The 129,688-nt window shown below is 45.4% G+C and overlaps 11 protein-coding genes across 18 annotated transcripts in view; 6 read left to right on the forward strand and 5 right to left on the reverse strand.

The window, feature by feature from the left end:
- LOC133954311 (nidogen-1-like) overlaps nt 1-978 on the forward strand; it is a 19,789-nt gene extending 18,811 nt beyond the window's left edge. Inside the window, exon 20 of the mRNA XM_062388672.1 lies at nt 127-978. Within this exon, the coding sequence (XP_062244656.1) occupies nt 127-239 (113 nt within the window). The 3' untranslated portion in view covers nt 240-978. The remainder of the gene's footprint in view (nt 1-126) is intronic.
- Nucleotides 979-1,162: 184 nt separating this feature from the next.
- On the reverse strand, nt 1,163-12,995 carry tbce (tubulin folding cofactor E). Of its 2 annotated transcripts, none has more exons than XM_062388675.1 (17): nt 12,884-12,995; nt 8,233-8,394; nt 7,814-7,898; nt 7,372-7,527; nt 7,216-7,301; nt 6,942-7,041; nt 6,770-6,872; nt 5,850-5,926; nt 5,691-5,783; nt 3,661-3,725; nt 3,233-3,297; nt 2,948-3,100; nt 2,717-2,855; nt 2,526-2,594; nt 2,063-2,122; nt 1,697-1,788; nt 1,163-1,564 (listed from the first exon to the last, which is right to left on the reverse strand). In XM_062388675.1, the coding sequence occupies exons 2-17, from the start codon at nt 8,345-8,347 to the stop codon at nt 1,469-1,471; spliced, it is 1,554 nt and encodes a 517-aa protein (XP_062244659.1). In that variant the 5' UTR covers nt 8,348-8,394; nt 12,884-12,995; the 3' UTR covers nt 1,163-1,468. The 2 variants fall into 2 exon arrangements, with proteins under 2 accessions (XP_062244659.1, XP_062244658.1); XM_062388674.1 differs by lacking the exon at nt 12,884-12,995 and adding an exon at nt 9,288-9,629.
- On the forward strand, nt 8,697-16,020 carry rbm34 (RNA binding motif protein 34). Its single transcript, XM_062388677.1, has 11 exons — nt 8,697-8,890; nt 9,953-10,106; nt 12,350-12,465; nt 12,616-12,817; nt 12,909-12,968; nt 13,986-14,029; nt 14,379-14,462; nt 14,548-14,608; nt 15,130-15,172; nt 15,252-15,370; nt 15,546-16,020. The coding sequence occupies exons 1-11, from the start codon at nt 8,868-8,870 to the stop codon at nt 15,882-15,884; spliced, it is 1,245 nt and encodes a 414-aa protein (XP_062244661.1). The 5' UTR covers nt 8,697-8,867; the 3' UTR covers nt 15,885-16,020.
- Nucleotides 16,021-16,421: 401 nt separating this feature from the next.
- On the reverse strand, nt 16,422-19,146 carry tomm20b (translocase of outer mitochondrial membrane 20b). Its single transcript, XM_062388680.1, has 5 exons — nt 18,894-19,146; nt 17,958-18,004; nt 17,254-17,335; nt 17,009-17,151; nt 16,422-16,892 (listed from the first exon to the last, which is right to left on the reverse strand). The coding sequence occupies exons 1-5, from the start codon at nt 19,015-19,017 to the stop codon at nt 16,848-16,850; spliced, it is 441 nt and encodes a 146-aa protein (XP_062244664.1). The 5' UTR covers nt 19,018-19,146; the 3' UTR covers nt 16,422-16,847.
- Nucleotides 19,147-20,950: 1,804 nt separating this feature from the next.
- gtpbp2b (GTP binding protein 2b) lies at nt 20,951-29,113 on the forward strand. Its single transcript, XM_062388673.1, has 12 exons — nt 20,951-21,305; nt 23,318-23,344; nt 23,549-23,733; nt 23,853-23,964; nt 24,067-24,264; nt 24,506-24,680; nt 25,253-25,472; nt 26,003-26,138; nt 26,314-26,372; nt 26,586-26,757; nt 26,843-27,007; nt 28,050-29,113. Exons 1-12 carry the CDS (start codon nt 21,120-21,122, stop codon nt 28,236-28,238), a joined length of 1,824 nt encoding a protein of 607 aa, XP_062244657.1. The 5' UTR covers nt 20,951-21,119; the 3' UTR covers nt 28,239-29,113.
- Nucleotides 29,114-30,384: 1,271 nt separating this feature from the next.
- Nucleotides 30,385-49,487, reverse strand: LOC133954483 (apoptosis-stimulating of p53 protein 2-like). The gene is made up of 18 exons (XM_062388927.1): nt 49,271-49,487; nt 44,565-44,712; nt 44,338-44,451; nt 43,835-43,911; nt 43,261-43,341; nt 42,210-42,381; nt 40,929-41,128; nt 39,891-40,055; nt 39,571-39,760; nt 39,348-39,473; nt 38,888-38,994; nt 38,140-38,530; nt 37,304-38,058; nt 36,537-36,674; nt 36,175-36,308; nt 35,931-36,097; nt 32,810-33,009; nt 30,385-30,988 (listed from the first exon to the last, which is right to left on the reverse strand). The coding sequence occupies exons 1-18, from the start codon at nt 49,277-49,279 to the stop codon at nt 30,947-30,949; spliced, it is 3,216 nt and encodes a 1,071-aa protein (XP_062244911.1). The 5' UTR covers nt 49,280-49,487; the 3' UTR covers nt 30,385-30,946.
- A 2,233-nt stretch (nt 49,488-51,720) lies between these two features.
- rrp36 (ribosomal RNA processing 36) lies at nt 51,721-54,476 on the forward strand. 5 transcript variants are annotated; one of them, XM_062388532.1, is made up of 9 exons: nt 51,789-51,866; nt 51,999-52,079; nt 52,638-52,976; nt 53,053-53,185; nt 53,287-53,353; nt 53,433-53,537; nt 53,621-53,698; nt 53,782-53,899; nt 54,007-54,476. In XM_062388532.1, the coding sequence occupies exons 2-9, from the start codon at nt 52,064-52,066 to the stop codon at nt 54,150-54,152; spliced, it is 1,002 nt and encodes a 333-aa protein (XP_062244516.1). In that variant the 5' UTR covers nt 51,789-51,866; nt 51,999-52,063; the 3' UTR covers nt 54,153-54,476. The 5 variants fall into 5 exon arrangements, with proteins under 5 accessions (XP_062244517.1, XP_062244518.1, XP_062244516.1 ...); XM_062388533.1 differs by lacking the exon at nt 51,999-52,079 and having other exon boundaries at nt 51,721-51,866; XM_062388534.1 differs by lacking the exon at nt 51,999-52,079 and having other exon boundaries at nt 51,737-51,866; nt 52,569-52,976.
- Nucleotides 54,477-56,608: 2,132 nt separating this feature from the next.
- On the forward strand, nt 56,609-59,763 carry LOC133953202 (protein NLRC3-like). Its single transcript, XM_062387005.1, has 4 exons — nt 56,609-56,808; nt 56,909-57,028; nt 57,485-57,687; nt 57,919-59,763. The coding sequence occupies exons 1-4, from the start codon at nt 56,765-56,767 to the stop codon at nt 59,505-59,507; spliced, it is 1,956 nt and encodes a 651-aa protein (XP_062242989.1). The 5' UTR covers nt 56,609-56,764; the 3' UTR covers nt 59,508-59,763.
- Nucleotides 59,764-64,412: 4,649 nt separating this feature from the next.
- On the forward strand, nt 64,413-70,648 carry LOC133953617 (mucin-5AC-like). 3 transcript variants are annotated; one of them, XM_062387623.1, is made up of 6 exons: nt 64,413-65,020; nt 65,746-65,797; nt 65,918-65,975; nt 66,529-66,617; nt 66,763-67,140; nt 67,570-70,648. In XM_062387623.1, the coding sequence occupies exons 5-6, from the start codon at nt 67,054-67,056 to the stop codon at nt 70,009-70,011; spliced, it is 2,529 nt and encodes an 842-aa protein (XP_062243607.1). In that variant the 5' UTR covers nt 64,413-65,020; nt 65,746-65,797; nt 65,918-65,975; nt 66,529-66,617; nt 66,763-67,053; the 3' UTR covers nt 70,012-70,648. The 3 variants fall into 3 exon arrangements, with proteins under 3 accessions (XP_062243607.1, XP_062243608.1, XP_062243609.1); XM_062387624.1 differs by lacking the exon at nt 64,413-65,020 and having other exon boundaries at nt 65,059-65,797; nt 66,763-66,923; nt 67,013-67,140; XM_062387625.1 differs by lacking the exon at nt 64,413-65,020 and having other exon boundaries at nt 65,059-65,797; nt 66,529-67,140.
- Nucleotides 70,649-74,586: 3,938 nt separating this feature from the next.
- Nucleotides 74,587-89,102, reverse strand: LOC133953615 (NACHT, LRR and PYD domains-containing protein 3-like). The gene is given in 14 exon segments (XM_062387622.1): nt 74,587-75,770; nt 76,832-76,878; nt 76,995-77,162; nt 77,665-77,838; nt 77,968-78,141; nt 78,438-78,611; nt 80,130-80,303; nt 81,542-83,336; nt 83,417-83,621; nt 83,706-83,784; nt 84,426-84,539; nt 85,994-86,095; nt 86,689-86,773; nt 89,060-89,102. Coding segments are annotated over 13 exon segments (3,825 nt in total). The 5' UTR covers nt 86,760-86,773; nt 89,060-89,102; the 3' UTR covers nt 74,587-75,222.
- A 4,003-nt stretch (nt 89,103-93,105) lies between these two features.
- On the reverse strand, nt 93,106-101,672 carry slc22a7a (solute carrier family 22 member 7a). The gene is made up of 10 exons (XM_062388582.1): nt 101,343-101,672; nt 100,625-100,728; nt 98,580-98,734; nt 96,531-96,699; nt 96,330-96,447; nt 95,457-95,566; nt 95,162-95,376; nt 94,957-95,065; nt 94,162-94,368; nt 93,106-93,487 (listed from the first exon to the last, which is right to left on the reverse strand). Exons 1-10 carry the CDS (start codon nt 101,670-101,672, stop codon nt 93,400-93,402), a joined length of 1,605 nt encoding a protein of 534 aa, XP_062244566.1. The 3' UTR covers nt 93,106-93,399.
- Between the last annotated feature and the right edge of the window lie 28,016 nt (nt 101,673-129,688).

Consider the following 129,688-nt stretch of genomic DNA (forward strand, 5'->3'; position numbering starts at 1 on the left):
TCCTCTTCCTGTCTTTTCAATGTGGAACCTTGACGTCCACGTGAGGACGTCTGGAGTCCTCACGTGGACGTCCTCATGTCCTCGTCTCGAGTCCTCAGAGTTAACGTCTCTTCTCTTCTGTCCCAGTTTATAATTACTGCGTCAACAACGGCGGCTGCTCTCACCTGTGTCTGCCGCGGCTCGGAGGCTTCAGCTGCCGCTGCCCGGACGCCGGGGACTGTGAGGACAGGACGTCCTGAGTCCCCGAGGACGCTGTGAGGACAGGAAGCTGTGAGGACAGGAAGCTGTGACAGGACGTCCTGAGTCCAGAGAGTCGGGAAGGAGACACAACGCCTTCACTGAATTTGGGTGTTTTTGAATTTTCCAACTTGAAATGAACATTTTATTGTTTTGCTTTTTGGTCCCAAAAAACTGTTCAGACCTCACTGACACTGTGATGTCACACTCTTCAATGTGATGTCACACTCTTTTCTATGATGTCACACTCTTCAATGTGATGTCACACTTTTCACTGTGATGTCACACTCTTCAATTTGATGTCACACTCTTTTCTATGATGTCACACTCTTTTCTATGATGTCACACTCTTCAATGTGATGTCACACTCTTTTCTATGATCTCACACTCTTTTCTATGATGTCACACTCTTTTCTATGATGTCACACTGATGTCACACGTCAGGGAAGATCATTTCTCGTCCTGTTCAAGTTGAATTCAGATTTAGTTCCTGATCTTTTTGTCGTTTTTTTAATCTGACAAAACATTTTGACCAGACGACGATTTTATGAAAATGAAAAAACAATTTGAAATAATATCTTGTTGTAAAAATCGTGATTCTGACGACGTTTGTAAGAATCACAAACGTTTGTTTATTAAAAACACGTTAAAACAGAAGTCTCGTGTTTTCTTATCGAGAAACAAACTCTTGATTAAAGACAAACAAACAATGTGATGTCAGCAAATACAGAAATATACGATGAAAATGAATACCAATGTAATAAAAATGCGTCTGAACATTTGAATTCTTCTTTTAAACTTTAATTGAATTAATAACACAGTAAACAGGCGGCTCTCAGTCTGGTGTCCAGGTGATAGTCAGAGCCCAAGATCAACTCTAACAGAGATCTGTGGCTCAGTAGAAATGACCTGACACAACAACAGGACTTTTTGAAACACTTTATTCATCTGATGCTAACGTGTCTCTGTGGGTTGACGTCTGAACCGGAGTCCAGCGTCTCTAAGAGATGAGGGGACACATTCTCTCCTCATGGAGTCCCCCCCCCCCCCCGGTGTTAATGTGAGTTTCACTCAGTGACTGTGAGGGTTGGAAAAGCAAGTGAAGCGGAGCCGAGTGTCATTCTGGATCAGGTTCAGTCCTGGAAGCTTCTGCTTTGCTGTGGATCAATGCTCCAGGTCCTGGTCTTGGTCCTGGTCCAGGTCCAGGTCCTATTCCAGGTCCTGGTCTGTGTCAGGACCAGCGGACCAGGACCTGGTCTCCCTCCTCTATGGTGTAAAACTGTAGAGTCTTTGTGTCGCTGTCGAGCTCAAACTCCGTCCCGAGCTTCTACAGAGAAACAACAGTGTGTTCACTGTGTGTGTTCACTGTGTGTGTGTTCACTGTGTGTGTGTTCACTGTGTGTGTATGTGTTCACTGTGTGTGTTTTCACTGTGTGTGTGTTCACTGTGTGTGTGTTACCTTGGGAGTGCAGTAAGTGAGCTTCAGATCTGCAACAGGAACCTTCAACAGTCTCTGCAGGAGACCCTTCACCTTCTGAACCAGCATGGAGGCTGCAGACACACACAGTGAACACACACACAGTGAACACACACACAGTTAACACTGACAGTTAAGACACACAGTGAACACTGACAGTGAACACACACACACACTAAACACAGTAAACACTGACAGTGAACACACAGTGAACACACACACACACACACACACACACACACACACACACACACACACACACACACACACACACACACACACACACACACACACACACACACACACACACACACACACACACACACACACACACACACACACACACACCTGGGACAGTCTTGTGGATGGGCGCCCGCTCGGCGTCATCAGGAAACAGGAACGTGATCTCTGGAGAAACAACAGACCAGTAAATAAAGATGGACGACATGATGTCCACCAGAGTAACCACCTACATGAGGGGGAGGAGTTACCATCTACATGGAGGGGGAGGAGTTACCATCTACATGAGGGGGAGGAGTTACCATCTACATGGAGGGGGAGGAGTATCCATCTACATGAGGGGGAGGAGTTACCATCTACATGGAGGGGGAGGAGTTACCATCTACATGAGGGGGAGGAGTTACCATCTACATGGAGGGGGAGGAATAACCATCTACATGAGGGGGAGGAGTTACCATCTACATGTCGGCCATCTTTACTCAAACAGGGTTTTACTCAGATGTGAAAAGGAGCAGTTTATATATATTCATACTTGTGTGTGTACAGTCGGGGGGGGGGGGGGGGTACTCACTTAACAGCTGAATCTTCAGAGCAAACGACTTCGGCTTCGTCAGTTCTCCTTCGTCCGGAGCTCCGTACTCTGACAAACAGGAAACACATCATAGTTGTTGTGTGATGTCACCGCTCGTCTTGGTGTAGTTCCCTGTTACGGCCACTAGGTTTCATTACAGACACTGGTCATGTGACGTGGGCGTGGCTTACTGTCAATAAGGCTCTGATATCTCGGATGTTGAAGTGTGAACTGGTCGCTGGTCTGACTCCGCCCCCCCGTCTTCAGCCACTCCCCTCCAAACATCTTGATGTAGTCAAGCTCCGCCCCCCTCCTCTCCTCAGGGTGTATCTGATGGAAACAATGGCAACAACTCAGATTGAGCAGGCACCCCCCCCAGCACACCCCCCCCCCCCCCCCACACACACACACACATGTCTCACTTGGCAGTTGTTGAGCGTGACCAGTTGTCCCAGTTTGGCGATCAGAATCTGATCAGCTGTTTTCCGGTTCCCATCACAACTCGTCAGACGGTTTCCACGACACGACAACTTCTTCAAGCTGCCAAGTTTCGCCAGCTCGTCCACCACACACCACTGAGAGAGAGAGACAGAGACTTTATAGTGTGTGTGTGTGTTTGTGTGTGTGTGTGTGTGTGTGTGTGTGTGTGTGTGTGTGTGTGTATGTGTGTGTGTGTGTGTGTGTATGTGAGTGTGTGTGTCTGAGACCTCTGTGATGTTGTTGTCGTTCAGATTCACTTCCCTCAGTTCTGGAAACTTGTCGGTTTGTGAACCTGCTCAAACACAAAAACACTGAATAAAGTTTAACTTAACTTAAAGTAAATATAAAGTGAATGTTCTTTAAACTAACTTCATTTCATTAAGACCTGACTGAGAATCACAAGCAGCTGCAGATGAAGAGTGAAGCTGAACTGAGATCAGTTAAAACACTGAAGTTTATCTCCAATGAACTGATTCTGATCAGTTTGGTTTGTTCCAGCTGCAGCTCTTCAGGAAGCAGAGGATCATGGGTAATATCCAGAGGGACGACTCAACAGATTGATTCACTTTGTTCACTTTGAGACAGACTGATCACCACACGTGGCTGCAGGGGGCGCTGCTGCTCAGTGACTGTTACAGGATGTTTGTATATTTACCAGGAGCAGCGTCAGTGAACCTGATGAGGGACAGTCCACACTGACTCAAGGTCAGCTGCTGCAGCCTGAAACACAAACACATGAGATAAGAGACACCTCAAGCTGCTGATTCATGGAGTGACGGCTGTGAGGGTTGAAATCTGCAGCTGCTGCACAGGTCAAAGGTCAAAGTGCTTCAAGAGGTCCAGTGTGTAGGATTCAGCTGAAACGATCTATTACCAGATATTGAATATAAAATAATTCTTGTTCTTTACCCAAGATTGAGCCCTTTACATTTCAAGACTTCATATTTACATCAGGAGTGGCTCCTATCTCTATAGAGGTCACTACAGTCTACACACTCTAATCAATGATTTTCACATTTTTTTTTCTGTCAGAAGATGAGTCCAGGTCTTTGTTCCATCCAGACGTGATTATTGTAATTCATTATTATCCGGCTCCAGCAGGAAGTCGTTAGAGACTCTGCAGTTTGTCCTCAATGCTGCAGCACGTGTCCTGAAGACAACCAGGACCAGAGACCACATGTCTCCTGTGTTAGCTTCACTTCACTGACTTCCTGTTACATTGAGAATTTAAAATCCTCCTCCTCACCTGCATTAATAATATGTCAGCATCAAACCTTAAAGAGCTGATCGTACCTTTTCACCACGAGAGCCCTGAGCTCCCAGGTTTCAGGCTGTTGTCCCTAAAGTCTCTAGAGGAGGAGGAGGAAGAGGAGGAGGAGGAGGAGGAGGAGGAGGAGCCAGATCCTCTCCTGTGGAATCATCTCAGCTTCAGTTGTGGAGGCAGACTCCATCTGTACGTTGAGGATTCAAACCTTCCTTTATGATAAAGCTTCTAGTCAGAGCTGGTCCCGGTTCGTCTTAGACCTGATCTCAGTTCTGCTGCTGGAGGTCTAGAAGGTCGCGGTCACATGACACACGGAGCTTCTTCTTCCTCTTTTCAATCATTATCACATCAGAGATATTAATATCTCATCAACAAATGTTAGTGACTTCACTTCTTCCCCAGAGTCCCTTTGCCTCCTGGTCCACAGATCCTTATCGTGGATTATGATGGTGGATCGAGAATCAGAGATCCTGATCTTGATGGAATCTGCTAGATGGTTCAGTAGTTTGACTCTTGAGGGCTAAGAACCGAGGACGTCTCACCTTGTTAAAGACTCTGAGACAAACTGATTTGTGAATATGGGCTCTATTAATACATCTGATTGATTTACTGTTTAACTGGAACCAACTAAAAACTTTAATATTCAGAACGTTCATAGTTTCTGAAGCTAAACTTCAAGACCTCATCATGTTGTGACATCACAATGACATCATCATGTTGTGACGTCACAATGACATCATCATGTTTCATGCATGCAGTGAAAAACTAAATGTTCAAATTTAAAACACACACATGGGACACTGGGAACTCTGTGCTGGGACACTGGGAACTCTGTGCTGGGACACTGGGAACTCTGTGCTGGGACACTGGGAACTCTGTGCTGGGACACTGGGAACTCTGGGAACTCTGTGCTGGGACTGATTCTAAGACACTCGTCAAACGGTTTTACGCTAAAATAAAAATAAAACAGCCCAGAATAAATGAATGGGAGTCGAGGTCTCTCAGCCAGTTAGATGCAGGGAGGAGCAGGACCGATTTTCCCCCGAAGTCACAAATGGAGGTTTTCACATGATTTTTATATCAAAACATAGGAAATCATGTTGCTATGAAATCTACCCGAGCTGAACTCTGGCTGTATCCAGTTCTTCTACCTTCAGTTCTCCGGGGCCTCTCTCCATTCGGTCTAATTATTGAGAGGAGATCTCTGGAAGGAGCAGATCAGTCTAACTGTCCTAACTCGTCCCCCGGTTCAGTTTCTTACAGCTGCAGACAAGCCAGTGGGATTGAATAGGACAGACGATTGACTCTAACTCTAACCCGTTCAGCTGAGGTCGTAGGATCAGTTCTCTGCAGAGCTCAGAGGTTAGTCAGTTTCTCATGGAGCGTACTCCAGCTGTCAGAGCCACATGTGTGGAGCGTACCTGGGCAGAGCAGAGAGATTCACCACCGTCTCCTGCACTAAGGGGTTTCGGGACAGACTGAGGTTGGACACGTTCTGCAGGACGCCCTCCGGCCTTGAAGAGACACAGCAGTTAGCATCAGGACGACAGGAGACAAACTCTGAAGGAAACGAACGTCACCTCTGCAGCTCTGTGATGTTGTTGTCTTCCACACAGAGATCCTCCAGCTGTGGCCACATGGGGGCGCACTCCAGGATCTGAGCAGCGAGAGAAGGTGTTTGGAGATAAGTCAGCGGATCAGAATATCATCATTAAATTATGTTCTATAACATTCAAAGCATATACACAAAAGACTCACACATACCGGTGAAACTAATTCGGATGTTGTAGGAATTTTCCATCTTATTTTTTTTATGCCTATACCCTTTTCCATATAATATTGATGAATACAGAGTAATATAGTCATTGTATATAACTCTGTACCTAAATCAAACCTCTAGAAGTACACCAATAAAGATAATATGTATAAAATATTATGTCTGTAAATACATGTTTTTCACTTACTTCAGGCTACAGTTGATAATGAATATAAAGATACTATTAGTCCAACATTTACAACAAAGTAAACACATATGAAATATATAAAACCAGTCTCATCAGAACGCTCTTTTCTTCAGATAGTTCAGCTCATTGTTGGGTAAGTATTTTGAATCATAAATACACATCTGATGATTTCAACAAACCAAACGGATTGAAATCATTTTATAAATACTGTTAAATGTGCTCAAGCTGCAGTTACTGGAATGTTGGTATAAATCCTCAGATAGTTAGATATCAATTTCAAATGTATTATATAAATTCATTAAGGTACTGAAATATTGTTATTGTTAATATTAATTTCAGTATCAAGTCCAGTAGAACTAAAAAATCTGTAGTTATAGAATGTGTGAATATTTGGTGTACATTACATATTCATAAATATCATGTTTAATAAATATGTCCAATGTAATGTGACCACAGCATAAAAACGTAGAAATAGCACAGATATTTGAAACATGTTTGTCACTGTGTGTGTGTATGTTATCTAGCCGGTTGTGTACCTGTGGCCAGGTGAGGTCACATCTGATCAGACTGAGAACTTTGAGGCTGAAGAACGAGCGACTCAGAGACGAGGGGTCGGAGGTCAAACCCAGAGTGTTGTAGCTGCACAACAAAACAATGTTCAGTAACACACACACACACATATTCAGCCCACCCCACACACACACACACCTGAGCTGGAGAACCTGCAGTCCCTCCAGCTGCTCAGTGATGGTGGACACGTCCTCCCAGCTGGACAGCAGACTGCGGGACATGTCCAACCACTTGATGTCTGGTCACTGATGTTAAAGCTTCACTGAACACGATCACACGCACAGTGACAACATTATTAATTAATGATTATTAATATTGAAAGTGGCCCACACTTTGGATCTGGCTGCTGAGCTCTGGTATAATATCATTAATGGTTGAGTTGGGCCGAGGCCGGCTCCAGTCTGAAGGATACTGGGAGTTGTTTTCCTGATGTCTCCGTCTCTTCCGGGTCCGTTCACCTGACGCTCTCCCAGCAGCGCCGACGTCAGACTCTGAAAACTAGAGACACAAGCAGGAGGTGAAAGGAACTGATCTTCATCTCCTCCTCTTCCTCCTCACAGCATCCTACCTGCGCTCCTCGATGGGCTTCTCCTTGAACATGGCGGACACCGTGTCACTCAGCGGTGTGTCCGTGTCCGTGTCGTACGCCAGGCGCACGGCCGTCAGGTAGTCCACGCCGAAGCTCACCTTGGCTGGACGGACGAAGGAGCCGCCTGTAGCGTCTCTGAGGGACAACAGCTGATGAGTGGACGGATCTCACTGGTCCTCAGGTTGTTATTCTATCAACATAGATCTCTCATTGAAGAGAATTAAACTGTTTCCATCTTTACAATCACATCAAATCATTCTAATATCTCTGAGCGTTGTGAAGACTGTTCCCAGTGAGTCTGATGTGTTGATGTGCTGAAGAGTGAAGCTGAACTGAGATCAGCTAAAAAGACTCTGAAGTTATTAACAACCAGAGTTCATCTCCACATTGAGCATGAGCCTGTGAACCATGAAGAACTCACCTGCACGTGAAGTAGTGGACTCCGTCATGGCTGCCGTCATGTTTCCCTCTGCTGGGCTCGTCCCACTCCACACCGAGCCACAGCCCTGCACGCACCCCCCCCCCACACGGACACACACATTACAGGGGACATCTATCACACCAGGTTCTGTCCTGGAGACGGGTCCTCACATGTGTCTACCTTCTTCACCTGAACACGTCTCTCCTTGTTAGAGACAAACTGATGTGAGACTAATACACTGATTGATTGACAGCTCAGAGATGGTTTCATGATTCACACACATTGTGTGTGTCCTTGTGTTGTTATTATAAACACTCTGTAGTACCATCAACACACAATGTGTGTGTCCTTGTGTTGATGTTATAAACACTCTGTAGTATCATCCACAGGATGAGTGACAGGACGGGACCGGTTCTGACCTTCTGTCGGTGGTACCGGGCCCACGTACCGGACCGTGGCCCGCGCCGCGCCGCAGAACACCCGCCTGCCCACCGCATCGTCCGGCACCTCCGGCTCCGTGAGTTCGATTCCCATGGAGAAGGTGTAACCGCAGGGACAATGAACAGCGGTCTGTGGTCCAGCTACAGACACATGGACCGCCCTGCAGAGTTAGCTTCCTGGCTGACGACCACAACACAAACAAGATGCACCGGAAGGGACTCGTTTCGTCGTCGTACCTGTTTCCGCTCGAAGCTTTAAATGAAATTAACTTATAATTTAGAATTGAACCGATAATTAGTTTACGTGTATTTTAATATATTTGCTCTTTAAGTGTTAAGTCACAGTTTTCTGACCGGAAGTCTTTCGTTCACCGGTCACATCACAATTAAACTCTGGAAACATCAGCGGAAGCTTTGTGTTAATGTGAGCGTGTTTCCTGGGGGACAGAGTTGTCAGTAGCACAGCAGAGTGCGGCCGGAGAACATGTGAACGATCGGTTCCGCTCAAGTGTGTTTATTGTTCATTTATCATTAAATTCAACGAGAAGAAGAAGAAGAAGAAGAAGAAAGGAGCGGAAGTAACGGAAGTAGCGGAGGAACGATCTGAAGAAACAATGAAGAAGAAAGTGGACCACAGGTTTGTTTACTTTGTTTTACATGTACTCGGTTACTGTGACGGACTATGACGATCTATCTATCCGTCTATCTATCTATCTATCTATCCGTGTATCTATCTATCTATCTCTCTCTCTCTCTCTCTCTCTCTGTCTGTCTGTCTGTCTGTCTGTCTGTGTATCTATCTATCTATCCGTGTATCTATCTCTCTCTCTCTCTCTCTCTCTCTCTCTCTCTCTCTCTCTCTCTCTCTCTGTCTGTCTGTCTGTCTGTGTATCTATCTATACATCTATCTCCGTCCGTCCGTAACAACTCAAGTAATCGTGATGTGTAATCGAATGGAACGGCACAAGTATTGAACAACGAAGGGAGGGGGGGGGGGGGGGCAAGAGGCATGGAAAGACAAGAGCCCAGCTGACCTCTATCAGTGATTAGAAGCATCCTGCCCCTTGTCCGTGGAGATGAAGATCAGCTGGTCCAGTCCCTATTTCTTCGAGACAAGGATCCAAAGAAGCTCCTCATTGGTTTCAGAGAAGATGATGCTGCTAGAATGACCCAGCCCATCACCTGCCGTGAGTCCAATAGAAAATCTATGGAAAGAAACTAAAGACCAGAGTTCATAGAAGAGGCCCACGGAACCTTCAAGTGTGGGAGAATGGACCAAATTCACACCTGAGCAGTGCATGTGACTAGGTTCTCCAACAGGGGGCGTCTTGAAGCCGTCATCACCAACAAAGGGTTTTGTACCAAGTATTAAATCTGTTCCAGTCAGCCAGTCAATACTGGTTCCCTGTGTCATTCCATCTGATTACACAACTTCATTTCTTATTTGTTTGGTTTTCTTAGTATGTGTGGATTATTTGAGTTGTTACCGACATCTAGTGAAAATGTAAATATATTTACTGGGAAAAATGTTTCAATAATTATTTTACCTGCTGGACCTGTCTGTCTCTCCGTCTGTTTATCTCTCTCTCCGTCTTTGTCTCTCTCCGTCTGTCTGCTAGTCCGTCCTAACCGTGTCACTCTGTTTAAACACAAAGTAAAAGCAGTGATCTTTGTGTAAATGAGTTTCCTGCGTCCTCAGCGCGGAGGCGTCTTCGGAGCCGGCCCCGGACTACGTGGTGGGTCAGGTGTCAGGGAGCTTGTTCAAGAAGAGGTCCGCTGCGTCCGGCTCGCTGGCGGCTCTGTTCAGCTCCACGACCCCGGCTGCCTCCCGCCTGTTCCAGCCTGCGCCCGAGGTGAGTCCAGCACAGGGGGGACCGAGCCCAGCACAGACACAGGGGGGAACCGAGCCCAGAACAGACAGGGGGGGGACCGAACCCAGAACAGACAGGGGGGGGAACCGAGCCCAGCACAGACACAGGGGGGAACCGAGCCCAGCACAGACAGGGGGGGGAACCGAACCCAGAACAGACAGGGGGGGGAACCGAGCCCAGCACAGACAGGGGGGGGAACCAAGCCCAGGACAGACACAGGGGGGAACCGAGCCCAGCACAGACACAGGGGGGAACTGAACCCAGAACAGACAGGGGGGAACCGAACCCAGAACAGACAGGGGGGAACCGAACCCAGAACAGACAGGGGGGAACCGAACCCAGAACAGACAGGGGGGAACCGAACCCAGAACAGACAGGGGGGAACCGAGCCCAGCACAGACACAGGGGGGAACCGAACCCAGAACAGACAGGGGGGAACCGAGCCCAGCACAGACACAGGGGGGACCGAGCCCAGCACAGACACAGGGGGGAACCGAGCCCAGCACAGACAGGGGGGGGAACCGAACCCAGAACAGACAGGGGGGGGAACCGAGCCCAGCACAGACAGGGGGGGGAACCGAGCCCAGTACAGACAGGGGGGGGAACCAAGCCCAGGACAGACACAGGGGGGAACCGAGCCCAGAACAGACAGGGGGGAACCGAACCCAGAACAGACAGGGGGGAACCGAACCCAGCACAGACACAGGGGGGACCGAGCCCAGCACAGACACAGGGGGGACCGAGCCCAGCACAGACACAGGGGGGAACCGAGCCCAGCACAGACACAGGGGGGAACCAAACCCAGCACAGACACAGGGGGGAACCGAGCCCAGCACAGACACAGGGGGGAACCGAGCCCAGCACAGACACAGGGGGGAACCGAGCCCAGCACAGACACAGGGGGGAACCGAGCCCAGAACAGACAGGGGGGGGACCGAACCCAGAACAGACAGGGGGGGGAACCGAGCCCAGCACAGACACAGGGGGGAACCGAGCCCAGCACAGACGGGGGGGGAACCGAACCCAGAACAGACAGGGGGGGGAACCGAGCCCAGCACAGACAGGGGGGGGAACCGAGCCCAGGACAGACACAGGGGGGAACCGAGCCCAGCACAGACACAGGGGGGAACCGAACCCAGAACAGACAGGGGGGAACCGAACCCAGAACAGACAGGGGGGAACCGAACCCAGAACAGACAGGGGGGAACCGAACCCAGAACAGACAGGGGGGAACCGAACCCAGAACAGACAGGGGGGAACCGAGCCCAGCACAGACACAGGGGGGAACCGAACCCAGAACAGACAGGGGGGAACCGAGCCCAGCACAGACACAGGGGGGACCGAGCCCAGCACAGACACAGGGGGGAACCGAGCCCAGCACAGACAGGGGGGGGAACCGAACCCAGAACAGACAGGGGGGGGAACCGAGCCCAGCACAGACAGGGGGGGGAACCGAGCCCAGCACAGACAGGGGGGGGAACCAAGCCCAGGACAGACACAGGGGGGAACCGAGCCCAGAACAGACAGGGGGGAACCGAACCCAGAACAGACAGGGGGGAACCGAACCCAGCACAGACACAGGGGGGACCGAGCCCAGCACAGACACAGGGGGGACCGAGCCCAGCACAGACACAGGGGGGAACCGAGCCCAGCACAGACACAGGGGGGAACCGAACCCAGCACAGACACAGGGGGGAACCGAGCCCAGCACAGACACAGGGGGGAACCGAGCCCAGCACAGACACAGGGGGGAACCGAGCCCAGCACAGACACAGGGGGGAACCGAACCCAGCACAGACACAGGGGGGACCGAGCCCAGCACAGACACAGGGGGGAACCAAACCCAGCACAAACACAGGGGGGAACCGAGCCCAGCACAGACACAGGGGGGAACCGAACCCAGCACAGACACAGGGGGGACCGAGCCCAGCACAGACACAGGGGGGAACCGAACCCAGCACAGACACAGGGGGGACCGAGCCCAGCACAGACACAGGGGGGAACCGAGCCCAGCACAGACACAGGGGGGAACCGAACCCAGAACAGACACAGGGGGGAACCGAGCCCAGCACAGACACAGGGGGGAACCGAACCCAGCACAGACACAGGGGGGAACCGAACAGTCTGTGATGGAGACGTGTGGGGGTCTGGTGGATGTGTGTGACAGCAGCAGTGTGTAGCTGTGTATGGTCACTTGAGGCTCTAACGTGTCCTTGTGGTCGCAGCCCGTTCAGAGGGCCTCGGAGCAGCAGCAGCAGAAGAAGAAGGAGACTCCAGAGGTCAAAGATCAAAAGAAGAAGCTGCCAGAGAAGTCAGTGGCTGAACAGAAGCTGGAGAACAGGTGAGAGGTTCAAAAACAGAGCAATCAGATTCTAGAGCCAAAGAGCTGCTGCTCTGGTTCTTCCCTACGTCTTCTTGAAAAATGTAAATCACAGAATCTTTTTGAAAACTTTCATCTGTGACTCTGCGTCTCCTTCGTCCTCTTCCTCAGAGAGAGCAGCCTGCAGACGGCAGACGAAGACGAGCGAGGGCAGGCTGTGAAGAAGAGGAAGGCTTCAGGGTCGGGGAGAGAGAACGATACAGAGGTCTGGGTGATGAAGAGGCAGAGGACGAAGGCCTGCAGAGAGGAAGAGTCAGCGAAGAGGAAGAGGACGGTGTTTGTGGGGAACCTGCCCATCAGCTGCACCAAGAAGGTGGAGATCAAAGAACCATTATCATGATGTTCATGAGTGTTTCCTGCTGGTGACGGATCCTCTGACCTGATGTTCTCCTTCTGTGCTTCAGACCCTGAGGAGCCTCTTCAGGAGCAAAGGATCCATCGAGTCCATCCGCTTCCGCTCTGTGGTAAAAACACAAACACACAACAGGAACCAGTTTGTCCACTGACTCACACACAGCGTCACAGTTAGATGTGTGCGTGGAATCAGATCAGAGGAAAGTGAAACACAACAAATACACAAGTTCACCGAAACAAGTATACACTTATTCACTGCTGCTACGGTTACTCCTTTGAGTCTGAACAGAAACTGAGACGTTAGTCGCATGACCCGACTACCAGCTTCCTGTCAGTGGCACTTCCTGTCAGTAGCACTTCCTGTCAGTAGCACTTCCTGTCAGTGACTCGTCACCATCCCTGCTACTCCTTCAGAGGAGTTTCTGTTACTAAGCAACCAGCTGCAGAGACCCTCTACTTCCTGTTTACGTCACATGATCAAAGTCGGTGACGGTCACGGTAAATTCACTCCCACTACTCCTCTCCTCCGCTCCCTTCACTGGTTCCCAGTGGCTGCTCGCATCCGGTTCAAAACACTAGTACTTGGTACCGTGCTGTGAACGGATCCGGTCCAGTCTACATCCAGGACATGGTCAAACGTTACACCCCACCCCGTTCACTCCGCTCTGCTTCGGCCAATCAGCTCGTTGCTCCCTCACTGCTCAACACTCATCAAAAACACGACTGTTTTCAGTTCTGGCTCCTGATTGGTGGAATGAGCTCCCCATTGACATCCGGACATCAGAAAGTCTACACATCTTCCGCCGAAAACTAAAAACATACCTCTTCCGACTTTACCTTGAATAAAAAAAAAAACACTAACAACTTTTTGAAACTAACACTTTAGTAGCACTTAAATGGCTCTTACTTATAGCACTTTGTAGTTTTGCTTTATTTTGAAGAAATTGTACTTTCTTGATTCTTGTCGTCCTTGTTATGTACCCTCGGGTTTGAATGCACTTATTGTGAGTCGCTTTGGATAAAAGCGTCAGCTAAATGAAATGTAATGTAATGTGATGTAATGTCATGTGACGTCTGTTTTGGTCCGAATGTTCCCCGACCTCAGTCACATGATCTGTTCCCTGCAGGTCAGAGAGGATCCCTCCATGTCCCGGAAGGTCGCAGCCATCAAGTAGGTTTCCTGTTCGATTTAGATCTTAACACATTTTCATAATATGAATAAATCATTTCAACGTTTGTTTGTTTTTTAAGATGAAATATGAGAAAATTACGATTCATTTACATAAATCAAATTGAGTTGTTTTTATTTCCTACTTAGATTTTCTCAGTTTGTATCTTTGTTATCAAACCTGATGTTTCGTCCACTTCATGTTCAAGAGTTTTGAGAAAAAGTAATAATTCAAAAAGAGAGAAACTTCCTCTGACACCAGCTGCTTCTTGAATCCCTCACTGGAAACCAGTTAACTTCCACTTCCAGTGAAACCATCACTCACCAGCATCTCCTCTCATTTATACCTCAGACGTAAAATTCATCCCAAGAAGCAAAGCGTGAACGCCTACGTGGTGTTTACAGACGATGAAGGCGTGGCCAAGGCGTTAGAAAGGTCAGAAGGTCAAACCAGCACCAACACAACGTTATGACGACAAGCAGCTGTTAGGAACTCATCACGTGTTTCCTCTGCTCCACAGTAACGGCACGGAGATCGAGAAGGACTTCCACATCCGAGTGGACCGAGTGACTGACAGCTCAGTAGGTCTTCAACCCGTAGCTAGCATCTGTCCGAACTCTGAGCTCAGACTCACGTGATGATAAACCTTCAACCCGTAGCTAGCATCTGTCCGAACTCTGAGCTCAGACTCACGTGATGATAAACCTTCAACCCGTAGCTAGCATCTGTCCGATCTCTGTGCTCGAACTCACGTGATGATAACCTTCAACCCGTAGCTAGCATCTGTACGAACTCTGTGCTCAGACTCACGTGATGAACTCTGTGCTCGAACTCACGTGATGATAAACCTTCAACCCGTAGCTAGCATCCTTCCGATCTCTGTGCTCAGACTCACGTGATGATAACTTTCAACCCGTAGCTAGCATCTGTCCGATCTCTGTGCTCAGACTCACGTGATGATAACTTTCAACCCGTAGCTAGCATCTGTCCGATCTCTGTGCTCAGACTCACGTGATGATAAACTTCAACCCGTAGCTAGCATCCTTCCGATCTCTGTGCTCAGACTCACGTGATGATAAACCTTCGTGTTCTCCTCTTGCAGCACGATCACAAACGCTCGGTTTTCGTGGGGAATCTCTCGTTTGGTGAGTTCTTCCTCAGTCTTCGGGTTCAGCCAACGGCAGCAGATGAACTTCAACACTAACCTGTTAAATCTGATTCTAGAAATAAACGAAAGTGCATTTCGACAACATTTTGAGGAGTGTGGCTCGGTGGAGGCGGTGAGACTGGTCCGGGACCAGACCTCTGGGCTGGGGAAAGGATTTGGATACGTCCTGTTTGAGGTACTGGAAGCTTTCTGATGGAGCAGCTGGGACCATCGTCCTCCTCATCATCACAACTACACTTAATAAAATTAACTCATATTATAGAAGATTTTTTAAATTTAAACAAAACATAGTTTTTATAAAGACTCTGAACATCGACTGTTTAACACATTTGACCTCCGTGTGTCCTCAGAGTCCCGACTCGGTCCAGCTGGCGTTGAAGCTGGACGGCTCGAAGCTGGAAGGCCGAGCCCTCCGGGTGAAGAGGTCCGTGAAGAAAGAAAAACAAAAGAATAAAACAAACGCCAGAGGAGCCACAGGGAGGCCAGGAAGGGGCCCCCCCAAGGGCCCAGCCAAGGGCCCAGCCAAGGGCCCGGGCCGGGAGAGAGGAGGTTTTAAGTCTCCGAAATTCACAGGAAACCAGCAAAGGTCGACCAAAAGCTCCGGATCCTTCAAAGGACAAATGGTGGATCCAACTAAAAAGAAAAAACTGAAGAAGAAGGTGAAGCCGAACAAGACTGTTCACATCTGAGCCGAGGATCCAACTTCTCAAAGGAAACACGTTCTGACCTGGTTCTGTTGCATGACATCTTCTGTTGTTTATCAAAAGGATTTTCTTAAACCTTTAAATCTGTAAATTGTGAACACAAATAAATTCAAAAGTTTCATTTTGACTCCTCGATCTTAACGCAGGAATCGAATGAGCCAATCAGAATCTAGAGTTTAATAAAGATGGACGACACAGTGAAGCCTCTGGGCCGCCCCCGGGTGGCGAGCTGCATTAGAGATCATAAACCCCCGTGTTAGCAGATGGGACATGAACCAAGATTAAATAAATCACGGTAGACAGTTTGTCAGAGATGTGTTCTGTCGGTAGAGATTTTCAACACACTGATGTTTGTGTAACGACGGGCTGACACATCAGCTGAATCTTCCTGAAGGTGAAAATTTGCTAAATACAGTGGAACCAAAAAACTTTGAGAAGATTCTGGTGCATAAAATGTGCGAGTGATTGACCAGTAGAGAGCTGTCAATCATCTGCTTGGTTACATCACAGTCAAAACACAACTTCACTGTTCAGCTTTTTATTTATTTCTCTAAAGAGGTTCATCGTCCAACACAAACAAAACATTTCATCACTTTGTAAAAAGTGTTTGCATCAGACAGATGAGAACAGAACAATAAATACTGAGAAGCAGAGGAGACCATGTGATTGGGAGACATCATGAAGAGGTTTGACAGCGCCCCCTGGTGGACGAGGCCGTCAGCAGCTGATTGAAACAGACCCGGGCCAGTGAGTCAGAACCTGATCATTAATGTTGGAGCCTGTTAAAAGTTCTGACTTTACCCAAAACGGTAATTTCTGTTAAAAAAAAAAAACCTAAGCAAAACTGTGACAAGTTCCTTCAGGACGCCATGGGGGGGGGGGGTCATCTTGTAACGAGGAGGTCTGTGATGGTTGGGCGGGGGGGTCGTTTTCCTCTCAGCCTTCTCCTCATTCTATATCATCCTCACTCAGACTCTGTGCGCTCACGATACGCTGCAAGAAGACAAAGGTTCAGAGCAGGCTTTAGTTTCAAGACAACATGAGACTGACAGGAGGACGTCTGGCCCACTGGCACCCATTTGGACCAGTTAGGGCGATGGTGGGGCTACCTGGCTGATGCTGGGCAGTTTGGTGAGCAGCATCTGGAAGACGGGCGGCGGCAGAGTCTGCTGCAGGACCTGCAGCAGTTGCTGAGGCTGGCCACACACGGCGATGGCGTTGGTCAGGTGGTCCACACCTTTCTCATAGTCTCCTGAGGACGGAGACAGAAACACAAGAGGTCTTTATCCAGACGAGTCGTCCTGAGAGCCAGACTGAATCAAATGAATCTGCTGCAGGGGGGGGGGGGGGTTACCCTGAGCCAGCAGCTCCTCCCCCAGCTGGATCTCCTCCAGGAAGAACTTCTGCACCGCCTCAGCGTCCTTCAGGTCCGGGAGCTGCAGGACAATCAGCTTCAGTTTAAAACAGCTGTTAAGAGGCAGGAAGACGACCTCATGGTCCTGATCTGATTCTGATTCTGATCTGATCCTGATCTGATTCTGATCTGATTCTGATCTGGTTCTGAGCTGTAACCGGTCCAGCTCGCGATCAACCCAGTTCATTGATAAAAACACCTCTAATGTCTACCTGCTGCGATCTCGGTCAGTTTGTGTTATTGTGCGACTTCCAGTGGTTGAAGAAACCGTCCATGTACCAAGGTGACGTTCACACAACAACACAAACCTCGAGGCCGAGCGGCTGGAGAGACACACACTTAACACAACAATATGAACCTGTGGTTAAAACAACAACTTTCATGGATTCATGTCGACTATAAAAGTTTGAAACTGATCAAACTAAACGATCTGCTTCAGAACCTGTGTTAAAATAACATGATGTGATTTAAGAGAATAACAAACCTTCACTGATAAGAAGCTTCAAAATGAGTGTGTAGAAACAAACTGAATTTTACCTGACTCAGTTGTGTATCAAAGTTTGTCATACATTTGTTGTGACATCAGAGAATCTGAACGTAGCAACACAGAGGAAGACGCATTGAAGACAAGACACTGTCCTCACCTTGGCCTGACCGTCCCTCTCCTTCGCTGCCTGCTGCTTCCTCCTGCCTGCAACCACAACAACACACAGACCATCACACAACACACAGACCATCACACAACAACACACAGACCATCACACAACAACACACAGACCATCACACAACAACACACAACAACACAGACCATCACACAACACACAGACCATCACACACCAACACACAGACCATCACACACCAACACACAGACCATCACACACCAACACACAGACCATCACACACCAACACACAGACCATCACACAACACACAGACCGTCACACACCAAAACACAGACCATCACACAACAACACACAGACCATCACACACCAACACACAGACCATCACACACCAACACACAGACCATCACACCAACACACAGACCATCACACAACACACAGACCGTCACACACCAACACACAGACCATCACACAACAACACACAGACCATCACACAACACACAGACCATCACACACCAACACACAGACCATCACACACCCACATGTGGAGAACCGATGTTAAACCAGTTTGACACGTGAGCTCATAAACCTGGGGACGTGTGAACGTTGCTCTGAGAAGAGAAACCTGTTTCTACACAGTTCAGTTTGTCAGCATGGCGGACCGACCCGAACCGACCCGAACCGGGTCTGAGCCTGAGGGGAACCGGGAAACGACAAAGAAGAACCAAACCAAACCGAGACGGACGGTACCACAGGGACCGGACAACAGGGACCGGTCCAGACGGACCGGATCACAGGGACTACACGGACCGGATCTCAGGGACCACAGGGACCAGATCACAGGGACTACACGGACCGGATCACAGGGACTACACGGGCCGGACTACACGGACCGGACCACAGGGACCGGACGGATCCCCTCCCGGCCCGGTGAAGGTGAAGAGGAGGAGGTCAACACTCACGCTCCCGCAGCCGGCTCCTGAACTGCGGGTCGCTCCGTCTCTTCCGGTCGAAGTAGACGCAGTAGCCGACGAGCAGAGCCCCGCACAGCCCCGCAGCTAACGCACTCGACCTGCCGCCCATCATTCCTCCAGCTGCCTCGACCGGAGGTTCCGCTGAGAGGTTCTCCGGTGATTCTCCGGTGAAAGTCGAGATGTTCTCCGGTGATTTGGGATCAGGCGGAGGCTCAGGGCAGTGAGGACCCCTGAGGACCTGATGTAGCTGTCTGTGCAGAGCCTGACGGGAAATGTAAAATATAATGTTTCCGCAGCGCATGAAGGTTTTAAGATCTGTGAAGGATCTAAAGTAAGATATGTTTCCCCAGGACACAACATTACAAGTCATTTAGCTTCATCCAAAGCTACTTCCAGTCATCTATGAGGCACGGTTGGGATTCGAACCACCATCCCTCTGGTCGGAGGACAACCGCTCTACAGCCACAGCCACTCATTCTAGAAACAGGCCCCTTTCAGAAGCTGGCACACTAACAGATGCCAGTCAAACCATCAACCCAACCATGAAATGGTGAAATGACATGGGCCTGAACCAGCTAATGGCTCAACATTCAACCCAAACCAAGTCTTTGGAGTAATGAGCTCAAGTCCATGGAGCACTAGACTTCACGATGTGTCATGGACAGTCCTGTGTACCTGTGAGAGATGAACTCTGCAAAGGATAGACTCCAGATCTGACGTCCATCTCTCCAGGAGGGAGAACCTTCCCGGTGGACCATTTCCATGGATGCAAAATGACTGACCAGGCGACCTGGGTCACTACATCCAGGTGGAACCACCACTCTCCTGGGAGAGGCGCTGTCTTCAATCTGGACCTCCCTGTTTACCGTATGAATTGTCCTCAGACAGGTCAATCCAGACCATGTCCACAGCTGGATCCTCTCAGGTAATGGACACTAGCCAACTGCCTGCAGCCGGCACCAAAGCCTTGTTGTCGATGTATGGCACATACAGGCTCCTCTTCAGGGCTTGATCTGTGATGACGGTCATGTGACGGCTTGAGACCAGTCATCTGATCTTTCACCTCAGAGTGTATCAGGTTTGTACAAGTCAGATGTTGTGTCCAGGAGAAGGAACGAACAGCCAACATCCTGGAGAGGAGAGTTCCTGAAGGTGACTGTGAAGCAGACCAGAACCTTTTCTCCTGGGTGAGAACAGAAGGAGTTTTTTACTTTGTTCCATCAGTATTTACACAAATCCTCAACTTCACAAGAGAGAAAATGTGTGTACTCAAGTTTCACCTGAAGATTCTGGTTATTCACTGTTCTGAGAGTTGTTTTTCGACCTGTTGTCAGTGTCTGTCATTGTCCTGCTAATGTCTGTGATATTCAAAGGTCACCTATGAAGACTTCTTCAACCACATGAGGTTGCAGACAGAGAGAAGCTGTTCAGGTCTTCACTGCTCTGAAGGAGTCTGTTGACCGAGGCCTGAACGAACTCACAAAAGAAATCCAAGGCAAACAGATGACGACAGATAAGAGGAAGAAGATCTCTGAGCTGAGGAGGAGAAGCACTGAGGTGGAGCAGCTCTCCCTCTCCTCCACCTCCTCCGAGTCCGAGGTCCGAGTCTGTCCACCATCACCCGAATCAAATCCTGTGTGACAGCGAAAACTAGTTGACCCTGATGTTGAGGAGAACAAGGTCGATTTTACTTTGAGGTTCAGGTCAATGGAAAGACTAAATGGGACTAGGAGTCTCCAGAGAGTCGACCACCAGGAAGGGAGAAGTCCCACTGAGCCCTGGGAGTGGCTACTGGTCGATATGGGTGAGAAATGGAAGTGAAGTGCTCCTGCTGGTCCGGACGCCATCTGAGCTTTATTTACTGCTAATAAAGTTTCTCTGGTAGTTTTACTCTTGTTGAGTTAAGAACAGAGGATGTTGCAGCTTGTTAAGATCTAAATTAAATGCGATTATTGATTTTATGGTTGTCTTCCTGTTGTAAACTCACTGTGACGAGCTATGTCATCTGCTGTACTTTATTTTGAAGTCGAAAAGGACATTATTTTGACAATCCCAGGCGGAAGCAGGTGTTACACAGCGGTGAAGATGCTGATGAGAGAGCATCTTCATCTTCATCGGTGTTAATGTGGAGGTGATGGCACAGCGGAGATCTTCATCGGTGAATTATTCTCATTTCATCCCCGTGAGTTCGAGTCCCGGTGACTGAGCCAAGCCATGGTGGATTTATCCCAAAGTGGTGCAGTGTCTCCGGGACACAGCAGACACGGACCGGGCTCCGGCCCCGGGACCACCGGAAGGAAAGCGTCCAAAAAGTCCCGGACAAGAAGAAGCAAACGAGGCCGGAGGAGACGGAACAAAAAGAGCCAGCGGAACAACCCTCCGCCGTTCCTGCCCCCGGAGGTAGCTCCCTCCGTTAGCTGTCCGTTAGCCCGCAGTTAGCCCACAGTTAGCCCCCCCCTCCCCGTTAGCCGGCAGTTAGCTCACAGTTATCACACAGTTAGCCCACAGTTAGCCGTCCGTTAGCCTGCACTTAGCCCACAGTTAGCTCACAGTTATCCCCCCCCCCCCTCCCCGTTAGCCGGCAGTTAGCTGCTGCTGCTGGAGAGAGTGTAACGTCACAGTCATACAACACACTATGTAATAACGCACATGTAGAACGTGTGTTGATAACGTGTTGAATCTTTTAGCTTCTTACAGCTCGGCTGTTCACTGACGTCACACCGAGCTCCACTCACAAACGTGACTATTCCAAACATTCATGTGTCTACGGTGAAGAAACCGAGGTCACAGAGGTCAAATGAATGAAACCATTATAACCAGTTAATAAAATGGCGCACCAGTCAACTACACCAGCGGTTGTTTTGGTGGTTTTAGTATCAAACATCAGGAGTATTCACTCAACACCACTGGAAATAGACCAGAGGGTTAAATAGAGTCATATGACTGGTTGTGATATTTACTAGTACAACATATCAGTCATAAGCTCTACAACACCTAGTTCCTCAGGTCCTAGAGGGACATTTATAATTAGACACAGATTATTATAATGTGTAAAATGAAAGTTGGTCTGTCCCTGATGGACAAACTAAACTGGTTCTACTGTCCCTTCTCATGAGGTTCAGTGCTGTTACACATGTATTTATTATAATTATATGATTGAAGTATTGTGAAGTAAGCTGTTAAAATTAGTCAGAGTATCAACTGGAATAATTATCATTCAGAGAAATGTATTTGAGCTATAAACAGGGAATTAATGTCACCAGAGCAGGTAAAAGATCAAAAAGAAAGTAAAAATGAACAGTTTAGATCGTGTTATGACTAAATACTATACACTGTAAATATTAAAATAAAATGATTGAACGATGCCTCCTTCTCTCCCTGAGAGTCTGTTCTCTGGTGGTGAGTGGGTTCCATCTCCTGAGAGAACAACTGACAGAGTCACAGACTGTCAGTCACCTCTTCAGGTTCAGGAAGCAGACGATCACTATTACACAGCTTCATTGTCCTCGCACAAAATACAAACAAACCACACACACACATTCCTACACACACATCTGTCCACAATAATCATTAAATAATAGAAAGATAAAGACAGTAAAATAAAAGCATCATATCATAAGCATCATAATGGGCACCAAGTAATATTGCAGGAGTATAACCAGTGGTTGCTCTTCAAGTTAAAGGGTGGGGGGGCTGTTAATCATAGTTCAGTCTGTATTCAGCCTGGAGGTTCTAAAGGTTCTGTTGGTTCTGTGCTTTAAAGGTTCTGTTGTTCAGTCTTCTCAGGATGATGCTGGGGTGAAGGTGTTCACCAGTGTGGGCAGAGGGAGTCCCAGTATGTTCTGTGATGTGTTTGTGATACAACATGTCGACACTCTGGATGGAGACGACACAAAAGAAGTCTTAACACAAAGTAGAGCTGCTGCTGAGCCTCTTGACCACAGCAGTGGAGTTGGCTGATCATGTGAGGTCCTCAGTGATCGAGGTCCTTAAGAAGTTAAAACAGGAGATCCTGTCCAGAGGAGACCCTGTCCCTGGCCGTCTAGTAGACCCTGTCCAGAGGAGACCCTGTCTAGAGGGGACCCTGTCCAGAGGAGACCCTGTCCAGAGGAGACCCTGTCTAGAGGGGACTCTGTCTAGAGGGGACCCTGTCCAGAGGAGACCCTGTCCAGAGGAGACCCTGTCTAGAGGGGACCCTGTCCAGAGGGGACTCTGTCCAGAGGAGACTCTGTCCAGAGGAGACCCTGTCCAGAGGGGACCCTGTCCAGAGGGGACTCTGTCCAGAGGAGACTCTGTCCAGAGGTCCTCCTCATCAGTGTATTCACTGTTCAGTAGTGCTTCAGTTCAGTGAGACTCAGTCCATCTAAGGTGACCTTGTTAACGAAGCTCCTCTCTCCTGTGTGTGTCTGCAGGCTGAAGAAGGGAACATTGAATATAAGGTAATTCAGTGTATTAATTAAATAAACGTTAATGTTATTCATCTTCAGTCCATTAAACTCTGTGTCGTTGTATTTGTTTCATCAACCGAACCCAGATATTTGAAAATGAGAATCATTTCACTACTGTACCACAAACACACAGACTCTGGAGATCTGCTTCATCTTCATCATCTTCATCATCTTCATGTCTCTCTGCTGTCGCAGCTGAAGCTGGTGAACCCAACTCAGTATCGCTTCGAGCATCTGGCCACGCAGCTGAAGTGGCGCCTGCAGGAGGGCCGCGGCGAGGCCGTCTACCAGATCGGAGTGGAGGACAACGGGCTGCTGGTCGGGCTGACGGAGGCCGACATGAAGGCCTCGCTCAGAACCCTCCAGAGGATGGCGGAGAAGTAGGTGAACTCGTTCATGTCTGAAGGTCGGAGGCATTTTCACAGTGTGTGGCCGACGATCCTCTTCACGTCATTTTGAAAACACAGGTTGTGAGTATTAGTTTCCGGTGTGTCCTCAGAGTCGGGGCGGACATCACTCTGCTCAGAGAGAGAGAGGTGGACTACGACTTCGACAGAAACACTCGGAAGATCGCTGAAGTCCTCATTCGAAAGGTTCCTGATGACCAGCAGGTGAGGTTCTCCAGGCACGTTTCTGTCAGGTCTGATGAAAGTGGAGCCACATGCTGATCGGTCGATTCCCTCTCCTCATCATGTGTCCATGGACGAGGACAGTTCCTGGACCTGCGGGTGGCCGTGCTGGGGAACGTGGACTCAGGGAAGTCCACCCTGTTAGGCGTCCTGACGCAGGGCGAGCTGGACAACGGGCGCGGCCGAGCGCGGCTCAACCTCTTCAGACATCTGCACGAGATCCAGACCGGACGCACGTCCAGCATCAGCTTCGAGATCCTGGGCTTCAACAGCAAAGGAGAGGTGATGGAATCATGGACCTCTGACTTTAGATTCTGACAGCTGACGAGGAGGAGTCTTTAGTCCTGACTTTTGTACTGGTGTAAAATTTGCTGTGAATATTTCTGATGATGAGTCCAGTTTAAAACCTTTGAAAGCTACAGAAGAAATATCCAAATCTAATGTTGAGATGAGCTCAGAGCTTCCTGAGCTCAGATCAGCTCCTCGTGTGATCTGACCTCGTCCTCCTGTCGTGTGTCGGCAGGTTGTGAACTACAGCGAGTCTCGGACGGCTGAGGAGATCTGTGAGAGCTCGTCCAAGATGATCACCTTCATCGACCTCGCCGGACACCACAAGTACCTGAAGACCACCATCTTCGGTCTCACCAGCTACTGCCCCGACTTCGCCATGCTGGTGGTGAGCGCCAACACCGGCATAGGTGAGCTGCAGCCCCGCCCGCCACCCACAGGAAGCAGCCATGTTAGAATTCACACGTCCCAGTGGACGATCAATCCTGCGTCGGTTGTACATCGGTTTTATATTAATCTACAAACTTCACCACATTCATGCAACAATTCATTTAGAAATAAAAATTATTCTTTGCATCAATTAATTATAAGAATTTTACAATTATCTGTTTGTCCTTTTTCTTACGTTTAGTGTTTTCCCACTAAAACGCACCACTAGAGGGCAGAAGGGTTCCGTCTCACATTCTATTTTTAAACCTTCAGATCAGGATTTAAGGGTTACCTGTTTTTAAGTGTGTTTGTGGGTTCATTTTTCAGTTTGTCCAAATTAAACACTGAGGGACAGAACATGAAGATAAGATTCATCTCATCAGATACTGTGGAATAATGATTTGATAATGTATTGGTTGAATTCAGGAAAATGTATTCAAACGTATAATATATATATATATGTATAACATGCAGCAACTGTGAAAATAATCATTAATATAAAAAGCAGCAGCCTCAGTGGCCTGTGGGTGATGAAGTCTTCTCCTCCATGCAGCCGGGACCACGCGGGAGCACCTGGGTCTGGCCATGGCGCTGAAGGTTCCCATCTTCATCGTGGTCAGTAAAGTGGATCTGTGTTCCCGTGGCACCGTGGAGCGAACCGTCCGGCAGCTGGAGCGGGTCCTGAAGCAGCCGGGCTGCAACAAGGTCCCCATGGTGGTGTCCAGCCCGGACGACGCCGTGACCGCCGCCCAGCAGTTCACCCAGTCCACATGGTGGGGACACATACTAATACTACTAATACTACTAATACTACTAATACTAATACTACTGCTGCCTGTTCTGTGTGAGGAATGTTCTCTCAGAGAGTCTGAAGCTGGCGCTGAATAATGCTGCCATATTATTAATGTAGGTGAGGAGGAGGATTTTAAATTCTAGATGTAACAGGAAGTCAGTGAAGTGAAGCTAACACTGGAGACGTGTGGTCTCTGTCCTGGTTGTCTTCAGGACATGTCCTGAAGACAACCAGGACAAACTGCAGAGTCTCTAACGACTTCCTGCTGGAGCCTGATAATAAGGAATTAGAATCCTCACGTCTGGATGGAACAAAGACCTGGACTCGTCTTCTGCATCTTTTTGAGAAAGGACATGTTTGATGTTTGAGAAGTTAAACCAGTGGAAGAGGGCGGTCCTAGAAATGTGTAATAAGTGAGGATCAGAGGACAAATCAGGATCATAGATCACTCACAAGGTGTGTGTGTGTGTGTGTGTGTGTGTGTGTGTGTGTGTGTGTGTGTGTGTGCAGCATCACGCCCATCTTCACTCTGTCCGCTGTGTCTGGAGAGAGTCTGAACCTCCTGAAGGTTTTTCTGAACATCCTCCCTCCACTGAGCAACATCAAAGAGCAGGAGGAGCTGATGCAGCAGCTCACTGAGTTCCAGGTAACACATACACACACACACACAGACACACACACACTCACACACACAGTAGATAATGAGTAAACCTAAATCCTGAACAGCAATAAAAGAATAAAACAAGATACTTACCATAAGATTGATTCCTTGATTTACGTTTACATTGATTTGAAGTGAACATTTTCTTCTCGTGTTTCAGGTGGATGAGATTTACTCAGTTCCAGATGTTGGGACTGTGGTGGGAGGAACTCTGTACAGGTGAGGTAACAGCTGCTTCACATCTGGATCATTTCATATTAGTCTGACAAGAATTACCTGTGACAGGGAAATGGAGATTTATAGGAAGTTGAAATATTTTAGTAAAAAACATTTATTGAAATCTACAGTTATGTTAATATCAGGTGTGTGATGAGGCTTCTTTTAAAGGGTGTGTGTGTGGCTGGTGTGTGTGGTTTATGTGTGTGTGTCCAGTGGAGTGTGCAGGGAGGGCGAGCGGCTCGTGGTCGGTCCCACAGACGAAGGGCGTTTCCTGAGGCTGAAGGTCGGCAGCATCCAGAGGAACCGCTCGGCCTGCCGGGTGCTGCGAGCCGGACAGGCCGCCACGCTGGCTCTGGGAAACTTCGACCGCTCACTGCTGCGCAAGGTCGGAGGTCACGAAGCCAGAGAGCGTGCACGTGGAAGATGATTCCAGAATGATCCATCAACAAATGATCTGTGACACTTTGCAGGGCATGGTGATGGTCAGCCCCAAGATGAACCCGACCATCGGCTGCGAGTTCGAAGCCGCCATCGTCCTGCTCTTCCACGCCAAGACGTTCCGCAGGGGGTCACAGGTCACCGTGCACGTGGGCAACGTCCGGCAGACCGCCACCGTGGAGTGCCTGCACGGGAAGGTCAGTGTTCTCACATGACCCCTCACTAAGAAACTGAACAAGCTGATGAAGATGTTGATGAGGATGAAGGTTCATTTCAAAGACTTTTTAACTTGATAACGAGCCTGAGCCTGTTTCAGCTGCGTTGTGTTTCACCTTCATGTTTACACATCATGAACCATCACAGCCTGTTTACCTCCGGACAAGGTAACAATATTATTGTCTTAGTATTATTATTATTATTATTAATATTATATTACTATTTCAATTGATGAATGTTATTATTATTGGTATTAATGTAAATATCAATATGAATTTGGGTTAGGGTGAATTGATATATGTTTTACTATTAGTATTCGTATTATTTTTGTTATTGTTATTATTATTATTATAATCCCCATTTCTTTGTATATTGTTATGGGAACAGAAAGATAAATGACAGAAGGTGGATATATATACATTTAACATTTGTTTTTTTGTTGATGAAAAGTCCAAACGATAGTTATTAAGATTGAAAAATCTAATCTAATCAAATGCAGCCTCATAAACTGTGGAATCAAATCACCACTCAGTGACTTCCTGTGCTGATCAGGTCCTGAGAACCTGCAGCAGCTGATCCCTGAGCAGCTGAGACCAGAAGAACTCTGTGCTCCTCTGGTCTCAGCTGATCTTGAAGCAGCTGAGACCAGAGGAACTCTGTGTTTCACTCCTACAGAGTCACTGCTTCACGTGCACGAGCTCTGATGTCACTGCGTCGCGCTGATTAACGAGTTATTTCCTCAAATGAATCTTTCCACGTTAACGCGTTCATTTTGACAGACCTAATTATTATACATTTTCAATCAAATTTTATTTGTATAACACGAAATCATAACTCATAACTCATAAGGCTCTTTACATAGAAGGTCGAGACCTTAACTAGAGAAGTCCTGGACGAACTTTGTTTCCCAGATTGTGTTACTTCTATGTATAGGATGTGAGTTATTGGTTGTAGTGTGTTGCTGCTGGAGCACTGTAATATTCCTTCTGGGAGGAATAAAGTCTCTCTCTCTCCTTGCTGCAGGACGAGCTGCGGACTGGCGAGCGAGCTGTGGTTCGATTCCGCTTCATCAAACACCCTGAGTATCTGCGGCTGGGCGCCAAGCTGCTCTTCAGGGAGGGCGTCACTAAAGGCATCGGCCATGTCACCGGCCTGCTGCCGCCCTTCCAGAACCACGACCAGAACGTGGACCAGAACCTGCAGGAGCATTAACGCCTCCCACGTCATCAACAGATGTTGAGCTCCTTGAGAACTTGGACCGCCCACACGCAACCTATGCTCCTCTGATGGGGCTTACGTCCCACCACATGTCAGCAGATTAATCCGCCTGTCCTGGATCTATAGTCACCTCCTCCCCCGCTCCCGCTGCGGCGCCGTCAGACTCCATCATCTTCATCTTCATCGTCCTGGCAGCAGCTGCTCGTCTTCAGTTAAAGCTGCAGACTTGAACCCTGGATGGTTAATCTGACAGATTGATTTAAGAAGCTGTCATGAGAGGCAGGATAACGTTTGAGGAGGATTTGAAGAAACATTTTCAAACGGTGCGATGGCGTCATCAGACGCTGGACAGGAAGTTGACCTGGCTCCTCCCACTCCCTCAAACCATGCTGCGACTGGAGGGGAAATCTGAAGAGTGAAAAGATTTGTTTCTTTTCAACAGCTGAGGTGGATTTCCTTTCATAGTTTGTGGATTAGTTCATGAATCCATGATGAGTATGAGTTTCAATATTTACTTTGCATTGTGAATTTGCTTCGTTTATCAATCTGAGCTCAGTCCAAACTCAGAGTTCAGCTCCGTCCTCCTACGAGGAGGAACTGCTTGAACAGACTCAGATGAGCTGGACTCAAGCCAGCAGCATGTTAGGAAGTGGCTCATTGTGGCTAGCTAGCATTAGCATGGGACTTCAGCAGTTTCAGTTAAACACGTTCTTTCAGCTCTTGATCTGAGGTCACACTTCATGAATCAAAGAGCAGCAGTTAAAGGAGACACATTCTGTTCATGTTGATCCTTTCATTTGTGTTATGACTGTAAAATGTTTACATTCTCTAATGTAAGTAAATTAAAAGACATCACTCGTCAGACTGTCCATCGCTGCTCATCCTCTCTTCAGCCTCCGTCTCAAACACTTGGTTTTAGCTCCTGTCTCTTTAAGAGTCACCAATGCTCCTTCATTCAGCTGCTGTGTCTGACCTGGGAGAGAGGCGGGGCTAACAGTCCCACAGGACCCGCCCCTCACACTGACGGTGAAGCTGAGAACTCGAGTGATGGACATGATGGACCAACGCTGTGAAACAGATTCAGGATCAGAAGCTTCAGTTTGAGTCAGAGTGTCGTCACTGACCCTTTACACTGTGGACACTCATTAAGTTATTCTGACCTGAACAGAGCTGAGGTTTATTCACACACACACACACACACAAACACACACACAGACACACACTGTGTGAGGAAAAGCTGGTATACAAACCAAATAACTCATGTAAATCATAACCATATTGTTCACTGAGCTGGTTTCATTTATTTAATGTTAATTCAGAGACTTTAATATATTAAATTTAATTCAAAGTCAGAATGAATATTCTTGCGAATTAAGTTCATTAATATTTGAAAGGATGAACTTATAGGATTATGCTCTATTGTCATAACAGTGGTTCAAAATGACAATAATAATATTTATTGGAGTTATTGCAGTCTCTGATCGTCTTCATAAACACTCACTGATGGTCTGACAGATGTGAAGACAAACGTTTTTAAACCTTTTTCTTTGTCTCTGATCATCTCGTCAGATCTTCGTGTCCCGTCATCTTCATCACCTCCAGAGACGAGGTTCCATCTTTCCACCCGTCGCTTGATTGGCTGCTCAGCGTCACATTGGAACATTTGATTCCTATTAGACGACAGAGGTTGATGTTTTTGTCGTGAAGGAGGAAAAAAAGTTGAATCGTCTGAAAACAATCACATGTTCTTAAGGCCTATAGGCCGATATATGCTTCTCCGTTTTGACGGACCATCAATCAATGACTTCTTCTGCATATATAGAGCTCATGAGGTAGGCTTCTCTAAGTTCGTCTTTGCGCCACCTATTGGTCTGGTGGTGAATTGTTTTCAGCACACACAGCTTTCAGAGAAGCATTAATGAAAAAGAGTCCGTCTGTAACGGAGAAGCTGGAGCCTCAGGTGCAGTTTGTTGAGATTCTAGCTGAAGGACATGAAGGGCCCACTAGGGGCAGTGCAGCAAGTAGTTCAACACACGAAGAAGACATTTTAACAACGGTGGAACTTCATATAAAGAGGATCAGTGACTGTATATGAAGACCATAAGCGATGTTAAAGAATTAAGAGAAACTAAACAAAATCCAAACATTAGATTTTAATGTTAAACAAACTGAAGCAGAACAGAGACAAATAAAATAAATCAGTTTCATTCAGTGTTTGTAGAAATTAAATCTCACATCATCATATTTTACGGTTCTGGTGCATTAGAAACATGTTTTTGGTAAATCAGCCCTGTAAATTAATCTTTTAATCATTTAGCTATTTCATTACATTCTGGGTGAAACTAATTGATCCTGTGAAAGAAGGTTTACATTTAATAATAAATACAAAATGAAATATTAAAAGAGAGACTTTGTAGTTTCAGTCTTTTGGACGTTTGCACAAATTGATCCTTTGATTTCAATGTTCAATAAAAAAAAAATTCAATCTTGAAAAAAGACAGAATATTACAAAATGGACCAAAAATAATTTCTCATTTCCTTTGAGGCTCTCGGACGTCAGAGGAAAAACCATTGGAACAAATGAGTTGAGGAGAAGTTCTACTGTGCAGATTGAAAAACATCCGTCTCTTCTGGACACACACTCCTGAGTCCAGAGGACGTCCCTCGCTGCTCGTCTCATGGAGGACTTGTCCCTGGGAGGTTCAGGCCAGGCTCCTCTGCCGCGGTTTGATCCTCAGATACAGCTGGGAAATAAAAAGAGTTAAGATAAAGTTAAAAACAGGAACTTCTTACATCAGACTGTTGAGTCACAGGATCCTCAGAGCTGCTTTCAGGCCTGATTCAAAGAGATGAGATTTAGGGTTGACGGTTCAATTCCCTGTGGAGTTTAATGAAGAGAGCAGGACTTCAGACTCTTCCTGCGATTCGTGAAGGAGGAGAAGGTCTGAAGAGGATGATCCACATTCATCTCCTTTAAATTCTGCTGTGTAACCTTTGACTCAATTCTGTTAAAGAAAGTGAAGCCAACATGGAAGTGTCTGAAAGCTGCATTCTCTCAGATGACCAGTAGAGGGCATGACACGTAGGACATGTCGTCCCTCAAGTCTCCAGAGGAGGAGCCAGAGCCAGAGCTTCAGCATCAAGCTCCTCTCCTTTGGAATCATCTCAGCTCCAGTTGTGGAGGCAGACTCCCTCTGTACGTTGAGGAGTCCAACCTGCCTTTACAGTAAAGCTTCTAGTTAGACCCAGTCCAGGTAAGTCTTAGACCTGATCTTAGTTCTGCTGCTGTAGGTCTAGAAGGTCGGGGTCACATGACACAGAAAGCTTCTCCTTCCTCTTCTCCATCGGTATCACATTAATGTCTCATCAACACATGTTACTGACGTGACTCCTTCACCGGAGTTCTGCTGCTCCATCAGATCCAGGATCAGAGCTGCAGCACATCGTGGATCCTGATGTGGATCACAGACTGTGATCATGGACCATAGATTCTGGTGGTGGATCCTGATCATGGACCATAGGTCCTGATGGTGGATCTTGAACATGGACCATAGATCCTGATGTGGATCACAGACTGTGATCATGGACCATAGATCCTGATGGTGGATCCTGATCATGGACCATAGATCCTGATGGTGGATCCTGATCATGGACCATAGGTCCTGATGGTGGATCCTGATCATGGACCATAGGTCCTGGTGGTGGATCCTGATCATGGACCATAGATCCTGATGGTGGATCACAGACTGTGATCATGGACCATAGATCCTGATGGTGGATCCTGATCATGGACCATAGGTCCTGATGGTGGATCCTGATCATGGACCATAGGTCCTGGTGGTGGATCCTGATCATGGACCATAGATCCTGATGGTGGATCACAGACTGTGATCATGGACCATAGATCCTGATGGTGGAGCCTGATCATGGACCATAGATCCTGATGGTGAATCCTGATCATGGACCATAGATCCTGATGGTGGATCCTGATCATGGACTAGCTGTTGGCAGCTGATTGTGGATCCTGATCATGGACCATAGGTCCTGATGGTGGATCCTGATCATGGACCATAGGTCCTGATGGTGGATCCTGATCATGGACCATAGATCCTGATGGTGGATCACAGACTGTGATCATGGACCATAGATCCTGATGGTGGATCCTGATCATGGACCATAGATCCTGATGGTGGATCCTGATCATGGACCATAGATCCTGATGGTGGATCCTGATCATGGACCATAGATCCTGATGGTGGATCCTGATCATGGACCACAGATCCTGATGGTGGATCCTGATCATGGACACAGATCCTGATGGTGGATCCTGATCATGGACTAGCGGTTGGCAGCTGATTGTGGATCCTGATTATAACTAGACTGTGTAGATATACAACACACAGTTCAAACACTTGATGAATCTCTAGATTTATGTTGGACACTCTACTCTCTATATTTGTGATATTGTTGTTGTTGCTCTGTTACACACATTTGATTGACTGATTCATTTTAACCATCTTCAAGTTTCTCTATCAGCGGTCTGAAGACAAACTGAGTGGCCTCACCCCCAGGAGGTTGCGGGGGATGTAGCCCTCTCCATCTCCACATCGTGCCCACCACCAGTCCGTCTCCACCTCGTCCTCCCGTCTCAGCACCGTCATGCAGTCGCCCTCAGTGAAGCCCAGCTCATCGTCCCTCTGGGGCTCATAGTCCCACAGGGCGTACACCACGCCGCGGTTCATCACGCCCATCTTCTCCTGAACGCCTGCCAGGACAGAGAAGGTCAGTGGAGCTGTGACAAACAGTGAGACACAATCAAAAGCTCCTGAAGGCCCCTGAAGGAGCTCTGCATCTACCCCACTACCTGAAGGAGCTCTGCATCTACCCCACTACCTGAAGGAGCTCTGCATCTACCCCACTACCTGAAGGAGCTCTGCATCTACCCCATCACCTGAAGGAGCTCTTCATCTACCCCACTACCTGAAGGAGCTCTGCATCTACCCCACTACCTGAAGGAGCTCTGCATCTACCCCACTGCCTGAAGGAGCTCTGCATCTACCCCACTACCTGAAGGAGCTCTTCATCTAACCCACTACCTGAAGGAGCTCTGCATCTACCCCACTACCTGAAGGAGCTCTGTATCTACCCCACTACCTGAAGGAGCTCTGCATGTACCCCACTACCTGAAGGAGCTCTTCATCTACCCCACTACCTGAAGGAGCTCTGCATCTACCCCACTACCTGAAGGAGCTCTGTATCTACCCCACTACCTGAATGAGCTCGGCATCTACCCCACTACCTGAAGGACCTCTGTATCTACCCCACTACCTGAAGGAGCTCTGCATCTACCCCACTACCTGAAGGAGCTCTGCATCTACCCCACTACCTGAAGGAGCTCTGCATCTACCCCACTACCTGAAGGAGCTCTGTATCTACCCCACTACCTGAAGGAGCTCTTCATCTACCCCACTACCTGAAGGAGCTCTGCATCTACCCCACTACCTGAAGGAGCTCTGCATCTACCCCACTACCTGAAGGAGCTCTGTATCTACCCCACTACCTGAAGGAGCTCTGCATCTACCCCACTGCCTGAAGGAGCTCTGCATCTACCCCACTACCTGAAGGAGCTCTGTATCTACCCCACTACCTGAAGGAGCTCTGCATCTACTCCACTACCTGAAGGAGCTCTGCATCTACCCCATTACCTGAAGGAGCTCTGCATCTACCCCATTACCTGAAGGAGCTCTGCATCTACCCCATTACCTGAAGGAGCTCTGCATCTACCCCACTACCTGAAGGAGCTCTGCATCTTCCCCACTACCTGAAGGAGCTCTGTATCTACCCCACTACCTGAAGGAGCTCTGCATCTACCCCACTACCTGAAGGAGCTCTGCATCTTCCCCACTACCTGAAGGAGCTCTGCATGTACCCGACTACCTGAAGGAGCTCTGCATCTACCCCACTACCTGAAGGAGCTCTGCATCTACCCCATTACCTGAAGGAGCTCTGCATCTACCCCATTACCTGAAGGAGCTCTGCATCTACCCCACTACCTGAAGGAGCTCTGCATCTACCCCATTACCTGAAGGAGCTCTGCATCTACCCCACTACCTGAAGGAGCTCTGTATCTACCCCACTACCTGAAGGAGCTCTGCATGTACCCCACTACCTGAAGGAGCTCTGCATCTACCCCACTACCTGAAGGAGCTCTGCATGTACCCCACTACCTGAAGGAGCTCTGCATCTACCCCATTACCTGAAGGAGCTCTGTATCTACCCCACTACCTGAAGGAGCTCTGCATGTACCCGACTACCTGAAGGAGCTCTGCATGTACCCCACTACCTGAAGGAGCTCTGCATCTACCCCACTACCTGAAGGAGCTCTACATCTACCCCACTACCTGAAGGAGCTCTGCATGTACCCCACTACCTGAAGGAGCTCTGCATCTACCCCATTACCTGAAGGAGCTCTGCATCTACCCCACTACCTGAAGGAGCTCTGCATCTACCCCACCGCCTGAAGGAGCTCTGCATCTACCCCACTACCTGAAGGAGCTCTGCATCTACCCCATTACCTGAAGGAGCTCTGCATCTACCCCACTACCTGAAGGAGCTCTGCATCTACCCCACTGCCTGAAGGAGCTCTGTATCTACCCCACTACCTGAAGGAGCTCTGCATGTACCCCACTACCTGAAGGAGCTCTGCATCTACCCCACTACCTGAAGGAGCTCTGCATGTACCCCACTACCTGAAGGAGCTCTGCATCTACCCCATTACCTGAAGGAGCTCTGCATCTACCCCACTACCTGAAGGAGCTCTGCATGTACCCCACTACCTGAAGGAGCTCTGCATCTACCCCATTACCTGAAGGAGCTCTGTATCTACCCCACTACCTGAAGGAGCTCTGCATGTACCCCACTACCTGAAGGAGCTCTGCATCTACCCCACTACCTGAAGGAGCTCTGCATGTACCCCACTACCTGAAGGAGCTCTGCATCTACCCCATTACCTGAAGGAGCTCTGTATCTACCCCACTACCTGAAGGAGCTCTGCATGTACCCGACTACCTGAAGGAGCTCTGCATGTACCCCACTACCTGAAGGAGCTCTGCATGTACCCCACTACCTGAAGGAGCTCTGCATCTACCCCACTACCTGAAGGAGCTCTGCATGTACCCCACTACCTGAAGGAGCTCTGCATCTACCCCATTACCTGAAGGAGCTCTGTATCTACCCCACTACCTGAAGGAGCTCTGCATCTACCCCACTACCTGAAGGAGCTCTGCATCTTCCCCACTACCTGAAGGAGCTCTGCATGTACCCGACTACCTGAAGGAGCTCTGCATCTACCCCACTACCTGAAGGAGCTCTGCATCTACCCCACTACCTGAAGGAGCTCTGCATCTACCCCACTACCTGAAGGAGCTCTACATCTACCCCACTACCTGAAGGAGCTCTGCATCTACCCCACTACCTGAAGGAGCTCTGCATCTACCCCACTACCTCCATGGGACCCCTGTTAAGGAACTAATAAATCTTATTTTATAGATCCAGTTTTGGGAACATTAGATTATCAGGAAGCTCCTTGTGGTCTCAGTTGACCCGTGTGGGAATCAACACCCCCCCCCCCCCATCACAGACCTCAGCTTCTGTTTCCAGTGAACATGTCACATGACCGTTCCTCACCATAGAGGAACTGGGAGCACTGCTGGTAGCCGTCCTCCATCTCCTCACACTTGTCGGCAGCTGTTTGCATGTCGCTGTAGGTTGTGGCGAACACGGCCCCCCCCGACTCCACCAGGAACTTACAGACCTGAACGTTGTTACACGAGGCGGCGCAGTGGAGCGGAGTCCTGGAGGAACAAGAGGACTCAACTGGTTACCACAGCCTCTGGACGCAGAGCCCACTGGCAGACCAGTTCACACTCACCAGCCGTCGCTGTCGGCAGCGTTGACGTTGACTCCGAACTGAACCAGGAACTTGACGATGTCCGTGTGTCCGGCGCAGACGGCGTTGTGCAGCGCGGTGATGCCCTCGTCGTTGGCCGAGCTGGGGTCGTCCACCTGCAGACACCAGAGGTCACTCTCACTTCCACCCAGCAGCTCCACTGGTTCATTTAACAACATGAACATCGAACAGCTTTAAACACACAATGCTGCTTTACATATAGATGGTTTCCTCTGAATAAGAGGGATTATATGATGAGTGATTGTCACTGATTCATTAAATATGAATCAGATGTGATCATTTCCGTGGAGCGACTCCCTGATAGAGCGTCTGACGAAACTCACGTTGAAGATGACCCTCTGGACCAGGTCGTATTCGCCCTCCAGAGAACAGTCCAGCAGAAGAGCCAGAGCGTTGAACTTCACCCGCAGCGTGGGGTCCACCCGCTCAGATCCGACTCTCCTGAGGATAGACCTCTTACCCTGAGACAAACAACAGAGGGAACTGAGCCTTTAATACTAATTATACAATTGTATAAGAACTTTCTGACAAGAAAAGTAGCTTTACAAACAATATAGATACAAGATACAAATAAAGACACCTTAAAATGTCATTCAAAATATTAAGTGCAGGAGTGAAAGTGTAAGATCTACTTCAAGTCTGAAGTAAAGAGAAATGAATTAAAGTTGTTTTCTGAACCAGCTTCTCTGATACACAACGTGTAGTTGAAGCATCTCAGATATTCTCTGGTTTGTTGGAACCTCTGATGTTCTCAGTGTTCTAGAGGGAACATGGTTCTCTGGAGAGGCAGCTGTGTAACTGGGTCAGAACCTTCAAGTCAAACCTGTGTGGAAGAACCAGAGCAGCTGGATCTTATGTGTTCTCTGGTTCTGGTTCTGGTTCTGAATGAGTCTCTTTGTTTCTATTGGACGCTGTAAGAAGATGATTTATAACTGGTCCAATCTTTGCTATGTTTCTAAGTTTTTTACAGTTACTACTCGTCCATGTGTTTGTTGCTGGAAGACGTTTAGATGGAACCGAACCTTAACCCTTCATTCTCATAATAACACAACATGAGCCCTGCTGATTATTGTCCCACTGAAACGCTCACCGGCGGAACTGGTTCCTGCCCCATGACCTCCGGCGGCTGCAGGCTGCTGGTGTAGTCTCCTTGCTCTGTCTCCCCACAGCTGGGGTATGGTGGGGGGGGGTACGGGGGGAACTCCTCTGGAAAGTGGTCGTGGTGGACTGAGGAAGGACGCACCTCCTCCTCCTTGTCCTCCAGGGCGGGGCACTGGGAGCAGCAAGAGGCGGGGTCAGGGATGGGTGAGCGAGGGGGCAGAGGGGGCGGAGTCAGCGAGTCCTCAGGGCTCTCAGCGAGCAATTGGTTGAAGCTCAACCCAGTGTTGTCATGGACATCTAGCCCGCCCCCCCGGTGGTCGTGTCCCCCAGGCTGGACACATGTCTCCGCTGGACTGACTGTCTCGCAGGGAATGGTTTCCATGGCAGCCAGAGTGGTCTTCTGGTAGAGCAGCTTCTGGATGTTGGGTCCGGCCGGGCCCTCGGGCTCCGTGATGGAGCTGCGCTTCTTCAGGGGCCGGGGGGCGTGGTGCAGCCTGCGCCGCAGGGCCTCGAGGTCCGCATCGCTGGGGTTCCTGTGAGGGTTGGACAGGAAGGGGAGGAGCTTGGTGGGGCTGAGCGGTCGGGGCGTGGCTCGTTCGGCCGTCTCTCCACTGACCCCTTTGCCGTTACCCAGACAACCAGCCTCGCTCCCATCAGACACACAGGCATCAGAATTCAGGCCGGAGTCGTCTGAGGAGACCGACTGCTGCCCCCCGCTGGCCGGGAGGACCGGCTTCCCGTACACTGTAGTGAGGCAGAGACACTGAGGTCAGAACAACATGTTAAACACACAACATGTGATCTACATCAGAGTGCGTGCTGCACCTCGGGGCTGGCTGCGGGGCAGCGTGCCCTGGCCTCCTGCCTGGTGGCCCTTCCCCACAGACGCCTGCTTGGTGTACATGGAGTAAATGGAGGACGCCGCCAGCGTCTGAGGCTTCTGCAGCACAGGGCCGTCTGAGAGGTCGGGGGTGTACGGCCGGACGGCCGCGGCGGGGGGGCTCTCCTGCTTGCTGGGCAGAGGGAGTGTGTTGCAGTGGCTGGAGAGGACTCCTGGAGCCCTGAGGTGGCCGCCGACTGGCCGAGCCTTACCAGGGAAGGTCCCGGTGCTGTAGGGGGGCCTGGAGAAGGTTGGTGGGCCGGACGAAGAGAGCAGTGTGGGCTTACCGGGAACAGGAGGTGGCGCTGTCACCTGGGACAAGCATTTACCTGAAGCCTAGAGGGGAAGAGGAAAACATGGACATAAAGAGCAGCTCATCTTTTTACTAATGAAGGTTGCTGCGGACTTAAATTACTGAAAAGGCTTTTTCACATCTGTGTATTCAGACTTCTGAAAAAGCAGAACAATCCTAGAGAGCTGAGGTGGGGTGTGAGAAGACCCTTCAGAGAAGTGGAGGAGACAAAGTGTTTCCCAGGCTGAACTCCTCCAGCCTCCCAGCACCGAGGGCTCCTCCATCCGCTTAGTATAACTATTTCCCCCTTGCGCTGCTACTTTCTTGTGCTTCTGTGTCATTTGTAAATTTCCTCTATGGAGGATAAAAAAAGTGAAATCTTATCTTCTCAGCTGTCGTACCTGATTGTCCCTGAGCAGGGTGTCAGTGCTGTGATTGGTCCGTGACGGGACAGGAGGCGGGTTGTCAGATCCACAAAGTCCTCTCAGACCTGTGGGGGTCTCATCACCTAGCGGAAAGAAAACCTTCATCATAACACAGACGTCTTCCTCTCTGTCGAAGAGATTCATTAAAAACATTGATCAGACAGAAAGACGCTTGAAAACGTCTCTGCTAGTTTCTGAAGTGAGAATTTAAACATTTAAAATTTTGGAATTGATAACATCAATCTCGTTATCGTTTGCTTCCACCAACCAATCAGAAGCCGGACATACAGTCTCCTGTTATGACCTTGAACCTTCTGGAAGTAAAAGGACGAATATAAAACACAAAATATGTCGTTTTTCGGACATTTGTATAAATGAATATAAACTTTAAAGTGTGTAAATACTTGTTAATATTTTGGACGCTGCAGAAACTGACCTGAGTTGCAGTAGCTGAGGCTGGACACACGAGGCAGTGTGGAGGCGTGGCTGTGACCTCCACTAGATGTGGGAAGTGCTCTGGACTTCGAGTCTGAGCGGTCGCTCCATTGAGAGGAGCTGAAACCTGCAACAAGTAGAAGAAGATTAAATCCAGAAGACAGGAAGTGCAGCTGAGGAGCTGTGGGAGGAAACCAGCTTATCTGAAACTCATTCAACTGAACCTGCGGCCGGCTTGACGGGTCTGGGAGGCGGCTTCAGGGACGAGTCGGGAATGGGCTTCACTGGAGGCTCCTGGCGAGCCGGCACCGGAGGTCCCTGAGAGCCTGCTGTGGAGGACGGCTGAATGTATGGACCCACTGCCGCCACTCTGGAGCCCACGCCATGCTGGGGGGCGTGGCCCTCTGACGCCACCTGCAGGGAACCAGCAGATCTGAGTGCTGCAGGGTTTTGTGCTGGACTTGAGTATGATGTAAAACCAGGAGATCAATGAACTAGTGCTGGAACCAGAGCTACAGGAACAACATGGAGGATCTCTTCTTACTGGCAGGTTCTCCTTCTGCTGCAGGGCGGCCTTCTTCTTCCACAGCCGCTGCCGGAGCTCGGCCAGTCGGCGGTCCATGGCCGCCACCTCCAGGTTCCTCTTGTTCAGGCCGTCTCTCTGCTGCTGCAGACGTGAGCTCTGCTCCTGGTTCAGCTTGTTCCTCAGCTGAGGAGCACGAAGACGTGGGTTCAGCGGAGGGGACGGACACAGGGAGAGGACGAAGCAGCAAACACAGTTAGCCTAGCCCGCCTGCTAGGCTAAGGTTAGCCTCACTCACTCGTCGTCTAATATTTAGCATAATGATGATGTGTTGACATGTTCACCAGAAGAGTTCCTGTGAACTTCTTACAATGAAAGAAAAAATCACGGAGGAATAAAGTGGAATTCTTCATTGGATGGTAAATGAATATTTTGTCATTTTAGTAATATTGAATTTAAAATCGTATAATCGACCAATAACCTGCATGTGAAGTGTTTAGGGAACAAATGTAAATTACAGTGTCGACCATAGACTTAATAAAGACGATGGGTGAACACACTTCTAGAGTCTGTGCAGCAGTGATCTCAACCAATCAGGAGCCAGTGTCAGCTGTCAATCATCACGTGTCAGTTTGTAGATCATCAAACTGGTTCAAACCAAACGGATCAGAACAGACATCATAGACATGTCCTTGTCTCCTGTGGTGGAGACACTTTGGCTTCACTCTAGAGACGTCGTCCATCTTTCTTTACAGTCTGTGGGTTTATTTGGTCTCAGAGTTATTTCCACCTGGTGGACGAGAGTGGAACAGCAGGTCTTCTTTACAGTTCACGTTATATCGACTGAGGGTTAGCAGACCGGTGTGTGAGGCGTTTCAGGGCATCTGTCAATTGTAGCTACAGAAATAAATAATGATAATAATTAATAACTAATTTAATAACTGTGGTTACACAACCTCCCTGAGTCACTGCAAATCAGTGACCCAGCGTCACACAGGTAACCACAGACACAGACACTGACAGACACAGACCTCTCAACCAGCCGTGGTGAGTTCTGACCTGCAGCTCTTTACAGAGCAGCTCCAGCTCCACTGTGGAGGAGGCCGTGGTATGGTGCTGAGGAGGCGGGGGGGGGGGCTCCATCCGAGGGCTCCTCAGCACCTCCAGCTGGTCACTGAGCTCCTCCAGCCTGGCCACCGCAACCAGCAGCTCCCTCTGCTTCTGCTGGAACAGACCAGTCATCTGCTCCACCTCCTCCACTGAACCACAGACACACACATTCAGAACAACCAGTGCAGCTTTATAACTGTAGAAGCCACAGTTATAGAGACACAGACACAGACACAGACACTGACACAGACACTGACACTGACACAGACACAGACACAGACACAGACACAGACACTGACACAGACACTGACACAGACACTGACACACACATTCAGAACAACAAGTGCAGCTTTATAACTGTAGAAGCCACAGTTATAGAGACACAGACACAGACACTGACACTGACACAGACACTGACACTGACACTGACACTGACACTGACACAGACACGGACACAGACACAGACACTGACACAGACACAGACACAGACACTGACACAGACACTGACACACACATTCAGAACAACAAGTGCAGCTTTATAACTGTAGAAGCCACAGTTATAGAGACACAGACACAGACACTGACACTGACACAGACACTGACACTGACACTGACACTGACACTGACACAGACACAGACACAGACACTGACACAGACACTGACACAGACACTGACACACACATTCAGAACAACAAGTGCAGCTTTATAACTGTAGAAGCCACAGTTATAGAGACACAGACACAGACACTGACACTGACACAGACACTGACACTGACACTGACACTGACACTGACACTGACACAGACACGGACACAGACACAGACACAGACACTGACACAGACACAGACACAGACACTGACACAGACACTGACACACACATTCAGAACAACAAGTGCAGCTTTATAACTGTAGAAGCCACAGTTATAGAGACACAGACACAGACACTGACACTGACACAGACACTGACACTGACACAGACACAGACACAGACACTGACACACACATTCAGAACAACCAGTGCAGCTTTATAACTGTAGAAGCCACAGTTATAGAGACACAGACACAGACACTGACACTGACACTAACACTGACACTGACACTGACACAGACACTGACACAGACACAGACACTGACAATGACACTGAGACAGAGACAGACACAGACACAGACACAGACACAGACACAGACACAGACACAGACACAGACACACACACACACACAGACACTGACCGAGTTTACTGTTGCTGAGGCGTTTCTGCTCCACTTGGCCCCTGAGGGCCCGGACCCGCCGCAGCTTGGCCTCCTGGTTCTGTGCGTTCTCTCTGAGCTGCTGCAGTCGCTCCTGCTCAGACGCCTCCTGCTGCCGCTGCTCCTGCAGCTTCAGGGAGCGCAGCCGCTGCTCCTGCAACAGACAACAGGGGTCGTGAGGAGGAGAAGGAGGAGATGGAGGAGATGGAGGAGATGGAGGAGAAGGAGGAGAAGGAGGAGAAGGAGGAGAAGGAGGAGATGGAGGAGAAAGAAGGAGAAGGAGGAGAAGGAGGAGATGGAGGAGAAGGAGGAGAAGGAGGAGAAGGAGGAGATGGAGGAGAAGGAGGAGAAGGAGGAGAAGGAGGAGATGGAGGAGAAGGAGGAGAAGGAGGAGATGGAGGAGAAGGAGGAGAAGGAGGAGAAGGAGGAGAAGGAGGAGATGGAGGAGAAGGAGGAGAAGGAGGAGATGGAGGAGAAGGAGGAGAAGGAGGAGATGGAGGAGAAGGAGGAGAAGGAGGAGAAGGAGGAGAAGGAGGAGAAGGAGGAGATGGAGGAGAAGGAGGAGAAGGAGGAGAAGGAGGAGAAGGAGGAGAAGGAGGAGATGGAGGAGAAAGAAGGAGAAGGAGGAGATGGAGGAGAAGGAGGAGAAGGAGGAGAAGGAGGAGAAGGAGGAGATGGAGGAGAAGGAGGCGCTGAGGTAGAACACAGGCTCACACGTCCGTTGCTCAGGCCTGAAGGACTTTGATAAAACGATTCTAACACAAACAAGCAGGTAAATGTGTTTTTGATTTAATGACGGTAGAAGTAACGAGTTTGAGAACATGTGCTATGAAGTCGTCATGTGTTAATAAATCATAAGAACATAAAAACTTGTGGTTTTGAATGTTCACATCATAATGATAACAGCTGAGTGTTGATTGGTTGAGAAATTAAAACATTTGAAGATATCCTGTTAATTCCTGCAGTGACAGCTGCATTAGCAGCAGTGTGTGTTCTTGTGTGTGAGCAGTGTGTGTTCCTTTGTGTGTCGTACTTTGGAGGCCAGCATCTGCTGCTGTCGAGTCGCCAGATCCTGAAGGTCACTGAAGGTCACGTCCAGACGAGGAGCTGAGACCTGTTCAACACGAGAACAGAACGGTTCACATCTCTTCTTATTTGATCAATTCCATTTGTTTATCATTTGAAAGCACGTTTTTCCTCATGAGCATCGTTAACACACGGTTAAGATCCATAAAGGAAACGAGACTGCAGCTCACACAGAAACTCCAGAAACCTGAGAAGAACATTGAAGAGGGAGCGACGCAGCACGGGACTGAAACTAGTTATATATCTTAACTATAGAAAGATATGAATGTAATCAACCAAACATATAAAGTGTATAGACAGGACCCATTGTGTGCAGTGTGAGAATATGTACAGTATATAACTGATCAAATAAGCATGTCAGTGTGAGTTCTAACCCTAACCCGTGTAGATTCTGTTCTCACATAAGAACTAATCCCAGATAAGAAAACATCAGTGAAAGAATCTTCATAAAGAAGTGTGTCAGTGGGTTTTATGAAGAAACGGTTGTTGACTGAGTTCTGGTGAGTTCTGGTGAGTCTCACCTGGTTCTCCAGACGTCTCTCTGCAGCAGCGCTCCCCTGGTTCCTCTTCAGCTTCGGATCGGACGCTCTGGATCCATCTGGACACAAACACACAGTCAGGTTGTGTGTCTGCACATGGGTCTGACAGCCTGTTGTTAGTTCTCTGATCAACTCAACCTCCAGTCCAAGACAACGACTGAAGGAAACTTTCCTGACAAGTTCATGAGAATGAGACAGAAACAAATAAAGCTTCTAAAAACAGCTGGGAACATCCAGGTTCGAGGGGCGGAGCCTGTAGAGCAGAAGGAGGCGGAGCCTGTAGAGCAGCAGGAGGCGGGACTCTGCTGTGTAAAGATGTTGTTGTTTACATCTCGTCCACACCCTAACCCTCATCACCAGAAGATCTGGAATCTCCTCGTGTTTCTTTTGATATATTTTATGAATATATGTTTGGTTGGGGGGGTTGGTGTCGATGTTCCCTCACTCCCCCCCCCCCCCCCCCCCCAGCAGCTGGTGCTTCTCACCAGTCTCTGGTCCTGGAGCTCTTTGATGGTGGAGCAGGTACCGGACCTCCCCCCTCTGCTGCCCCCACGGCTGCAGCACCGCCATCATCTGCTCCGCCTCCCCGACGACGCGCTCTGATTGGTTACAAACAAGGAACTGATTAATGACTGATTGTGATGTAATGGACACGTGGGTCCACCAGACTTTAGTATTTTACTGTAAGAACAATAATCAGAGATCTGTGGACCTGCTCCTCTCCAGGTCTCGGCCAGGTAGCAGTCGGCCTCGCCCGGCTCCCGGCAGAGCGCCAGCACGTCCCGGCAGAGCGTCTCGGGCGTGATGGGCACCTCGGTGAAGTGCTGGTCATTGTTGCTCAGGAACACGGTGAGAAATATCTACACAAACACACAACATGGACTCACATCATGTGTCATAGGTTCACTATAATAATCAGATTCATTCAGAGACTGAATTTGAGAGAACGTTGATATTTGAGGAACGACTTAATAAACGATAGAATAAACAAAGTTACAGTCACGTGCATTTCAGGATTCATACAGGTCGCTGTGACTTTGACCTTTGACCCCTGAAATCAATCAGTTCATCTCTGAGTCATTTCCTGCAGGTTGTGTTCACAGCAGGGGGACAACAGGAGGGGGACATCAGCAGGGGGACAACAGGAGGGGGACAACAGGAGGGGGACAACCTGAAAACCTCATGTCTCTGGCGTCTACTTTTCAGAACCAAGGACAGCCTGTGTCTCAGGACTGGCCCTCTGGAGGACGACGGGTGGACCTCAGCATGTGAAGCACACAACCCACAGTCCAGCTCAACTTCCTGAGCTATTTGAGGCCAGGACAGATATTTGTGGACATAACTCCCATGATGCATTGTGCCATCTGTTTCTCCAGCAGGATGTCCCGCTCTCAGGCCCGGAGCCAGATGCCCCCCCCACAGCCCCCAAACCGAAGGGAGGCAGGTTTCAGCGTCTTCCAGCCTGAACGTTCATCCTGTGAAGGTGAGAGTCCGTGATGGTTTGCTCAAAGGCTACGGTCAGATGCAGCCAAGCGTCTTCTACAGGTCTCTGAGGAAACTCTGACTCTAAGGACACACACTGACTCTGAGGAAACTCTGACTCTGAGAACACACACACTGACTCTAAGGACACACACTGACTCTGAGAACACACACACACTGACTGAGGACACACACTGTCTCTGAGGACACACACTGACTCTGAGGACACACACTGTATTTTAGGACACACACTGACTCTGAGGACACACACTGACTCTGAGGACACACACTGACTCTGAGGACACACACTGTCTCTGAGGACACACACTGACTCTGAGGACACACACTGTCTCTGAGGACACACACTGTCTCTGAGGACACACACTGACTCTGAGGACACACACTGTCTCTGAGGACACACACTGACTCTGAGGACACACACTGACTCTGAGGACACACACTGTCTCTGAGGACACACACTGTATTTGAGGACACACACTGACTCTGAGGACACACACTGTCTCTGAGGACACACACTGTATTTGAGGACACACACTGTCTCTGAGGACACACACTGACTCTGAGGACACACACTGTCTCTGAGGACACACACTGACTCTGAGGACACACACTGACTCTGAGGACACACACTGTCTCTGAGGACACACACTGTATTTGAGGACACACACTGACTCTGAGGACACACTGTCTCTGAGGACACACACTGACTGAGTGATGTGGTGTTTTGGGGACAGGTTGTCCCGTGTGAGGCTGAGATCCACTTCATCAACCTCAGTGTGTTTCTGGTTTCAGAGACACTGTGTGTTGATGTTGTTGTCTGTGGTTGTATCCTGGACAGCAGGCAGGGCTTTAGTGTGTGTGTTAGTGTGTGTGTGTGTGTGTGTGTGTTAGTGTGTGTGTTAGTGTGTGTGTGTGTGTGTGCATGAATGAGTGAGTATCTCATTAATCCAATATGGGTGTGTCACGTGACGCGGTCGACCATATGTCTGCAGTCGGGCTGTGACCTGCCGTGCACCAACTGCCCCCCCCCCCCCCCCCCCGAGCACAGTGTTCATTACAGACACAACTTGTTCTCAGTTTTAACTTTTCTCTGCAGATTTTTATTCGTATGTAACTTCCCCTCCTGACCGAGCAGGTTCTGATCTCTCTGCTTTAACTTGGTCTCTGATCCTCAGAGCTCCACTGTCAGGTCAGTGCAGACCATCATATTTCATATTTCATATCTCAGACACACATGTCACAGTCGTCATGAAGAAAACAGTCTTTCAGGATTTTAATGAAATTAATCAGTGTAAAGTTGTGAAATAAAAGCTGTTTGTACGTGTGTGTGTGTGTGTGTGTGTGTGTGTGTGTGTGTATGTGTGTGTGTGTGTGTGTGTGTGTGTGTGTGTGTGTGTATGTGTGTGTGTGTGTGTGTGTGTGTGTACGTGTGTGTGTGTGTGTGTGTGTGTGCATTTGGAGGGGGGGTTACTAAACTGCTGTGCTAATTCTACAGACAGATTAAAATCTGAAGCTACAGGACGATAAAGAGGCCTGAGAGACAGATAGAGAGAGAGAGATAGAGACAGACAGAGAGAGACAGACAGAGAGAGACAGAGAGCGACAGAGACAGAGAGACAGACAGAGAGACCAAGAGAGATAGACAGATAAAGAGAGATAGAGACAGACAGACAGACAGAGAGAGACAGACAGAGAGAGAGAGAGACAGAGAGACAGAGAGAGACAGACAGATAAAGAGAGCTAGAGACAGACAGAGAGACAGACAGATAAAGAGAGATAGAGAGAGACAGACAGAGAGAGACAGAGAGACAGAGAGACAGACAGATAAAGAGAGACAGAGAGACAGACAGATAAAGAGAGATAGAGACAGACAGAGAGACAAAGAGAGTGAGAGAGACGTCACGTCTGTGATGTCACGGTGACGTCACAACTGGAGCCTGAGCAGTTTATCCCATAATAATCGGCTGATATGATATTTTCTGATATTCAAACTTTTATTTCACATGTTTATTTTTTACATAGAAATGAATAACTAATATATTTGTGTTTTCATTTATCTATATTTATACAAAATGTATAATTCAACTGTAAAATATCAAACTGTAGAGATGAACAAAAACATTGACATTAATCTTTTACATAAATCAGTGGATTTACGTAAAAGATTAATCTGTCACATGATTTAAGGTGAAGTTATGACTTCACTATGGCACCGGTTACACACACCACACACACAGACACACACACACACTCACACAGACACATACACACACACACACACACACACACACACACACACACACACACTCACACACACACAGACACACACAGACACACACGCACGCACACACACACACACACACACACAAACACACAGACACACACAGACCTGAACAAAGGTAAGTTCACTTCTTCCTCTTCCTCATCATTATGTTTTAGTCTCTTATTATAACACACATGTTCAAACTCACAACACACTTTCAGTATCAACTCTCATGAGTCACTAGTTATTAACCAAAGATTATTTTCTAATTGTTGTACTTCATGTCCTCTTCCTGAGGACGATTAATAACCAACAACCTTAATAGATCCATATTTTAATCTTAAGGATCGACACTATTAATTCATCTGTCAGTTATTAATAACTGTTTATAAAGTAAAAAACATCTTTTCTTTACTTCACAAGTGAAATAATTAAAGATGTTTAGTTAATTACCAGAGGAATGAAGTTATGCTTCATAGCAGAGAAGAAAGATCTTGAAAAGAAAACGTAAAACATTTTTCTTTTTCATTTCTTTTCTTTTAAATGTCATAGTGACATGTTCTTAAGTTCCTTAAAATCTGTTCTCTTCTTATTTTGACTGATTAACCTGGTTTTAGTTTGATCTATATACTATGTAAAGCACTTTGAACTGTCTTGAATTAAAGGTGCTCTACAATCAAAGTTTGTTTGTTATTATTATCCTTATTATTAAGAAAAAGGACAAAAACAACCACTGTGAATTTGAAAGTGGAACCGGAGAATTTCTAACATTTTTTATTTAAATAATTGTCAGCAAGTACTTTAAATAAAGGCTGAGTTTATTTAATACATATATATATATATATATCAAATATGTATATATTTTTTATTTTAATCTTTATTTGATGCATGGTTCCTCGTTTAAATTCCTCGTTTTTACTGAGACGTGATTGTGAGTTTATTGATATTTTCTTTCTTGAGTTGATCAGTTTTATCAGTTTTATCAGTTTTATCAGTTTTATCAGTTTTATCAGGTTTCCCAGATGAATAAACTCAATCATTATGATTTTCTTTGGATAATCTCATATTCAAAGTTTGTCTCTCAGATGTTCACAAGGATCAACTTCCTGTTCTTAACTCAACACGAGTCAAATAGAATCTTATTGATCAGTGATGAAGATCAGTCCATGTGAGGATCTTCTCCCAGGACACACACATGCTGATGAAACTGAACACAACAACACAACAACACAACAACACAACCACAGGATTCACTACATGAGAAGAACCAGTTTGTAACTTCATGTTTAAAGTGTTTCTACATCATGTGTGATGGAGATGAAGGAGCAGAGGAACTGAGGAGATGGTAGAAGATGTGAGGAGACATGTTGATGAACTTCATTGAACATTCAGAACGTTTCAGGAAACGTTTTAACTGATCTTAAAAAGTCTCTATATACAGTCACTGATCCTCTTTATATACAGTCACTGTGGAAACAGACTCTTCCCATTGGCTGGACTCCAGACCACGTGACCTCAGTTGGCTCATCATTGAGGTTATAGATGAAGAATCTCAGCTTAAGTTAATTTAACAGATGAAATCAGAGTTCAGGTTTATGTCCACTTGTATTTTTCTGTGTGATGAGAACAACACGATCAGTTCAGTCACTCACCGGCATCATGTTGTCAGCTGAGTCACATCCAACCTTCCTCTGCTCCTCCTCCTCCTCCTCAGATGTACCTGCTCCTCCTTTGCTCCTCCTCTGCTCCTCCTCTGCTTCTCCTCCTGGACCTGTTCTATCTCTCCATCTTCCTGAGGAGGAAGAAGCAGTAAACCGAAGGTCGGTTGGTTTGTTTGGTGTGTGGTGTGAGCCGGAGACAAGGAGCGGCGGGCGGAGCTCCGATCAGTCTGACGACCCGTCACCTCACGAGCTGTAAATCAGCCCGGTGACGTCACCCAAAGACTTCCGGTGTGATGTTTCACATTAAAAGCATCTTTCGTTTCCATGGGAACTGGTGATTACGTGTGTAAATGATGTTTAAGATCTTGGTTCACGATCAGAGACGTCTCACCTGCACCGGAGGATTGTGGGTAGTGTGGATCTTCTCCATTGTTAATCACACACGTTGATTTCAGACTTGTGGCTTCTACAGGAGAATAACACAATGTTTTAACGAGGGTTGTCAAACGATTACAATTTCTAAACCCTGAACACAGCTGCCCTGTGATTAGTCGGATTAATCATCATTTCTAGATATGAGGAGAAATCCCCACTTTCTATGTAAGAAGGTGGATTTATACCTTTAAGTCCAAATGACAGAGTTGAGAAAAATCTAATAAAATCAAACTAAACATACCACACCATAACGAAATGTGTCTGATTCTTTGATTTGCCTCTGAGCAAAATTAGAATGATGTGATTTGTAATTTTTTGGAAAGGATTCAGTGAAGGTGTTCTAGAGATATCATATTCACAAATTAATAAATCAATCCATTTTTATTTGTATAATGTCTCAGTGACCTTTGGCCCCCAGAAGTCAATCAGGGCCTTTATGAGTCCACCAAATCTGAAGAAACCCTCTCAAGGCAGTGAGATACTGCGTTGACAGGAATGGGGGGGGGGGGGGGGACACCTGAAGGACAGAAGTCCTCCAGCCTCGGCCGTCACCTCAGAAGAAGAACATTGAGACGTCATCACTGAAGCGTTTGAACCTGGAACCAACATCTAAACTGATATTTACACTTTGATCGGAACACGTTTCCATAACCTTCCGTTCTTCTGTCCACTGAGTGATCAGGTTTTACATGCTTTTACTTTGAAAGGGGGATTTAACCTTTTCCCTTTAAACAAAGCTGACTTGACAGAGCTGTTCACCCGGGTCTCCTAGCAACGAGAATAAACCCCTCCCCCTCCTCCGTTAGTGTGTGTACCTGTCTTTCCCTCTTCGTGGGGACCCACTTGTCTTATAAACCCTACAGAGAGGGGACACTGAGGCTGCGACCAACTGTTCCTTTCCAGTCCAACAGGTGGCGGTATTGCAGGCGCCTCTACGAGACACTATATAGACCACAGACTGTGAATAAAGATGGACGACTTGATGGCTCTCATAATAATGAATAATAATAATAAATAATTAAAATGAAGCCACAACTGAAAGAATCATGTTCAGGTTAAAGCTCGGTGCGTCTACTTATTTAATTTATTGAGCGATTATTATCATTTAAAAATGTATCTGTATGAATAATTAAAATATGAAGTATGAGGCTTAGTCTATTAATACAAGTTATTTTATGAATGGAATACCTAATGATGATGATCACTTCCATAAAACATAGACTCAGACACTTTTCTTTAGAATGAATGTCGGCTGTAATTCATCTGGACTCTTATGGATCTGAAGCAGAAACAGGAAATGATGCAGTTTGTTTTGTGGTTCAACAACTAAAAGATGCTCAATATGTGGATGAATGAATATTTGATGAACAAACTTAGGATCTAAAATAATTATTTCATATGGAAAGTTTCGTTCAGACATTTTAATATAATTAAAAAATAAAGTGTGAAGACATTAATCACTAATCCTCAAATAGTTTTTATTTATCAGTTGATTTCATACAAAGTAAATCAGCTACATTTTTACTGCGACCCCTACATTGACCTTTGACCCTGCCCAGTTCTCCTCGATCTGTGGGGACAACACAATCTGCTGCAAAATGTCCTCTTCGTCTCGCCTCTTCAAGAGGACGCTTCTTCAACAGGACGATTTTATAAGGTCACACATCTACAAGGGGACGATTCTTCAAGAGGACACTTCTTTAAGGGGACACCTCTATAAGGGGACACTTCTCCATCAGGACTGCTTGTGTTTGGACTCGTCTCATCATGTAGACATAGCGTGGGACCAAGTAATGAAACTTTGACATTGTTGGTTTATTTATTAGAGGAGATAAAAGCATATACTTGTATTACTGTGGACATGCCTGGGTCTGACCAGCAGGGGGCAGCACTGTCTGTTCCACAGAGGAAGTGAATCTTTTATTAAATAAAACAGTGTAGAAAAGTGTCCGTATGTATGAATATAACAGAAAGATAAGGAACCGGTGTCTCTACACAATGTAACGTCATATCCTGGTTTCAACTCAAAACCTCAAACAATCTATTGACACTTTTATTTTGAAACCGGAAGTGGTGATTGACGCCACTGCGGTGACACGTGTGTAATGGCTGCGCACAAACAGGACGTTTAACAGCTGCATCTTAAACTCAGGTAGAGCCAGATGTTTCTCTCTTTATATGAACAGTGGACGAGCGGGTGTGTTGCCGTGAGTTCGATTCCTCGGCTCGGAGCAGAGCCTCTGTCCATTAACGTGATTTGATTGACAAGTGATTTGATTTACAGGAGAAAGTTGAAGACACGTGATCATTTATCAGAGAATCTCTGAATCTGCGCTAACCGGCTCCGTGATGATCGCGATAGAACGTGAGTCTCGAGGGAACAAGCTGGGGAACAGCGGCCGATGCTAATGTTGTTAGCTGCAGCCGATGCTAATGCTGCTAATGTTGTTAGCTGCAGCCACGAGTATGAACATCGATAGTCACGTGACTGAGTGTCCGGCCGCTGCAGTGAAGAGGAGCAGCGTGATGAAGATCTACTCATGGTGAAACCGGAAGTGAGAAGACGAGAGAAGAACCAGCAGCTCCTCTTCCATGAACTTACTCAAACTGGTTCCATCAAACATTTTCTATCATGAGAATCCAACATGGCGGAGCGGTCTTCTTCTCTTACAGAGCTGCAGTCCTTCTCTGCTGATCTCAGTACTGTCGCGTGTGGCGGGAAGCTGTATTGCCACAGTTCGTCGCACAAACCCCTGATCCCGATCTGTTCTATAGAAAGTCAAGTTGTAACGATTTTATTTTGAAAGTCTCAGTCTCAAGCTCCATGTGTTTGGTGTTTCCTCTGATCCGTTAGAGACCGAAGAAGCTGACATCACCTGCGTGGGCGGAGTCTACCTGTTCTTGACCCTTTGTCTTCCCACAGCTGAGACACAGAACAAGATGGAGGGGAAGCAGCCGCGGTGGGAGGAGCCAGCGGACTCAAAGCAGACGAGGAAGATGAGGAGCGGTGATGATGATAGTTCTGATGAGGAGAAGAACTTCACTCTGCTCTCTGAGAAACGAGGAAGAGGAGAGACTGAGGAAGAACAGAGACACAACAGAGGAGAGGACGAGGAGGAATTCAGTGATGAGGGGAAAGAAGAAGAGTCTGGAGAAGAGGAGGAGTCTGACGGAGGTGATGAAGATGATGAGGATGATGATGATGAAGAAGCAGATGATGTTGATGGCAGTAAAATCCAGACAAGAGAGGATATTAAAAAAGGTTTGTTTTTCAATGACTATATAAAGAGGATCAGTGAGTGTATATACAGATGATGAACTTTACACTCGTCCCTCAGAATTGTCCCACATGTCCTTTGAAGACGTCATGAAGCTGCAGAACAAAGTCGGGACCAAAGTTTACAACGAGGTCACTTGTGGGAACAGAGAGAAACCGAAGAGCGGCGAGAAGAGACGACTGAACAAGAACAGGTGACCCGTCAGGTTCTGCTGTGATGGGTTAGGCTAACCCTGACCTCTCTGCTCTCCAACCCTCCACCAGATGTTCATGTGGTTTTCATGGTTGATTTCAGGCCGATGGAGATTTCAGCCAAGAGGCCGGCGCCGTTTCTCCGTCAGGTGGTGGCCGTCAGGAAACCGGTGAGTGGAGGAAGTGTGTGGAGTGAGTCTGTGTTTTCAAAGCTCGGTTTAAACGATGGTGTCTCTTCTTCTTCTTCAGACGCTGAGAGATCCTCGATTTGACGACTTGTCGGGAGAATACAAGCCGGAGATCTTTGAGAAGACGTACAAGTTCATCGACAACATCAAACAGAGAGAGAAAGAGGTGAGGAGCCAGCTCTTCAGTCTCAGATGAACGGTGTGGACGCCATTGGACTGAAGATGAAACCTCCGGGTTTTTTTCTGCAGGTCGTCCAGAAGCAGCTGAAGAGGAAGAAGATCAGTGAAGAGAAGAAGGAGAAACTTCAGTTCCTCCTGAAGCGGATGGTGAGTCTCACAGCATCCCACTGCATCTCACCTGCTGCCATCGAATCAGAACAATACAAGAGCCTGTGACCTTTGACCTGCAGGAGAACCAGGAGCGGGCGAGGAAGAGCCGAGAGCAGCAGAGAGAGAGAGAGCTGCAGTTCAAGAGGCAGCAGAGAGAGCGAGCCAATCAGGGAGCTCAACCCTTCTTCCTTAAGAACTGTAATTCATTTTTTATAAATCACTTTTATTTGAATATTTCTCGTGTCACATTTTGAGACTTGATGTTTTTACTCTGAAACTAAACTCACCTCCTCTGGTTTTCTCAGCGGAGAAGAAGAAGCTGCAGCTGGCGGAGAAGTACCAGGAGCTGAAGAAGACTGGGAAACTGCAGAACTTCCTGAGTAAGAAGAGGAAGAGGAACGCAGGGAAGGATCGCAGGAAGCTGCCGCCGCAGAACGCCAAGTCCTCGTGAAAGGGTTAGGGTTAAAGCCTGTGTCGGCTGCAGCCTGTAATGACTCGTCTCTGCCTGCAGGGGCAGCTGCAGTTTCAACGACTGTGGTTTCAACAAACTTTAGTTTGACAAAATAATTTCAGCTGTTTTCAGACATGAAGAGTTTTTCACAGATGAAGAAGAAGCAGTGTGGGAACTCTGCTCCCGCCGGGTTCGGACACAGATCTGAAAAAGTATTCAATGTATACAAAAGACGTTTTGTCCTTTTGTTACAAGAAGTGACTCGAATGAATTGTGTAGTTTCTGTATTTTATGTCAATAAAAGCACCTACAGTATATTTGAAAGCAGTGTGGTGCAGTGAACATTATTATGAACTGATTCATGTGAATGTCAAATCAATCAATCAAAGTTGATTTGCCCTCACAATATGTCTCATTGTAATCATAGACCACGGTCAGGATCCACCATTATTATCACGATCTCTGGTTCTCGTTCCTCCATCATGATCCAGGATGTGGACCAGGAGGCAAAGGGACTCCGGAGAAGAAGTCCAGTCAGTCACATGTATTGATAAGATACTAATATCTTTGATGTGATAAGATGGAGAAGAGGGAGGAGAAGCTGGAAAAATAAGCTCTGTGTGTCATGTGACCCCAACCTTCTAGACCTGCAGCAGCAGAACTGAGATCAGGTCTAAGACGAACCGGGACCAGCTCTAACTATAAGCTTTATCGTAAAGGAAGGTTTGAATCCTCAACGTACAGAGGGAGTCTGCCTCCACAACTGAAGCTGAGATGATTCCACAGGAGAGGAGCTGGATGCTGAAGCTCTGGCTCCTCCTCCTCCTCCTCTGGAGACATTAGGGACAACAGCCTGAGTTCTGGGAGCTCAGGGTTCTAGTGGTGATAAGGTGCGAGCAGCTCTTTGAGGTTTGATGCTGACATATTATTGATGTAGGTGAGGAGGAGGATTTTAAATTCTATTCTAGATGTAACAGGAAGTCAGTGTAGTGAAGCTAAAACAGGAGACATGTGGTCTCTGACCCTGGTTGTCTTCAGGACATGAGCTGCAGCATTGAGAACAAACTGCAGAGTCTTTAACATATAGTATATATCATATAACATATAACATAGCAAAATGAAGCAGCAGTTTACTGGGTGAAAGGGTGTGGGAATATTAAATTAAATATAATATGAAGCAGAATGTACATGGTGACTGTTCAGAGGTCAGTGTTGCTGATTCAAAAGCCTAATGGCCTGGGGGAGGAATCTGTTTGTGAGTCTGTGCTCGGATGCTCCGGTAACGTCTGCTTTGACATCAACTTGTTTTATACTGTGTGTGAATAAAACACTAAATCACAACTTACATGTCAAATGAATCCAATGAAAAGATGATCAAGGCTTTGGTCAAGTTTCTGTGAAATAGAATTTACACTCACGTCAGTTTTATTTCTTGTTTTCATAGAAAGTAGTTTCTATGGTGGAATTCCAGTTCATCCAGTTTAGACTTGATGGGAAAACCATGTTGTCTGCAGCCAGGTACTCTGGCTCTTTGTTGACACCTTGTGGTCAAACACTGTTACTGTTGGGATCTAAGTCTCAGCAGTTATTGAAATACACAACGGTCAAATGATGCATCACAATGCAGCTGTATTTCTGTAGATCTATAAACCACACTGTGACTGGACTGTATGAATGTGACCTGACGTGGCAGAGTTCTGCAGATGGAGTCACACATTCAGCTCCAACACCAAATATAACAACCTTCAACTCACAGGAGGAAACATGGGTTTGAGCTCAGGCTTCATTTGATGGAGTTGGGCCGTTTGGGAGTTTTCCACATTTTAACAAACTATTGACGAATCAGACCGATCTCAAGGAAACACGTCTTCATCGAGTTCACATGATGTTGTTACAGTTAATTACAATATATATGAATGAATATATTATATATATTATATATAATATATTATATATATTCATTCATTCCGCTGTGGCCCGGAGGCGGCGACCCAATTCCTGGTGGAGGGAGTTTTCTTCACAACCTGTTTTGTTTGGTGTGCTGTGTCACGGGTGGTTTGTTTTATTAGCCCCTTCCCCCTTTTGTTTGGTTCTCGTCGTCGTGGTAAGTCACAGCCCTGTCCAGTTAGTTACTCATTTTTAACTCAAGTGTTAGGTTTGTTTTGTGTTTCGATGATGTGTATTTGTGTTTATTAAAGTTGATTTATTATTGATTTAAACACGTCTCTTGCCCCGAGTGATTTAAACGAACCTGTGCTGTTGCACACATTATCAATAGTTATATATATATATATAAGTACTCCTGTGTACTCAAATAAATACCATTACTACAAACTATGAAGCCCTGCATCTATTTCACAATAAAACATGTAAAAAATAATGAATTGATGCAGTCTGAAGTGCTTTTATTTTGAAATGGGTAGGCTACAGGAAGCGTTGTACATATTTGTGTTTGTGACGTTTTCAACAGATAAACATTGAAACTGGTGTGAAAGATCATTTCACTGTGTTCTGCTGTAAACTGAGCACAGAACCAGAGGAAATAGACCAGACCTTGAATATCTAGAAGAGCAGTGTGGCCTGAACCACAACTGAGCCGCAGCCGGTGCAACATGGACGAGGACACTTCAGAGCAAGTTGGACCCTCACACACAAAGTAAGAGACCTGCTACAAACATGTGAAGCTCCAAACTGAATCCTCACAGAATGAACCAGTGAATGATGTGTTCTGAATAAAAACATGTTTGTGTTTGCAGAGGTCAGGACCACAGACTGAGAAGAGAGTCTCCAGGGTCCAGCTGTCTGTCTCTGAAGAGTGACTGGTCCATGGGACAACCTCCACTCTTCAGTAATGAACCTGGACCCTCACACACAGAGTAAGAGACTGTTTCTACTGGGACCTGCTCTGAAGAGGATCTAGTCTCCTCTAGTGTGGCCCCTGCATTAGGACACAGCTTCATTGAAGTTGGTGACTAATCTCTCAGAATCACTCAAAGAGCTCAGACCTCCACCAAGAACCAACACGCTCCTTATGAAACCACTTTGAAATCCACTAGAGACTCATTTGGATTTGGATCTGCACCAAATTCCACACACTGGTAAACATCAGTCCTCTGAACATGTCTGTGAAAAAGGACCCCCCCCCCCCCCCCCCCGATCTGGTTCACAGACCACAACCTTCAACCAAATTTACTGGTAATCTGTTGTTTTTGATAATCCCACTAACGAACCAACCAACACACAAACATACTGGGTGAACACAAAACCTCCTTGACAGAAGTGATGACAACCTGTGACTGTGACATGTGAGTTATCAGGACATGTCTTCACAGGGAGAGGAAGAGGAGTCATGTTTCTGAGGAGGAGCAGTCGTCCTGCTGTGCTTCGTGTCAGGACGTCCTGAAGGATCCAGTCTCCACCAGCTGTGGACACTGGTTCTGCAGACAGTGCATCACCTCATACTGGGACCAGTCTGGTTCTTCAGGAGACTCCTCCTGTCCCCAGTGTGGACAAAGATCCAGAACAGGAGCTGGAGGTCAGACAGCCGGTCAGAGCAGCACTGTACATGTGTCTGCTGATGTCTTCACTTCTGACAACAGCACATGTGGTTTTATTTTGTTCCTTCATACAGCATCAACATTTAACATCGTTAGAAAAGCACAAAGTTAAAAAGCTTTTATTTTCTCTAGTTTTTCTGGATCTGATGAAAACAATCAGCAGATTCTCAGATTCTCTGTCTCTCACATTGTTTCTTGTCTTTCAGCAGATCGTGGTCTGCAGGAGGTTTCAGATGAACATAAGCTCAGTGTGAGGAGGAGATGTGAACATGTGACTGAAGGAGGTGATGAAACAGGAAGTAGAACCCTCCTCAACAGGATCTACACTGAGCTCCACATCACAGAGGGACAGAGTGAAGAGGTTAATACTCAACATGAGGTGAGGCAGCTTGAGACGGCTTCCAAGAAGAAGATCCTCCACGACACTCCCATCAAGGTCCAGGACATCTTTAAAGCCTCCACTGACCAGCAGAGCAGCATCAGAGTCGTCCTGACCAACGGCGTCACTGGCGTTGGAAAAACCTTCTCGGTGCAGAAGTTCACTCTGGACTGGGCAGAGGGTTTAGAGAACCAGGATGTGGGTCTGCTGGCTGTGCTTTCGTTCAGGGAGCTGAACCTGGTGAAGGACCAGCAGCACAGTCTTCTCACGCTGCTCCATGTTTTCCATCCAGCGTTACAGAAGCTCACGGCAGAGACGCTCGCTGTCTGTAAACCTTTGTTCATCTTTGATGGCCTGGATGAAAGCAGACCTTCTCTGGACTTCAACCACAGGGAGCTTGTGTCTGAGGTCACACAGAGGTCATCAGTCAACGTGCTGCTGACAAACCTCATCCGGGGGAATCTGCTTCCCTCGGCTCTCGTCTGGATAACCTCCAGACCTGCGGCGGCCAATCAGATCCTTCCTGCATGTGTTGACAGGGTCACAGAAGTACGAGGCTTCACTGACGCCCAGAAGGAGGAGTACTTCAGGAGGAGATTGAGTGATGAAGAGCTGTGCAGCAGAATCATCTCACACATCAAGACGTCCAGGAGCCTCCACATCATGTGTCAAATCCCAGTCTTCTGCTGGATCAGTGCTACAGTTCTGGAGCACATGTTGACCACAGACCAGAGAGGAGAGCTGCCCAAGACCCTGACTGACCTGTACTCACACTTCCTGCTGGTTCAGACAAAGAGGAAGAACAACAAGTACGGTGAGGGACATGAGACGACTCCACAGCAGCTGACGGAGGCTGACAGGGACGTTCTCCTGAAGCTGGGGAGGCTGGAACTGAAACATCTGGAGGAAGGAAACATCATGTTCTACCAAGAAGACCTGGAGCGGTGTGGTCTTAATGTCACAGAGGCCTCGGTGTACTCAGGAGTTTGTACTGAGATCTTCAGAAGAGAGTGTGTGATCTTCCAGAAATCCGTCTACTGCTTTGTTCATCTGAGCGTTCAGGAGTTTCTGGCGGCAGTCTACATGTTCCACTGTTACACCAAGAGGAACACAGAAGAACTCAACAACTTCTTGGGAACAGATGAGGACACAGACAGTACCTTCTACCTGGATGACCTCCTGTGGAGAACCATGTATAAATCCCTCAGCAGTACAAATGGTCATCTGGACCTGTTTGTTCGCTTCCTTCACGGCCTCAGTCTGGAGTCCAACCAAGAGAGTCTTAGGAGGCCTGCTGGGTCGGACAGGGAACAATCCAAATATCATCCAGAGAGTCCTAGGAGGCCTGCTGGGTCGGACAGAGAACAATCCAGAGATCATCCAGAGAGTCATCAACAACCTGAAGGAGATGAAGAGTGATGACATTTCTCCTGACAGAAGCATCAACATCTTCCACTGTCTGACTGAGATGAACGACCACTCAGTTCATCAGCAGATGAAACAGTTCCTGACGTCAGAGAACAGATCGAAGGAGAAACTCTCTGAGATCCACTGCTCAGCTCTGGCCTACATGCTGCAGATGTCAGAGGAGGTTCTGGATGAGTTGGACCTGAAGAAGAAGTTCAGAACATCAAAACAGGGTCGACGGAGACTGATCCCAGCTGTGAGGAACTGCAGGAAGTTTATGTGAGTCCAGACATGATAAATAACATGTTCAATCAGTGTGTGTGTGTGTGTGTGTGTGTGTGTGTGTGTGTGTGTGTGTGTGAGTGTGTGTGTGGGGGGGGGGGCGTGTTTGTATGTGTTTGTGTGTATGTGTGTGTGTGTGTATGTAATAAAGTTATTATTATTATGTCCATATTCATTATCATTGTTCTCATGTACATATGAGAACAACTAGATCAGATGTGGAGAATGAAATGTGATCACTGTGCTGGAGTTTGAGGATTCAGACATTCGAACTTGTGGGGTCCAAGGGAGGTTACTGTATATCCTTTATATATATATATATATATGATCAAACAGCACAGTGTGAGGAGACGATCACTGAATCACTGACGGTTCCTTGAAACTGAAAAAGCAGGAAATATAGTTTCTTCTTCTTTGTGGTCAAACCAGAGTTCCCACTCTGCGTTTGTCCTCCACCACCAACCAGTGCAGTGTCCGTCCCTCCAGGTTCCTGACATGTTGACTTCACAACAACATGAGGTCACTGTGACCTTTGACCTTGAAGACATACTTGAGATATCATGTTCAAGAGGACATGAACATGTTCTGTGACCTTGACCTTTGACCTCTGACCCCCTGAATCTAATGAGTTCCTCTGTTAGTCTGAATGAACGCTTGAACCAAACCTGAAAGGATTCTCTTGAGGAGTTTTAACAAAGAGGGGATTTACCAGGGTGAGGGTCACATGATCACGTTTTGTATGAATATTGTGTTTTCTGATTTAATTCTCACAGATTTGATATTTTCTTTAATTACAGACTTGGTGGTTGTTTCCTCTTAGAGACTCACTGTGAAGTCGTGGCCTCAGCTCTGAAGTCAGACCCCTCACATCTGAGAGAACTGGATCTGACTAACAACAACCTGCATGATTCAGGAGTGAAGCTGCTGTGTTCTGGACTGGAGAGTCCAAACTGTCGACTGGAGACTCTGAGGTCCTTAAATCCTTCTTCACTTTTCAGACTTTCTTTCTTATTGGGTCATTATTTATTTAAATTGTCTCAGTTCTGCTCTGCTCGCTGTCCCTCAGTCATCTGTCACTCACCCAGCCTGTCAGTCACGTCCACCTCATCAACTCCATTCACCTGCACTCACCTGCTCCTGATCACTAAGAAAGTGTCAGTAAATAACATGTGGACTGAGGCCGAGCACTCGTCCTCCTCAGGTTTTCAAAATAAGACACATTCTTATTGAAACACGTTGGACAGTTGATAAGTATAGAAACAAACAGGAAGTGACATCAGGAGCCATCCCTACTTTAAACAGTGTTTAATTACACAAACCTGCTCAGTGACCAACACACAGAGAAGAAGCTGATGAATGAAACAATGGTCCAACATGTCTGATCTGATATTTATCTTCAGGTCACAGACTGGACTGAGGTCAGCAGCATGTTGAGAGTCTGTGTTGACATGATGATGATCCACAACAACAGGAGGACACATTCTAATATTCATATTTCTTTATCCAGGTTGCATCACTGCAGACTGACAGAGATCAGCTGTTCTTCTCTGGCTTCAGCTCTGAGGTCAAACCCCTCTCATCTGAGAGAACTGGATCTGAGAGACAACGACCTGAAGGTCTCAGACCTGAAGGAGCTTCTTGATCTACAGCAGAGTCCAACCTGTCGACTGGAGACTCTGAGGTCAGTAGATGGTTGGAGTCAGTCCACGCTGCTTTCATCAGTATTTTACTAAACACAGTCAGTATCACAGATCCAGGGTCTGTGCTACCAAGCAGGATTTGTGGTTATCAGGTTAACTTCAGGTTTAGTTTTTTCAGTTCTACGAAGCTCGTCCACTTCTTAACCAGGTAAATCACCATGGTAACTTCTGATGACAGCTAACCTGCTCCAGGTTCAGTTGGAGATCAACCCGTATAGAAGCTCCGCCCACTGACCACAGTGACTCTACACTGTTGTGTGGTGCACACTCTCCTTAAAGGGACGGATAAGAGAAGTTTAAATCAACGTCTGGTTGGTTCAGTTGATCTCTAACTCACCCAGAACATCTCAATGTCTCCAGACTCATCCTGTCCCCAAAACACCAGAGGACCTGGAGACAGGTCCATGTGTGTGTCCTCAGAGTCAGTGAGACATTGTGTGTCCTCAGTGTCAGTGTGTGTCCTCAGAGACAGTGAGACAGTGTGTGTCCCCAGAGTCAGTGAGACATTGTGTGTCCTCAGAGACAGTGAGACAGTGTGTGTCTTCTTGTCTTCCACTCGTCTTGTTAGTGAACAACAGATTCAGATCTCGTGACCTCGAGTTATTATGTCGTGGTCACGTAATATATTTTTACCAGATGCCACCAGAGGGCGCTGTAACTTGCTCCACCTCTGAACAGGACTGAAGTCCCTGCTGCTCTTTCTACTGGATGAGCTGCATCACTGACTCACAGCTGATGAAGTGAGTCTCTGTGACACTGATGTCTTCTTCTCTCAACAGGTGGAGGTGGACTGACTGTAGGTGAGTGTGAAGAGGACAGTGTGTGTGGACGGAGGCTGAGCTGTGTCCTGAGGATCCAGAGGCTGAAGCAGCAGCAGCTTGTGTGTAGTCTCCAATCTACACAACCCCTAATCTGCATGTGTTTGTGAGATGAAGCCGGAGCACCTGGAGAAAACACGGGGAGAACATGCAGACTCCACACAGGAAGACCCCATCTGAACCGGATTCAAACCAGCAACCTTCCTGCCCCGATTGTGTTTATTCACATGAAGAATGTGTTTATTGAAATGACACAACACAAGCAGAATATATAAACCCTCTATAAAGAGTCACATCCAGTGTGTTTAAGTTTGTCTTTATTATTGTCCACCTTTGTCCCTCAGTGTGTCTCCATGTGTGTAGAACCACATTCTGTATATGTTTGTTTATGATCTTAAAGTTCCTGGATTCACGTCACAAATTGATTTAGTTCAACACAAAGTTCAACACATTGAAATCACTTTGAGTTTAAAATCAGAGTTTTGTCTTTGACACAAAAGATCAAAACTCTGGACTTAAAAATGGGACGTTTTCATTTGTGCATCAGGTGCAGAGCGGTGGTGGCTTTTCTACTTTTGACCCACAGGTGGCGCTGCAGTATAACAGCAGCACATCCCAGTCAAAGCCTTTATATTCAGTCTATGAGTCAAACACATGGATCATTTCCTCTGTGACAAACCAGATGTAACGAGAAGAAAAACATCTCAGAGAGAAAAGTTCTGTTTCTACTTGTCTCTGCTTTAATGCTCAATAAACATCCTTCCACCGACTTCACTGGAATCATGACTCAGCTTTTCTTTCCTCTTCAAACAAACTGGTGGAAACATCTCCTCCTTGGTGCAGGTAAAAGAACAAAATCACCAGTTTGACATAATGGAAACCAGCAGAAGGGGGGGCACTCAAAACAGGTCAATCTGAGGAGGGCTGTTTCAGACAGGGTAAAAAGGTGCTGTGTTAAATGATCCTTGTGGTATTTTAACCAAAATATGTTCCAGACATTTCATTAAGACCCCAAGGAGCCATATCAACTGTGGTGAAATGGGTATAACATGTCCCCTAAACATATTTAATAGAAAACTGACCCGAGGACGTTTTATACAAACCCTAACCCACTTAGTGGAAAAGCTTGTGATCGTAATGAAATTCTACATCTGATCTCAATATAAACAGCCTGACAGCAGATCAATACATTTATTTATGATTCTTTATCAGTTGATTTCATTCATTCACCAACAAAACCATTTAGATGAAAACACAAAACCTGTAATCTCTCTCTCTCTCTCTCTGTGGCGGTGTTGTGGCTGTAAATGAGCGGTTTGTGCGATTTTGATATCTTTATTGATAATTCTGATTATAGTTATATAGTGTATTGTTGGTTATAGTGTTGGTGGTGTTGCGGTGTACACGGAGGAGGTGTTAGGTGGTGTGTGTGTGTGTGTGTGAGTGTTTGCAGTCGGCCGCGGGCCGGCGTGCTAAACGCCATGGACCTCGCCAGGTTAACCCGGAAGCACGGTATTAAAATTGCTCCGGCGTTCCCGTGCTCCGTGGAGGAGTGTAGTCTGGCCGTGGGGGGGCGGGTAGTCGGCAACAGCAGCGTGAAGTCCGCTGCGAGGATGAACAACGCGGTTGTCATTTTCCTGGACAGTGTAGAGAAGGTGAACACGGTGGTGGTGAACGGGATTGAAGTGAACGATGCGTTCGTGTCTGTTCTGCCCCTCGCCACACCGGCGGTAAAAGTGACTCTGTCCAACGTCCCTCCGTTCATAAGAGATGAGACGTTGTTGAGAGAACTAGTGAGAAAGTGTCCTCAGGATGCAAGTCCCCGCTGTTAAAACACGTGGTGTCCCACAGAAGACATCTCTTTATGATTCTTAATAACAGGACTGAGGATCTGAACCTGGTGTTCAAGATCAGAGTGGAGGAGTTTGATTATGTGTTTCAGCTGTGGGAAAGAGGGACACCAAGCAAAAGGGTGTCCTCAGAGAAATAAAACAGCTGACACTCAGGAGCAACAGGAGGTGCACATTCAAAGCAGGATATCCACTTTTAGATTACAGTTTTTACAGAAGTATCTCGTAGGTCCACAGGATGTTGTTTGGAGACAAGTGACCAGCAGCATCCTGAGGGAGACAACTGGGCTGGTTTCAGACATGCCACTGGTCTTAATGGATTTTAAGCTTTTTAAACTGTATGGATTATCTACTTTTTATCAGCCACTTTTAAGACATGGAACTTTTTTAACTGGAATAGCTGGAACCCACAAACTCTCTGCACTGGCTTTTAGAAGAGCCGCTGGTCAATGGAGCCAGGCTGGATGTCCAGAGCAGCTCCACACCAGGCCTCACCAGCATGCTGTGCACCGCCGGAGCTGTGACCCTGAGGAGTATCATCGACGCAGCAGGTCCTGGACTAACAGACATCCCGGCGGTGGCGACCCTCATCGGGCAGGGGTCCAGGCGACAGGCTGAACACATTTTAAATGAATGGATGAAAAGACTCACGGACGAGGAGGTGAAGATACTAAAGGATTACTCTGATGGAACCGGAGTTAGGAGTTAGGTTTTAATCCAGATCTGGACGGGCTCTCAGGACCTTTTTAAATAAAACAGACTGGAAACAGGTGGAGCTGTACACAGCCAAAGGAAGAGCCATCTGTGAATGTTGTGTTTTAACCCTGAATAAAAAGTTCTCTCACTTCTCACTTTGGAAGCCAGGAAGGGTAAAGGTAAGGAAGTTGTTCTTCTTCTCCCATCATTGAAAACATTTCCCAGGCTCATCCAGGTGTTAGCCTCAGGCCTGTTCACGCTGCTGCCAGCTTCAGTTGAGGAGGATGCAGGTTTGATGTGAACAGACACTAAAGGCGTTTGTCACGCTCAGTTAAATGAAGAACAAAACACAGGTCACTTGTTTGTTTTAGGTTCTAACACCTTCGGGCTCAGCATTAGATTAGATTTCTTTATTTATCCACACAATGGGGAAATTCACTTGTTACAGCAGTGATAGAAAAACAGAATTAAAGTAACAGTGTCGAAGCACTGTAAAAAAAAAATACACTTCTAAAACTACACATAATAGGAGTATGAAACAAACAACCTGCAAAAACAGACACTGTACAAAAAGCAGGTGCTGGGGATAAAGTGGAATGATGTTAAGTGTTATTGTAATGAAAATAGAAAAATATGAAACAGTAGTGACCATGATACAGAAAATAATTAAAAATAATTAGAAAGTAAGTGACCATAATATAAATAATACTACAAGATAGCATACTGGAAAATACGTGGAAAGAGGAAGGAAGTTGGTGTGTTTAACAGTTTACATTTATCTTTCTCTTAAATGAATCTGTCTTTATCTCAGACTCGTCTGTGTTGGAGGTAGACATGTCTGTGATGTGACTGAGTTTCATCTTGTGAACATTATTTATCTGTGGAGGTTTTTATTGTTGGTTAGGGTTAGTGGTGGTCGTGCTGGTTCCAGTGCTGGTCTGGACTCTGTGGACGAGGTAAAACAAATTCATCAGTTCACCCTCTGCTCTTTTACTGTCAAATGTCTTCAAACACTAGTTTCAGTGTTATGAAGTTCATTTGATAAAATGTTGTGTTTGTTGTTGTTTTCGATCCAGGATGAAGAAAACTCTGAGCTTGAAATCAGAAGTGAATGAAGCTGTGGAGATGATAGAGGTGAGAGACAGTGAGGCCAGAAGAATGACTCCATATCACTGTTTTCATCTCACTATGTTAGAGAAAGAGATGAAACATTAACTTGGATCAGCTACTTTGTCTGAATCTGCCCCAAAATGTAAAAGGTTCTTTCCATTGACCGTATATTAAAATGGACGTAGACTCTGGGTCTAGAAAGTGAAGTGAATGATCCATTTAGAGTGAAATAGACCAGAAAGCACTGCAGGCATTGGGGCATGGATACTGTGTGATTGACAGCTAGTACTGGGTGCAGGTCACTGGTTTAAGTGGGAGGGCAGTGTCCTTGGGCCCTGAGTCAGGCTCCACCCCCACTCCTTCAAAATGGCAGCTCACAAACCAATGGGTGACGTCACAGTGTGTTGACACAAATGGAAATCAGTTAGTTTTTGTGTAATCCTGCTGATGAACAAACAAACCAATGGACGGGGGGGCGCAACAACGTTCAAACTGTTTTGAATGAACTGTGATTATTTGCAGGTTTCATGAATAAAGTCCAGTGAGGTTTAATATTTTCTCATCTCTCCCCCATCAGTCACACAACTGTCCTGAGTATGACGACATCGCTGCTGCAGCACAGACAGAAGACACAGAGGAGCAGGAAGACCTGGTGTGAAGCCTCAGGTCAGAGCCACTGGGACAAACACAACCAAGATGGACGACTTCAGAGACATTCAGAAGTCACTCTTTATTGATTATTGAATAATTATAAAGATAGTTGGAGTTTCACAGCATCGTTCTAACCACTGCTGACTTTTGTCTCACGCAGCTTTGGTAGCTGTCAGGGTTCGACTCCCGGCTCAGAGCGGCCGGTCGGTCAGCCCTGCCGCAGCCAGGGGGAGTGCTGGAGCCCCGCCCACAACCAAGTGTCGCCCAGAGAGCAGCTGCACTGACGTCACCTTCTCCTTCAACAAGGACGTCATGGCAAAGGTCAGTCAGGTCACAAGGCCATCACGCTGCACTGGGCAGCAAACGTTTGATACCTTCATGTGATAGTTGCTCATGTGGCGCGTCCACAGGGTGTGACGGGGGAGCGGGTTTGCCGAGAGCTCAGGACCCCATGAGTTGTCCAGAACCTATCGTCGGACTCTTCCATCTGGACCTGCAGCCCTCGCTCAGCACCAGCAACCAGATCCATGTTGTCATCGTGAGTCAGGACCCCCGTCCGAAACGGATCCTAATGATCATAATCCCAGTTTGATTTCCACTTACACCTCAGACTTCGTTTTGAAAATAGATTCATAAATAGATTAAACGTTACAGCACGAAGCTTCCAGGCAATAAATGTGATTTTGCTGCTTGGTTCAAAGAGAGAGAAACTACATTAAGACCAAGAGAAGAAATCCCAACACTGGTTTCCTGTTAATTTTCGTATATTGATTCTAAAATCCTTTTATTGGTTTATAAAGCCCAAACGGCCTGACTGACTGGTTTATGAACCAAAACCAGTTCAATGAAATGTCTCTGATGAATCCCAGTGAAATTCATTCTTAACTTTGGAAATTCTAACAGAAATAGTCTTTAAGTCAACGTCCACTCACTGGAGTTGTCCCCTGACGTCCACTCTTCTCTCCAGACCTCCTGGGCCCTGGCTGGTCTCTGTGGTGATGGACGTCTGGGTGTGGTCGGTTGCCTCCATGTTGTGATGGAGCTCGAGAAGACGGAGGAAGCCGAGCGTCCACTCTGTGGTCAGCACCCAGGAAAACAACGCCCACCAAACCACCATCAGCTCCTCCTCCTACTCCATCATCAGCATCTCCTACTGCTCCATCATCAGCATCTCCTACTGCTCCATCATCAGCACCTCCTCCTGCTCCATCATCAGCACCTCCTCCTGCTCCATCATCAGCACCTCCACCTGCTCCATCATCAGCATCTCCTACTGCTCCATCATCAGCACCTCCTCCTGCTCCATCATCAGCACCTCCTCCTGCTCCATCATCCGCACCTCCTCCTGCTCCATCATCAGCACCTCCTCCTGCTCCATCCTCAGCACCTCCACAAGGACCAGAACTCTGTCCACTATGTGGTCAGCACCCAGGAAAACAACGCCCACCAAACCACCATCAGCTCCTCCTCCTGCTCCATCATCAGCACCTCCTCCTGCTCCATCATCAGCATCTACTACTGCTCCATCATCAGCACCTCCTCCTGCTCCATCATCAGCACCTCCTCCTGCTCCATCATCAGCACCTCCTCCTGCTCCATCATCAGCACCTCCTCCTGCTCCATTATCAGCACCTCCTCCTGCTCCATCATCAGCACCTCCTCCTGCTCCATCATCCGCACCTCCTCCTGCTCCATCATCCGCACCTCCTCCTGCTCCATCATCAGCACCTCCTCCTGCTCCATCATCAGCACCTCCTCCTGCTCCATCATCAGCACCTCCACCTGCTCCATCATCAGCATCTCCTACTGCTCCATCATCAGCACCTCCTCCTGCTCCATTATCAGCACCTCCTCCTGCTCCATCATCCGCACCTCCTCCTGCTCCATCATCAGCACCTCCTCCTGCTCCATCCTCAGCACCTCCACAAGGACCAGAACTCTGTCCACTATGTGGTCAGCACCCAGGAAAACAACGCCCACCAAACCACCATCAGCTCCTCCTCCTGCTCCATCATCAGCACCTCCTCCTGCTCCATCATCAGCATCTCCTCCTGCTCCATCATCAGCACCTCCTCCTGCTCCATCATCCGCATATCCTCCTGCTCCATCATCAGCACCTCCACAAGGACCAGAACTCTTTCCACTATGTGGTCAGCACCCAGGAAAACAACGCCCACCAAACCACCATCAGCTCCTCCTCCTACTCCATCATCAGCATCTCCTACTGCTCCATCATCAGCATCTCCTACTGCTCCATCATCAGCACCTCCTCCTGCTCCATCATCAGCACCTCCTCCTGCTCCATCATCAGCACCTCCTCCTGCTCCATCATCCGCACCTCCTCCTGCTCCATCATCAGCACCTCCTCCTGCTCCATCATCAGCACCTCCTCCTGCTCCATCATCAGCACCTCCACCTGCTCCATCATCAGCATCTCCTACTGCTCCATCATCAGCACCTCCTCCTGCTCCATTATCAGCACCTCCTCCTGCTCCATCATCCGCACCTCCTCCTGCTCCATCATCAGCACCTCCTCCTGCTCCATCCTCAGCACCTCCACAAGGACCAGAACTCTGTCCACTATGTGGTCAGCACCCAGGAAAACAACGCCCACCAAACCACCATCAGCTCCTCCTCCTGCTCCATCATCAGCACCTCCTCCTGCTCCATCATCAGCATCTCCTCCTGCTCCATCATCAGCACCTCCTCCTGCTCCATCATCAGCATCTCCTCCTGCTCCATCATCAGCACCTCCTCCTGCTCCATCATCAGCACCTCCTCCTGCTCCATCATCCACACCTCCTCCTTTTCCACCATCAGCACCTCCACAAGGACCAGAACTCCGTCCACTATGTGGTCAGCACCTAGTAAAACAACGCCCACCAAACCACCATCAGCTCCTCCTCCTGCTCCATCATCCGCACCTCGTACTGCTCCATCATCAGCACCTCCTCCTGCTCCATCATCAGCACCTCCTCCTGCTCCATTATCAGCACCTCCACCTGCTCCATCATCAGCATCTCCTACTGCTCCATCATCAGCACCTCCTCCTGCTCCATCATCAGCACCTCCTCCTGCTCCATTATCAGCACCTCCTCCTGCTCCATCATCCGCACCTCCTCCTGCTCCATCATCCGCACCTCCTCCTGCTCCATCCTCAGCACCTCCACAAGGACCAGAACTCCGTCAACGCCAAGTTCAGGAAGTCAGACACCGGGAGCCAATCAGGCATGGCGAGGTGGACAAGAGGCTGCAGAAAGGACGGTTCCCCGGGGCACCACCAGTGTACTTACTGGTAGATTGGGAGGAATGCCCCCCCCACTCTTCCAACAGGCTCAAAACTCGGGTCGTACAAACAGGCAGCTGCAGTCACAGAGCGTCAGCGGGGCGGAGCTTATCGTATAACTAACCAATCAGACACTTGAAGACAAATTATTCATGGTGAATGTTTTGTATTATTGTGTGTAAATAATTTTGTACTAATCATTATGTATATTTGATTAATTAACTTAATCGTCAAGAGCCTTCAGATATTTCCTTTATTATCAGTTCCGAGTTGGCAGCTTTGTAAACTGAAGACTTTGATATTTCTATTTTCATAAACACCCTAAGTGTTCTTTGAAGAATAGTTTATTTTCATCCGTTTGGGATTTATACATTTGTCTGTTTGATAGCGTGTACTTGGTATGTTTCCAGGGTCGTGTGTTGTATTGTACATGTGTCCCTGGAGGCGGGGCTACAAGTGCATGGTCTCTGTTTACTAAGACTTTGCTTTTGCTACTGAAAGAATCACGTTCTTTGTAATAATTTATATTGTTTGACGAGTGTAAAATATAAGAACAGGCTTTGAATCCTGTTTCCATGCGTCTGTAATAACAGAATCAAACCTGTGACTGAAGTGCTGCAGAGCCGTCATGTGACATGCTTCCTGCTGTTGATTGGAAGTTACACGGCTGGGAAACCATCTTGGATTTTAGTCGCCAGCTCCTTCATCTTTTAACTTCAGTTTCTTTTGGACCTTGGAAAATTAAAGTCTTTGTGATGTTTCTGGCATTACTGTGTTTTTTTTTTATGGTTGTGTATTGTTCCAAGCTTGCTGAATTAAAGGGATAGTGTAGAGTCCACAAAACAACTAGGAGTTCCAGTTGAAGTAAACAGTCTGATTCGTCATACATAACTTTAAGCCTTCATGTCTCTTCTAACCCTAACCCAACGCGGCTCCAGAGGACGACGCACTGAACGATCATCTCCGAGTTCCTCCTCCAGGTTCACAGGACCAGAACAAAGCTTCAGTTTCTCTGCTCACAGTTGTGGAACAAACGAGGACCTGTGGTCTGATGAAACTTTCATCAAATCAGGGTTGAAAACGATTCTCAGCGATTCTTAACCTGTTTTGCTTTGGTGTCATTTGTATTTGATTGGACTATTTTGTGTACTTGCCTTGTGTCTGAATGATGCTAAAGAAAAACATTTGCCTTGTCTTTCCATCCAATGGGTTCTCAATCAGGCTCCACCCCCCGCTCCTCCAATCAGCTCATAAACCAGCCGGGGACGTCACAGATATTAATAATCTGCTGAGTCTCATCAACTATTTAATCCAAAGTCTCATGAGACAAAAATTAAAACAATATTTATACATTATTTCCTTTCAACAGGTGAAAAACTAACATGGAACCATTACAATGATCATTTAGAAAACAGGGAGTTTTTGATTGTATATGGTTACTCAGATAATTTTATTGGTTGATTGATTGATGTATTTACTGTCATCACAACTCAATCATCAACCAATCACTGAGTCTCAGAGGAAACCAAAGAAAACAGTTTCTATATAAACAGCCGTTCGGAGTCTTTTCTTTTTCTGTGACCCATAATCGATCGATCAATCAATCAATCAATCTTCACCCTGGTTGGCCATCAGTCCAGCTTCTCCTCCACAGCTTTGTGTCGGAGCGCCGCCTCAGAGCGGACGGAGCTCCTTACGGCTCGCTGCATGAGCCAGGTGGCCAAGTGGACGGTGAGGAAGGCGCCACCGGCCGCCCACAGCCAGTTCCTCGAGATCCAGCTCCGAGGCTTCATCCTGACAACAACAACACTGGGTTAACACTGGGACAAGTTCTTATTGGGTAATGCCGACTAAATACACCCTACTACTACTACTACTACTAGAATAGTAGTACTACTAGTATTACTATATTGGAATCCATTTCTGTTTTGTTTTTAATGGAGAATCAATCAATCAAAAAAAAAAATTGCATAGCCCATATTCACAAATCACAATTTATCTCATAGGAGGTGTGAGATCTTCTGTTCTTAACAATCAACAAGAGTAAAACTACAAAAAAAACTATGAACAGGGAAAGAACGTAGAAACCTCAGTGTTTCCTCCTTCTCTCCCTGAGCGTCTGTGACTCTGGTGAGTGGGTTCCATCTCCTGTGAGAACAACTGACAGAGTCACAGACTGTCTCAACCAGCTGCAGCTGAAGAGTGAAGCTGAACTGAGATCAGTTAAAAACACGCTGATTCAGCAGGAAACTTTGAAATATGAAGGGTTCTGATCAGTTTGGTGGATTTGTTACAGCTGCAGTTCTTCAGGGTCAGGGAGCAGAGGATCATGGGTAATATCCAGCGGGACGACTCCGTCACCACATTGATTCACTTTGATTTAGATGAAAACACTTCATCAGACTGAGACCAACAGAGATAATCACCTGTGGCTGCAGGGGGCGCTGTTGATCTGTGACAGTTTCACAGTAAAGCTTTAAATTGGCAACAGGTGAGAATCATGTTGTACCTGAGGCTGCTTCACTTGCTCTTGGCAGCAGGGGGAGCTGGTGAGTTTAAAACGTAGGTGACGATGCCGGGCTCCGGAATGAACTCTTCTCTGGCTGAACGCAGCGCTGAACTGGACTTCAGGTTGAACCAGCCCCAGTGGATCAGACCCAGACTCGTGCCCATCACAATCAAAACCTTGTAGTTCTGCCAGAACTGTTTCAGGCCCATGACTGAGCGGCTCCGACCTGCAGACGACAAACGGATGAAGAAGTCTGATATAGTTCTACCTTCAGGTTCCATTCCACACTTCACTCACTATTTTATTCAACATTTAATTCAACTCTTTGTTTTAACATAACTGTTCATTTATAAAACCAATGATTTCACATCTTGTCTAGTCTGTTTCATTTGGCTGCCAATGTAAAGCACTTTGAAATGTGGATTAAAGCAGTTTATTATTATCTGCTTTAATGTTGTTTAAATGTTATTATCATTTATATTTCGATGTTGAAATGAAGCTAAGCAGTGATATTGTGTAATTTCGAACCATGACAATTCTGATAAACAACTTGAATTGTCAACAACTTTAACTAGTTGTAGTTATATATTAATAATTCTATTCATAACTGAGTTGACTTTGATCATGATTAACTGTGAGTTGTTTCCTAAGTTAGTCTCTGATCTGACAGTACCATGTTGTCAATGACTCTTAGATAACATGCTAACAGAGCTAGCATGCGAGCTAACTGTTTACCTGCAGCAGTAAGACTGTTCAACCAGCTCTGCTCCCAGTAAACACAACATTCCCCACCAGTGGACTGCATCTTAACATGTTTCACATTCTCAACTGTTCAATATTCATCTCTCTGTCTCGACGGATCATGAGCAATTCACTGTAAATGTCCTCACACTGCATGTCTCCCTGTCTTTACACTCTGTGTACTAGTTTAATACTAGTTTAATACCATTCATGTTTCTATACATATTATCTGTAAGTTTTGCACGTGACTGTTGCTGCTGTCACTCTAACACCCTGAGGGACTCGTAAAGGATGATCTCATCTTATCTGAACTACTGACAGAGCTAGCATGCTAACAGAGCTAGCTTACTGACAGAGCTAGCATGCTAACAGAGCTAACTTACTGACAGAGCTAGCATGCTAAGAGAGCTAGCTTACTGACAGAGGACTGACATGTTGCTTGCTGCCGCCTGTTTAAAACCAGGCTTCTGTCGCTGAACCACTCACCTTCACAGAGTCACCGACACCGACCGATGATGAACTGTTGGACCCACCCACCGGCACTGACCCGGAACACACTGACTTTGAGCAGCTGCACCACAGATATATATATCTATGAGCTGCTCTGCCTGAGGGGAAGCGACCGACGAGCTGCCCGAACAGTTTCTTTAGGTTCAAACTAGGAGCTGAGAAAATATAAAACCTGCGTCTTATTAAAAACATAATTTAATTCACTTAATATCTTTAAGAGCTTTCAAAGACAAATCTAAAAAGAGAAGCGATTTAAAAACACGTTTTTCAATCAGGCAGCAGTTTAGGACCCTACATTAGTCACGTGACGTCTTACCCCGTGAAAGTTTGCCCTAAACGTTGTCTTCCAGGCTGCAGGTGAAACTTTTTTCTTAGTTCAAAACTGGAATCGTACAGATATCAAGACTTTGAAATCATGATAACAACCAACTAACAAGGCACATTATTCACAAGTGAAATTACATCAAAATATAATAATTTTAAATCATTTATAAATTAACAAATTTAAAAAAACAAACAAAAGTGAATGAGTAAATAAATAAATAAATTACAAATGAAGTTATTTGTTACTACCACTAGAGGTCATCATTATTTTTAAGGTTCTTCATAAGCCCTGAGAAGAGACTTTTTGCAAGTGAAGTCTGTCCTATGGGGTTGGGTTCATAATTGTTGTCGTCAATAAAGTTTTTATTTGTTGGTGAAAATAGTAAAATGATAATTTGTGCAGATGATGCTAGCTCCGGGACTGTAAGATAAAAAGTGTATTGAATGTAAAAGGTAAAATGTGAGAAGGAGAATTAAAAGTGTGGTTGTTCGACTTGTTCTTCAGATGCTTGAGTTCTTGCTCTCGGCTGTGACGGTTGGTTGGTCCCGTACGAACCAGTGATGGTCAAGAATTGTTTTATTTCGAAAGGCAATACAGAAAACAGAGTGACCACAACCTTATATTCATATTTATTTCTATTTATGTTTTTTAACATTGTCATTTTACATTATATAAAGATGGCGACACGTCTCCACCTCCAGGAATGAAGCCAAAATATCTCAGATACAAACGCTGTCATTTTGTTATGATGATGTCATTTGCAGTCAGCGTATGTGCAGTAGTGATCTTCAGTGTCAGCTGTCAATCATGACGTGTCAGCTTGTTTTTATACCATCAAATAACTAATCAATCCAAACTGATTGGAAACTTGAACAAACATCAGAGAGATAAGAACGACCTGAAATGACAGAAACATCATTGACAAACATTATTTAACGTCTACTTAGAATTTTTTGTTTGGTCCATGTCCCATCCACTAACATGGAGGAAGAGGGGTTTATACTGCAGCCAGCCACTAGGGGGCGATCAAGACAATTTGGTTTCACTTTTGGGAGCTGTCCTGTCGTCCAGTTTTTATTAGAGTTTATAAAAAGCTAAAGTTTTTAAAAGGACTTCTGTAATAAGAATTTTTTTTACAATAATCGTATAATAAAGAACTTACTTGTTGTTAGTCAGATTTACAAAATGTGGTTAGTTGCTGTGAGAATCATTTTGTGTGTGTTTGTGTATAATGTTGATTATTAGCATCCTACAGTGAACACAGGGTCACTGATGAACCCGGCCACTCATACGCAAACCCAAACCCGGGGTAGACGGGTTCGGTGAAAGTGGTGTAGAAGGTGTGGAGGTGGAGCAACATCCCGGAGGAGACGCTGAAGAAGGAAAGCATTCCAGAGGGACAGTCCACATACACTGCGACTCTGTGAGAGACGGAGGACGAGGATGGCTGAGGACAGGCCTGTCGTCTCTGATGGTGCCACACTGAGTAACCGTCAACATCGGAGCATATCAGACTCCAGGACTGATTGTTTCGTCCAAACCAGGAGTCGATTCCTTCCCCTTTCCTTTTGATCCCTCTGTAGGTCACTGCAATGTTCACTCTCCCCTTCCACTCCACCTCCCAGTAACACCGACCAATCAGAGCACTGTTACACAGCAGCTGAGGCCACGAGTCAAATCTCTCCGGGTGATCAGGATACGGCAGCTTCTCCGTCACTGACGTCATCGTCCGGTTGTCGTCAGACACTTTGAGTTGTCTGTGAACTGTGTTTGTGTTGATAGTGAGATCAAAGGCGTCTGAAGGAGAGCACAAAATCACAAAGAGATGAAGACAAAGATCTGTTTACATAGAACATGTATACCATAGACCAGGGTGGGGAAGGATGAAGACGAGGGCTTGCTGTGATAGCAAGTTGCCGGGAAGTATTAGACGAAGCCAAAGAATAAAGCAGGGAATAATATGCAAAGTAATAGGACATGTCACGAGGCATTTGGAAGTCAGAAGTGAGACTATATACATACATAGTGTTTTGACATAGACAAATTATTAACAACAGTTAGGGTGATAAGGGATACAGTACTAGAGAGGACGGAGCAGGACCAGGACATTTCAGAGTGAGGAGTGTTTCACAAAAGTGAAAACATTATGGAGGGAAGTCAGGTTCCAGCTCAAGGAGAGTCAGAGTAGAACTGAGGAGTAGAACAGAGGAGAGAGCTGATGAAGAGTGGCAGATTAAGATGATATAGAGATTTGTGGAGAGGAGGACTTTCTTCAATGATTCCGGTGAAGCTGAATGCTGAAAAACCAAGATGGAGATAAACGCATATCAAAGGTTCTGAGAGATGAGAATTAGTTGATTGTTTGTAGGAATGAATAGCAGAGGGAGCGGGCTGGCAGCTTGAGAGGAATTGGACGATTTAAAATGTAAGGGTTAGGGTTAGGGTTAGGGCCACAATGGTTTGTGGGGACGTTACAAACCATTGTGTTTGGGGGGGGGGGGGGGGGGGGGGTAAGAACAGATGCTAATGGGAGAGTATTGAAGAGCTGCTGGAAGGAGAAGGTCTCATGATGGAAGTTAGATGTTAGATGTTCAGGAAACACATCAACCTGAGAAGTTATTATTATTATTATGAACCTCAGTGCCGAGGATCTGTGAGTGGGACGAATCAGAAGAAACAACCGGGATCATGTGACACTAGAGGAATAGGAACTGAGGTAAGCGGTTTTTTAGCATCCAAGGAGCGATCATTGATAATTATTTAATTTGTCATTCTACCTTTACTTTAACTCAGGAATACACACAATAACATATGACATCATCTTTTCAGATGTTCTGAAAGTGACGACACACACTCACATTTCCTCAGACCAGGTTTCAGCCTCTGCTCTCCACCATGATCCAGCCTGTAACAGAAAACATAGAATGAACCATCAGGACATCAGCCGCTGAATTCACTGTCATCTCAGTTTGTGATTGTGACACAGACACAGTGTGTGAGCCGTTTGTTGTGTGTTGGTACCTGACAGCGTTCAGTCTCCACAGAGGATCTAGTCCAGCAGGCAGCAGCTCCACCGAGGCTCCTGGATGATTGTAGCTCAGGTCCAGATCCCTCAGGTGAGACGGGTTAGAGGAGAGAGCTGAGATCAGAGAGACACAACCTGCCACTGTGACCATACATCCTGAGAGCCTGGACACACACACACACACACACACACACACACACACACACACACACACACACACACACACACACACACACACACACACACACACACACACACACACACACACACACACACACACACACACACACACACACACACACACACACACACACACACACACACACAGATAACGTTGGATCTTCTTGTCATTCCTGCTTCAGATGTTAAAACAAAGTCAATCCGTTAAATAAAAAATCGATTACAGCCACTGCAGAATCAAAGACACTCAAAGGAGAGATATTCTGTTCATCCAGTTTGTCTGCCTGAGTGAGCGACTGCAGAGCCGTCCTGATCCAGTGAAGTTGGATGTGCAGTAATGTGGGGAATGAATTTATATATTAACAATGATATGCATTTTCTGATTGATGGTTGGTATAATATCAACTGTATATATAATATTGTATTTGAGTGGAATGATTTAAAGATGATCATTTCACTGAAGTTTTACAGCAGCAGAATCCTGACCTGAGAGTCTCCAGTTTACAGTCTGAACTCCTGAGTCCAGCTGACAGCAGCTTCACTCCTGAGTCCTGCAGGTCATTCTTACTCAGGTCCAGATCCGTCAGACTGGAGGACTGAGAGCTGAGGACTGAGGACAGAGCTTCACAGCAGTCCTCCGTCAGCCTGGTTTGACTCAACCTGTGCAAGTACATGCAAATAGATTTGATCTGTTTCAGTGAAGGTTTGCATATTTGTGAGTCAGGTGTTGAGAAACCAAGATCATACTGATTTCAGTATCGCACAAGCATTGCATTGCATGAGGTTGACCTGAGAGTCTCCAGTTTACTGTCGGAACTCCTGAGTCCAGCAGACAGCAGCTTCACTCCTGAGTCCTACAGGTGGTTGCTACTCAGGTCCAGATCCATCAGACTGGAGGACTGAGAGCTGAGGACTGAGGACAGAACTTCACAGCTTCTCTCTGAGAGTTCACATCCACTCAGCCTGAAGGAAGACAGATACACTGTATATGAAGACCATCAGTGACTGTATATGAAGACCATCAGTGACTGTATATCAAGAGGATAAGTGACTGTATATAAGGACCAAATCATAATATACATTATCTCAAGGCACTAAGAGAAACCCACAGTTCCCACAATGAGCAGCACTTTTTGACTGTGGAGGAAAAACTCCCTCATAACTGGAAGGAACCTCTAGAACCAGACTCAATGTGTTTATTTGTGTAGTACATTTTGTTTGTACGATTTCTGTTGTATAGAGAACAGCAGTGATCTGACCTGAGAGTCTCCAGTTTACAGTCTGAACTCCTGAGTCCAGCAGACAGCAGCTTCACTCCTGAGTCCTGCAGGTGGTTGTTACTCAGGTCCAGATCCGTCAGACTGGAGGACTGAGAGCTGAGGACTGAGGAAAGGTCCTTGCAACATCTCTGTGTGAGCCCAGTTTGATTCAACCTGATAAATAAAAGACATAAGAACAAAAGTGTTTTCTGTGCAGGAAAGGAACTCTCTTTACCATCTGCTTCTTCTTCCTTTGCTTTATTGGCAGTTGGCAACCAACATCAAGTGCAATACTGCCATCTACTGCGTGTTTCAATATCCTACTTCTTCTTTTCTGACTTAATGACTTCTCTGGCTACTCTTACACTTTCATACTTTTGTTACTCTAATACTTTTATACTGCTCCATGTAACATGGAAGAAGAACCTTTGTTGTTGGACGTTTATCTTCAGATTTGCTTGGTAATTCTTCAAGTGTTTCCTCCTAAGATGCTTTTCACCACCTTGACCTGAAGAGCATTCAAGGGATCGATGTGAAAGTGCCAACGCTTTGACAATGTTTGAGCTGCTGAATCACAAGTGATGAAACTGTATCAACACCTGAACATTAACACTTCAGTGTTTTCACTGACACCTTGGAGCCCCATGAATATGATCATTATTCAACCACATTAATATCCTATCTATTTCCAATAATATGATTAATGTCCTTTTCCACAAGACTCCATCATCAGCAAAAGGTGAACACATCATTAAACATAATGGAAACAATACTGGACTAATGACACTGGGGGCACCATTTCCCACTATGTACCTTCCTGATTCTATCCCAACTCTTACTTGAATAAACCTGGGAAATAAAAAGTCTATGATCCAATTATATATCCTCCCTGCTGTCATCTTCAATGGAATCATTAATCCCTCATCAACCTTTTCTACATCAGGAAACATCACAACCTCCTTATTAACCTCTGTTTAACCTTAGGTCCAGGAGAGAAACTCCCCTTATCACAGACCTTGGGCTTTTTAACTTTATAGAACATTCTCAATATAGAATAATGACTTTGTTTGTTACAGTGACCTTGACCCTTGACCTTTGACCACCAGAATCAAATATGTTTTCAATCAGGGCGATCTTGAAATAAAAAATTGGACGTACCAATTTGCACATATAAGTAAGATCCGAAAAACAATGCCTCTGGCCACTAGGTGTCACCACCATAGAGGAATAAAAATAATTTAACACACTCATCATAAATCTCCTTTGAAGACAGATTATTTTCTGATGTAACCCAAACCCAAACATTAAGATAAATATATATATGACAGTTTTTCTGAAATTCCAAGACACTCAAATTGATTCTCTAAACTCACACCACTCTGTTCCCTTCACTGGTTACCAGTGGCTGGCCCTTTCATTTTCTTAAATCAGTGCATTGTTCTGCATTTGTTGTGTTTCTTAATTAGCAGCTTTGTGTGTTATTTGATGGCAGTGTTAGATATTTGCTAAAGATAAAGTAGTTTTGATTATTTTTTTTATTTTGCAAGACAAGTCAAAGTTTTTGTGAGTGTAGCTGGAATGTATGTGTTTCCTGGTTTGAGAAAAGGAGGAAGAGACTTGACTCAAGAGCATAAAGCTGAAGCCAAACACAGCGTGACATGAAACATGCTGTTCTGAGAGCAGTGATCTGACCTGAGAGTCTCCAGTTTACAGTCTGAACTCCTGAGTCCAGCTGACAGCAGCTTCACTCCTGAGTCCTGCAGGTGGTTGCTACTCAGGTCCAGATCCATCAGACTGGAGGACTGAGAGCTGAGGACTGAGGACAGAGCTTCACAGCTTCTCTCTGAGAGTTCACATCCACTCAGCCTGAAGGAGAGAAAATACAAAAAACCCACAAGGTTAGAATTTCCTCTTTTAATCAATAGATAACTGTGAATGTTGCTTCAGTTGAGTAATATACTGTACAAACTAGTGTAGGGTTGGATCTACATTTGTAACAATGAGAACAGATTCATGTTAAATTGAACAACCACATATCAGAATCTCAGAGAACATGTGGGTGAGAGAGAACAGGATAAAGAGTAAGAATAACATCTAAAGTCCAAATCGGTAGGTGGCGGTTTTGCACCTATAAGCTGAAGAAGAAGAGACTAACAAGACTCCACACTAAGTACGAATAATGACGAGCCCAAAGGGATCACAATCGTGGTTTAAAAGTTGCTGCAATGTTTGTGATGTGAAATGTGAAACTGTACAGAGATCAAACCTGGTGTTGCAAGGTAGAACAATATTTAGGTTATTTTCCAATATCTTTGTTAAATTTTTGTTTTGTTTTATGTTCTGTATTAAATGGTCTGTATTTATATTGTGCTGTTGTCTTGGTGACCACAGCACAGTTTAAGCCATTCACCCATGCACTCAAAACAGATCAATCTGAGGAGAGCTGTTTCAGACAGGGTAAAAAGGTGCTGTTTCAAATGATCCTTGCGGTATTTTGATCCAAATATGTTACAGACATTTGATTGAGACCCCAAGGAACCATATCAACTGTGGGCATACGATGAGTCCTTTAAAACACTGATAATTAGCAACTGACTTCTCCTCTGATTCCGTTGGAAAGCTACAGCCAAACAAAAGGTTCCGCTTATTGGATTAAGTTGTTGGAGATAACTGGGCTGGTTGATGTTAGCTTAGCACCTTTACTAGCATCAGCCAACACACAACCACTTACAGCATCAAAATATCAAAGAACAGGCTATTTAGTGCACTGAAGGGGGGTGCGGGTAGTGAAACCGTAGTATGAAACCAATAAAATGTGAATTTTCTACTATTTACAGGAAAGTATTACAAGATTCACTGTGCAACCAGTGCAGTGGTGACGACAACAACAACACAAACAAAATCTAGCTTTACTTACTGACAGTGAACCAGTGGAAAAAAAGTTACTCACACTGAAGTCCAGGTACCAGTACCACTGGCTCAGATGTGAATGCTACCCAGTCCAGGTACCAGTACCACTGGCTCAGATGTGAATGGTACCCAGTCCAGGTACCAGTACCACTGGCTCAGATGTGAATGGTACCCAGCCCTAACAATACACTTACTGAGCTTTTATGGAGACCTTGACCACCGGCAGCAGCCTCAGTAGAGCCTCCTCTGAACCAGAGTATTTCTTCAGGTCAAACACATCCAGATCTTTTCCTGATGACAGTAAAACGAAGACCAGAGCCGACCACTGAGCAGGAGACAGTTTCTCTGTGGAGAGACATCCTGATCTCAGGGACTGTTGGATCTCCTCCACCAGAGAATTATCCTTCAGTTCATTCAGACAGTGGAACAGGTTGATGCTTCTCTCTGGAGACAGATTCTCACTGATCTTCTTCTTGATGTACTCGACTGATTCCTGATTGGTCTCTGAGCTTCTTCTTGTCTGGGTCAGCAGGCCTCGAAGAAGACTTTGATTGGTCTCCAGGGAAAGACCCAGGAGGAAACGGAGGAACAAGTCCAGGTGTCCATTAGGACTCTTTAGAGCCTTGTCCACTGCACTCAAGTAGAGATGTTTTAGTGTCCCTTTGTTTTTTGTTTTTTTTGGCAACAGTTCCTGTGACAGGAGATTGACACCAGAGTTGGTGAAGGTCTGATAGAAGTGAAGAGCAGCCAGAAACTCCTGAACACTCAGATGGACAAAGCAGAACACCTTGTTCTGGTACAGGCCTCTCTCCTCCTTAAAGATCTGTGTGAACACTCCTGAGTAAACGGAGGAGGCTCTGATATTGATGCCACTCTCTCTCAGGTCGGATTCATAGAAGATCAGGTTTCCTTTCTGCAGCTGCTCAAACGCCAGCTTCCCCAGAGATGTAACAATCTTTTTACTACGTGAATTCCAAAGTGGATCTTGTTGAGTTTTTCCATCATACTTGAGCGTGTTCAGTTTGGACTGAACCACCTGGAAGTGGATGTACATCTCAGTCAGGGTCTTGGGCAGCTCCCCCCCCTCTCTGGTGTTCAACATGTCCTTCAAAACTGTAGCAGTGATCCAGCAGAAGACCGGGATGTGGCACATGATGTGTAGGCTCCGTGACGTCTGGATGTGAGAGATGATAGTGTTGGCCTGTTCTTCATCGCCGAACCTCTTCCTGAAGTACTCCTCCTTCTGAGGGTCAGTGAACCCTCTGACCTCTGTCACCCTGTCCACACACTCAGGAGGGATCTGATTGGCTGCCGCAGGTCTTGTGGTTATCCAGAGGCGAGCAGATGGCAGCAGCTTCCCCCTGATGAGGTTCGTCAGCAGCACGTCCACTGAGGTGGAGGCTGTGATGTCGGTCAGGATCTCTGTGTTGTGGAAGTCCAGAGAAAGTCGACACTCGTCAAGACCGTCCAGGATGAAGAGGACCTGGAACTCTTCAAACCTGCAGACTCCTGCTTCTTTGGTGTCAGTGAAGAAGTGATGGATGAGTTCCACCAGGCTGTACTTCTTCTCCTTCAGCACATTCAGCTCTCTGAAGGTGAATGGAAATGTGAACTGTGTGTCGGGGTTGGCTCTGTCTTCAGCCCAGTCCAGAGTGAACTTCTTTGTGAGGAAGGTTTTCCCGATGCCGGCCACTCCCTTTGTAAGAACTGTCCTGATTGGTTTGTGTCCTTGAGGTGAAGTTTGAAAGATGTCTTCTGGTCTGATCATTGTATCTGGTCTGTCTGGTTTCCATGATGCGGTTTCAATCTGTCGAACCTCATGTTCCTCCTGGATCTCTCCACTCCCCTCCTCTGTGATGTAGAGATCTGTGTAAATCTCCTTTAGAGAGACTGAGCTTCCTGCTTGAGGAAGTCCTTCAAACACACAGTTGAATTGTTTCTTCAGATTAGACTTGAGCTGATGTTGACAAGCTGCAGCAGCATGGGTTCCTGTATTAAGACACAATGAATAGAAACAGTGAGTGTGAAGTTAATGAAATTGGGAGAAAAGTAAGTGTAGAACATCTTACTGCTCTGCAAACAGTCAGCCAGCCTCTCCTGCTTCAGTTTCCTCAGAAAGTGCAGCGTGATCTTCATGAATGCTAAATGGAGCTTTCTCTCCTCATCGTCTACCAGCTCCTCATACTCTGAACGTTCTGTGTCACCTAGACTCAGAAACGTCTGGAACTTCTTCAGCTCATTCTTCTCAAACGTGAAAATGTTCTCCTCAAGATGCTGAAAAATTAAAAATAATTTGTTTTGGAATGTTGGGTTAGGGTTATCTGCAGCTAAGGTCAGACTTGTTTGGAAATCACGCACCTTAAATACGGAATCCAGTTCTGTTGGATGCTGCTGTGCAGAGTCATCACCAGGAACCTCTGACCACTGCTGCAGATCTCTGTTGAGACAACAGAAAGGGTTAGGGTTAGGGTTAGGGTCAGGCCCTGCTTTTGCTTAGATTTATGCTTTGCTTGTGTTCAATCTGTTTATTTGCTCCAAGATATTTTGTTGCATGGACATATTGTCTGCGCCTCAGCTTCAGCTCTTCTCGTCACACTGTTTCTCTGGGTTGTTTTGTTCTCAAACTGAAAGACCATTCTCTGGACTAGAGGACAATACATGTATAATATAGAATAATAATAATACATTTAAATCAATCTAAGAAGCTGCCCAATAAAAAATGTATCTCAAACGTCCAGTCTGAAAGAAACCATGTTGATGAATCTGCTCAGAAATACTGAAAGGAGGAGGTTGAGGTTCAGGATCTGAACTGGACTGTGAAAAGACATTTTGGTTAATGGGCTTTGGCAAAAAAAATTGTGATCACACTAACACGTTCCATTTGAAAACAGCTTTTCCTAAAACTAAAATGATCTCTGTCCACACAAGCATTTTGGCTCTATTTCTACACAAACACACCAGGAAACTTGACGTGACCATTCACCTGCAATGGTCCTGTGAAGAATGCTGTTTCAAATGAAAAACATCAGTAAAACCTGCAGAGAATATTACTTTGTCTCTTTTACTGTGTTAACTTACTGAGTCTCTGAGGGAAGTTGTCCTGGGAAATTTAATGGTGGATCCAAAGATCGGGTAATGGAGACACAACTGGATTCATGTTCTGCAGAGAACCAACTCTGCTGCTGCTCCACACTTCAACACAACGAACATGCAAATCATGTGACATTACACGCACCCTTGTCATGTGATGTAAACAAGAAGTAAATAGTTTCCTCTGCAGTTGGTTGCTCAGTTACAGGAGGAGGAGCAGTGATGGTTAAAGGTCAGAGCAGGGATATATTTCATTGAGCTGAAGCTTGTATCTAAAGCGACTCACAATAAGTTTATCAGCCATGAGGGAGCAACCCAGAACAACACGAATCAAGTCAGTACAGTTTTCTTCAAGAAAGCCAAACTACAAAGTGCTGCATTAAAGTGCTTCTTAATATATAGAGACTTTCTGTCCTGATGACGTTGGGCGACACGGTAAGCAAGTACCAATGTTTTGAACCGGACGCTGGCAGCTACTGGGAACCAGTGAAGGGAGCGGAGGAGTGTGAGTGAATTTAGGTTAACGACCAGTCGGGCTGCCAGGAGGGAGTTACTATAGTTAGGCCTGAGTTAACCAGAGCCTGGACCAGAACCTGGACAAGAGCCTGGACCAGAACCTGGACAAGAGCCTGGACCAGAACCTATGCCACCTTCTGACTGAGAAGGGGACGTATTCACCTGATGTTGTTAAGCATGTATCTATAGGACCCCAGTAGAGAGAAGACAAGGTTCAGGGAGAGAGGAGGGAGAGAGGGAGGGAGAGAGGAGGGAGGGAGGAGGGAGAGACGAGGGAGAGAGAGGAGGGAGAGAGGGAGGGAGAGAGGAGGGAGAGAGAAGGAAGAGAGGAGGGAGAGAGAAGGAAGAGAGGAGTGAGAGAGGAGTGAGAGAGGAGTTAGAGAGGAGTGAGAGAGGAGTTAGAGAGGAGTGAGAGAGGAGGGAGGGAGGGGGGAGAGAGGAGGGAGAGAGAGGAGGGAGAGAGGAGGGAGAGAGGAGGGAGGGAGGGGGGAGAGAGGAGGGAGAGAGGAGGAAGAGAGGAGTGAGAGAGGAGTGAGAGAGGAGTTAGAGAGGAGTGAGAGAGGAGGGAGAGGGGGAGTGAGAGAGGAGGGAGAGAGAGGAGTGAGAGAGTCACAGATGTCTCCTGTCTCCACAACGCTCCAGCGTTCGAGTCCCTGACACAAACACTGTGGGATCACCGCTCGTCCTCGTTGTTGTCAGAAACACCGAAGCAGCAGTTTTGTAATGACGGACAGAAACTGAACTGATTGAAACAATGATGATGAAATATTATCATCCTCCCTGAGTCATAATGCTTGTGTCATGTGATCATAGTTAACTGTATCTGCAGAGTACACAATCTGCAGTAATCTGATTGGTGCAAAAGGGGAATACTGCAGTACACGTTACCACGCTGACACCAGAAGGAGAGAAGAGCCACGTTGTCTGTTTGATCACTGATGAAACAACTTGAAGAATTTTATTTTAAATGATAAACATTAGTAACACAAGGTACAACTTTCAGAGAATATTAACTTGTCACTATAACTGTGTTAACTTACTGAGTCTCTGAGAGAAGCTGTCCTGGGAAATTTAATGGTGGATCCAAAGATCGGGTAATGGAGACACAACTGGAATCATGACAACTCTGCTGCTGCTCCACTCTTCAACAAAACATAAAACAACACAGATACAACATAACACAACATTCTAATTGTGCACTATACACTGTAAGTAAAGATGGACGATGCATCTCCACTTCCTCCAAATGTTAAAAAATTAATCTAAACTATCTCCGATACGAACGCTGCCATCTTGTGGTGATGACGTTATTTGCAATCAGAGTCTGAGCAGTAGTAGTTTTCAGTCTCAGCTGTCAATCTTTAGGCCTCAGCCCATTAAATCCTCCTCAATGAAAATCAACAGATATGTACTTTTATTTTTTAGTTTGGTCTATCTCCCATCTGCTAACATGGAGGTGGTGAGGTTTATGATCTTTACTACAGTCAACCACTAGGGGGCATTGAGATGCTTTGGCTTCCCTTTAGGGAGCTGTCATGTTCTTCATCTTTGTTTCCAGCCAGGCCCTGTTCCCCGCTAACGTCCACGCTCCATATGCAAACACCTATCGCCATTTCTGTTGGACCATGTTGTCTTCAGCGGTCAGAGTGATCATGTGTGGGATTACTCAGGATGAATGTGAATAGCAGGTGTGTGTAACCCTAACCCTAACCCAGGGCCTTGAGCCTCCTCTCACCTGTGAGCTTCGGTCTCCCTACAGGCTTTAGAGGGAGGAGGTCCCTCCTCCACCTGCTCACAGTGACTCATGGCAGAATCTCCACCTTCACACAGACACAACAACAAAGTGTTAAGTCGTTCATTCATCACATGACAAACACACAGAGCTCAGACTGTTGAATACTGAAACCAAATCATTTCATCTTGAGTCCAAGTGACAACTGGTCAAAATCATAACATAACCCTAAATAAAACATAACATACTTACCCGACTCAAACAACACCTGTATAACATTGGGGAAGGCAAAGTAACCACCCCCATCGTTCACCCCCATTTTCAGCTCCACTCAGCAAGTAACCTCATTATATCAGGTCTGCAATAAGAACCCTAACCATTGGACCATTGGGTAGAGAAAGAGGTTAAAATAAATTATGGATTTTTAAATTAGATACCACTACACCCACAGGACTCACTAGCAACAGATCTTATTCATAGGACCCCCCCCCCCCCCCTGGACCACCACAAACTAGCTGTTGGGATGAAGGGGGAGGGGCCGAGTGTTTGAGCCGTACAGAGATTGTTCAGACCCAGTGAGTCCATGTGAGGAACCAGCAGGACAATGTGTGGAAGCTTCCCAGTGAGTGAGTGGACATGTGGACGAGGTTTCTAACACGTGACGGACTTGAAGCTGGAAGAACACAATTATCTCAGGATGAAGAAGAGGAGCCGGACAGAGCTTGGAGATAAGGGCCGAAACACAATGCTTCCAATAAAGAACAATACAAACTGAAGTAATTAACACTATTTTACTGTGTTCGGTCTAATGTACGTTTACACCTAAGATTACAGAGAAACAGCATTTCAATCTTGTATTTGTATTTTCCATAAGGCAGATTTTAAAATAAAATTGACTTTGACTCATGTTCTATCTCCTTCATGCTCCAATTTGCCATCACTCACAGCAGAGCAGTCTGAGGATAGCTACTGCAGTTCAGCTGGGAGACCACTAGTGGGAGCTAATCGCCCACACCGCCTTCAGATGAGTGGAGACGGACTCATCGCTTATTCTCTCAGACACTTTTACTTCTCTGATTTCATCGTAAACTAAATAACAATCAACTAAATTATCACTAACCCAATATAACCCTTACCCTATTGCCTTTCATAACATTCTAATTTAAACAGACGTTCTCATCGAGATCTGTGTTATAAGAGCAACTTGTGTACAATTAATCAAATTTGAGCACAAAGAAGGTAATTCACAGACAAGTCAGAAAATAAATGCTAATGGTTCAAATTAAAAGGTTGAGAGTTTGTTTCTCTTTTTTAATATAGATTTGTTTAAATTTTTTATGACTTTCAGAGATTAACTGTGAAAATAAATTCAATATGAAACACGTTAAATTGTGAATGTCGCCCACTTGTCCCTCTTTTCTTAAAACACATTTTTACTAACTTGTCTTTATGAGATGTCCATTTTTATGTTTTATTACTTGTGTTCTTTCTATTTGTATGAACTTTCTTTTATTTAAAATCATCATCTTCTATTTATTCCTCCTGTTCTTTTTATTTGTTTACTAGTTGTAAGTGATGATGTTCTTTTATTTATTAATTGTTTTTATTTGGGTGAAGGAGTTTCGTTGTTCTGTTTCGTCTTTCAAAGCATTTTGTAAAACCTGTTTTAAAGGTGTTGTACAAATAAAGTTAATATTATTAGTATCAAAATTGTCCAAAAATTACCATTAATAAATCAATCAATCTTCCTTCATGAAAATATTTTAAGTTGGACATTTTTGGGGAAAAGATGTTTGTGAAGGTTCGGCCGTAGAGAATTTTTTTTATAAATAATCAAATATAATCAAATGTAATATGCATTTTTAGTTTCATCAGACACAATTATCTGTGTCAAGGTGGACTTTTCTTACTTCATGAGGTTTGATGAATTTGAATAATTGCGTTGGACCTAAAAAGGTAAATTGCTTCAGGCTGAAGGTCACAACTTCACATGTTGAATGTTCAGAGCATGAGGAGGAATCTCGTGAAACTTTCAAAGAAAATGACTTCTCAGCTTCACAGCATTAAAAGGAAAATAACGAGTTTAAAAAGACATAACAAATATAAATCAGAATCAGATCAACAGACAGCACGAATGAAGGAATCACATGTCTTCAGGTTGATTTGACAGCAAATCACTTTTTGATGGATCGTCTCACACAGATAATTGTATCAAATACAAAACAGGTTTTCACAAATTCAAACATCTGCTAAAAACCTGAAGATCTGAGGAGCTGAACACATTCTCATTGTTTACATGGATGTTTGTTAAAACCAACAAAGAACTGAAAATGTGTGAAAAGAAGCAAGAGACTGGAATCAAAAAGAAATTTACCTGAAACTTGGAGGAAGAAAATAATCTGCGACACGACGAGAAACAGAAACTGAGGACAGACGTTAATATTTAACCAAGACAGGACGATGTAAAAAACAAACCTTTGACCTGACGTCCGTCTTCGCGACAGTAAAAAAAAAATTTAACTGAAGTAGAAGTAAAAATATATAGACTGAATTAATCAACTGAAAGAAAAAGCACCACATTCATTTTTTACTTGAGTTAAAGTAAGTATTTGATCAGATATATATAAAAGTATTTGCAGCGTGAAACCTAACGCAAATATCTACTACATCAATAACTGTGTCTTAAGTATTTGACAGTATACACTTTATATATATTTGTAATACACTATATATATGTTGATATATATACAAATATATATACAGACTGGTTCATGTAAACAAAAATGATGCAGATGCTGCCATAGATTTTGTTTTATTCATGTCTTGGCCTCAAGTGCCTGAAAATAAATCCACTTAAGTAAAGTACAGACACATAAAAATGTAATTAAGAAGAGTAACTGAGTAAAAGTACTTTGTTACTCTGGTCATTAAACAGGAGTCACTTTTCAACTATTTAAAAATCCACCTTTTTTATATATACCTTACATTTTTTTCTTATCGTATCATTAGCAGAAATCTTCAGAATCAGTCTTGATGGTTACGTGTGTGTGTGTGTGTGTGTCAGTGGTGCTACAGTACTCTCACAGCTCCTGAGCTCCACAGCCTGTGTGTGTGTGGTGCTTATCAAGATAAACTCTTATTGTGAAGATCTTGTTGTTGATACAGATGTGTGCAGATGTGAGTGTTAGTGAGTGTGAGTGACAGCTGGTTGTGTTCACTGAGTGTGTGTCTGAGCGCTGCACCACGAGTCACATCTGTGGACGACCTTCTATTCTCATGACATACGAGAAGCTAACACAAGGAATCAACATGTTTGTATCTGGACTAAATTGAATCATGTTGTCAGATGCAGAACATTATTATTTTCAATCCTAGATCAATTGTTTGGTTATAATCTCTGAACTTTGCACATCGTCAAATCAATTATTACAGATCAGTGTTGATAAGACGATTTTACGACATGTGACTAAAGTTGTCTCCTTGAGCAGTAACATGTGACGTACAGTAAAACAGTAAAACACGTCTATTGATTTATTGATTGACCTAACCATCAAATAACATGTTCACAAACTTTAAACATCTACTCACAAATGTAAAATTATTCAGAATATGTTTCACAAAGTTCAGATTGACCAGAAAACTTGAATCACATTACTCAAATCAAACCATGATTAATTACACTAACTACAATGTTCCTGCCCATAATCAACATGTCATCTCTGGTGTTTATGTGCTGAGCCACACCCACTCTCATTCAGCACCAATCACAAGTGTTCTAACAGGTCCTGCTCATGTTGTGGTTCTTTATCAAGCTGGAGGTTGAAGCTCCGCCCCCAAACAGCTTCTTCACCAGTTGGGTTAGTTCTCACTGCACAAATATACAGAACTACTTTCTGAAGCCCAACATTGTCTCAATATTGCTTCAGAGGCTGTAACTATATTTAGCAAAATTTGATCAAGAAATGTGAATTTATATTTATTTCTATGGACTGGTGCTGGTCCAGTCAGGTGCTAAAACCAGTGCAGAAGAAGAGGACCCAACAAGAAAACAAAATGAAATCAACATCAATCAAAGCAAGAGCATGAATGGATGAAGCTGATGAAAACCTCTCATTGATTGTTTCTTATATTAATATAATGAACATTGAATACTGTCTCCTCATTGGTCAACATACAATGACTCAACACACCTGACTGACCTAGCCCTCAGAACGTTCAAGTAGAAAATTACATAAAATACAAAAACAGGTCAAGTCAGCATATTAAAGGTTTTGTCAGCTGCTCGATCCCGCCTCCTCCAGATGAACATGATTTTGTTGTGTGAGTCAAACTCCGGAGCTTGTCCTCGTTTGTCTCCGTGTTCGGTCTCGTCCATGTCCTGAAGGACACAACCGGCTCTCACATGTTTCCTCACAATTTCCTGCAGTCGCTCTGCTGATCTCTGGATCATTTACTATTTGTCATCAATATCAGAGTCGGGAAACAGCTGTGCCACAGTTTAATCTCAGCTGGCAACTGTCTGTTGAAGGTCTCACAGCACTGCCTGAGGTTTACCGAAACACAGCACCATCATTTTCCACAAGGGGACAATGAGGACAGGGGGGTGCCATGCAATCCCCAAAATATGAAAAGTATAATGTTCATTTTGTTTACTCCATGATCAGGACCAAGATGTTACAACATGTTAGAACATTAGCAACACATATCTGTACAAGCTAATTTAGTTAAGGTAGCTTAGTCAGATCAAGTGATCCGGACAAAGGTTTTTCTAATGTAACCCTAACCCACTATTACGTTTAGAAGTCAGCTTAGCTAAGGTAGCTAAAGTGAGAGCTAGTTATTAGGACCAATATTAGCGCTAATGAAAACACACATACTCCAACTCTCGCCGTATGTACATAGTCATAAATGTTATGTTGATGGTCTGTCTTTTTCGAGGTCTTTCTATATATATGTTTCACTTGTCACTGTACTTCAACAATAAATAAATAAATAAATATATATGTACACACACTGATTAGAAAAACATAAGACACTTCAGTCACTACAGATCTTGATGAATTGTTGTTTCTCACATGTGACTGAAATCCCAAGTTGATTTCACAGAGCGGGGGGGGGGGGGGGGGGCACGTGTCAATCAGAAGCTCCCATTGGAATTACATGACAAGATCAATAACATAACATTCTGACCAGAATTGTGTTGAGGATATAAATAAGACAATGTTCATGATTGTTATCAAATTATGCTTGTGATGTATTCAAGCAACAATGCGTGCTTAAAATTTTTTTTGTTACCAAGCATCTTTTCTTTGTCCTACATTAAATACAGATACATTTTTATTGATCCCAAACACATGCAATACATCATTTGTCTTCTGCTTTTGTCCCATCTGGTGAACATCACAGGACACACAGAGCAGTAAGGTGCCTTGCTCAGGGGCACTTAGACAGTGGGGGTAGGGAGAGTGCTCTTTGGACTTTGGAACAGATCCGGGTGTTGTCCTGGCAGGTATGTTGTGTTCTCATCGCGAGGAATCGAACCAGCGACCTTCCAGTCCGATGTCCGTAACTTTCTGCCCATAGTCCAACTATTCTGCCTCTAGTCCACCGCCTCTCCATCAAACATCACTTGATGATCTAGAACAGCTCATTTCTCTAAATGTGGAAATATGCATTGAGAGTAAAACCAAGATAAACTAAAGAGATGAGAACCCTAACACTAACCCTAACCCAGACAGTTCCTCTACACACAGTTTGTCTCTGAGAGTTTAAACTGACCCATCATCAGTTTGCTCTGAGGAGATGATCTGTGATCTGCAGCCACTGGTTTCACCAACAAGAAGAAGACAATGGTCCATGATGAAGAGTCTCTGACCTGAGAGGACATTTGTTCCTTGAGTCGTCACAATAGAAAATTACTCTTATTGTTATTGTTGCTGTTGATTGAGTTTTAATACATTTTTCTAAATGTGATACACCTTTAATTGTTTTAAATCAATATTATGTGTTAATATTTAAGAAGGTTCTTTATGAAAGAAATTATACTTTGAAATGTTAATAGGAATTAATGACATTTCTATAAATAATATAGATTTTCTCATTCAGCATGTCAATTTGTTAACATTATTTAATTAACCTTAACCCCTGACCCCTTCAATTGGTAACATTGAGCTTGATATGGATAAAACAAGGTGATTTCGGTTTTTTAAAGCCTCATACAAGTGATCAGAGAATCAAATTCTTTTTTGGCCCACGAACACTAAAAGCTTTGCCAAGCCTCCTCTGAATGCTATGTGTGGTTAAATGATTACAGAAAGGTCAAATATGTTGACCTAATGTGTAAAGCAGATATCCGATCTGAGTCAAATCATTAAGGCACTACACAATAACTGCGCAAAAACATTTTATTAGCATGTACAGTATAACCGCAGATGCCTTTTTCAAACACTAAAGATTTGCTGCAACACAGTTTATATGTGACCTGAGATCCAGTCCTAACAGTCAGGTGATTGACAGGTGAATATCAGCAGCAGGTAGGTGATGACTTTAAAGCCAGTCTTCAATTAAAAACACTAGAGAACAAACTCTTTGTCTAAGTGTGTCAGGTCTGTTGTTCTGAACACGTGCTACAAACTGTTTTAGTCTAACATTCGTTTGAGGTCCTCACAGCTGCGACTGAGCTGCTGCAGAACCAGCATCAGGATGAGAAGCTCCTCAGGTTCCTTGTAACATGTTTGTGTCTCTGGGGTCCAAGTCCTTCAGCTCCATCTTTGCATCTTCTCCTGCGTCTCTCTGCCGGTGTCTGAAAAACACAGATGATCATTTTAATGTCAAATCTAAAACTCAAAAGCACCTGTCTCTTTTAAATTGCAGCCGTTGAACCAACTTATTTGAAATCTGTTTACTTGTTTAAAGGGAAATATACTAACTCAAAATCCATAGTCAAAATATATATGTGCTAACTTAAACGCAAACCCTGACCCTTTACCCCCATGTATGTATTTTGTATTAATGTCGGGTGAAATTAATTAAACTAAATGTTCATTTACAGACTGTTGAGAAATCTTGACTGTGACTGGTTGGATTCATTTTAAGTTACTAAACCGTGTGAGAGAGGAAACAGTTCTAAATAAAAGCACCCGGCCTGGCTGACACATACAAAGCATAGACTGTAAATGAAGTTGGATGAACTTGAACAAACATCAGTGAGATAAGAACGACCTCAAATGACAGAAACAATCTTTAACATCTAGTTTTTTAGTTTGGTGCATGTCCCATCGGCTAATATGGAGGAGGAGGGGCTAATGACCTATGCTGCAGCCAGACACCAGGGGGAAACTGAGCTGCCACGTCTCTGGCCAATGAGAGTTCAGGCAAATGATGGAGTGTAGCCCTCGTTTAACCATTATAGATCTGATGACTTCAGATCAGCTCTGGGGGTTAGGACGAGTCCTGGCTGGCTCTTCCGATGCGTACCTTCCCTCTTCCACATCCATGATGTTTTCGGGTAAACGGATATTAAGCGTCTCCGGGAGCAGGAAGACCAAGCTGCCACTGACAATTCCAGTCCCGGCGAAGATCAGTGGCGGCAAAAGAAGCCAGACGTCCTCCAGCAGCATGATCATGGGAGCCAGGGCGCTTCCGATCCGACAGAGACAGGAAGTGTAGCCCAAACCACACTGCCTGTCCAACAAACACAACCAGCATCAGGTTTAGTGTCTCAGAGTCTCCTGAACATTTCTAACACTCGACACCCTCCTATGTGTGTGTAGTGAAGTGTGCTGCTCCTCAGAGATGCTACACTGGTTAAGACAAATGTTTGAATCGACATCAAGGCTACGTCCACATGTGTTTATGTTTTAAAGGTATCGCTCTTACACCCGGTGAAGTTTTCCAGCCTCTAATTCTTTTGTAGCCCTTCAATGATGGTGTCGTTATAGTTCGAAAACTACAGGTTGTGTTTGATTGAGACGGCCATATTCTCTTCCTGATTGGTTTTTATCAGTCACATGACTCGACTAACAGCGGTGAGTACAAAGCGTCTCTGACACTTCCTGTAACTGTTCCACCTTTTCGTCGCTCAGAGAAAAGAAATTCCTGCTCTGACTTTTCACCATCAGAGTTAAAACACTTATCGATTTAAAACACGTCAGTGAGGACAGAGCCTGAGTGTGTAAAAGCTTTAAATATATATGACATTTAAAATAAAAAGAATTATTACTCTATATGATTTATTATTGTCTTTGTCTAATTTCCAGGTGCAGGTTCTACCTGAGGGTTGTCGGGTAGAGCTCTGCTGTGTAGAGGAAGGCAGTGGTGAAAGCCGCCTCAGAGAATCCCTTCGCCACCACAGCGATGCAGGTGCGAAGCACAGAGAACTCTGAGAGAGAAGCAGGTCAAGCAGATGGATGTAAGTTTATTTCATGAAGCCTTAAACCTGAAAATGTCTCATTCACTGTACTTGAAGTGATGTAACCTAAAGGTATGGCTGTGTTTATTCCTATTAGGGTTCCAGTTATGATCAGAAACCACGCCTGGCCATTCCTGCGGCCGATCCAGTCCAGGACGAAGAAGCTGAGGATTTTGGCGGGAACCTCAATGGCGCCATAAATAAACTGTGTGAGGTAGATACTGACGCCGAAACCTGAGATCCTGAAGCTTATACCATAGTACAGGAAGGCAACAGCAAACCTGGGGGGAGAGCAGCACAGTCAGTGTGAGCGCAGCCTAGTGGTCTACAGGCGACATTTTCTTAACCCAGATTTTTGTACCAGAATAATCCGGAACAGAGGGTGATCTTCCTCAGCTGCGGAGTTTTGACCAAATCCAGGTACGAGGGTTTCTTCTCAGCTCCTTCAGACACGGTCACTTTCCCCAAAGCCTAAAACACAACAGTCAAACATTGAGACTTTATATTGAGTTCAAATCATCACTTATCTGTTTTAACAAGCTGCCTTCATATCCAGAGTCCAGAGTAATGCCTCCTGCAGTTCCTAACCCTTTTGTTAGGAGTGTGTGAGAGGTAATGTGTATATAAACCCTGCCTTATTAATTAGACAGTGGCGTGATGGGTTGTTAAGTTGTCAAATTCACACAACATCAACTGAAGATGTTAGAAGACGTGAATGTATTTAAGAAGTAAGTTATTTTATAAGATAATTATTTAATCAAAGCATTTTTTCATTTAATACATATTTAAACTAATTTCATCTGCCTTCCAGTTCTGACCTTCAGACTTGATGTGCGTTATGGAAAGTCCTCAGGTCGACAGAAAGTGTATTCTGTCAAATTAATGCTAAATAACTGTGCAGCCAAACAACATAGAAGAAATTTGTATTTTTTTTAACTTGGACGTTTAAGTAAGATTAATGAATCAAATGTTTGTGTCGCCCTTATTTACAAATCCCAGTTTGTCTCAGTGATCTTAACAAGTTGTGACATCATCTGTTCTATAGAAACCTCAGAGGGAGCAGCATGTGGGAAAAACAGGTCTAAGAACAACAAGTCCGTTTCTTCATCTTCATCTTTTGGTCCTCACACCTAATAATTGGTTGATGGTTTATGCAAATGTCAACAAGACAGATTGATTAACTTCAACACTGAGTGAATATTGACTGTGAAGCCCAGTCGCTCATCAGCTGTACCTCAGTGTTCAGTTTGGAGGTTTTCTTGCCGTTCATCGCCGCACACTGAACCAGATGCTTCTGAGCTTCCTCCACTCGGCCGTTGGCCAGAAGCCAGCGAGCCGACTCCGGCAGCCACCTGGATACAGGCAGATGCTTTTAAAAACACAGATATTTGGTGTCAATGTGGAGCCTCAAAACTCCTCCTCATATCCGCCTTACCACCAGGAGACGATGGCAATGATGCAGGGCGCCGTCACCGCCAGCGTCAGGTGTCTCCAGTCTCGAATGAAGTAGGCCAGCAGCGCCAGGAACATGTTGCCCACGCTCCAAGACAAACTCATGACAGTGCCAGTGAACGTACGGTGCTTCACGTCCGTCCACTCAATACCTGAGCACGTGGACAGGGACAGACATGAGGTCAGTACAGACGTGGTTCAGGTTAGATCCCTTTGATCATGAAGAACAGACCCATGATAAGAATGAACTGGGAACATGTGTGCTCTCCACGTGAAGACCAGTATTATGAGCGCTCTGTGTGGTGGTGATAAAATAAAACCTTTTTGTGGTTAAGACCCTGAAAACGAACAGTTAGCTTCAGTTTAACAAGATGAAATAACAACAATATGCATGTGCAGCTTTTATTCATGATGCTGTTATGTTAAATATGAATGAATTCAAGCTGTTAAGGACCACACCTTATGAGAGCAGGACGTACTGATTTTACCTTCAGGTTTTCTAATGCTTTCACTTCAAACAGCTCATACTCAAATAGCTCCTGCTTGTGCGCTTGCACTCACATGTGCTCCAGCTCCAGCTCTTCTCCTGGTGCTCACACTGCTTCTTTGCATGTGAAAAAAATCGGCCAGCAGATGTTTCATGTGCACAGAAGTAGTGTGAGGAGCCTGGAGCACACAGTTTGGACACAAGCACGGACCATCTGAGGGTAAGTGCAGTGCTTCGAGTGACAGAATACAACTTTAGGTGCTCCTAAAGTTGTGGCGGATCTAATATTTTGACTTTAGATCTGCTGTTTTTTCAGATATTTGACAGGGACGGGAAAACAACAAGCGATGCTTCCGGGACAAACACAGTGTGCAGAATTCAAGTGGAAAAGAAAGTTTGACGAAGCCTGTCTTGCTCTTGGGTTCACTGTGAATGCAGTCGGAGATGAGCAGAGACCCGTGTGTATTTTATATCTGAAAACTCTGGCAGCTGACAGTATGAGACCTAAGAAATTAAGAAGACATTTCGAAACATTACACCTCAGTCGCCTTGATAAGCCACTCCAGTTTTTGATGAATATCGTCAGCAGGAACAAAGTTTTATAAAAAGCTGTGCATTGCAAAACAGTCACCTGGCTGACCAGATCAGTGCATTCAGCCGAAAGCTTGAGATGTGGGGCAGGCGACTTGATCAGGGAAATACTGATTTCTTTGAGGATGCTGAGTTTGCTGAAAAAAGCCACCACAGTGATTTCATGTCTTAAGGAGCACATCTCTTCCCTGAGAGGATTCTTTCAAATGAACTTCCCAAACAACAGCGCTTAGTATGACTGGGTGAGAGATCCATTCAATGCATCCCCACCTGCTGATTTCAGACCAGCTCAATGAGATGTCTGACTCCAGTCTGAGGCTGAGATTTACAGCACAGACACTGAGTGACATCTGGCTCGGTGTGGAGAGGGAGCATCCACTCATAGGGCAGAGGGGATTCTGCTTCCCTTTACCACATCCTATCTCTGTGAGATTCGGCTGTTTCTGCTGTTGCCTCACTGAAAACAAAGTACAGATCAAGGCTCAACATTGAACATGACTTAAGAGTGGCATCATCGAGGCTGTAACCCTGTTTGGAAAAGATGTGCAGCACTAATACAGTTGATTGACTTGAGTTCTCACATAGTGACTTGCTCATCTTTCTTGCCTTGTATCTGCATATGTTCTTTTTGGTTACAGATTGAACTTTTTAAACTTTGTAACAAAGTGATTATAATGTTACATATGTTTTATCTGTTTTTGAAAAAGAACAGACTGATGTAGCAAAGTAGTTTGAAAAAAAGTTTATTATTTTCAAAGTTCTAAAGTGTGTATGTTATCTCAATACACAAGTTAAACTCCAAAGTGGGGCGTGATAAAAGTTTGAGAACCACTGGGTTAAGCTACAATTCCAGGAGGCCTTTATATGTGGGAACGATTCATGTGTTTATCAATTTGTGTGCATCTAGGGGAAACATTTGTGCTGTTGTTGTGCAGTGAGTTATTGATCTCTTACCGAGGACAACTCCGATGATTGACAGCCCGCTGAGGGCCACACCACACAGCGCTCTGGACAGGGCGAACATGATGTAGGAGGTGGAGAAGGCCGAGGTGAATCCCAGCATGGTGGCGGCAATTAAAGCCACCAGAAGCATCGACTTCCGACCAAACCTGCAAGATAAACAGTTTAAAGAGCTTTGAACACATCACATGGACGTCATGTGCACAGAAAGTTTTGCTTAGAAGTATTTCCACCCCAGGTTTTTAGCCTCAGCTCTGAATTAAAGGTCAATCTGGAACTTTAAGGTGCCATCTGTAAGTTCTGCTGTTGATACATGGCTGCTAGTCCCATCAGGTGTCTATTGTCTGGTTCCAAGAGAAGAGGTTATAATGCGTCCACTGAGCAGCGTCCACTCAAGACACCATTTCAAATGGTGTCTTGAAATTAAATCAATAAATCATTGATTCAATAAATCATCATCATCGGTTTTACTCTGTATGTTTAAAACACATTTATGTATTTCCTGTTATATGTTAACTACATAAAATTAAACTTAGCTGTTAGCCTGTGTGGCTGCTAATTGTGCATTCATGTGTTGGTGTAATATTTCAGAACATACTTTCTGTGTTGCAGAGTTCCTGACCTCATTACTCATAAACTAACTAACATAATTTTACAATCCGCTCTAAATGGATGCATTTAATATAAAGTGGCACTTACTTATAGCACTCTGTAGTTTAGCTTTTTTTTTTGAAGAAGAAGAAGAAGAAGAAGAAGAAAAAGAAAAAGAAGAAGAAGAAATTGTATTTTCATGATTCTTGTTGTTGTGGGTTTGTTCCCTCTGGGTTGATGCACTTATTGTGAGTCGCTTTGGATAAAAGTGTCAGCTAAATGAAAATGTAATGTTAAATTTACTAACACTACATGGCTGCCTATGTCGTACCGCAGTATTCCATTTGAAGTGAGCTATAGTGATAGTAACTTACAAACAGCTAATTTGTATTTGCTTTGTTTGATCAAGAGCTCCAGAATCCGCCACTCAATGAACCTTTAAAAAGTTTAATTTACTCTAGATTCAGAATTATGACGTTGAAATTCATAAGAAATGGGGAAAGTCCATCTGCTGATGGTGATCATGTGATTGGCCAGTACAGAGGACTTTGAAGAGGCCTTTCTTGCTTGTCAGCCAAAGATGAGTGTTTGCAATAAGATTCTGTGACAACAAAAATCTTCATTATATGAAATGGACATTAACAAAGAATGTGGATGTCTAGAAAGCTTCTGAGATTCTGCCTTTACCAGATCGAGGAGCAGCTCCTGTGAAAACTTGATGAACTTTATCAAGAATCATCATGATCTTGTTATTTTGTCCCAGACTCCCTCGGACCAAACTGAGCATTTAATTTGAGCAATGAGGAATATTGTGGGTAATCAGTGTGTGTATGTGTGTGTGGTTTTGTGTGTTTGTTTGTTTGTTATCTGCAATCAATGGGCTTATTAGATAACTGACATTTTGGGCTTATTCAATTAAGAGTCACATGCAGAATCTTGAGTTGTTACAACACACACTCGTTTGAAGAATACAATTTGAGTATTCGAATGAATCCGTAGAGTTTTGCTGCCTTGCTCAGAAGAAAGATTGTGAGAAGAAATTTCCATTTTGATGCAACTGCTAAAAAGTTTTATGAAATCTGTCAGTTTTAATAATCAGGATCTAGAGAAAATCGAACACATCCACTGTGCTAAGGTTGTGTGATTCATCAACGCAATCACACAAGGAAGGAACAGCAAAGGTTCTAGTGTTGCTGTTGCTTATGTCACAGACGTCCACCACTCGTATTCTGTACATCGTCACATTAATAAGATCACATGTGTCACATGCTGTAATCGTCAAGCAACACTTTCTTCAAATTGCAGCTCTTCTTTTCAGAGAGGGAGTGAAGTCTTGATACCCTTTTCACAGTCATGCTACATTGGTTGTGTCCTTAACTAAACTTCCCTCCATCTTCATTGGTCACATGACCAGAGGAGTGGGAGGGTTCAAGACTTTGAGAACTCACCTGTCAGAGAGCTGTCCAAAGAGAATGGCTCCGAGCGTGACCCCGAGGAAGAAGTATGTGGCGAGAGCTTGATTCAGCCGTTTGTTGTCACACACCAGATCCCACTGTGGAGAGACGGGTTAGTGTCAGGGTTAGGTTAGGGTCAGCTGATGGACCGTTACTGACTGTCCATCAGCTGACCCTGATGGCGCCCTTGCTTTTATGACGACAACGCTCTCTGAGAATTGAAGTTTGTAATAAAGTGAAGGGTTAGGGTTAGGGTTAACCTAACCCTAACCCTAACCCTTTATTTGCTTGTCTGTAACTCAGCTGTCAGTTTTGTTTAAAAACTGTATCAACGATGTGTTTAAAGAGAGAAGTTTTCTTGGAGCACCATCTAGTGGATATTAGTTGAACTGCAGGTTAAGAGGCTTTTCATTCCAAAATCAAGTCTTTATTTTGTGATGTTCACTACATTGTTATCAAATCTGTTTAATGTCAGGGAAACTTCCTGGACTCGTTTCATGCTGGGTTTCACTCACATCAACTGACATGTTGTTTAAGCTACAATAAATGAGTTACATTTTACGTCAGTGATTAATAAACATTTTCTAGAATGATATAAAACCCTAATCCTATAATTCAAATTCAAGAGGAGACAAGAACACAATTCTTGAATAGGATTAAAAATTTAAAATAGTCGTTAGTTCAACAGAGAGTTCATGTAGCATCTCCTCACCTCGGTAGCGGTTGTGGAGCTAAACTGCGACCTGTCGTAGATCCATCCATGTTGACAAGGTGCTGTCCTGTTTCCCTGGCTGAGGTCGAAGGTCAGCGGGGGGTCATAGACTCTACAGGAGCTGACAGAGTTTTCATCCTGTACTTCGGGGGCCTGGTTTGTGTCCTCCAGGGTCCCAAGGGCACAGCGGTGTGGAGGAGTGGCAGAGATGAAGTTGTGCAGGAGGAAGTGGAGGGGGAGGATGGCTCGGGGGAGGCAGAGGAGAAACAGCACCAGGAACTGGAACTTTGAGAAGCCGCCAACTTCCTCCAGGATCTCGTCAAACCTCATGGTGACAAGATGGAAGAAGAGAGATGTGCGTCTGAAGAGTCACTGTGTGTTAGAGGAACATTCATCGACTCTCTGAACTCTGACTCTCCGACCGGCGCTTTCTGCTCTGCTGTGTCTCTCTCTCACTATCTGTCTCCGACTGCACAGAATCAGCTTCTTATAGAGAGAGAGAGGGAGGTACTTGGCTGTGTGTGTGTCTGTGTGATTCTGTGTGTGAACAGATCATTTCTCTTCAGCTCATTCACGCTTGTGTCACAACACACCGCAGATGGAGTATTAAGATGTGGGATTCAAACTTTAACAAAAGGCTCGCAGTCTTTCTGTTTGTTTTGTTTTTGTTTTTAATTAACTGCAGAGACTGTTAAAAATAGCTCCTCCTGTTGGTGATATCATAACAACACGTTCCTGTAGAATCATGCTGTAAAACATCAGGAGAATACGCACACTTCTCACTCATGAGGCGGTGCAGGTTCTGGTCCAGGCTCTGGTCATCTCACACCTAGACTACTGCCAGGTGAATGAAGGATGAGGAGGAAACAAGGCTTCAGCGATGTCTGATCAGCCTATATAGATTCTGTTGATCTGTGATCTCTGAGCTGAACTGAAACCAGTATCACACAGATCACCCAAACACAAGCTTATAATAATAATTCTGTTGAATTCTACAGATTGAGGTCACTACAGCCGTCTCTGAATTTAGTAATCCTGCAGTTTTGGGTGATTAAAATATGAACAGACATGAAGTTGCCTCAAATGCATAGAGGGTGTTTTTTTTATGCCTCCACCGTTGAATTGGATGTTTTATTATTTCAGGCTCCGTTATTTGTCTCGTCTTCGCCCTCACACATTGTGTTATCCACAGCAGCAGCAGCAGAGGATCAGTGTGTTTAGTTTATTAACCACATCACTGCTGTTCCATAAAATGTCTCTTCACCTCCACCTCACTAACAAACACCTCATGTCAGTTTCACAAAGTTTTGCTTCCTCTTGTCATCGTTTGATGCCGTGACTCTGTCAGGACTCACGTTGGAAACCCATTGGTCAGCAGCATCATTTTATATTCATGAGGTGCTTTGCATTGACCATTAATGGCTGAGAGTGGGTTTGTGGAGGGCGGACTTGAAGTTTGAATGTTTCCAGGTGGACTGTGATTTAAATGGGAACATTGCGTTCAGGTGTACGTACGAACAGGGTTAGAGTTAGAGTTCGACCCAGAGCAGTGGAATCAGAGTATCTACAGCAAAAGTGTTGCATGATAAAACAGTGTTAATGTCTCAGTTAAGTCAGTTAATGAACATCACACATGAACTTTTGGTAATCTTGGATTTGGAGGATTTAAAAGAGATGATAAAAATCATATGTGGAATTGAATTTACACCATGTACAAGTTATTTCTATCAGAGCTCTGTCATGTGCAGACACAGTGAATGTGGTGAAGGTTGCAACAAATTTCTGCTTCGACAACCTCAGTCATGTGAATGATCTCACAATCCCCACAGAGTAATTAATTTTAATCCAATAATCCTTTATCACATTAATACAACTTCAAACTCACACAGATTCCTCGATTCTGCTGATGTTGTTGCATCTTTTAATGATCCTGAGATCTCAGAGTTATGCTTAATACTTTCCGTGGTGGATCAGGATCTTTGCACTCATTGATAATCATCTGTTCCTGAGGCTGAACCTCAGGTCATCTCCATGGACCATGTTTCACTGTATCAGGTCAGGCTTGTCAGAGTGAAATGCATCTTCCTCTCTAAATCGCTAATCGACCGTGACGTCAGGCTGAAATATGTCCATTGTGTTTCCTGTTAGCTATGGAATTTATTCTGCTAGTATTTTTTACTGGTTTCATTTCAAAGCTGCTGGGGATCTGATATCAACTCTGATGTGTGGATCGGAGCTTCAGCTGCTTTTAAACATTAGATGATCCTCAGAGATAAAGTTAGGAGAATATTTTAGTTGCTTCCACCAAGGAGGCTTCACCACTGGTTTGTTTGTTAGCAGCATTCCACAAATCTACTGAACAGATTCCCAGTAAGCTTGGTGGAAGGATATGAAACGGGTCAAGTGACATAAGTTTGGTTTGGATCTGGATCGGGGGGCAGATCGACATTTTTAAACATTTGACAGATTTTTCAGATAAGATTATATTGATGCAGATGAAATGTATAGGAAACATTTTGAGACTGAGTTTGTGTCTTTGTTTGCTGCCGTTTGAATCAGAATCAGAATCAGAAGTATTTTATTGCCAAGTAGGTTTACACCTACAAGGAATTTGCTCTGGTTATTGGTGCTTACAATGAACATAGAAACATAAAACGCAATATATACAACACACATAGGAAAAGCAATAAAAAATAGAAAACCAGTATATATTTACTCACTGTTTACTTCTTATTTACTCACTTTCTTTATACAAAGTAGCATTTATTTTGACATAAACATTTCTGAATAAAAATATATGAAAGATAAAAGATATAAAAAGTGAAGTAAAAAGTTAAATGCAAAATGCAACACAGTAAACAGTGTCCGATTGCAATATGCAATGTAATACAGTATAATATAATATGAGATAATGTGTTAATTGATTATAGCAGACCACCATTGTAGTTCAATGAAGAAAAGTTTAAATTACCAACAGGTTAGGGTTAGGGTTAGTAAACCGCCCGACCAACCTTAACATGTCTAGAAAGCACTTTGACATATTAAAAAAATAAACAATGAACATGTACTAGAGTTTTTGAAGAAGAATGGCTGAGACCTGATGTTAAAACATGAGCAACGCAGAAGAAAAGTGAATTGTAATTTTCTGCTGCAGCGGATGTGAATAAACCACTTGATTGAAGACAGAAGGACACATTGTTTGCTGTTTGTGTTTTCTTTATGCGGTTGTGAAAAAATGTCCATTTGTTCCGGTTTGGGGAAGCTGTGTCTCCTCTGACTCCTGTAACTAATGCAGTTGGACATGGTTTTTGTTTACTGCTGCTGAACGATGGTGTCTAAAGTTCGAGAGTTTATCTGAAAGGCACTTTCTGGTAAAGTAGGTCTTAGGGTTAGGGTTAATAGGTTTTCACTTGTGCAAACCAGTGTGGTCTCACACACTAAAGTAACTTTTTAATTTGAAAGCTCCAGGGTTGTTTTTTAGTCTGAATGGGCATAAACAGAGATGACAGCCTAACCACTACTGGTTTCCTACATGAACCAACTCCTAATATTCTCACAACAGTAGTGGCTGCTAATCAATATAAATGTATTTATTTTTCTTTCATAGATATTCTGAAAATTGTGTGTTGAACTTTGTTTGTCCAGGCAGTAATGCGCTGATTCCTTTTTTAAATCAGAACTTTATACCAGATAGTTTTAGGGTCTCTGACTGAGATTTAGTCTGAAACATAATTCTGAAGAAAAAGCGATGGTGAATTTACACATGAAGATAAACTGTTGCTTTGACACATTGAGGGAACTCCAGGAATAATCAACTCTAATAAATAAATGAATACATAAATAAATAAATAAGAAACATGAGCAAAGAAGAAATTAACTGATGCTTTGGAGAAGTGTTCTTTCTTGTTTTAATGAATGAGTGCAGCAAAGTTAATGGCCCGGAAAACATAAATGACTCCACATTGATATATATCAGTAGATGTAAAAGTGCCACAGCTGCATTGATGTCAGAGCTCTCACTCATCTGTAAGAAATTATTTATTTTCAGTCTATGATGATGAATTGAAATATGGGAATTGATTGATGTCTGAGCCGCGGTAGTAAAAAAAGGTAAAATGGTTTTGTATTTAGAAAGTGCTTTCCTGGTCTTGATGACTCAAAACTCTTTACAGTTTTACATTCACACACCATTCATACAGAGCATCTATTAGCAGCACTGTGTTGTCCTTTGAGCGGCAAGTCTGGGTTCAGCATCTTGCCCAAGCACACTCCGGCATGCAGATGGGGAAGACTGGGGATCAAACTCCCGACCTTTAGGTTGGAGGACGTCTGCTCTAGCCTTCAGCCACAGCCGCCTGTCGCCACTGTGAAATAACCAACATTCACATTAAATACTTCTTTCAACGATTGTTGATTGGATTTTAATTGATGATATCGGAAACCAATAAAGGTCCAGTCCTATCGATTTGCTCTTCTGACTTTAAGTTAAATCTTTTGACAAATTTTTCTGACACCACAAGCTTGGACAAATATTATAGGGAGTTGAAAGGGCTGCAGTGCCCCCTAGTGACAATGTGCTATACTTCAATCCCAGTTTTTTTTATATAAATCAATGTTTTTACTAGTAAATTATGATCCATTTATAGTAAATGAGACCATAAAACACAGCATGTACAACAGCCTGATTAACAGCTCGGACCATCCAATGAGTGCAGGTGTGGGTGGGATGCAGTGTCCTTGAGCTGGACCAAATGTCAAACTGAGGCAGTTCACAAACTAACATCAACAACAGATGTCTGACCTATTGTAGCTATTGGAGGTCAAAGATGTTGAACAGGGAAATTAGCACAGCGAGCCTTGACAAAAAAATCTGCCGTCACAAGTCTCGACATGACTGCTGATCCGCTGACAACAGTCTCATGCTCTGAAACGTGAAATTAGTGAAATTTCACGTTTCAACTTGATAACTTGAAAAACCCTGGTTCGATTCCCCCCGAGGCATGTGTGTTAAAGTGGTGCCTTGGGGGGCCTGAGTGGACCCAGGCAGCATGGCTGGTTGTAGAGGGAAAAAACAAAGGGGGGAGGGGAAAAACGGGGGAGCTGAGAAAGAAGACTTCATGAGAGGGAAATTTAAACTGATTGTCGGGTGGGTGTCCTATGAGTATACTTAATTGTCGTTGAGGCCTGTTGGCGTGATTGTACCTAATTTAAAAATCCATAATTTTTCTGTCCAATGGTCCAATGGTCTTCTGATTCTAGACCAGAGATTATAAGATTATTGACGGAGTGGAGCTGAAAATGGTTAATGAGGGGGGTGGTTAACTTGCCTTCCCCAATGTTATATATGTGTTGTTTTAGTCGGGTGAGTATGGAATGTTTAGTTTCGCCAATGTAGTGTTTATTGCATGTGGTGCATGTGATAATGTAAATGACGTTGGATGTATTGAGCGAGAATGTGCCGAGTGTGGGAAATGCTGTTTTGCTGTGGGGGTTGGAAATGAATTTTCTATTTTTGTAGTGTGTACTGTATTGTGTTTGAATGGGGGGTCTATTGTCTGTGTATTTGGATTTTATAAGGAGGCTATGAAGATTTTGATTTTTCCTATAGGCGGAAATTGTATTATGATTGTAGAAGGCTGGATGTACTGTTTGGGTGTGAGAGAAGTTTTGTTTGATAAGGCTATGGAGTCTGGTTGTTTGGTGCGAGAATGTAGAAATAAATGGTATTAATATGGGTTTGATTTCAGGGTTGTTGGTGAGGTGATTGGTTCTGGTCTCGGTGTGGGGGTTAGATTTTTGGAGTTATCTCGATGACTCCCCCCGCTTCATCCAACGACTGGGCGGTTTGGAATAGGGAGCCAAAGGCAATGCACTGGCCCACGCACGTCATCAATACTCCCCCTTCTTCACATATCCCCTTTACCGAATTGGTTTTAAACCGTAGTTTTAGTGTAATAGCTTTTTTATTCGTTTTTTTTAGGGTTAGGGTTAGGGTTAGGGTTAGGTGAAAACGGTAATATCCGTTGACCCGACAAGTCAGGTCAAACGTTATGCACGGGCCTCTCCTGGGACTGGGGTGCCCCTCACTTGGTAAAATAACCATAAGTATCCACTAATCATGTTGCAGCAACACACTGATTTTTTACAGGTATGTGAAGCATGCTGGGGTAAAAAAACCGTAAGTATTGTCTAATAATGTCGTAATAACACACTGATTTTTACAGTTGTGTTAGACATGTTGTCATTACAGCTAAATAAACATCCAATGAACTATATACAAATTTACAAATATGTCTTGAGTCTCTCCGCTCAGCCGAGGGAGGGTAAATGGCTTAGTCAGGTAAGTACAATTTGTCATTTTTGCTTAAAGTCCGGAGGCCCTGTCGCGACGTTTCGAAATTTGTTTATCTTCATCAGGCTAGGGCAGGTAAGTAGGTCAGGTCGAATTAAGAGGTAAGTCATCCCAATGGTGTGTCTCTGGGAGAGCTTGTCCCTGATCTTGCTCCATGAGGCATTTTGTCTTGTCTGAGACTGGCCAAGGAGTTGCAATCATTTATATAGCCCATCTAGCTCCTCCCCCTGGTGAAGTTTCCTTGTCCCTCCGAATCACAGCACTCCAACAAGCACTCATTCCCATACTCCTTTTCCATCAATTCCATTAAAATAGGCTCCAATCACACACCTATAGGGATCTCTTGTCCTCTAAATATTAAACACAGTTGGGTGGGGTATACCAGGGAATAAATTGCCTTCTCTCTGAGGTCTTACTGCCTTTTTAGGTCTTTCTTCCTGTACTATACTTGCCCAAAATTAAAGAATTGCAAACCAACTGGTTGTGGAAACTATGTTTTTGGTCAATAATCTCAAAGGACTTAGGTGAGATGTCTCAGGTCACTTGTTCTGTCCAGGGGTCAAAGGTTAGGTTTAGGTAGGGGGTCCCTATGGTTAGGGTTAGGGTAGTGGGACCCTGATTAGGGTTAGGGTTAGGGTTAGGTAAGAACGGTAATATCCGTGGGTTAGGGTTAGGGTTGGGTTAGGTTTAGGGTTTAGGATTCAGGGGTTTGATTTTTGTGGCACTGGCCTACTGACCTATTTCGTTCAAACCGGTTAGGGTTAGGGTTAGGTTAGGGTTAGGTGAGGGTTAGGTGAGGGTTAGGGTTAGGGTTAGGGTTAGGTTTGGGTTAGGTTTAGGGTTTAGGGTTCAGGGTTTTGATTTTTGTGGCACTGGCCTACTGACCTATTTCGTTCAAACCGGTTGGGAATTTGACAGTGTGGTGATAGTCAGGTTGGTAGAGTACAGCTCCACCATCCCGGGGACCAGGGTTCAATCCCCAGGCAGAGCACAGCAGTCAGGACCGTGGGGCAGAGAAAGGGGCAAGTCAGGACACTCCCCGGGCCTGTCGCAACTGGATGGTGTCATCATTCAGGCCCGTAGGCACAATGGTGTTCATTTTATGGATCCATAATTTTTCTGCCCTCTTTCTCTGCCCAACAGTCCATTGGTCGCTGCTCTCCAAACCTGAGATTATTAGTTTATTGGTGGGGTGTTGCTGGAAATGTTTGACCAGGTGGGTGGTTAATTTGCCTTCCCCAATGTTATACATATGTTGCTTGAGGCGTGTAAGTATTGTATGTTTAGTCTCTCCTATATAGTGTTTATGGCAGGTGGTGCATGTGATGATGTATATTACGTTACTAGTATTAAGGGAGAATGTGCCGAGTGTTGGAAATGCTGTTGTGCTGTGGGGGTTGAATATGAATTTTCTATTTTTGTAATGTGTATTATATTGTATTTGAATGGGGGGTCTATTGTCAGTATATTTAGATTTTATAAGAAGGCTATGGAGATTTTTATTTTTTCTATAGGCGGAAATTGTGTTATGGTTATGGAAAGCCGGATGTATTGTTTGGGTGTGGGAGAAGTTTTGTTTAATAAGGTTATGGAGTCTGGTTGTTTGATGAGAGAATGTAGATATGAATGGAATTAATACGGGTTTGATTTCAGGGTTATTGGGAGGATGATTGGTTGTGGTCTCGGAGAGAGGGTTAGGGTTATGGTTAGAGTTAGGGCCTAGGTTAGGGTTAGGGTTAGGATTAGGGTTTAGGTTCTGGGTTGAGTTAGGGTTAGGAGGGTTAATAGGGTTAGGGTTAGGATTGGGGCCTAGGTTAGGGTTAGGGTTTAGGTTCTGGGTTGGGTTAGGATTAGGATTGGGGTTAGGGTTAGGGTTAGGGTTAGGTGTGGGGAAAATAATCCCACCTCCTTTAAAAAGGTGGCGGGAAGTGCACGGTCCTTCACTCCAGGGGGCTCCCTGGTCCCCATTTGTCACAGGTCCTGTGCTCTCAAACTAATATAGAAGTTGTTACACAGTGTTATTTCACATATGTGGACTCTTAACTCTACGAACTATTTGAGAATATACATTTTTATGCTTCTTAAACCAACGAACTATTTACAAATATACATTTTTTGATGCTTAGGTCTCTCCGCTCGTCCGAGGGAGGGTTCGTTGCTTAGTCAGGTAAGTATAAGGTAAGTCAAATTTAGCTTTAGTCTGGCCCTGTCGCGACGTTTCGAAATCTTTTGTTTCTTCTTCAGGCAAGGGCAGGTAAGTATGTCAGTTTGAATTAAGTCATGTCATCCCAGTGGTGGTGTCAGTCTGAGACTGCTGGGACATCGCACCCACTTTTATACCCCATCTAGCTCCTCCTCTTTGCAGAATTTCCCATTTCTGAATTTGCCAGTTCCTTTGGCATCACAGTTTTACCTTTTTCACGAAACAATCCAATATGATTTCTTGTGTGGCTTCAATTAATAGCTCCAGTCAAATCTATTATAGGCCCATACTACACCTAGTTGGGTGGGGTCTTTCAGGGAATATTTGCCTTTTTCTGGTCATTCATCCTGTTTTTACTCTCCAATTAAAGCTAAATCAAACCAACTGGTGTGGAGTCTTCGTATAATCCTCACAATAAAGTTCTTGGGTGAAGTTAATACAGATAAAATGCCCTGCTTAGGGTTTAAGGGTTAGGTTCAGGCAAGGGGTCACCTGGTTAGGGTTAGGGTAGAGGGTCCCTGATTAGGGATATCATGACTCTATTCTCAAATTAGAGTTGAACGTCTGACTAAGAGTCATGAAAGCACAAGACTACTGGACTGAGGACCAGGAAGCGAGAACCTGGTGGAGGCACTGGCCGGTTAGGTTAGGGGAAATTAATCCCACTCCGTAGAGGAGGAAAGTGCACGGTCCTTCACACCAGGGGGCTCCCTGGTCCCCATATGTCACAGGTCCTGTGCTCACACACTAATACACTAGTTACTACACGCTATGATTATAGATACGTGGACTATTCAAACGAACTATTTACAAATGTACATAATTGAGGCTTAGGTCTCTCCGCTCGTCCGAGGGAGGGTTCGTTGCTTAGTCAGGTAAGTATAAGGTAAGTCAAATTTAGCTTTAGTCTGGCCCTGTCGCGACGTTTCGAAATCTTTTGTTTCTTCTTCAGGCAAGGGCAGGTAAGTATGTCAGTTTGAATTAAGTCATGTCATCCCAGTGGTGGTGTCAGTCTGAGACTGCTGGGACATCGCACCCACTTTTATACCCCATCTAGCTCCTCCTCTTTGCAGAATTTCCCATTTCTGAATTTGCCAGTTCCTTTGGCATCACAGTTTTACCTTTTTCACGAAACAATCCAATATGATTTCTTGTGTGGCTTCAATTAATAGCTCCAGTCAAATCTATTATAGGCCCATACTACACCTAGTTGGGTGGGGTCTTTCAGGGAATATTTGCCTTTTTCTGGTCATTCATCCTGTTTTTACTCTCCAATTAAAGCTAAATCAAACCAACTGGTGTGGAGTCTTCGTATAATCCTCACAATAAAGTTCTTGGGTGAAGTTAATACAGATAAAATGCCCTGCTTAGGGTTTAAAGGTTAGGTTCAGGCAAGGGGTCACCTGGTTAGGGTTAGGGTAGAGGGTCCCTGATTAGGGATATCATGGGTTAGGGTTAGGGTTAGGGTTAGGTTTAGAAGATCTATCTCGATGACCCCCCCCGCTTCGTCCGACGACTGGGCAGTTTGGTCTGGGGAGCCAAAGGCAATGCACTGGCCGACGCACGTTGTCAATACTCTCCAGTCTCACATATCCCCTTTGTCGAATTTGGTTTTAAACTGTAGTTTTAATTTAATCCCTATTTTATTCGTTTTTTGTAAGTTAGGTTAATTTGTTTTTTTTAACAAAAGTAATTTTTTATTTGGTAGGCTTTGGTTTTCTTTTTTGTTCTTGTCCTGCATTGAAGTTTTAAGGATTTGTTTTGATTTAATGTTTTTCTTTTTTTTGTATTGTTTTGTAAAAATCAATTTGGACTATTTTTGGTTATTTTCTGTTTTTCTAAATCTATATAAAAGGTGACACATCATCAGTAGTGCACCTCAGGGTCATTGGGTGTTTCGGCCATTACCACCAGACACCCTCTCCCAAGGATGGCCCCGCTGAGGTTGATCAAACCCCAGGGTGTGTCCCACTAAGTTTATAGTAAGTCTAAGGTAATTTTAGAAAGGATTATTAGTTTCGTTTTTAGGGATCAACCGATTTCGGGTTAGGGCTTCTAACTGATGTTTTTTTAGGGTTAGTTTCTTTAGGTCCAGAGGTTGATGGTTTAGGGTTTAAATGGTTAGTTTAAGGGTTAGGTTTAGGGTTAAGGGGTTAGGTTTTTTAGGCGTAGGATTGAACGGTTAGGGTTAGGATTAAGGTCATGTATAGGCCTAAGGTTGAACGGTTCGTTTTTAGGGTTAGGTTTAGGGCTAGGGTTAAGTGGTTAGGTTTAGGCGTAGGGTTGAGTGGTTAGGGTTAGGATTTTAGGGTCATGTCTAGGCATAGGGTTAGGTTTAGGTTTAGGTTTAGGTTTAGGTTTAGGGTTAGGGTTAGGGTTTAGGGTTAGGGTTAGGGTTAGGGTTAGGGTTAGGGTTAGGGTTAGGGTTAGGGTTAGGGTTAGGGTTAGGGTTAGGGTTGGGTTTGGGTTTGGATTCAGGGTTCATGATTATGATTTGTTTGCACTGGCCTATTGATCTGTTGAGTAGTGGTGACAAGGTTGGAAGAGCTCCGCTCCCTCTAACGGGGGACCAGGGTATGATCCCCAGGCAGAGCACGTCTGCAAGGACCACGGGACAGAGAAAGGGTAAATAAAGTTGCTGCCTGGGTTGGAGTAATAATGGGCGTCATTCTGTCTGAATAATTTATGGAAGGACAAATAAATAAAAGTAAAATAAAAGACTAGGTGGACGCGGTTAGGGATTAATTTTAACTATGAAAGTGATTTTATTTAATACTGTAATATCATATATTAGTGAATAGAATAGAAAATGGGGATTTATGAAACCAAAAATGTAAAATGAATAGTAGCGTAGTGGCAGAGATGACGCCCCTGGTCCAAAGAACCCTTGATCGATTCCCCCCGAGGCATGTGTGTTAAAGTGGTGCCTTGGGGGGCCTGAGTGGACCCAGGCAGCATGGGTAGCCATAGAGGGGAGAAAAACCAAAAAGGGGGGGGGAAAACGAACGGGGGAGCTGAGAAGGAAGACTACATGAGCGAGAACTTTGAACGGATTGTCGGGTGGGTGTCCTATGAGTATGATTAGTTATCGTTGAGGCCTGCTGGCGTGATTGTGCCTAACTTAAAAATCCATAATTTTTCGGCCCTCTTTCTCTGCCCAATGGTCCAATGGTCTTCAGATTCCAGACCGGAAATTATGAGGTTATTGACGGAGTGGAGCTGAAAGTGGTTAATGAGGGGGGTGGTCAACTTGCCTTCCCCAATGTTATATATGTGTTGTTTTAGTCGGGTGAGTATGGAATGTTTTGTTTCGCCGATATAATGTTTATTGCAGGTGGTGCATGTAATGATGTAAATGACGTTGGTGGTGTGGAGTGTAAATGTGCCTAATGTGGGAAATGCTGTATTGCTGTGAAGGTTTGAGATAAATTTTCTGTTCTTATAGTGTGTGTGGTATTGGGTTTGTGTTGGTGGTTTGTTATCTGAATATTTAGACCGTATTAGTAAACTGTGGAGGTTTTTGTTTTTCCTGTACGCTGATATGGTGATGTGATTTTTGAAAGCCGGCTGTAGGGTTTGAGTATGGATGAAGTTCTGTTTGATGATGTTATGTAGTCCTTTGATTTTGTGTGAGAAGGTAGATATGAATGGTACCGGGACCTGGGGTGGAGCAATACGGGGAATGGAACGAGTAGGAGCGAGAGACGCCAAAGTGCTGGTCTTGATTTGGCGGAGGAAGCGTTTAGAATAGCCCCTAGATCTGAGACTAAAAAACAGGATGGAAATGGAAGAATGCAGGTCTATTACACGGGATGATATTCTATAAAAACGGATGATTTGTGATTTAATAATGCCTTTAAATGTATGTTTCGGATGGTAGCTAGTTTTATGAAGAAGGGCGTGTGTGTCTGTTGTTTTAAAGTAAACCTTGGTAAGTAGTTTTGAGTATGACAAATTATTTGACCGGTCAAAAAAAACAGTTGTATCTAAAAAATTAACTTGTAATGGATCTATGATGTACTTAACCTTAATGGACGGGTGGTGGCTATTCAATGTGTCAATGAAATCAGAAAATAAAGAAATGTCGTGTTGCCATATTCCAAAAATGTCATCTAAGAATCTGAGGTAGGTGAGGGGTTTATGGGTGCACTTGGCTAATGCCTCTCGCTCCCACTCGCTCAGGTAAATATTAGCGTATGACGGGGCGTATCGTTGGCCCATGGCTGTTCCGTGGATTTGCAGGAATTGTTTGTTATTGAATGAAAAGTCGTTATTGTTGAGGCAGATGGTAAGAAGTTGAATAATTGCATTGTCCGGTCTATTGTTGTCGGGGTTGTTATTGAAAGTGGATATGATAGCCTTGATACCGATTTGTGTATTGATATTTGTGTACAAACTGTCTATGTCTATTGTAAATAAATGAGACTGATTTGGAACAACCATGGGCCGGATAGTATCTATAAAATGATAAGTGTCCTTGATGTAGCTTGGATGTTTATTGGAAAGGGGTCCTAGGAAGTGTTCGATGTATTCTGAAATATGGTATGATGTACTATTACAATCTGAGACTATTGGTCTGCCGGGAGGGACCTCATAGGGAATGGTCCATGATGGGGGTTCCTTGTGGATTTTGGGTAAAAGATAGAACTGTCGGGGGCGGGGTTGGTCGGGGCCAAACAGGTAGATTTTTTGCTTGTGGTTAATGGTTTTATTGTCATATAAAGATTGTATAATGCTACGAAGAAGTGGTTGAGTTTGACCTTGTAGGTCTGACAGAATGGGTTTATAATGTGTGGTGTTTGAGAGTTGTCTGTTTGCCTCCAGTAAATATTGCTGTCTATCCATGATGACTATTTTTGAACCTTTGTCCGCCGGTTTAATGATGATATTAGGATTTTGGATAAGTTCTTCTAAGGCCCTGCGTTCCGGCCCCGAGAGGTTGTCTACAACGTCCCCTGGGGGCCGGTAGTAACGCAGGGCCTGTTTGTTCTTTTGCAACAGGTTTATTGTGGCTATGTGTGATTGAGCCGTGGTGGGTTCCCAATTAGACTTGTGAATGAAGGGTGTCTGGATGTGGTCCGGTTTATCATAGAAATGACTGATGATTTTTAACCTTCTGTTATATTGGTGTAAGTCCCTATGAAATTCCTCCCAGTCAAACTGCAACGGGCGTGGGATGAATGAAAGACCCCTTTCCAATAACCGGATCTGATCTAAGGTTGGAGTAAATAATGTGGATAAGTTGAGAATATTTGCCGTAGAGCTCCACCCCAAGTCGACTACAGAGTCAGTATGGGGCACAGGGTTTGAAGTGGCGTTTGTGCCCGGTTTGGGTTTGGGTGGTACTATAAATTTAACTGTTTACACCAATAATCGAAAATGAGTTGGGCAGTAGCCGGCTTCCAATGGATGTTGTCCTTTTCTGTTAAAAAGGTGTCATGAGGGATCTCTGCTAAAAACGGGAAGTAGGTGGCTATTGTGTTGTTAATATATTTCAAATTGTATTGTTGTTTATTGCTGAGATTGTCTGAGAAGTTTATGATAGGAAAGTAGATGTCGGCATTAGGGAAGGCAAGTTGAGCTTGTTTGTAAAGGGATTTTAGCTGTTTGCAGGAAGTCTGCCTGGGGTCCTGGTCTTTATTATTGATCCCAATGGAGAGGACCACTATTTTTGTGTTGGGGTTGGGGACAGTTTTCTCACAGATCTTTAAAAAGTGGTACATGTTGGCCCCCGGGTAGCTGTCAAGTTGTAAGTCTGGGTTTTTGTGGGGGGGGATTCTGTTGATGTTTGAATCCCCCAACACCAGGACTGGTCTGCGGCCTTTGAAAGACCAGTCCTGGAGTTTCCGGGTGTGTCGTGCAATGTGTGATGTAGGGTGATAATTACCTGGTGTGGCAATGTATAGTGGTAAGCTGAATGGGGAGGAGGTGGAGGAGGGTCCTGCGGGACTATCGTCGGGGAGTGAAGGTGTGCTGGGTCCCCGAATGGCACCGGTGGGAGGTGGACTTCCGAGGAGGAGTGGTGGTAGGGAGGTCTCAGATACGGTTTCAATGGCATTGTTAGCCTTTAATTGCCCGCTCATCATGTTTGATGACCCTCCCGTTGTGGTTACCGGGGCTCCTCGCTGTTCCTTTGCGCCATTCCGGGGACCAGCAACACCTGTGTGTGTAGAAGGGGAAGAGGAAATAGTGTCATGGTTAATTGTGGAGACATTTGAGTTATTCTGGGTGTTTAATGATATGGATTGGAGTTCTAGGGTATTGTTGTGTGTGTCCGGTAATTGATGGATTTGGGCTTCTATTTGTTGTGTCCGTTTTGTAATGGTAGTCGGTGTGTCGGAGGTACTGGAGCTTAGAGGTAGTCGTGTGGTAAGGGAGTTCCGTCTAGTCACTGCCGGTACGATAGGGGAGAGTTTGGGGTATAGTTTTAAGATAGCTCCTGTCTCCTGGGAGACCGGTTCGGGTCCCCAGGAGACTACTTTCTTGCCCCTCACTGTGGGAGGGGTGGAGGTGTTTGGGTCTGGAGGGGTTAGTCTGGAAGTCGGTGGTACAGGTACAGGTGCCCTCGGGGTTTGTCGAGGGCCCTTGTAGTGGTTAGGGTTAGGGTTAGGGTTAGGGTTAGGGTTAGGGTTAGGGTTAGGGTTAGGGTTAGGGTTAGGGTTAGGGTTAGGGTTAGGTTAGGGGAAATTAATCCCACTCCGTAGAGGAGGAAAGTGCACGGTCCTTCACACCAGGGGGCTCCCTGGTCCCCATATGTCACAGGTCCTGTGCTCACACACTAATACACTAGTTACTACACGCTATGATTATAGATACGTGGACTATTCAAACGAACTATTTACAAATGTACATAATTGAGGCTTAGGTCTCTCCGCTCGTCCGAGGGAGGGTTCGTTGCTTAGTCAGGTAAGTATAAGGTAAGTCAAATTTAGCTTTAGTCTGGCCCTGTCGCGACGTTTCGAAATCTTTTGTTTCTTCTTCAGGCAAGGGCAGGTAAGTATGTCAGTTTGAATTAAGTCATGTCATCCCAGTGGTGGTGTCAGTCTGAGACTGCTGGGACATCGCACCCACTTTTATACCCCATCTAGCTCCTCCTCTTTGCAGAATTTCCCATTTCTGAATTTGCCAGTTCCTTTGGCATCACAGTTTTACCTTTTTCACGAAACAATCCAATATGATTTCTTGTGTGGCTTCAATTAATAGCTCCAGTCAAATCTATTATAGGCCCATACTACACCTAGTTGGGTGGGGTCTTTCAGGGAATATTTGCCTTTTTCTGGTCATTCATCCTGTTTTTACTCTCCAATTAAAGCTAAATCAAACCAACTGGTGTGGAGTCTTCGTATAATCCTCACAATAAAGTTCTTGGGTGAAGTTAATACAGATAAAATGCCCTGCTTAGGGTTTAAAGGTTAGGTTCAGGCAAGGGGTCACCTGGTTAGGGTTAGGGTAGAGGGTCCCTGATTAGGGATATCATGACTCTATTCTCAAATTAGAGTTGAACGTCTGACTAAGAGTCATGAAAGCACAAGACTACTGGACTGAGGACCAGGAAGCGAGAACCTGGTGGAGGCACTGGCCGGTTAGGTTAGGGGAAATTAATCCCACTCCGTAGAGGAGGAAAGTGCACGGTCCTTCACACCAGGGGGCTCCCTGGTCCCCATATGTCACAGGTCCTGTGCTCACACACTAATACACTAGTTACTACACGCTATGATTATAGATACGTGGACTATTCAAACGAACTATTTACAAATGTACATAATTGAGGCTTAGGTCTCTCCGCTCGTCCGAGGGAGGGTTCGTTGCTTAGTCAGGTAAGTATAAGGTAAGTCAAATTTAGCTTTAGTCTGGCCCTGTCGCGACGTTTCGAAATCTTTTGTTTCTTCTTCAGGCAAGGGCAGGTAAGTATGTCAGTTTGAATTAAGTCATGTCATCCCAGTGGTGGTGTCAGTCTGAGACTGCTGGGACATCGCACCCACTTTTATACCCCATCTAGCTCCTCCTCTTTGCAGAATTTCCCATTTCTGAATTTGCCAGTTCCTTTGGCATCACAGTTTTACCTTTTTCACGAAACAATCCAATATGATTTCTTGTGTGGCTTCAATTAATAGCTCCAGTCAAATCTATTATAGGCCCATACTACACCTAGTTGGGTGGGGTCTTTCAGGGAATATTTGCCTTTTTCTGGTCATTCATCCTGTTTTTACTCTCCAATTAAAGCTAAATCAAACCAACTGGTGTGGAGTCTTCGTATAATCCTCACAATAAAGTTCTTGGGTGAAGTTAATACAGATAAAATGCCCTGCTTAGGGTTTAAAGGTTAGGTTCAGGCAAGGGGTCACCTGGTTAGGGTTAGGGTAGAGGGTCCCTGATTAGGGATATCATGACTCTATTCTCAAATTAGAGTTGAACGTCTGACTAAGAGTCATGAAAGCACAAGACTACTGGACTGAGGACCAGGAAGCGAGAACCTGGTGGAGGCACTGGCCGGTTAGGTTAGGGGAAATTAATCCCACTCCGTAGAGGAGGAAAGTGCACGGTCCTTCACACCAGGGGGCTCCCTGGTCCCCATATGTCACAGGTCCTGTGCTCACACACTAATACACTAGTTACTACACGCTATGATTATAGATACGTGGACTATTCAAACGAACTATTTACAAATGTACATAATTGAGGCTTAGGTCTCTCCGCTCGTCCGAGGGAGGGTTCGTTGCTTAGTCAGGTAAGTATAAGGTAAGTCAAATTTAGCTTTAGTCTGGCCCTGTCGCGACGTTTCGAAATCTTTTGTTTCTTCTTCAGGCAAGGGCAGGTAAGTATGTCAGTTTGAATTAAGTCATGTCATCCCAGTGGTGGTGTCAGTCTGAGACTGCTGGGACATCGCACCCACTTTTATACCCCATCTAGCTCCTCCTCTTTGCAGAATTTCCCATTTCTGAATTTGCCAGTTCCTTTGGCATCACAGTTTTACCTTTTTCACGAAACAATCCAATATGATTTCTTGTGTGGCTTCAATTAATAGCTCCAGTCAAATCTATTATAGGCCCATACTACACCTAGTTGGGTGGGGTCTTTCAGGGAATATTTGCCTTTTTCTGGTCATTCATCCTGTTTTTACTCTCCAATTAAAGCTAAATCAAACCAACTGGTGTGGAGTCTTCGTATAATCCTCACAATAAAGTTCTTGGGTGAAGTTAATACAGATAAAATGCCCTGCTTAGGGTTTAAAGGTTAGGTTCAGGCAAGGGGTCACCTGGTTAGGGTTAGGGTAGAGGGTCCCTGATTAGGGATATCATGACTCTATTCTCAAATTAGAGTTGAACGTCTGACTAAGAGTCATGAAAGCACAAGACTACTGGACTGAGGACCAGGAAGCGAGAACCTGGTGGAGGCACTGGCCGGTTAGGTTAGGGGAAATTAATCCCACTCCGTAGAGGAGGAAAGTGCACGGTCCTTCACACCAGGGGGCTCCCTGGTCCCCATATGTCACAGGTCCTGTGCTCACACACTAATACACTAGTTACTACACGCTATGATTATAGATACGTGGACTATTCAAACGAACTATTTACAAATGTACATAATTGAGGCTTAGGTCTCTCCGCTCGTCCGAGGGAGGGTTCGTTGCTTAGTCAGGTAAGTATAAGGTAAGTCAAATTTAGCTTTAGTCTGGCCCTGTCGCGACGTTTCGAAATCTTTTGTTTCTTCTTCAGGCAAGGGCAGGTAAGTATGTCAGTTTGAATTAAGTCATGTCATCCCAGTGGTGGTGTCAGTCTGAGACTGCTGGGACATCGCACCCACTTTTATACCCCATCTAGCTCCTCCTCTTTGCAGAATTTCCCATTTCTGAATTTGCCAGTTCCTTTGGCATCACAGTTTTACCTTTTTCACGAAACAATCCAATATGATTTCTTGTGTGGCTTCAATTAATAGCTCCAGTCAAATCTATTATAGGCCCATACTACACCTAGTTGGGTGGGGTCTTTCAGGGAATATTTGCCTTTTTCTGGTCATTCATCCTGTTTTTACTCTCCAATTAAAGCTAAATCAAACCAACTGGTGTGGAGTCTTCGTATAATCCTCACAATAAAGTTCTTGGGTGAAGTTAATACAGATAAAATGCCCTGCTTAGGGTTTAAAGGTTAGGTTCAGGCAAGGGGTCACCTGGTTAGGGTTAGGGTAGAGGGTCCCTGATTAGGGATATCATGACTCTATTCTCAAATTAGAGTTGAACGTCTGACTAAGAGTCATGAAAGCACAAGACTACTGGACTGAGGACCAGGAAGCGAGAACCTGGTGGAGGCACTGGCCGGTTAGGTTAGGGGAAATTAATCCCACTCCGTAGAGGAGGAAAGTGCACGGTCCTTCACACCAGGGGGCTCCCTGGTCCCCATATGTCACAGGTCCTGTGCTCACACACTAATACACTAGTTACTACACGCTATGATTATAGATACGTGGACTATTCAAACGAACTATTTACAAATGTACATAATTGAGGCTTAGGTCTCTCCGCTCGTCCGAGGGAGGGTTCGTTGCTTAGTCAGGTAAGTATAAGGTAAGTCAAATTTAGCTTTAGTCTGGCCCTGTCGCGACGTTTCGAAATCTTTTGTTTCTTCTTCAGGCAAGGGCAGGTAAGTATGTCAGTTTGAATTAAGTCATGTCATCCCAGTGGTGGTGTCAGTCTGAGACTGCTGGGACATCGCACCCACTTTTATACCCCATCTAGCTCCTCCTCTTTGCAGAATTTCCCATTTCTGAATTTGCCAGTTCCTTTGGCATCACAGTTTTACCTTTTTCACGAAACAATCCAATATGATTTCTTGTGTGGCTTCAATTAATAGCTCCAGTCAAATCTATTATAGGCCCATACTACACCTAGTTGGGTGGGGTCTTTCAGGGAATATTTGCCTTTTTCTGGTCATTCATCCTGTTTTTACTCTCCAATTAAAGCTAAATCAAACCAACTGGTGTGGAGTCTTCGTATAATCCTCACAATAAAGTTCTTGGGTGAAGTTAATACAGATAAAATGCCCTGCTTAGGGTTTAAAGGTTAGGTTCAGGCAAGGGGTCACCTGGTTAGGGTTAGGGTAGAGGGTCCCTGATTAGGGATATCATGACTCTATTCTCAAATTAGAGTTGAACGTCTGACTAAGAGTCATGAAAGCACAAGACTACTGGACTGAGGACCAGGAAGCGAGAACCTGGTGGAGGCACTGGCCGGTTAGGTTAGGGGAAATTAATCCCACTCCGTAGAGGAGGAAAGTGCACGGTCCTTCACACCAGGGGGCTCCCTGGTCCCCATATGTCACAGGTCCTGTGCTCACACACTAATACACTAGTTACTACACGCTATGATTATAGATACGTGGACTATTCAAACGAACTATTTACAAATGTACATAATTGAGGCTTAGGTCTCTCCGCTCGTCCGAGGGAGGGTTCGTTGCTTAGTCAGGTAAGTATAAGGTAAGTCAAATTTAGCTTTAGTCTGGCCCTGTCGCGACGTTTCGAAATCTTTTGTTTCTTCTTCAGGCAAGGGCAGGTAAGTATGTCAGTTTGAATTAAGTCATGTCATCCCAGTGGTGGTGTCAGTCTGAGACTGCTGGGACATCGCACCCACTTTTATACCCCATCTAGCTCCTCCTCTTTGCAGAATTTCCCATTTCTGAATTTGCCAGTTCCTTTGGCATCACAGTTTTACCTTTTTCACGAAACAATCCAATATGATTTCTTGTGTGGCTTCAATTAATAGCTCCAGTCAAATCTATTATAGGCCCATACTACACCTAGTTGGGTGGGGTCTTTCAGGGAATATTTGCCTTTTTCTGGTCATTCATCCTGTTTTTACTCTCCAATTAAAGCTAAATCAAACCAACTGGTGTGGAGTCTTCGTATAATCCTCACAATAAAGTTCTTGGGTGAAGTTAATACAGATAAAATGCCCTGCTTAGGGTTTAAAGGTTAGGTTCAGGCAAGGGGTCACCTGGTTAGGGTTAGGGTAGAGGGTCCCTGATTAGGGATATCATGACTCTATTCTCAAATTAGAGTTGAACGTCTGACTAAGAGTCATGAAAGCACAAGACTACTGGACTGAGGACCAGGAAGCGAGAACCTGGTGGAGGCACTGGCCGGTTAGGTTAGGGGAAATTAATCCCACTCCGTAGAGGAGGAAAGTGCACGGTCCTTCACACCAGGGGGCTCCCTGGTCCCCATATGTCACAGGTCCTGTGCTCACACACTAATACACTAGTTACTACACGCTATGATTATAGATACGTGGACTATTCAAACGAACTATTTACAAATGTACATAATTGAGGCTTAGGTCTCTCCGCTCGTCCGAGGGAGGGTTCGTTGCTTAGTCAGGTAAGTATAAGGTAAGTCAAATTTAGCTTTAGTCTGGCCCTGTCGCGACGTTTCGAAATCTTTTGTTTCTTCTTCAGGCAAGGGCAGGTAAGTATGTCAGTTTGAATTAAGTCATGTCATCCCAGTGGTGGTGTCAGTCTGAGACTGCTGGGACATCGCACCCACTTTTATACCCCATCTAGCTCCTCCTCTTTGCAGAATTTCCCATTTCTGAATTTGCCAGTTCCTTTGGCATCACAGTTTTACCTTTTTCACGAAACAATCCAATATGATTTCTTGTGTGGCTTCAATTAATAGCTCCAGTCAAATCTATTATAGGCCCATACTACACCTAGTTGGGTGGGGTCTTTCAGGGAATATTTGCCTTTTTCTGGTCATTCATCCTGTTTTTACTCTCCAATTAAAGCTAAATCAAACCAACTGGTGTGGAGTCTTCGTATAATCCTCACAATAAAGTTCTTGGGTGAAGTTAATACAGATAAAATGCCCTGCTTAGGGTTTAAAGGTTAGGTTCAGGCAAGGGGTCACCTGGTTAGGGTTAGGGTAGAGGGTCCCTGATTAGGGATATCATGACTCTATTCTCAAATTAGAGTTGAACGTCTGACTAAGAGTCATGAAAGCACAAGACTACTGGACTGAGGACCAGGAAGCGAGAACCTGGTGGAGGCACTGGCCGGTTAGGTTAGGGGAAATTAATCCCACTCCGTAGAGGAGGAAAGTGCACGGTCCTTCACACCAGGGGGCTCCCTGGTCCCCATATGTCACAGGTCCTGTGCTCACACACTAATACACTAGTTAGGGTTAGGGTTAGGGTTAGGGTTAGGGTTAGGGTTAGGGTTAGGGTTAGGGTTAGGGTTAGGGTTAGGGTTAGGGTTAGGGTTAGGGTTAGGGTTAGGGTTAGGGTTAGGGTTAGGGTTAGGGTTAGGGTTAGGGTTAGGGTTAGGGTTAGGGTTAGGGTTAGGGTTAGGGTTAGGGTTAGGGTTAGGGTTAGGGTTAGGGTTAGGGTTAGGGTTAGGGTTAGGGTTAGGGTTAGGGTTAGGGTTAGGGTTAGGGTTAGGGTTAGGGTTAGGGTTAGGGTTAGGGTTAGGGTTAGGGTTAGGGTTAGGGTTAGGGTTAGGGTTAGGGTTAGGGTTAGGGTTAGGGTTAGGGTTAGGGTTAGGGTTAGGGTTAGGGTTAGGGTTAGGGTTAGGGTTAGGGTTAGGGTTAGGGTTAGGGTTAGGGTTAGGGTTAGGGTTAGGGTTAGGGTTAGGGTTAGGGTTAGGGTTAGGGTTAGGGTTAGGGTTAGGGTTAGGGTTAGGGTTAGGGTTAGGGTTAGGGTTAGGGTTAGGGTTAGGGTTAGGGTTAGGGTTAGGGTTAGGGTTAGGGTTAGGGTTAGGGTTAGGGTTAGGGTTAGGGTTAGGGTTAGGGTTAGGGTTAGGGTTAGGGTTAGGGTTAGGGTTAGGGTTAGGGTTAGGGTTAGGGTTAGGGTTAGGGTTAGGGTTAGGGTTAGGGTTAGGGTTAGGGTTAGGGTTAGGGTTAGGGTTAGGGTTAGGGTTAGGGTTAGGGTTAGGGTTAGGGTTAGGGTTAGGGTTAGGGTTAGGGTTAGGGTTAGGGTTAGGGTTAGGGTTAGGGTTAGGGTTAGGGTTAGGGTTAGGGTTAGGGTTAGGGTTAGGGTTAGGGTTAGGGTTAGGGTTAGGGTTAGGGTTAGGGTTAGGGTTAGGGTTAGGGTTAGGGTTAGGGTTAGGGTTAGGGTTAGGGTTAGGGTTAGGGTTAGGGTTAGGGTTAGGGTTAGGGTTAGGGTTAGGGTTAGGGTTAGGGTTAGGGTTAGGGTTAGGGTTAGGGTTAGGGTTAGGGTTAGGGTTAGGGTTAGGGTTAGGGTTAGGGTTAGGGTTAGGGTTAGGGTTAGGGTTAGGGTTAGGGTTAGGGTTAGGGTTAGGGTTAGGGTTAGGGTTAGGGTTAGGGTTAGGGTTAGGGTTAGGGTTAGGGTTAGGGTTAGGGTTAGGGTTAGGGTTAGGGTTAGGGTTAGGGTTAGGGTTAGGGTTAGGGTTAGGGTTAGGGTTAGGGTTAGGGTTAGGGTTAGGGTTAGGGTTAGGGTTAGGGTTAGGGTTAGGGTTAGGGTTAGGGTTAGGGTTAGGGTTAGGGTTAGGGTTAGGGTTAGGGTTAGGGTTAGGGTTAGGGTTAGGGTTAGGGTTAGGGTTAGGGTTAGGGTTAGGGTTAGGGTTAGGGTTAGGGTTAGGGTTAGGGTTAGGGTTAGGGTTAGGGTTAGGGTTAGGGTTAGGGTTAGGGTTAGGGTTAGGGTTAGGGTTAGGGTTAGGGTTAGGGTTAGGGTTAGGGTTAGGGTTAGGGTTAGGGTTAGGGTTAGGGTTAGGGTTAGGGTTAGGGTTAGGGTTAGGGTTAGGGTTAGGGTTAGGGTTAGGGTTAGGGTTAGGGTTAGGGTTAGGGTTAGGGTTAGGGTTAGGGTTAGGGTTAGGGTTAGGGTTAGGGTTAGGGTTAGGGTTAGGGTTAGGGTTAGGGTTAGGGTTAGGGTTAGGGTTAGGGTTAGGGTTAGGGTTAGGGTTAGGGTTAGGGTTAGGGTTAGGGTTAGGGTTAGGGTTAGGGTTAGGGTTAGGGTTAGGGTTAGGGTTAGGGTTAGGGTTAGGGTTAGGGTTAGGGTTAGGGTTAGGGTTAGGGTTAGGGTTAGGGTTAGGGTTAGGGTTAGGGTTAGGGTTAGGGTTAGGGTTAGGGTTAGGGTTAGGGTTAGGGTTAGGGTTAGGGTTAGGGTTAGGGTTAGGGTTAGGGTTAGGGTTAGGGTTAGGGTTAGGGTTAGGGTTAGGGTTAGGGTTAGGGTTAGGGTTAGGGTTAGGGTTAGGGTTAGGGTTAGGGTTAGGGTTAGGGTTAGGGTTAGGGTTAGGGTTAGGGTTAGGGTTAGGGTTAGGGTTAGGGTTAGGGTTAGGGTTAGGGTTAGGGTTAGGGTTAGGGTTAGGGTTAGGGTTAGGGTTAGGGTTAGGGTTAGGGTTAGGGTTAGGGTTAGGGTTAGGGTTAGGGTTAGGGTTAGGGTTAGGGTTAGGGTTAGGGTTAGGGTTAGGGTTAGGGTTAGGGTTAGGGTTAGGGTTAGGGTTAGGGTTAGGGTTAGGGTTAGGGTTAGGGTTAGGGTTAGGGTTAGGGTTAGGGTTAGGGTTAGGGTTAGGGTTAGGGTTAGGGTTAGGGTTAGGGTTAGGGTTAGGGTTAGGGTTAGGGTTAGGGTTAGGGTTAGGGTTAGGGTTAGGGTTAGGGTTAGGGTTAGGGTTAGGGTTAGGGTTAGGGTTAGGGTTAGGGTTAGGGTTAGGGTTAGGGTTAGGGTTAGGGTTAGGGTTAGGGTTAGGGTTAGGGTTAGGGTTAGGGTTAGGGTTAGGGTTAGGGTTAGGGTTAGGGTTAGGGTTAGGGTTAGGGTTAGGGTTAGGGTTAGGGTTAGGGTTAGGGTTAGGGTTAGGGTTAGGGTTAGGGTTAGGGTTAGGGTTAGGGTTAGGGTTAGGGTTAGGGTTAGGGTTAGGGTTAGGGTTAGGGTTAGGGTTAGGGTTAGGGTTAGGGTTAGGGTTAGGGTTAGGGTTAGGGTTAGGGTTAGGGTTAGGGTTAGGGTTAGGGTTAGGGTTAGGGTTAGGGTTAGGGTTAGGGTTAGGGTTAGGGTTAGGGTTAGGGTTAGGGTTAGGGTTAGGGTTAGGGTTAGGGTTAGGGTTAGGGTTAGGGTTAGGGTTAGGGTTAGGGTTAGGGTTAGGGTTAGGGTTAGGGTTAGGGTTAGGGTTAGGGTTAGGGTTAGGGTTAGGGTTAGGGTTAGGGTTAGGGTTAGGGTTAGGGTTAGGGTTAGGGTTAGGGTTAGGGTTAGGGTTAGGGTTAGGGTTAGGGTTAGGGTTAGGGTTAGGGTTAGGGTTAGGGTTAGGGTTAGGGTTAGGGTTAGGGTTAGGGTTAGGGTTAGGGTTAGGGTTAGGGTTAGGGTTAGGGTTAGGGTTAGGGTTAGGGTTAGGGTTAGGGTTAGGGTTAGGGTTAGGGTTAGGGTTAGGGTTAGGGTTAGGGTTAGGGTTAGGGTTAGGGTTAGGGTTAGGGTTAGGGTTAGGGTTAGGGTTAGGGTTAGGGTTAGGGTTAGGGTTAGGGTTAGGGTTAGGGTTAGGGTTAGGGTTAGGGTTAGGGTTAGGGTTAGGGTTAGGGTTAGGGTTAGGGTTAGGGTTAGGGTTAGGGTTAGGGTTAGGGTTAGGGTTAGGGTTAGGGTTAGGGTTAGGGTTAGGGTTAGGGTTAGGGTTAGGGTTAGGGTTAGGGTTAGGGTTAGGGTTAGGGTTAGGGTTAGGGTTAGGGTTAGGGTTAGGGTTAGGGTTAGGGTTAGGGTTAGGGTTAGGGTTAGGGTTAGGGTTAGGGTTAGGGTTAGGGTTAGGGTTAGGGTTAGGGTTAGGGTTAGGGTTAGGGTTAGGGTTAGGGTTAGGGTTAGGGTTAGGGTTAGGGTTAGGGTTAGGGTTAGGGTTAGGGTTAGGGTTAGGGTTAGGGTTAGGGTTAGGGTTAGGGTTAGGGTTAGGGTTAGGGTTAGGGTTAGGGTTAGGGTTAGGGTTAGGGTTAGGGTTAGGGTTAGGGTTAGGGTTAGGGTTAGGGTTAGGGTTAGGGTTAGGGTTAGGGTTAGGGTTAGGGTTAGGGTTAGGGTTAGGGTTAGGGTTAGGGTTAGGGTTAGGGTTAGGGTTAGGGTTAGGGTTAGGGTTAGGGTTAGGGTTAGGGTTAGGGTTAGGGTTAGGGTTAGGGTTAGGGTTAGGGTTAGGGTTAGGGTTAGGGTTAGGGTTAGGGTTAGGGTTAGGGTTAGGGTTAGGGTTAGGGTTAGGGTTAGGGTTAGGGTTAGGGTTAGGGTTAGGGTTAGGGTTAGGGTTAGGGTTAGGGTTAGGGTTAGGGTTAGGGTTAGGGTTAGGGTTAGGGTTAGGGTTAGGGTTAGGGTTAGGGTTAGGGTTAGGGTTAGGGTTAGGGTTAGGGTTAGGGTTAGGGTTAGGGTTAGGGTTAGGGTTAGGGTTAGGGTTAGGGTTAGGGTTAGGGTTAGGGTTAGGGTTAGGGTTAGGGTTAGGGTTAGGGTTAGGGTTAGGGTTAGGGTTAGGGTTAGGGTTAGGGTTAGGGTTAGGGTTAGGGTTAGGGTTAGGGTTAGGGTTAGGGTTAGGGTTAGGGTTAGGGTTAGGGTTAGGGTTAGGGTTAGGGTTAGGGTTAGGGTTAGGGTTAGGGTTAGGGTTAGGGTTAGGGTTAGGGTTAGGGTTAGGGTTAGGGTTAGGGTTAGGGTTAGGGTTAGGGTTAGGGTTAGGGTTAGGGTTAGGGTTAGGGTTAGGGTTAGGGTTAGGGTTAGGGTTAGGGTTAGGGTTAGGGTTAGGGTTAGGGTTAGGGTTAGGGTTAGGGTTAGGGTTAGGGTTAGGGTTAGGGTTAGGGTTAGGGTTAGGGTTAGGGTTAGGGTTAGGGTTAGGGTTAGGGTTAGGGTTAGGGTTAGGGTTAGGGTTAGGGTTAGGGTTAGGGTTAGGGTTAGGGTTAGGGTTAGGGTTAGGGTTAGGGTTAGGGTTAGGGTTAGGGTTAGGGTTAGGGTTAGGGTTAGGGTTAGGGTTAGGGTTAGGGTTAGGGTTAGGGTTAGGGTTAGGGTTAGGGTTAGGGTTAGGGTTAGGGTTAGGGTTAGGGTTAGGGTTAGGGTTAGGGTTAGGGTTAGGGTTAGGGTTAGGGTTAGGGTTAGGGTTAGGGTTAGGGTTAGGGTTAGGGTTAGGGTTAGGGTTAGGGTTAGGGTTAGGGTTAGGGTTAGGGTTAGGGTTAGGGTTAGGGTTAGGGTTAGGGTTAGGGTTAGGGTTAGGGTTAGGGTTAGGGTTAGGGTTAGGGTTAGGGTTAGGGTTAGGGTTAGGGTTAGGGTTAGGGTTAGGGTTAGGGTTAGGGTTAGGGTTAGGGTTAGGGTTAGGGTTAGGGTTAGGGTTAGGGTTAGGGTTAGGGTTAGGGTTAGGGTTAGGGTTAGGGTTAGGGTTAGGGTTAGGGTTAGGGTTAGGGTTAGGGTTAGGGTTAGGGTTAGGGTTAGGGTTAGGGTTAGGGTTAGGGTTAGGGTTAGGGTTAGGGTTAGGGTTAGGGTTAGGGTTAGGGTTAGGGTTAGGGTTAGGGTTAGGGTTAGGGTTAGGGTTAGGGTTAGGGTTAGGGTTAGGGTTAGGGTTAGGGTTAGGGTTAGGGTTAGGGTTAGGGTTAGGGTTAGGGTTAGGGTTAGGGTTAGGGTTAGGGTTAGGGTTAGGGTTAGGGTTAGGGTTAGGGTTAGGGTTAGGGTTAGGGTTAGGGTTAGGGTTAGGGTTAGGGTTAGGGTTAGGGTTAGGGTTAGGGTTAGGGTTAGGGTTAGGGTTAGGGTTAGGGTTAGGGTTAGGGTTAGGGTTAGGGTTAGGGTTAGGGTTAGGGTTAGGGTTAGGGTTAGGGTTAGGGTTAGGGTTAGGGTTAGGGTTAGGGTTAGGGTTAGGGTTAGGGTTAGGGTTAGGGTTAGGGTTAGGGTTAGGGTTAGGGTTAGGGTTAGGGTTAGGGTTAGGGTTAGGGTTAGGGTTAGGGTTAGGGTTAGGGTTAGGGTTAGGGTTAGGGTTAGGGTTAGGGTTAGGGTTAGGGTTAGGGTTAGGGTTAGGGTTAGGGTTAGGGTTAGGGTTAGGGTTAGGGTTAGGGTTAGGGTTAGGGTTAGGGTTAGGGTTAGGGTTAGGGTTAGGGTTAGGGTTAGGGTTAGGGTTAGGGTTAGGGTTAGGGTTAGGGTTAGGGTTAGGGTTAGGGTTAGGGTTAGGGTTAGGGTTAGGGTTAGGGTTAGGGTTAGGGTTAGGGTTAGGGTTAGGGTTAGGGTTAGGGTTAGGGTTAGGGTTAGGGTTAGGGTTAGGGTTAGGGTTAGGGTTAGGGTTAGGGTTAGGGTTAGGGTTAGGGTTAGGGTTAGGGTTAGGGTTAGGGTTAGGGTTAGGGTTAGGGTTAGGGTTAGGGTTAGGGTTAGGGTTAGGGTTAGGGTTAGGGTTAGGGTTAGGGTTAGGGTTAGGGTTAGGGTTAGGGTTAGGGTTAGGGTTAGGGTTAGGGTTAGGGTTAGGGTTAGGGTTAGGGTTAGGGTTAGGGTTAGGGTTAGGGTTAGGGTTAGGGTTAGGGTTAGGGTTAGGGTTAGGGTTAGGGTTAGGGTTAGGGTTAGGGTTAGGGTTAGGGTTAGGGTTAGGGTTAGGGTTAGGGTTAGGGTTAGGGTTAGGGTTAGGGTTAGGGTTAGGGTTAGGGTTAGGGTTAGGGTTAGGGTTAGGGTTAGGGTTAGGGTTAGGGTTAGGGTTAGGGTTAGGGTTAGGGTTAGGGTTAGGGTTAGGGTTAGGGTTAGGGTTAGGGTTAGGGTTAGGGTTAGGGTTAGGGTTAGGGTTAGGGTTAGGGTTAGGGTTAGGGTTAGGGTTAGGGTTAGGGTTAGGGTTAGGGTTAGGGTTAGGGTTAGGGTTAGGGTTAGGGTTAGGGTTAGGGTTAGGG

This window comes from Platichthys flesus, chromosome 5, assembly GCF_949316205.1.
Source record: "Platichthys flesus chromosome 5, fPlaFle2.1, whole genome shotgun sequence".
Classification (NCBI taxonomy): Eukaryota; Metazoa; Chordata; class Actinopteri; order Pleuronectiformes; family Pleuronectidae; genus Platichthys; species Platichthys flesus.

What these genes read in the sequence shown, in the direction of transcription:
- rbm34 (XM_062388677.1), top strand. Translation starts at nt 8,868, where the DNA reads ATGAAGAAGAAAGTGGACCACAG. An exon ending in CGTGGGGAATCTCTCGTTTG is followed by an intron (nt 15,173 to 15,251) that starts GTGAGTTCTTCC and finishes ATCTGATTCTAG; the next exon opens with AAATAAACGAAAGTGCATTT. An exon ending in TTGGATACGTCCTGTTTGAG is followed by an intron (nt 15,371 to 15,545) that starts GTACTGGAAGCT and finishes GTGTGTCCTCAG; the next exon opens with AGTCCCGACTCGGTCCAGCT.
- tbce (XM_062388674.1), bottom strand. Translation starts at nt 9,309, where the DNA reads ATGCTTCTAATCACTGATAGAG. An exon ending in AAGCCCATCGAGGAGCGCAG is followed by an intron (nt 7,302 to 7,371) that starts GTAGGATGCTGT and finishes TTGTGTCTCTAG; the next exon opens with TTTTCAGAGTCTGACGTCGG. An exon ending in GTTCACTGACGCTGCTCCTG is followed by an intron (nt 3,298 to 3,660) that starts GTAAATATACAA and finishes GTGTTTGAGCAG; the next exon opens with GTTCACAAACCGACAAGTTT.
- tomm20b (XM_062388680.1), bottom strand. Translation starts at nt 19,017, where the DNA reads ATGATGGGCGGCAGGTCGAGTGCGTTAGCTGCGGGGCTGTGCGGGGCT. An exon ending in GGAGGAGCTGCTGGCTCAGG is followed by an intron (nt 17,152 to 17,253) that starts GTAACCCCCCCC and finishes CTCCGTCCTCAG; the next exon opens with GAGACTATGAGAAAGGTGTG. An exon ending in AACTGCCCAGCATCAGCCAG is followed by an intron (nt 16,893 to 17,008) that starts GTAGCCCCACCA and finishes GTCTTCTTGCAG; the next exon opens with CGTATCGTGAGCGCACAGAG.
- gtpbp2b (XM_062388673.1), top strand. Translation starts at nt 21,120, where the DNA reads ATGGTGGATTTATCCCAAAGTGGTGCAGTGTCTCCGGGACACAGCAGA. An exon ending in ACCGCTCACTGCTGCGCAAG is followed by an intron (nt 26,758 to 26,842) that starts GTCGGAGGTCAC and finishes GACACTTTGCAG; the next exon opens with GGCATGGTGATGGTCAGCCC. An exon ending in TGGAGTGCCTGCACGGGAAG is followed by an intron (nt 27,008 to 28,049) that starts GTCAGTGTTCTC and finishes TCCTTGCTGCAG; the next exon opens with GACGAGCTGCGGACTGGCGA.
- LOC133954483 (XM_062388927.1), bottom strand. An exon ending in AGCAGATGCTGGCCTCCAAA is followed by an intron (nt 42,382 to 43,260) that starts GTACGACACACA and finishes TGTCTGTTGCAG; the next exon opens with GAGCAGCGGCTGCGCTCCCT. An exon ending in CCTCAGCAACAGTAAACTCG is followed by an intron (nt 41,129 to 42,209) that starts GTCAGTGTCTGT and finishes TCTGTGGTTCAG; the next exon opens with TGGAGGAGGTGGAGCAGATG.
- rrp36 (XM_062388530.1), top strand. An exon ending in TGGTGGCCGTCAGGAAACCG is followed by an intron (nt 53,354 to 53,432) that starts GTGAGTGGAGGA and finishes CTTCTTCTTCAG; the next exon opens with ACGCTGAGAGATCCTCGATT. An exon ending in ACCCTTCTTCCTTAAGAACT is followed by an intron (nt 53,900 to 54,006) that starts GTAATTCATTTT and finishes TGGTTTTCTCAG; the next exon opens with CGGAGAAGAAGAAGCTGCAG.
- LOC133953202 (XM_062387005.1), top strand. Translation starts at nt 56,765, where the DNA reads ATGGACGAGGACACTTCAGAGCAAGTTGGACCCTCACACACAAA. An exon ending in GTTGGACCCTCACACACAAA is followed by an intron (nt 56,809 to 56,908) that starts GTAAGAGACCTG and finishes TTGTGTTTGCAG; the next exon opens with AGGTCAGGACCACAGACTGA. An exon ending in ATCCAGAACAGGAGCTGGAG is followed by an intron (nt 57,688 to 57,918) that starts GTCAGACAGCCG and finishes GTCTTTCAGCAG; the next exon opens with ATCGTGGTCTGCAGGAGGTT.
- LOC133953617 (XM_062387623.1), top strand. Translation starts at nt 67,054, where the DNA reads ATGAGTTGTCCAGAACCTATCGTCGGACTCTTCCATCTGGACCTGCAG. An exon ending in ACCAGATCCATGTTGTCATC is followed by an intron (nt 67,141 to 67,569) that starts GTGAGTCAGGAC and finishes TCTTCTCTCCAG; the next exon opens with ACCTCCTGGGCCCTGGCTGG.
- slc22a7a (XM_062388582.1), bottom strand. Translation starts at nt 101,672, where the DNA reads ATGAGGTTTGACGAGATCCTGGAGGAAGTTGGCGGCTTCTCAAAGTTC. An exon ending in GCTCCACAACCGCTACCGAG is followed by an intron (nt 100,729 to 101,342) that starts GTGAGGAGATGC and finishes GTCTCTCCACAG; the next exon opens with TGGGATCTGGTGTGTGACAA. An exon ending in AAACACAGCCATACCTTTAG is followed by an intron (nt 95,066 to 95,161) that starts GTTACATCACTT and finishes CTTCTCTCTCAG; the next exon opens with AGTTCTCTGTGCTTCGCACC.